At 40.7% G+C, this 120,646-nt stretch overlaps 7 protein-coding genes across 13 annotated transcripts; 4 read left to right on the plus strand and 3 right to left on the minus strand.

Moving 5' to 3' along the window:
- The first annotated feature begins 2,934 nt into the window (after positions 1-2,934).
- Positions 2,935-6,377, plus strand: LOC129725292 (methyltransferase-like protein 25B). Of its 3 annotated transcripts, XR_008728055.1 has the most exons (5): positions 2,935-3,114; positions 3,168-4,365; positions 4,422-4,528; positions 5,269-5,319; positions 5,639-6,377. XR_008728055.1 is itself a non-coding variant. In XM_055680913.1 (4 exons), the coding sequence occupies exons 1-3, from the start codon at positions 3,016-3,018 to the stop codon at positions 4,496-4,498; spliced, it is 1,374 nt and encodes a 457-aa protein (XP_055536888.1). In that variant the 5' UTR covers positions 2,935-3,015; the 3' UTR covers positions 4,499-4,528; positions 5,269-6,377. The 3 variants fall into 3 exon arrangements, 2 of the variants coding, with proteins under 2 accessions (XP_055536888.1, XP_055536887.1); XM_055680913.1 differs by having other exon boundaries at positions 5,269-6,377; XM_055680912.1 differs by lacking the exons at positions 5,269-5,319; positions 5,639-6,377 and having other exon boundaries at positions 4,422-4,669.
- Positions 6,378-12,424: 6,047 nt separating this feature from the next.
- Positions 12,425-14,559, plus strand: LOC129724050 (peptidyl-alpha-hydroxyglycine alpha-amidating lyase 1). Of its 2 annotated transcripts, XM_055678649.1 has the most exons (5): positions 12,425-12,624; positions 12,804-12,884; positions 12,952-13,012; positions 13,069-13,309; positions 13,374-14,559. In XM_055678649.1, the coding sequence occupies exons 2-5, from the start codon at positions 12,825-12,827 to the stop codon at positions 14,413-14,415; spliced, it is 1,404 nt and encodes a 467-aa protein (XP_055534624.1). In that variant the 5' UTR covers positions 12,425-12,624; positions 12,804-12,824; the 3' UTR covers positions 14,416-14,559. The 2 variants fall into 2 exon arrangements, with proteins under 2 accessions (XP_055534624.1, XP_055534623.1); XM_055678648.1 differs by having other exon boundaries at positions 12,425-12,884.
- Positions 14,560-14,650: 91 nt separating this feature from the next.
- LOC129724052 (xyloside xylosyltransferase 1) lies at positions 14,651-17,272 on the minus strand. Its single transcript, XM_055678650.1, has 2 exons — positions 16,389-17,272; positions 14,651-16,321 (listed from the first exon to the last, which is right to left on the minus strand). Exons 1-2 carry the CDS (start codon positions 16,969-16,971, stop codon positions 15,660-15,662), a joined length of 1,245 nt encoding a protein of 414 aa, XP_055534625.1. The 5' UTR covers positions 16,972-17,272; the 3' UTR covers positions 14,651-15,659.
- Positions 17,273-28,946: 11,674 nt separating this feature from the next.
- On the plus strand, positions 28,947-58,108 carry LOC129721356 (protein dopey-1 homolog). Of its 3 annotated transcripts, XM_055673820.1 has the most exons (11): positions 28,947-29,563; positions 35,340-35,602; positions 49,239-55,629; positions 55,690-55,875; positions 55,937-56,084; positions 56,150-56,302; positions 56,361-56,556; positions 56,867-56,878; positions 56,993-57,160; positions 57,221-57,362; positions 57,421-58,108. In XM_055673820.1, exons 3-11 carry the CDS (start codon positions 49,261-49,263, stop codon positions 57,634-57,636), a joined length of 7,590 nt encoding a protein of 2,529 aa, XP_055529795.1. In that variant the 5' UTR covers positions 28,947-29,563; positions 35,340-35,602; positions 49,239-49,260; the 3' UTR covers positions 57,637-58,108. The 3 variants fall into 3 exon arrangements, with proteins under 3 accessions (XP_055529795.1, XP_055529794.1, XP_055529796.1); XM_055673819.1 differs by lacking the exon at positions 35,340-35,602 and having other exon boundaries at positions 28,948-29,563; XM_055673821.1 differs by lacking the exons at positions 35,340-35,602; positions 56,867-56,878 and having other exon boundaries at positions 28,948-29,563.
- Positions 58,109-67,817: 9,709 nt separating this feature from the next.
- LOC129722427 (otefin-like) lies at positions 67,818-69,398 on the minus strand. The gene is made up of 2 exons (XM_055675872.1): positions 69,251-69,398; positions 67,818-69,182 (listed from the first exon to the last, which is right to left on the minus strand). The coding sequence occupies exon 2, from the start codon at positions 69,179-69,181 to the stop codon at positions 67,970-67,972; it is 1,212 nt and encodes a 403-aa protein (XP_055531847.1). The 5' UTR covers position 69,182; positions 69,251-69,398; the 3' UTR covers positions 67,818-67,969.
- Positions 69,399-74,486: 5,088 nt separating this feature from the next.
- Positions 74,487-76,286, minus strand: LOC129723521 (monocarboxylate transporter 12-B). The gene is made up of 5 exons (XM_055677789.1): positions 76,010-76,286; positions 75,820-75,946; positions 75,412-75,758; positions 75,094-75,351; positions 74,487-75,033 (listed from the first exon to the last, which is right to left on the minus strand). Exons 1-5 carry the CDS (start codon positions 76,079-76,081, stop codon positions 74,548-74,550), a joined length of 1,290 nt encoding a protein of 429 aa, XP_055533764.1. The 5' UTR covers positions 76,082-76,286; the 3' UTR covers positions 74,487-74,547.
- Positions 76,287-86,163: 9,877 nt separating this feature from the next.
- On the plus strand, positions 86,164-109,979 carry LOC129723366 (ubiquitin carboxyl-terminal hydrolase 31). 2 transcript variants are annotated; one of them, XM_055677548.1, is made up of 6 exons: positions 86,164-86,883; positions 89,305-89,490; positions 89,551-89,685; positions 89,759-89,893; positions 107,093-109,519; positions 109,583-109,979. In XM_055677548.1, exons 1-6 carry the CDS (start codon positions 86,452-86,454, stop codon positions 109,631-109,633), a joined length of 3,366 nt encoding a protein of 1,121 aa, XP_055533523.1. In that variant the 5' UTR covers positions 86,164-86,451; the 3' UTR covers positions 109,634-109,979. The 2 variants fall into 2 exon arrangements, with proteins under 2 accessions (XP_055533523.1, XP_055533524.1); XM_055677549.1 differs by lacking the exon at positions 86,164-86,883 and adding an exon at positions 87,330-87,419.
- The last annotated feature ends 10,667 nt before the right edge of the window (positions 109,980-120,646 follow it).

The raw sequence follows: 120,646 nt of genomic DNA on the forward strand, positions 1-120,646 counted from the left end.
GGCCCCTTAATCCGGCTCTTGGCATACCACTCGGTATTAATTAATGCGTAACATGTGAAAACATATCCTCATGTTTGTTATGGTGATGGAAACATAAGACAGTGTTTTTATATGTAACGCATTAACTATTTCTGGGTCTTGTGTCAATGAAAATTCGTAGTCAACCACGTGGTGGCTTCTACCCACTACAACCTTAACAACAAAATGAGAATAAGTTCTCTAGCCTATTCAACAAATTGCTAATGAAATAGACCAATTTACGAACTGTCAGGCGTCACGGAGCCTGATAATGTTGAAGGCCTGAACACAATGGATACGTTGTGGCTGCGTTTGCGGCAATTTGACAGTAAGCCCATACAGTTTCTGTCAAATTAACGTTAACGCAACGCAACGCAAACATATCCATTGTGTTTGGGCCTTGATGTTGCTTTTACATGCGTTATGTCAGCGGTCCCGTGCTTTCTGTAAAAATTTCATTTATGTATCAAGTTCAGTAGTGTCCGGTAAAATTGTCTATTACTTAATACTGTTATTCAATAAACAACAAAACAGGGCTGAGTAAAATGTTCTATGGGACTTTTCCGGTATTTTAAAAAAAATTAATAAGGCTGATACAAATCTCGATTTTTTTATGTCCAAGGTTATCAAGTTAGCAAAGGGGGTGGCAAAAAATAAATAACACTGAGACGAAAAAAAGTTAAAGGGTATGTGCTTGAGTGCACAAACGTAGGCTTGCCGTGGGACTATGGTGGGTGTAAAGATTAATTCTGCCATAGCCATAGTATATAACACACACCAAACGTACAAATACCATACACAAAAATCCACGAACATTTCACAAAAAACCACAAACACCTGTCATAAACCACAGCATACAAATACCAATACCCAAATGAACTGCCCATAAATGCATAATAGTTCCATGTAATTTCTCATCACTTTTTGCTTGAACCTCAAAAACTTCTTCACATACCCGGTGCTCTCAAAAAATCGCAAGAAAAAGCTTTTTGTTGCTAAATTGATCAGAAAAATATGAATTTTGGTCAGTCCCATGTTACAAATAAACGCAAAACACGCTCAGTGCTGAAAATAACTAGCATAAAATTATGGTTACTACCAATTGAAGTACTAATAGGAAAAATAATTAACTTGTTGCCTATACAAGTATTCTCTCATAAATATATTTACCTCGGATAACTGCATTTTTGCATACACATGTTATACACACATACACGTTATACACACACGCTATACACACAAGCAAACACACACTACTCCACACACACACTACTCACACACACACTACTCACACGCACACGCTACTCAGACACACCCACGCTACTTACACACACAAACACATTGACACACACACATACAAACACACAGACACACACACAAACACACACACATACACATACACACACACAAACACAGACGCACACACAAACACAGACACACATACACACAGATACACACCTACATATACACACGCACAGACACACAGAAACACACACACGCACATACACATACACACACGCACATACACACACACACGCACATACACACACACGTTACTTACACATACACACACACGCCACTCACACATACACACACCCACACATACACACCCACACGCTAGTCAGACACACACGCTTGATTTACCTACAATACCGGCAGCACCCAAACGACTTCCAAGTCTTCCAATGGTCCCCAGTGGCGTTCACGTCCAATTTCGGGCTGTATTCCAACAACGATATCTGAATTAGATTACCACTGGTGGGGTCCAACTCAGATCGAAGGGAAGCCGAACTGTTCGCCTCGACGGTCGACCAGGGAAAGATCTTCTCTCAACACGGAATGTCCTTTTATAGCGTCACTCAGTGTGGGGAACTTGGGTGATTGGGGGAAGAACCAATCACGTGGAAGCATCCCTGCTTGCTTTCTTCGTCGCTTACGTTGGATGATGAATGCAATGCCATTTGGCTGGCATTGCTAGCCAATGACCGAATGCGTGAAGTCATTTCGTCTATGTTTTTGAAGTCTGCGTTAGGGAAATATACCAATCGTATGAAAAATGTATGTAAGGATATTCGACCTTCAAACTTTCCCGCAATTTTCACGGAGTAATAAGAAAATGGTAACTGAAAATATCATGTTATACAAATCTTGTATGTTTTAGCTTTCCAACGGTATATTAACTATTGAAATCGGAACAGTTGTTTGAGCGCTATTAGCATCTAAAATCTTCCATTCCGCCAACCAAAAACGTTACATGTTCAATTCAGTTTTCACAGAATGTACCTTAGTATAGTGAAGAAAGACGTAGTCCCACGTCAAAAAAAAGAAATATCTCTGATCAAAGTTTGTGTGCAAGTTATGACGTTTGTAACTTGCACTCAAATAAATGTTGAAAAATAACACTTTATTCGCGTTGACGGTGTTGCTGATATTTGTTTGGTTTCTGCGTGCGAAAAAGAAAGAAGGAAATATTTTTGCTTTTGTCTTCACGCACATTTTGACAATTACATACGAGAGTTCACGTAGGTGCGAACAGCCTTCGAAATTTCTTTCAACGCGAATAAACCGAATTATTATTATTATTTATTTCGCTTGCCTTTTGACGACACTCTCGCTGTCACTAGACTTGTTTGTTGCTAAATAAAGCATTTATGCTGTCCGAAAACTAATGAAATGAACAAAACGTTTTGAGCTTTTTTTCTTCTTCCTCTTCCAATATTTAAGATTTTTTAATGGTGGGGGGGATGACATTAAATGAAAAAAAAATTTGTAACGGCCTAAATCGTTACGCAATGGAGGAGTACAAGACATTCGTAACACGTTCAGCGTGACAAATCAAGCCCAACACGCAATGTGATGTTGCTTCATCCATTAATCTGGCATCACTGCTTGAATTTTTCTTCCGATTAGAAACATATCCAGACATTCATTCATACACGCTCATCGTTTCACAACATATTTTTACGCACGTTTGTTTACATCGGTTGGACTGGCACTATGAGCGACAGAAGTGCACTTATAGATTTACGTAAAAAGATTCTGCAATCACAGAAATTGATCGACATTTATGAGTGGTTAATTGGTTCCTACGTTCTTGTAAGTAAATAATTAGTTCGTTAGTCTCAGCCATAAATTACACCTCCTTCTAGGATTTCTACGTTGACAATCATTGGGACCGTCTACCCCTTTGTTGGCGATCTTGCTTTGAACGAGTGGACATTCAAGAACTACGAGCCCTGCTAACAGCTGACTCTAACACCGAACAGCACACATTATGGCCTCTTTCGATCCTAGCCCTTCGGGTACTACTGCAGAGGTTGTGCTTATCTCGAGCGTCCCACCAGCAGCCCGACATTGAATTCGGTACAGAACAGCAACACTCGGCTTTTTGCAATCACAAAAAATTGTTCGATAAGTCGGTAAAACTGAAAAAGAGACACGAAATCGAAAAGTTTTGCAATGAATGCTGGCTGACCGGTCAAAGTGCGGACGTGAAACACCTGGTAGATGTTGGATCGGGTCAAGGCAATCTTGCTCGCTCACTGAACTATGGTTATGGATTTATGGTGTGCTGCATCGAACAGAACGAGCAACTAGTCGAGGCGGCCAGACTTAAAGACGAAGAACTGTCTTGTCGTTTGAAAAAACAGTTTAAAATCGAATCCTTACATCACCCTGTTCATCTAAGCAGGAAAGAAAACCTAGAAATAATCGATCCTTGTCAGTTTGCGCAAATGATTCGTGACTCATTCAACGTAGAAAAAGGTACACCTTTTCGATTCGGTCTGATCGGACTACATCCCTGCGGTGACTTAGCAGTTGTGCTACTCAAACTGTTCCTAGCCTGTCCAGAGGCTAAATTTATCAAAATAGTATGTTGTTGCTACATGAAACTTTCAACAAAAGATGACGAAACTGAGAGTTACGGATTCCCGTTGAGTGATTTTAGCAACAAGCATAACTTGAGGCTAAGTTATGAATCGCGGGAAATCGCCTGCCACGCAATCGAACAATACGGCCACAAATTGCAGACAGGCTATGACGAACTGAAGGTACACGCTTATCGTGCGGCAGTTGAGAAAATCATTGTCAAATTATACCCTCATTTAAAACATTTCGGACTGAAGAGTACCAAGGTGAGCAACATGTGCTTCCAAGAGTACTGCGACAGAGCAACGAGCGGACTGCAAATCGAACTACCTCAAACGGAAACGCAATCCGATGACACCCGGTTCAATCTCAGCTGCTGGGAACGGGTAGTCAAATTCTACACGCTAAGACTGATGTTCGCACCGTTGATCGAGTCGCTCATACTGTACGATCGGTGGCTGTATTTGCTGGAGCAAGGTGAGTTCAAAGTGTGTATGTGTGCTTAACATCCTCAAATATTGTAAATTTTATAGGAATTTCTAGTAAAATTGAAGCGGTGTTCGACCCAATTTGTTCTCCCAGGAATCATGCCCTGACCGGGTGGAAGTAATGTGTCCTCTTATACACCAGCGTATTCTAGGTACAATAAATGAAGCAAATGTCTCGATTTGTTATAAGTAGAGACAGTGGTAGTTCGCGGCAAAAAAGTTGAAAATTGCGGGTTGCAAAATAGAAAATACTGAAAATTCGAGGTAATTCCGAGGCAACCTTTTCTTTAGAAAACGCCAAATAAAGTGCTTTTTTGGTAAAAACAATAAAAAAACTGTTTTATCTAATTTAACATACGGTAATTTTACATATTATTCAAGTTGTTCTGACTTACGCTGCATTTGCCAAACGAAAAAGTTTAAGAAACCGTCCGCGTTTCGAATACTTACCAAAATTATTAAAATGCAAAAATGCTTGTTACTTGAACTAAGTAGGTACATCTTGCAACTTCGATTTCGCACACTTTGGAATTCTATTATTCAGGTTCCAAATCGCCAAATTCTTTGCTCGAAGAGGACCCAGTAACCCAACTGCTCGAAAACAATTCAACCCAGGCTGACAAATCTCGTTGTAAGAGAGCAGTAGTACGATTCCATCTTATTGGTTGCGTAGGAAAAGGCCTCCCGTTGCCATCGAGGTGCCGTTGATTTTTAGATTTGTCCGTATTGCTGGTTTTCGCGGCATTTCGCGGATTTTTGATAATTTCGCGGCCGATGCTGGATTTCGCAGAACTCGCGGATTCCGCAAAATCGCGATTTACCACTGTCCCTAGTTATAAGCTATATGTAAGGATTTTTCAATCAACCTTGTTTTTTTTTTTTAATATTGTAGGACTATTTACGGCATTACAGATTATTCATTTCTAATATCTATGACAAAGAGGTAAGCCGTCATCTATTTATTTTGTTGTTCTGGACCACGATACAGAATATCGTAGCAAACTGTGGCTGATGGCCGAGGATGAAAATATTACAAGTTTTGATATGTTTTCCTTCATCGTCAATAGGCTTTTGATAAAATCTGGTCATTTTTACGCAACGAAGTTTCCCTGGCAGAACTAGAATTATGTGCCTAATCATTCAAAATACTTGCAGTTTTTGTGATTTTTAGAAAAACATAATTTTGATAACCGGACCATTTTTCTTGAAAAAATGACTGATTTGACGGATAACACCAGTAACAGCTTGAAAAAATTTTTTAGCATTGCCACATAAAAAAGCGGCCAAATTTGACTGAATGAATTGACCACAATCCTGAGAAGAAAGAAGCGCCAGCAGGAGGACACAGAACGTCAAGAACTGGAGCAACCTGGTTTCACATGCGCAAGTTTTTTGAGAAGGTGAACTAACCCGTGAAGGCTACACATCGAATCCAGCTATCTGTAGGGAAGGGGACGGAAACCTGATCAAAAGCGAGCACAAGGTTGTCTACAGGTGGAAGCAGCTCTTCGATAAGCACCTCAACAGCGAACCAACGGAAGAGAAGTTATGCATGAAGTGCTTCCAAACGCTAGCAGTGTCCTAGTTTCCAAGATATATTCTGGAGATCAAACTGAAAGCGAAGTCACTAGGGACAGACTGCCGGCAGAGCTCTATAAACAAGACAAAAAGGCACTATCAACAGGATAATATCCAGGATTTGGGAGGAACAGAGATTACCGGATCAAATTTTTACTCTACGGCATATTCTTCAAAAATGTAAGCAGTACAACGTGCCAATACATCACGCCTTCAAGGTAGCATATGACACAGATCGAGACCAGGTTTGGCGGATAAACTAAGGACTTTTCAAGGCTACCTTGTACCAATTTATGTGCTTCGAAGGCGCCGCACACTGTCGATGCACAACACCTTAATTATAATTATTATTATTATGTACAGCCGTAAGTAGAAGTGAACTGTACATTAACCTACAGAAGGCGAATCGCTTCGCGTCCACTATGGCCAGAGCCTTAGGGGCCATCCACATACCACGTGGACAGCTTTGGGAGGGGGGGGGTTGGCTAATGTCCACGGTCCATACATTTTTTTTTAATTTATATGGGCCGCTGTCCACGGAGCGAGAGGGGGGGTCAAAATCGTTAAAAATCTGTCCACGTGCTATGTGGATGGCCCCTTACTGACATTTGTTGTTTGTTTACCGCGAACGATGAATGAGTACCGTAACGTCGTTGTTTGCGGCACGTAAGTTAGGAGTTCGTGTTTTCTGATAAGTAACTCTTTGTCTTGCAACAGCCGCACAAGTTCCAAATAGATCAGCTGTTGGTAGCCCCGGGCCTCCCGATTCAAGGGGCCCCCTAGTCCTAGGGTGACGTTGTTTTTTTTTTTTGCTCGTCACCTTCTAGAACGTTACGTCTAAATGTTTTAAGAGAAGAGGGCCTCACAAATAAATTTACCCCGGCCCCCCAGCGCCTAAATCCGGCCCTGTTGGCCAGTATCCTCCTGTCCCACATAGGCATTCCGCGGTTCCAGAGAGCTGCGTCGGTGATGATTTGGGGGGGGCCGTATCCAAACGTGGGTGGCTCCTACTAATGTTCATCGAAAATAAACGTGAAAATCTACGCTACTGTGTTTCAAGCATTGATCTAGTATGCAGTGAATACTGTGTACAAGACGGTAACGACGCGTCTACGTAAACCCAGTTTATTGCTTTTGAAGTGAAATAGCATCTAAACTAAAAAAGTTAGATGCCCCGTGTCAGAGAACAACTAGTAGAGTAGACTTCAATGTTTAATTAGGTTAACAACAAACCCCATGTTTATCACTCATTTCATAGAGAAAATTACAGTTAAGTTCTTAAAAAACATCTGTTCTGAGTGCTTCTTATTCTTCCTAATTTGACGTTTCTGAGACACTATTGATTACGAAATTTTCTCAGCTTTCCAAGGGAACCAACAGAATTGAGCTAGTTATCATACTTCTTGTGCTAGACCTTGTTTAAGGGAAACATTTTCCGTCAAATACACACTTAGATTTTATCATCGAGTATAATAACTAAACTAACTACCGAGAATTCAACAGCTGAGATCTCGGTAAAAATCTCGGTAATACATCAAAACACCGAGATATTTTAAAAGCAAAATCAAAAACCTGTCAACTTCAACGAGATTCTCGGTAATGTTCAACTGTCAAAGCATTGCGAGAACTTCGGTAAAATTTACAGAGGTGCGTATTTTACGATATTTGTTCGTCAGATAACCCAGAATATGATTAAAACGATCAAATATACAAATTTATTTATTAATTACTAAGTCAACTGTTTCAACTAAACACAGCTTTGGTAAGAACTGGGGTGTTGTATTCCTTCCAGGAACATCTATCACTCTGCAACTTCCATCTTGCGAGCGATTTGGTAACCTAAAAAATTGATTGGAGAAAGAATTAATCGTTTTCTTCAAATATTCTTTGCAGCAAAAAACTAGATCTGAGAAAAAATAGTGTATGCTCACTCAATATTTTAGTTAATCTGAACTTTGCAGATTTTTCCATAATAATAATCAGCCGCAAAACTTTCTTCCCACACACCGAAACACGAAAAAAACCCTTAGTTATTATTTTGACAGTTCAGTTTTTCGGAATCTCGGTAAGAGCTTTTCGACGAAATCTCGGTTAAATGACATCAGGGTTCCGAGATTCGGTATTTTAGTTTACTGAACTCGGAAATTTTCGGTTGTACGGATTTTTTTCGCTAAAAAATTTGCGGTATTCCGGTAAACACTTAAGGTTTTCGATTTCTTAGTATCTTTCTTACTGAACTTTTTCGAGAGAACATTAAGCAGTTAAGTGTGTAGGGTCCTCTATCACCCCTTAAAGGATTTAAAGTGAGCTACCCAACACCCTGTATACTGAATTGGAGCTGAACAAGCGCTTTAGCATTTGTATCATATCCCTTAAACACGTTTTGTCAAAGTGACGGCCCTCTCTAATTGGTCGTTTTTATACAAGGCACTGTTAAATAATATTTAAAATTAGTGGGTACGGCTAGCCGTGCCGCAAAAACTATCATTATTTTTCGTTTGCACTGTTTGTTTCTGCTTACAAAGTGGATAAACTAGCGATAATTTCTACAATTCAGAGATACGGTACAAATGCTGAAGCGCTTGTTCAGCTACAATTCAGTATATATTAGGGTGGGGAAAAATGATCGATTTTCCAGAACCAACTTTTTTTGGTTCCTTTTGGGCCCCAAACAATCCTAAACTTACCGGAAATCGATTGGTTTAGTCTCCGCTTGGCGCATTGCTATTCAAATTTGTATGAAAATTTATATGGGAAAGTATACTTTTTTGCATTTACCTTTCTAAAGAGCTCATTAATGATCTAATAGTGCGCTACATTATGTAAACGTATAGTATTTTAGATACCTAACAACTTGGCAGAAGGCACCGAAGAGCTAGGATGTCCCTATAGCTGTTCAAAGTTGAGTATGTTGATTTAAATGCAGAAAATCTTGCCAGTAGGATTCCCATCAGAAATAACCTGTCGTAACGAGTTTATACACTCAGCTGGATCAAACAAACAAATTTAGGTCAATATTCTAGGCGTAGGTAGAATCTACAACGTGTTTCAGAGGTTACTTCTGATGGAAATCTAACTAACGCCGGTACGGTGGCAGTGTTGGCAGAAAAAATGATTTGCAACACAAATTTCGACATACTCAACTTTGAACAGCTCCAGTATTTTTTTGGGACACCCTAGCTCTTTGATGTCTTCGGCCAAGTTGTTAGGCACAGTGATACCACATATACAGATTTATCTGCATTTATACAGATTTTTTGCGTATTTTTCATACAGATATCTGCATATACAGATTACAGATTTCCTGGAAATAATACAGATTTATACAGGTTTTTTTGGTTTTCATGGGGTCGTAAATTAAACTTCTTTATATAGTTGAAAAACATAAATTAGCTCGAATGCGGTGGAGCGTGCCGGAGGTTTTATTATATTCATATGCTACGCATATACGTGTGCATGAATGAATCACGGAAAAAATGTTAAACAAGCTATATTGCATTTTTTTCGAGAAGGATATGTCCAGTAATATGCAGATTTTATTTTACAGATTTTTTCAAATTTTACCAAGGTGATAAGATTTTTTGAGCTCCAGAATACAGATGAAAATGTGGCATCACTGGTTAGGCATCAAAAAACCTTCCATTTGAAGTCATGAAACCTATGGTTTGAGCCGCTTTGAGCTCTTTAGAATTCAATGCGCCAAGCCGAGACTAAACCAATCGATTCCCGATAAATTTAGGAATGTTTGGGGCTCCAAATAGAACAAAAAAAAACTTGGTTCTGGCTTTCTGCTATCAAGTTTCGTTTTTTCCATATAACGATTCCCCACCCTAGTATATAAACAGCCAATGTATAACTGTTTATGAAATAGACTGGAAACAGATGTACGGGTTATATCGATACGTTTGCATGTATGTCTAACTAGACGAATCAGCAACGCGTTCTACCAGCACCCTCATGAGCATGAGTTCGAGATTCGAGACTGGCAGTAAAGTAATTGGATACTAAAAAGGTAATTTTCACTAACAATAATATAAAAATAAACGATGAAAAATACACACAAAAGTGTAAAAAATCTGAAGTTTTAGATGTGTTCGAATCGCCTAAACAAAAAAAAAATCGAATATATATTTTGAATTATATTTATCGTAGTTGTAATAAAGCTGAAAAAGCATTTTTTTAGAAAGACAGAATGTACAATTTTAGCCATGTAATCGTCATATAGGCGCTTATTCAGACTTTAGGCCAGCTACTGTTGGCTGTAAAAGAGTTTTTCTACAAGCTGTACAAGAAAAACGAATAATCGCTTCTACAGAATCGATCAGCATGTATAAAAGTTGTTCAAATGGCCGAGTTTTTTCTTATTAGGCCTTTTTCGGCTATTTAGGAAGCCGAATGTAACAAGTAGCTGATTTAGTTCTCCAAAACCGACTGATATAAAGCTGATTAAATCTTAGAAATACATTAATCGGCCTATGTTCAGTCGTCAGCTGAATAAGATAAGTTATAAATGTGTTTATTCAGCCAAAAAATGTTTCTCGGGAAAATCTCAGTTAAAGTTTAGACAAATATTTTGAAAAGTGCTCAGTCCCCCCAATCCCCGCCGATGCTTACAGCTGTTAAGAAACAGCAAAATATGCTTATCCGGCTTAAGTTTAATTTCGCAGGTCTAGCTACTGAACCGCCGTCTGTCCTGGTTGAAACCAACAACCAGGTTTTCCATAACAGAGAGGATCAAGCCAATTGGCTTACAAATTTTTAAGTTGATATTTTTTCAGAAATGGTTCAACAAATGAAGCTGAAGAGAGTGGGCACCCTGTAAATTATTACTTTGGTCGCATGATTACTACTGCATTTCCAAATTGTTTGAATGTTTAGTTTCCGGATTTGCACTATAAAAGGCCCCCAGCTGGTCTCGAGGTACGTTGCTGGTCTAACAAGCCAGTCGTCGTCGGTTCGAATCCCAGTTCGGAAGAGAGACTTTTTAGTGGCAATTGTCCTGTACAATATAACGGTGGGCTGCGAAATCTGTGTCAAATAAAAAAAGAAGGTCAAATTCCGAAACGGAATGAACCTGGGATTTGCATCACAATAGGAACGTACTTCTAGCACACTAGCATCTACTTTTTTGGTCGCTTCTAAAAATTAGCTTGGGATGAGAGAGTCTTTCTTTTTAGGATATTTTCTTGAATTGTGTCGGGCGTCCTCATTTATGATGTTATTTCTTGTAGCAAAACAGATACTCCTTCCAACATCGTCTGATAATTTGAACGAGAAATCGAAAAAGAGACTTTTAGGTGAAAAAGAGACCATTTTAGAAGAAGAAAGAGACTTTAGAGACTAGCTTTAAAATAGAAACCAAGTCTCTAAAAAGAAACCTGCTACCAGCCCTCGGTAAGCTTTTGTCTTAATTTTTAAATATACGAAAAAGTACAACCCAAGAGGGGTGCACTCCCAGCTAATATGTCGTAAAGGTTCTAAATCAGCTTTCAACCTTCCAACCTCAGTTCTCAACCTTTTTTTGTCCGCGTACCCCATGGCGTTATTTTTCATATCGATTGTACCCCTGGCTTGGAATGTTCTCGCAGAGTGGGAGAGAGTAGTGGTAGATCATGTTGTGGAGTTTAGTTAAGGTTTCAAATTGAACTATGATTTGTTTGATTGCTACAGTCATGTTTAAAGAGCAAAATTGAACAGCAAATAAAGAATTGTTGAAAACTTGTTTTGTCCGCCATTACTGATTTTTCTTTCGCGTACCCCCTGAAGGCTTTCGAGTACCCCAAGGGGTACGCGTACCCCAGGTTGAGAACCGCTGTTCTAAATAAACACTGTTTTAATTTGATTAAGGAAAGAATATCTTGTATTTTGATTTTTTAACACATTTCTAAAATGTATTCGAACGTATTGAGCACCCTGTAACGGTCTCAATTTACGGCCCCACGATTTAAATTTATACCAGAAACGTTCGCGTATTCGGCAGGTTTTGATTTTCCTATTGATTGCTGTAAGAACGAAGGAACTGCATTTGAAATTGGGCAGGCCCGGATTTGAGGGGGGGCAAATGCCCCGGGCCTCCCGATTGAAGGGGCCCCCTAGTCCTAGGGCGACCTTTTTTTTTTTTGCCCGTCACCTTCCCGAACGTTATCTCTCAATGTTTTAAGAAAAGAGGGCCTCTCACAAATTTGCCCCGGGCCCCCCAGCGTCTAAATCCGGCCTTGAAATTGGGAAAATGTTAATAAATGTTCTGAATTTAGATTTCGATTGAAGTCTTTCTCAAAGACGTAGTTCACATCCGAAAAAAAACATTGAATCTCTAAATCGAATACTATTTTGAATATTGCAGATAAAAGCTTGGATTCGCTTCTGTTGGTTTCCCAATTTACCAGGAACCCTACTGCCTGTTTAGTAGGCTGAGCCTACACGCATACATTCATGCTATCTAGTTAGCTAAGCCCGCTTAGCGATCATTCATTTTCAGTTCATTCATTGCAGCCAACCTCACACAACGTCATGCTGCAGGTAGAGAATCAGTGTGTCTCGATTAGCCCTGTTGTGCGGTTTCATTCCATTTCTTTCATAGAGAAAATCGCTCTACCAAAAAGATAAACTAACGGTGCTTCCTTGTTTTGCTCATCGGCTTCGACTGTTGTGTTGACACATCTGCAAAACGGTAGGGATTTTTTATTATCGAAAATAGGTATTACCCAAAAGATAGCGAACTACAAGAACCAACGAATCGCACCTGATTGTACAAATTTCGTCACTTCTTTCATCAATAATTGACGTCGTTCTAAACGGAACGTGGCTAAATATGCTAATGATAAAATGTTTACTCCACGGTGGCTTAAGAGCACTAAGACCGACTCAAAAATGAAGCTGCTACTGGTGCTACTAACGGGTGTAATTGTCGGTACAAGAACTGAGCAACAGGTGAGTCGAATTCGGTTCAGTTGCGAGAGAAACCCACTACACTTACTATACCACCCTTTAACTTCAGATTTCACTCGAGATGGTTTCGCCTAGCGCAAACGTAACGCATCACCGGAACAGTGACTACGGTAATTGTTTCTTTCGGGTCTTCAACCACAGCAGTTTAATTTTTTTTCTTTTACAGATTACGAGTACGTATCGAATTGGCCTTCATTGGACCGACAGCTAGGCTCCGTGTCAGCAGTTGCTATTGATTCCCACGGGAATGTTGTTATCTTTCATCGTGGATCGCATGTTTGGGATGAAGGAACCTTCGATTCGCGTAACGTCTATCTTCCCATTGATCGAGGACCCATAGCCGAGCCAACGCTGCTGGTCTTAAGCAATCAAACCGGAGCACTTGTCAGTGAATGGGGAGCTAATTAGTGAGAACTTATTCTTTCAAGAGTGCTTTTGTATAATACTCCAGTTTCGAAACAATTCTTACAGCTTCTACATGCCGCATGGCTTGACTATTGACCGGAACAATAGTTATTGGCTTACCGACGTCGGTCTACATCAAGTTTTCAAGTTCGATCTGACCGTTTCCAGTACCGTGCCGGTGCTAGAGCTTGGGCGTCGCTTCAAACCGGGTAACGATCTGCACAGCTTTTGCAAACCAACATCAGTTGCAGTACTGGAAAGTGGGGATTTTTTCGTAGCCGATGGCTACTGTAACGGTCGATTGATGAAATTCTCCCCGGAAGGGAGACTGATCCTAAGCTGGGGAAAAAATTCCTTCGCCCTGACCAGGGCTTACAGACTACCCGCAGGACCTGTGCCGGAGAGCTTCTTTGCCATTCCTCACGCACTAACATACGCTGAGGATAAAGATTTGTTGTGCGTCGCGGACCGCGAGCAGGGCAGAGTGCAATGCTTCTCGGCTCGAAACGGAACATTCCATTCAATGTACAGTCATCCCCAGATAGGGAACCGATTGTTCAGTGTTAAATACGTTCCACTGAGTGGGGGTCTGTTCTACATCGTTAACGGGCCTCAGTTTACCGGTGTAAAACCTCCGATAAACGGATTCGTGCTGTCCATGAGCACCGGCAACATCGTGGGTAAATTTTTCCCTCCCAACCAGCAGATGGCATTCAGCAATCCACACGAGCTCAGCGTCAGCTCAGACGGTGGCCAAATATACGTAGCTGAGCTATCTCCAACCACGGTACACAAGTTTGTGCTCAAACACCAACCTCTTGAGGATCATCAGGAATATCATCAGCCAGTAGTAGCGAAACCATCACTCTCACCTGTGCATATGATTCCAACTGGGTTGGATGAACCATCGGCGGAAGTATCGGACTCTCTGTACGCCAGTAGCCTGACGGTGGTCGTCGTTGTAAGCAGCTTGCTAGCAACCAGCTGTCTGGTGTTGTGCCTCTCACGAACGATCTGTTTCAAAGCTAGCAGACGGCATCGATTTTCCAGTACCGTCGAAAACATTTCTCTCCGCAGTCTTCGCCATTCCGAGGACAATCAGGCATGATTGACGACTGCAACGACTGCAAACGGCAACTAACAGTCTTATTACAATTCACACAACGATGAGGACGACTCAGCGGTAACTTGCACTGTGATTTAAAGTTTACTTAAGATAAATATATTTGCCTCGATGCTTGCTGAAATGGAACCGAAACTTCAAACTTTTTTTTGTATGAAGGACATTGTCATCACATTGATCTGTTTGATCAAATCGATGCAATAAAGAATAAAAATTCTTATTCGATTTTCTCGGAATTCAGTACGATTTCCTGCTCCACTTGGTCACGACGTGGATGGTGTACACGAAAGTTTTATTGCAGTCATGATTTTACTGTCGCAACCAGCTAAGGCCGCGCTCCCTACATTATACGTTAAATGCCATCGTTTGGCCAAATACTATAACTGTACTACGAACATTCGTATTTGCTACGATTTTTGTTTTTTGTTCTCGGTGAATTTTGTCTTATTGTTTCTCAGTTTCTACCCAACACAAACGTTTCCTACACTGCACTATATCTGCTTGCATGGCGCTAAGCCAGGGGTAGTTTTTGTCGTTCGTTTGTCTAGCCTAGGATTCCGAGAATAAATGCCGCATTAACGTTTCAATCTAAACTTAAATTTTGACTTGAGCTCCGAAACAAGTTAAGCCTACATACAGAGGAATCAACTATCATAATATAGTACGAATGAAATAAAATCAACCAAAGTAAGTAACAATCGCTCAAGGCGAAGAGATTATGCTTTCCGTTAAGCGTATTATCTGGATTCGGAAGATAAAATATAAAATTTGTCAACAGATGCGAAGCGTAAAATTAAAATTGCAATCGTTTCTCAAATTTCCCCTCCCTACTCTATTGCAACAACTTTAGCTATTTGCGTTTTACATTTAGTAGTACGAGTTTCGCTTGTGAGGCAACTTAAACGATATTTTCTAGAGAATAGATATGTTAGTAATATAATAAACTATCACTTAAAAAAAAATCATTTTCTTAAAATGAGATCACAAAACAATGATTCGTGGAATGTGTCATTATCATATTGTGGATAGTGGGATGGGAGATGATTTCTAAACCCAAATTATATGCCACTAGCACTGGAAGCTTTTTGAATAGGTTTTTGTTTTTTTACGCTATTAACGGCAACAACAGAGTGAAAATCAAGCCCTGTTTGCTTCCTAGAGTTAACACATAATTTTGATGGCTAGACTCAAGGTCAGGACCATCACAATTATTACTGGCAACGGACCATTCACTCCGGAATGCGCGTGTTGCAGTTCCCATGGTACACCTTGATCGTTCCCTCACAATGAAAATAACTATCGAATACATTACCGTAACCGTTCTCCCTCCACCAGGTGCACAACTGTCGGTTCCAGATGCAGTCCAGCCGATAGATCAGCCCCGGAAACTCGAACCCCATCAGCGTGTAAAAGTCCTGATCGCCCAGATGTCCCTTGAAGGAGTATTTCTCCACCATGTTCTTCACCGATTCGGCTTTGATAATCTCCTCGTACAGCCGTGACTGGCGAATGCGATCCAGACGCAGCATCACCACGCCGGAATTCAACCCCGGATAGCCGTGCTTCGTTTTTTTCGTCGTTCTGCTGAAGAAACCACCAAGCGAACTGCCAATCGCGAGCTGCGTTTTGTTCAGATAGTACGGGGTGCCGAATAAAGTGTGCGGATTCTGAGCCCGGTACTTGAACAGGATATGCAAGTACACTGGGGTTAGCTCCGGTGCAAGGCCGAACAGATGTTCCGAACCAAAGTGGTCAAACTGGTCAAACAGCTCCTTTACCGACGATCGGAACACCACGTCACAGTCGATGATAATTGCACGTTTCATGTTAACGTCAACGATTCGATGTAATCCTAGCGATATGAGAAACAATGCGTCACTGTAGTAACTTCCTAAAAGGGAGAGAAAAAGAATGCTAAATGAACAAACGATTAATCGACCTTAAGCTACTTCACTAACCCGTCTTATAATTGAACAATGGCAGCATATTTTTCACAATATCGCTAATCTTCTCGGCGCAATCTTTCACATCATATAACGTATAGAAGACCACCTTCCGATAGTGATTAATCTGTTCCCGGATCAACTCTTCCGCCGATGTTTCGCTCTGCTCGTCCGTTATCACATGCAGATGCATCGGAATGGTTGTATATTTGAGCAGGCTCTTCAGAAAAAGCTCGAACTTGCTCTTCAGAATCACATTCTGGCTCTCCTTCGTGTAGATAATAAAGATGTTGTACTCGGTGGCATTGTTCTCCTTCGGGATGTACTTAACCCGTTTCAGTTCGTTGATACGAGCGGCACTTAGAAACTGTGCCGAGACAGACTTACCAAAGGCACCATTCTCGGCCGTCTGGCGGCTGCTATCGAGTGCCTCCGAATGAACTGGTTCGACTCTTGCTTCGCCGCCTCCGCCTCCGGCAGGATCAGCCTTCTGCTGGAATATCATCAATATATTCCGCCGGTTGAAGATATTGCTGTTGGCGTAAATGATCAGCAGAAACCCACTGGCAACGATCAACACCAGTAGAATCTTGTTCATGCCGATCGGTCGCTCTGGTCTGCGCTTCACTTTTACGGTTCCTATTTTTGCAGCTGCGGCTGGCACCCGTGCAGGCAAGAAAACTCCCTTGTGCGTCAACTTCCCACGGAACTGTAAACTCACATTCCAGTGCTGATGTTCGGCGGATCGAAAATCACATTTTTTGCAATGGTAAAGGTGATTTCTGCTTCATATGTAAATAAGCAAATTATGGAACGATGGAATTTTAGGCCAGCAAACGAAAAACCTTCGGCTGCTCTTTTTTGCTTTTGTTTTGATTTGACAGCTGAGTCGTTTACTTGCATTCCTCTGCCAACATTTTCGAGCAGTTGAACTGGTTGTTTCTGATATACCGACCGGTTACACCGTTTTCATTTGGTTTTACACGCAGGGTATAATGTTGGATATTCTAGAATATTATTCAATTAAATTTACTTTAAATTTATAAAAATAAATAGACAATGAACCTAATAAGTTTCAAAAACATAAAAGAATCCGGCACTAAACTGCCGCTATTCGCAGAATAGTCCTATGTAAAAGTTGCGAGTCCTATGTAAATTTTGCGAAAATAGGTCCATTTTGGCATGTTTTTCAAGAACAGAGATGAGTGACTTTTCACCTACGCACACTAGTAAACTTGTAAACCCGTGTAAAGTTGCTTTTGTTTCCTCCAAACTGCAAATCGTCGCATCTCGTTGCTTCGAATTTTATTACTTTTTACCATTTTTGGTCGATTATGTTCAGCAGCTTCTTCCGATTTCTGATCACAAATGAAAACATTTATTCGGAAACAAATTTAAAACAAATAATGAGTGTTCAACTGAATATTTGTCCAGCTGCTAAAACATAGAATTGCAAACAAAACAGCCATTTGTAAATATTTTCCTTAACTAATGACACTAACACATTCGTACGTAAAAAGGTCTATAACCATTTAAAAAGTAAGGTGTGATTCCCACAATCTAGATTTAGACGGCTACTCTTGTAGAACATGGCAAAATGGACCCATTTCCGCAAAAAAAAAAAAAACAAGAAAACATAGGACTGTTATGCGAATAGCGGCAGTAAAAAGGAAGGGTTAAGAAAGTCAGAAACCAGTCGTTGTTGGATAACTCCTGTTTCTGGAAACATTTGGATTAACTTTCTGGAAAAAGCCAACGTCTGTGAACTGGAAAAATTAGTGAATGAGGGGATTGATATAATAAAAATTGAAATTTTCTATTTTATCCAGTTAGTTTTCTTTTGTGAAATATCTTTTTAATGATCTAGAAATAAGATCCATTTAGTGAGCCTAAACGGTTGAGCGTTTTTGCAGTAGCTTGCAATACGATGATTGAAGTAACAATCGACGATCATTCCAGAAGGATTGTCTTTGCAATCGAACAATAATTATTGTCTGAACAAGTATGCGAATTGGTAATTAATCCTGCATTAAAAAACTGCGCACGCTCCTTCCAAGTGTTCCGTCAAATGGATATGAAAATGACTGATTGTTATTTAAAAGATTTTTTTAATCAAGTTCAATCATACTTCACTTTGTTTCAAGTTGTCGCCCACATTAACTTACATTTTTGAATCGCACTATATCAACGTATTTTTCGAACATCCCTTTCAAGTGAATTGCACTTGAATCTGCCCCACTGTTTCATCAGTGATTTTCATGTGTGAAACATTTTTGTTAATTGTAGATTCCCAAATTGCTGCTAAAATACGATTTCATAACACTTATGCGGCAGGAAGAAAGTGAATTTGTTTTTGATATCAAGGTACATGCTTTTGCGTACAAATATTTAGATACACTAACGTGTTGATTTATAGGTTGTTGAGGAGCTGCTGTCACACACACGGAACATAATTTTACCCAAAGGTGTAACAGAAAACGTCTGCGTAAACGCCGGTAATTGTTATATCTATATAAAAACAAGACAAATTAAACAGAGATATGTATTAATAGCTGAGCGTGTAAATATATGTCGCTTGTCAGTTGGTAGGAGTTGTTTTGTTTTGAATTTGTTGTGACAAGCAACATACTTGCCGCTGCATGTTGTAAATTAAATTTTAATCCGTAGTTTTTGCCTGAATTTTTATTTAATTTTTCATGTTAGATATATTAGAAGTTAGATTATAAATTATCGATCCATATTGTATCGCGTGTGCAATAAAAGTAGGGCCCGTTTCTCCTCCCGCTGCAAAAAATGCGACAACATAAACGGTAAAACAGTCGAACACGCGGTTGCAGGATGCTGATGTTTTGGGTATGGTTGTTTTGGTGAACATTAAGCGGTGGGAAGCTATTATACAGGAAGAAAGTGTCAAACCACGAGACGATTCGGACGCGGTTTTCACCGAGAAAAAGTGGAATACGAAGTGATAAGAGCGAGTGTCGGATTGCCGGATTATGGGAAAATTTGGTATTTCCCTGGCTAAGTGCTAAGAATCCCTTATACGCTCACCACTCTCGCTACAAAACGTAAGCCGATCGAGCCGAGTCTCCCCTTTGTAGCTAATCGCCAAGGAGTGTGAAGCATGTGTAACCGAAGGCGCGTTCACCTGGGTAGACCATCGCGGTGGCTACCCAGTCTACGGGGAGTAGGTCTGTCTGGTGATATTTCGCCACCATCGCTGAGAGGGTTCCGCCAAAGTAGCCCTGCTCACCCACTTAGCAAAAAGCCAAGGACCGCCATTGCTACGTGTCAGCGAGGAAAACGGAAGGTCAGTTTTTTGTTTTATTTTTGTTGTCATTTTTTCCGCCCAATCTAACCCTTTTTGAAGAAGTTCCCTAGTGCTACGCTGCCCACCCGGCAATTCGGCCCAGTGAAGCTGGGGGTAAGCCGGAATCTTACAGTGGTGGGCCCATGGTCTACAGTACTAAACCAGTGGAAAATTAGTTTTCCAAAGCGAAAGATTATGCGAGAAAAGTAAATTGCAGAGAAAGTCTACGTAATTGTAACCATCGGAAGTTTCTGCGCTGCGTGTATGGTTATCAACTAGTAAACTGCTGATTTTCATTATTTTTGGTAAGATGGGTTGCACCTCATTAGACATACTGGCTGCATAGATTGATTTCTTCAAGAGTTTCTGTCTTTTTCCCACTGAACACATACCTTCTTGTGAAACATTAAATTGGGTTGTTTAGCCATTCATGAATTTCTGATTTTTATATATTAGTGTAATGTTCTGAGCAAAACGTGATTTTTCAAAATTTTATATTGTTTTTAAAAATTTTATTATGGAAATCACGTTTTGCTTAGAAAATGCAGCTTTTTCAGATGATATAAAAAACTGATAAAGCTAAACAACCCAAATGTCAAAACGAAATTATTCTATACTCATTCCATAGATAATAAGTTATGGCATAGGAAAAAATGTAAATTCGTATATGATGACAATGAAACGTATTCTAATACATTTTTTATAAAACATAAATCTAGATATAAATGTTACCTTTGTAAAATTGTTGCTTATGTAATGCAATGCTGGATTTCCATGAGCCAATTACCTCTAGATTTGTTTTTTTGAGTACAGCGTTTAAAAAAAATAACTGAGATTCTGACTTTGCCCAAATAAAAGAAAGGTTACATGTGGTACGCCCACAGACAAACAGATGTACCACGAGATTTATTTCCGTGGAACAAAATAACGGTCATTTTAAATAAGTTTCAGTTATGCGGAATATTCCCGCCGCAGCGGTGGTGGCGCTGATGTGCCTTTTCCTTTGAACTCAGTTGACAGTATTCGAGCATCGTGCTGCCAAAATCAGCAGAAAAGCTGAAAGTTTATCTTTTGCGGAATATGTCCATAGGTGTCGCACAAGTTAGTCGGAACCACAATTTCCTTAAAATTTTGTATGCAGTGGTACGTCTGTTTGTCTGTGGTACGCCCATGTCATTAAGAGCGATTTTTTTTCTCTCTTAAAAAATTGAAGGACAATGATATAAAATTTCAAAAAATCACGTTTTGCTCAGAAAAATACACTCTTTCAGCTGATATATAAAAATCAGGAATCCATGAGTAGCTAAACAACGCAATTGAAGTAGTCTCCCTCGATTGGGAACTTCAATTAATTATTGTCAAGGATTGCTTAATCAGTTTTCTAATCTGAAAACAAGTGCTGACAGAGAGAAATATAGTGAGCATATTGATATCTCTTTGTTTGTGTTTCACCTTACAAATTTCGAATATGCTGGTAACACTGGTAACACAGAACATCCTTTCTCTTTTCCCCACACGAGTTCAATAGGTTGTTTGCTCAATTGGAATGACACTGACCGATAATTTTCATTCCAACTTGACAGTCTCTATATATATATATATATATATATATATATATATATATATATATATATATATATATATATATATATATATATATATATATATATATATATATATATATATATATATATATATATATATATATATATATATATATATATATATATATATATATATATATATATATATATATATATATATATATATATATATATATATATATATATATATATATATATATATATATATATATATATATATATATATATATATATATATATATATATATATATATATATATATATATATATATATATATATATATATATATATATATATATATATATATATTTACAGCAGAGATGCCAGATGTTTTCAAAAATGTCTGCAACTGCTCGAAAAACTGGAAAAATTTACTCGAAATCTGAAAAAAATCTATCCGTGATCCGAAAAAAAATTCACTCGCGCAGGCAAAATTCTGTAAAAATCTGCAAACATTTTAAGAAAATCTGCGCAAATATACGGAGACTCAGATAAAAATCTGCAGAAACCGTGGAAAAACTGCAAATATCTGCAAATCAATAAATATCTGCACACGGACGCCAAAAATCTGCGTTTTACAGACAAATCTGTGCATTTGGTATCCCTGATTTACAGGCACTCTAGCGTCTCAGTATACAGGGGGCTGCATTAGCTGCTTGAAATAGGTGGCCTAACTTATGTGCTCGTCTATTTTTTAAGATAAACAGGATAAAGTATTTTAAATCTATTTATAATTAATAATTTTGAATTTATTTTTATATTTACAATTCAAGTGTATGCACAAATTTAATATCAATTGCAGTAATGTTGTCAGTAGGTCGGTTGCCTTATTTTAAACAGAGCCTATGTTTATAAATAGTGTCGCGCAAAGTTGAAACCAAAGGAACCAATTTAACGTCAAACAAGGGTATCTATCGAGCAATGTGAATAAACAAAGTGATAATGTTAGGAGTGGATGAAAAGTGTTGTAATTGAGCGTGGTAAAGAATATGAGTTTTTCCGAAGTTTCAACAACATATATGTAATTCACCATAAACCTGTAAACTGGTTCAGTGATATTCAACAAAGCATCACCGGCGTAATCTTTTAAAACTGTATACCTTGTTAAGAACTTAAAAAAATGATACTCGCTTATACATACATGGTGAAAAACAATACTTATAGTTCTTGGCAACAAACGGTACAAAAACTGTGTTGTCGGAACGATAGATTTTCTCTTCGCGCAACTCTATAAATATAAACATAGATTCTGAACTCAGATTTTAAATTTCTATTTAAAGAGTGGCAATAAATATTTTTTTTTTTTAACTCTAATATTTATTTAGGCCCAACCGCAAAGTATAACGGGGCCGAATATCTTTTGGAGTAGGGAAAAGCCAGCTTGAGTAGAGCCTGTATCCCGACTGCTCCTCCTCAAACAGGCATAAAAACCCTCCCATCTTTTCTCTTTTATAAATACAATTTAAAAATACATATCATTGAAACCTACGGCTAACAATAACAATTATAAATGAAGTTCTTCTCTGTATGAGTAAATATCAATTCTTAATACTATTCGTTAAGGTGTGATGGTTCCTTATATCTTTAGAAATCAAAACTTATATCTATGTTTGGTGGATCATGTCTCTCAGAAAGAAGCGATGATTCATGTGTCTCTAAAAAGATCAATAAAAGAAAAAAAAAAAGGAACAGAATTAGTGTGAAACTTTTTTATGGAGGTTGTGTTGGAAAAATAAGAAGAAGAAGCAAGGAGATAATCAAATTCGATACTTGATATCTCTTAAAAAGTCATAAATAGGTATTACAAGCGCTGGGTTGCGGCTAGCAAGTGCATCCCGTACTTGCATTGTAAATGTCACTTTCTGTTTTCGGAGAGAATCAATAAGCTTGGTCCTTGCTCTGTGGTACTTAGGGCATACGAAGACTATATGATCTATATCTTCGTACCCTCCACATTCGCACAGATTACTATCGACTAAGTTTATTCGATAAAGGTGTGCGTTTGCAACATAGTGATTGGACATTAGGCGCGAAATAACTCGAATGAAATCTCGAGTTAAATCTAACCCTTTGAACCAAGCTTTTGTAGACACTTTGGGCGAAATCGAGTGCATCCATCGCCCAAGATCGTCTTTATCCCATTTTTCCTGCCAGTTTGCCAGGGCCAGTTGTCGAGGCAAGTGAAAATACTCGGTATAGATGATCGGTCTATCAAATATATCTCCTTCTATGGCACCCCTTTTCGCTAATAAATCCGCTTCTTCATTGCCTGGGATTGAGCAATGAGAGGGGACCCACACAAAGCGGATAATGAAAGACCGATCAACCAGCACTTCTAATATCCGTCTAATTTCCGGAAGGAAATAGGACGGGTGCTTGACCGGTTTAATCGATCGGAGAGCTTCGATAGAACTGAGGCTGTCCGAGAAGATGAAATAATTGCCTGGTGTCTTGAGCTCGATAATTCGCAGCGAATTGTGTATGGCAGCTAATTCAGCTACATATATGGAGCAAGGCTGTGCCAGTTTGCGGGATATGTGATGATCTGTGTTAAAAACGCCATATCCGGATTGTCCATCCATCACAGATCCGTCCGTGAAAAAGGAGTTCTGTTCTGGGAGGTGGCCGAATTTTGCCGAAAATATTAATGGCACGACTGTTGGTTTAAGGTGTTCGGGAATTCCATGGATTTCTAGTTTCATCGTCAAATCAAATACAACAGAAGAATTGTTGAGCGATGTTGAAATCTCACGGGATGGAGCAACAACCGAAGGGTTTATCTCCATGGTCATGAACCGCTGGTATACTGACATACAGGGTTTCTGAACAACTTCCAAACACCTCTCATAGTTCTCGATTATCATTGGGTTTGCTATCTCCGATCTGATGAGGAAACGAAGAGCCAACTCGAATAGCCTCTCTTTGAGTGGTAGTACTCCCGCAATGACCTCTAGAGACATGGTATGTGTCGATTGCATGCAGCCTAGAGCGATACGCAAACAACGGTATTGTATCCTCTCTAGCTTCAGCATGTGTGAGGCTGCGACTCCTCTGAAGCATATGCTGCCGTATTCTATTACGGGCATAATAGTGGTTTGGTAGAGTCGTATTAAATCCTCTGGATGCGCTCCCCATGATGTTCCTGTTACCATCCGAAGAAAATTAATTCTCGGTTGGCATCTTTGCTTCAGGTAATTGATATGTTTTTCCCATGTGCACTTAGAGTCATACCATACTCCTAGATACTTGAAGCTAGATGACTGAGTGATGGGTATTCCGGACAGAACTAGCTCGAAGCGAGGTGGTGGTCGCTTTTTTGAAAAGACTACCATCTCCGTTTTTTCAAGCGAGAATTCGATTCCAAGACAACTGGCCCAACCGGTCAGATTATCTAGCGTATTTTGCAGGCTGTTTTTCATGTCTACAGCTAGAGTCGCCGTGACTGATACAACGCAGTCGTCAGCTAACTGGCGCATTGTACAGCCGTCCGTCAAGCATGTGTCGATGTCACTGATGTAGAAGTTGTACAACAGCGGACTCAGACAAGAGCCTTGGGGGAGACCCATGTAGCTTGTTCGTGTTATTGTTGAAGAACCGTGGTTGAAAAGTAAATGCTTTTCAGACAGCAGGTTGATCAAAAAGTTTGTTAATATAGGGGAGAATCCTCTCTGATGCAGTTTCTCGGAAAGAATTTCGATTGAAACTGAGTCAAATGCGCCTGTGATATCCAGGAAAACCGAGGTCATTTGTTGTTTGCTGCCAAGAGCCATTTCCGCTTCTGTGGCTAGCAATGCCAGGCAATCGTTAGGGCCCTTGCCCCTACGAAAGCCGAACTGGGTCTCTGATAGTTGGTTAGTTGTTTCTGCCCAGTTGTCAAGTCTACGCAGGATCATTTTTTCAAGCAATTTGCGTATGCATGAGAGCATCGCAATCGGCCTGTACGAGCGGTGATCTGCGGCAGGTTTGTCTGGCTTTTTGATTGCGATAATCTTAACCTGTCTCCAAGCTTCCGGAATCATATTGTTTCTGATTAGCTTATTAAACAGTTTAGGAATCGTAGCTTGACCGAGTCCGGCAGGTTTTTCATCAAATTAAATTTGATCCTGTCCGGTCCTGGAGCCTTATTCTTGCAAGACGCGAGGGCAATTGAAAACTCCAACATGGTAAATTCTGGTTCTTCAATAGCCGTTGTATCGCTGAATTTTTGCTGTGATGGGACAGCGTCTGGGCATACCTTTTTCGCGAAATCATAGATCCAACGTTCAGAGTATTCATTAGCCTCATTACTGTCGGACCTATTGCACATTTTTCGAGCCGTATTCCAGAGATAGCTCATAGAAGCATCTCTGGGTAACGTGCTTATGAAATTTTGCCAGTATGATCTTTTTTTCAGTTTGTGCAGTTTAGCCTGTTCCAGTTCCAGCTCTCTAAACTGATCAAAAAGTTGAATGGAATGATCTTTCCTGAATGCTAGGTATGCTCTTTTCAGAGTTTTTTTCATCTCGGTGCATTCTTTGTCCCACCATTGTTTGTTAGGGCGAATTTTCAACTTGTTCTCAGGGGCGGGCCTCGTCTGAGATTGCAACGCGCTATCTAAAACTAATGTCGCAAGGAAGTTGTATTCGTCTGATGGAGAAAGCTTGTCGGTTGTTTCGAGCTCCTGGGATATCATGTTCGAGAATTTTTCCCAATCAATATTCCGGGTGAGATCATACTCTACTCCGACTGTGGTAACAGACTGGAGCCTGCTCATAATCGAAATACTTATTGGCAAATGATCACTACCATGGGATCTTGAATAATCTCCCATTTACAATCCAAAGCTATTGAGGAGGAACACATAGATAAATAATAATAAATAAAGAATAAAATCTCCCAGGATAAGGCGTGGAGTCGGCAGCAGTTCCGTTATTTGTGTTAGCTGCAACCGGTTTATAATAGCTCTAGGTGGAATGTAGACTGATGCGACCGTAAGGCTCTCACCAGCAACTGTTATATGGCAAGCAACAATTTCTATGCCATCAATTGCTGGGAGAGGAATTCGGAAGAATGGGTAGCATTTTTTTATACCAAGGAGCACTCCGCCATAAGAGTTTCCTCGGTCTAAACGGATGATATGGAAGTCTTGAACGGCTAGTGTCGTATCAGTTGATAACCATGTTTCAGATAGCGCGAAAATATCGCATTTGCTATCGTGAAGTAGGAGTTTAAATTTATCTAATTTGGGGATCAAACTTCTACAGTTCCATTGTATGATCCTTGTTGTCGATTCGTCACTTCGGCTGTCTGATTTAGACATCGAAGGATACGAACGCGAGGAGGGGCCATTTGGTGCTTAGTTGCTTACCCAACATGCAAATTGTTGGAAGCCAAGCCGAAATCATACTTTTAAGAGCATCGGATAAACCAAAAGTGGTGAATATCCATTCAACGATCATTTCGAATGAAATACGCCCATCAGTAGACGGTATTTCAGACTCCGTTGACAGTTTAGGGGTGGTAGCAGATTGTTTCCCTGGAAGTTTAGGAAACTCCTGATCGTAGTTAACTCTGAAACCAGGAGGAGTCGCTTTAGCATTTTGCTTTGGAGCGGAACCTTGTGGAGTATCAGTTAGCGTCTTCTTCTGCTCCTTTCTGGGGAGTTTAGGAGAAGATGCACTTGGCCGTTTTCGCACAGCTCCGGTTGACGGGAGTGGTTGATATTCCTCCTCGTCATCATTCGCATCATCGTTCTCCAAACAGGAGTAACGATTTTCTTCCTGCTGTAGGGCAGTCTTTAGCATCTGTGCAAAAGACTGCTTACTACGTTGTTTTGTCGATTTTTTCAGTGCGTCAAACCGTAGCTCATATTTTTCGCACGTCTCGACTTTGTGTGGGCTACCGCCACATAGGGAGCATTTTGCTTCCTGTTCACTACAAGCATGGTTACTCTCCATGATTTCCCCACACTTGCAGCATTTGGTTTTATTGCTGCAGAAGGTTTTCGTGTGCCCTAGCTGCAGACAATTTGTACACGACATGACTTTTGGGATAAAAAGTCGTACCGGTAGTCTGAGCTTGTACAGCTCGAAGAAATCTGGGAGCACTTTCCCTTCGAAGGTGACTCGAAACGAATCGTTCGGAGAGTAGCTGCCCATGTTGTCCTTAGAGTACATTCTCCGGCACTCTAAGAATTTAATTTCTGGGAGGTTCGGGTTTTTGAAACGACCCGCTCCTTCCATAACTTCTTTCTCTGTGAGATCGGGTTCCGTTATGACGCCCTCGATCTCAGTTGCTCGAGCCGGAATATACACCCGGTACTCGATCGTAAAGTTTTGATCTTCAACAACTGCATTTGCATGTTGAAGATCAGAAAATGTGGCCTTCAGTTTATCGGCTTTAACTTTACAAACCTCTACCAAGCTGGTATATCTTTTTCGCAGAAGTTTACAAATCTGAACGACCTTTAGGGGTTTGTTTCTGGGCCGGAAGAAAACTACCCAACGAAGTCCAGGTTGGTCTTCCTTATATTTCTTCACCCGAACTGTTACATCATTAGTGGGTGGCACAGGCGAGACAGTTTTGCGCGCTCTTTTTCGTTTTTTTATAACGTCAAAGAAGCCATCTACATCGTTTTTCGGGATGTCAGAGAAATCCATTTCGGACTCTCCACCCCCTGAACCGGATGAGAGGTCCGGAGGGATAGACAATCCACCCGCCGCCATGGAGCGGCTGTGAACTATCTGTCGTTAAGAGTTATTAGATATATGCAGTTGAATACTTATATTCCTAAATGTAAAGAAAGCGACTATATATAAGTAAAAAAAATGACTAAGCGAATCCAAAACCGAAATATGTATATATATGTATATATATATATATATATATATATATATATATATATATATATATATATATATATATATATATATATATATATATATATATATATATATATATATATATATATATATATATATATATATATATATATATATATATATATATATATATATATATATATATATATATATATATATAGGAAAGGAACAGAGAAAAGAATGGTTGACACTTATCTTTTATATGTAGATGTGAACCAGCACCGGTTACGCTGTCGCTCCAACAGCAAAGCAGCGAAACCGCTTGCTTTTTCCCCTGTGGGGATCCACCACCAATCGAGTTGACCTTCACTGCTGCGAGACGGAATATCCACACTCGGACCGGCACGACACGTACCAGCACACGCGCAGCACCACTACAGCACTCCTCAGCTGCTAGGGGGAAAATTAACACAAACGCTGATCGTAGCGCACTCGTTAGCACCCACAGCGTATCACCACCACAACACTGCACTGCGACGCGAACGCTAAAATAAAGCGGGAATTTAATACGGTAAACTGCAGAGCAAACAGAAATCTCGACTTATCTGTTCGGCTGCCGAATAAGCAATGTGGCAATAAATATTAAATAATAATGTATTAAATTTTTTGCCTTTTGTCGGCATAACACGGTGACGGTGTAGCGTCGAATCCCTTCGCGAAAAAGTGCTTGACTTCGAATTGTTTTTGCTCTGCCTCCATCTTTGAGTTTGACAGTTGCGTGATGACATTTGATCACGATTGTGGATAGTTTTTGTGGTGCGTGGATTGTGCAAACAGGCAGGGACAGGTGCGCGTAGAGGAAAAATAATTTTCCATCCGTCAGTCAGTCAGTATGTGCGATCGTCGTATTCGTATTCGGTCGAATTGGTGCACACATCATCATCTTCAATCGTTTGTTCGGTTCGGGCTGCTACAACACGACAGTAGTGGACTGATATTTGTATGTTTATTCCTATTTTTTCCGTAGAAAAAGTGCGTGCCTCGGATCAAAATTGTTGCCAAAGTACGAACGAAATCCTGTGCGAAGTGAGTGATATCTGGAGTGCTGCGAAATGCTACCGGAAAAAGGGAAAATTGGACGATGAATTCGTGAAAATTTCAGAACAGTTTTTTTTTTCCTTCTGCATTCACACACATCACAAGCAGAAGGCCAACGCATTCGAACACAAAGAAGGTGCACACGTGAAGAAGAACAAGAAGCAGATTGAGTATTTTGATCGAAAAAACACGGTACTGGCTTGGACAGTGGATTGCCTTATTTTATTATTTGTTGTGGTAACAACAGCTGCAGCATAAATAGGCACTGCACTGAATAGTACCTAGTCGGGTCTGAGGAAAACATCGCAAGTGCAGCGGACGGAAGTAGAAGGTGGTCAGCGTAGTACACAGTCTATCGGATTCTCTGCTTGGGACACGTAAGTATTGTTATTTGATACACAAAAACGCTTCGATGGGGATTTTTTTATCGTCTGCCCGTGCCTGCCATTAATACAAGGCACAAGCTGTTGCGACCTGACGGCTGATTGTGAAAAAATTACCCTTCTGATGAGTAATAGCTGCCTAATGCGTAGCAAATCTGTAGCGAAGAAGACCCGAAGGAAAAATAGTAGAATTTTTATTTACTTTCCATCTGATACGTAGCAGCAAATCGCATTCGCAATACTGTTACACAATGTGCATTTTTTGCGTCGGGGAAGCCACAGCCAGATCGTTATCGGATACGGTTTCGATCCAGCCAGCCAGCCAGCAGCAGCAGCAGCAGATAATGAGAGCCAGCGGTGCTGCAGTTGTGTGGTAGAGAGGAATAACTGTATAACTAACAATTCCATAGAGGAATAGTGTTCCAAGCCTGGCCTAGCTCTTGGAAAACGCCAAAGAAGTAATTGTTGCGAGCGAAAAATAGAAGGAAAAAAACAGTGACCGACACCGCTGGATTGAGGTCAAATGATTTAATTTTATGCAGTATCGTGAGGCTCGCGCGCGGGGCCTATTGTGTACGCGATCGCTGTAGGATGGCTTTCACCTACAACACTCGGCGGTGTTGGAGTATATTCGCACCCTGAAACATGCACTATATAGTAGTGAATGGCGTTTTGTGTCTGTCGAACGCCGCTGTACAACGATAACATTTCGCAATGAGTGACTTTGTTGACTTGTTAGCAACATTGTTCATGCAATTTTTTTCACTCATTGATAGTCTGGAGTACATTTTCAAAAGGCCATACAGATAAGAAAAACTGAGTCTGTACTTTATTATTATTTTAAACGGGGACCGTTCCTAAAAAAATACACTTCAGGTTTACTCAAACTCAATTTTTATTTGTATGCAGCAAACCGCAAAATTTTGGAGTGCCCCTTAATTTTCGCCTCTTCAGTAATATGTTGAACATGTAAGCATTGATTTTCATTATTGAATAATAATGGCAATATCGTTAACCTAATCACGACGTTTTAGTTTGGTTTGGACAGTGCCTTGCTGGCATTGAAGTGCATAGTAGTCTAAACAAATGCCAAATTATCAATGAAGAAAACCGGGTCTGGCTAGGTACTCACGCGAAAGACGTAAAGATAAGAATTGAACTTATATACCACGTTTTACACGAAAAAACATCAATTTTGTTGGTGTTGCTTTTTCCTGTTTTGGCCATTGGTTGATTCACGTTTACTCTATTTTTGGTCAATTATTATTTAATGCATTCTCTGTACTCTAAAGAACTATTTTATAAGAAAAAAATATTTATTGAAAGCAAATCATAATTCGAGCATAAAATGACTCGCTTGTAAGATCTTCAACGCACCTTGAAGACCAACCTGGGAGGCACTCAACTGTCTTGAACTCAAAACTATGTACGAAGTTTTGTTTACGAAAATCATTAACCCGACATGTACACCTCCACCGAATATGATAAGATAACCGTAGATTGATTTGCTGTTGCGAGAATTTTTCTTTGTTTCATTCCAATTACCTTTGTTGTCCTCGTTATATTCTACTATTGCGCCCTCTATTTCGTTCCCACTCTCGAGCGCCGTAGGCTTGGACACGGAAAAGGCATTTCAAAATATCCCCCGGTTTTGCTAGAAAAAAAAACCTTTATCTCTAATTCCTTTTAAATCCAATTTAAAACCATATGTTTTTATGAGGGTTAGAACACTTTTCAATACAAAGTTTCAAATTCCGGTTCGGCATCAGAACACAACCGGGAGGATAAGAATGAACTGGTGAATAAATGAATCACATCTACAAAATTAAAACCCTTACTCATTGTTCCATATGAAGGTTTTCTGGAGGAAACTGAAAATTTGATATTTCGTAATCTCGCACGGTTTATCGAATATGCAACTCAAGATAAAGTATTCGAGTTGACGCCAATTGAACAAATAAAGGAGCCTCGATTATGAGATGGACTGTTCTCAACTCTGAGTATCAACACGTTTGCGAAATTTCATCCTACAAGTGTTTTAACGCACAAAAAATGGTGTTTGTTTAAACCGACCCAAATATTCCGTCATTTGAAAACTATAATCGTCACCTTTTAGAATCAGGGAATGCTTTATAGGTAGTCAACTCAGCCGCACGTAAAATATTTTTTTCTCAATAGATTGAAGTCATAGTTCTTGTAGGCCTTCTATCGTTGCAATAAATTCTTACCATGATGCATTGTTTTGTAACTGAAGTTCTTATAAGGCAATTCGAGATAGGTTTAAGTACAAATGATAAATTGCAGAGATTGTTTCTCTTAATAAACCGATCCTCCAAACACTCCGTTTGATGGGTACCTGTGATAAAAAAAGGTCCAGCACACGCTGTCAAGTGAGCTGATTCATGCATTAGAATTTGAAAACCTAGAGTAATCTCTTCTCGAGATTTCCTCCGCCGTCAGTAAGTTACGCGTTATGATGTCGAAGTCATCCGCAAAACCCAGTAGCTGAACCGACCTTTTGAAAATTATGCCCCTAGTGTCGATGCTCGCTTTCCGAATCACACCCTCAAGGGCGATGTTGAACAGCAAACAGGAAAGTCGATCACCTTGTCTTAATTCTCTGCGTGAGTCAAAAGGACTAGAGAGATTTCCCGAGACACGCACGTAGCACATCACCTACGCCATGGTGATCATTCGCGTCAGTTTATCTGGGAATCCGGTTTCGTGTATTATCTGCCATAGCTGTTCTCGATCGTCTCGATCATAGGCTGCGATGTGTGGGCACGTTATATTCGAGACATTTCTCTATGTTCTGTCGAATTAAAAAAAATATGTCCACATTTGGCACACTTGTTACTGGCCCTGAACCTCTTAGTTGAAGGTAATGATGAAACAGGATTTGCGAGAGTATTTTGTAGACGGCATCCAGAAGCGAGTAGTTACGGTAATCCAATTTGTCGCCCTAAGTTCTTCAAAACTTTAGAAGTAAAAGAATGGTATTTTGAAAAATAGGAATAAATACTAGTGATTAGTGATTAACACTAAATTTCTTTTTTTTATTAACACTTAACTAAACTTAACGGTAATTTAATTTACACTTAATCTACCGTAGAAAGATAACAATAGCAATGTTAACGAACAGATACCCTTATTTATTTTTTTTAATTTGGACATACGGAGGTATTTTGGTATGGATTAGGTACTTCCGTATGGACAAAATTAAAAAAAAATAAAGATATCTATCTCTGAGCTGACATTTTCTTTTCAGAATTCAAGCATTGGAAAAACGTCAAAGAATGTTGCTTATTTTGTTAAAAAAAACTTGGCATTTGCATACACTAGTGACATAACAATTATTTTCGGAAAAAATCACAGGAGGGTTGTGTGCAAAGCCACGACCGCAAGGTTGAAGTAGAATACTTTTACACAGCTCTACTTACGGCTGTACATTAACCTACGGCCGGACGAATCGGTTCGCGCCACTTTTCGCGTTTAGCCTGGCAGAGGCCTAATGCGCACGGCCAACACAATAGAAAGGTGTTTTCACATTGAAAATTAGACACGGCTTTACTGGAGTAAGTGTTGGCAAATGCATCTACCGCTAATACCGCCGCTATCGTACGAAAGTCAGCCTGGCAGAGGCCTAAGACGTGGTGACCAACAACAGGGCAAGGGATTTATTTAATTTGAAGGCAGCCACAGGCGCAACCCGCTAATATCCTCTGTTACTGCTGAGTGCTGATATCTGCTGTCAACGTTGTGGACGGTCCATCCAGCACACCTTCCGACTAATGAATATAGCTAGTTTTCCCAGAAACACTCTTTTCTAATCGAAGGGTGCTACGAAATAGGCCACGCCTTTCTGTTCAGTTTTACAATTTTGTAATGTTCTCCAGACGAATTATTCCACAATTCGCATTTGATTTTTGTATCCAGCGAATAAACACCGATGGTGCTTTCACACACGCAACGATTTATCCCTAACTGTATTGCGGTTTGTAACATCAAGCGATCACGTTTGCTCGCTGTTGCGTGTTGCATCATGTTGCAACTTGGCAGCTGGGAGACGACAAAATTCTGTTCATGCTGATTGATAGAATCGACTTTATATTAGCTCTGCATAGTCGAACTAACTGCTTTTGTGAATGCGTTCTAACAGGGCAGTTTGTTATTCAAAATCGGTTATGCTGATCACAGCCTTTGCGCTTCCCCAACAGTGGGGGGTTAACCCAATAAAGAAAAAAATTAGACAACTACAACAGAATTTGATTGCATCTCGCACAGAATGTCTGCTTGTGTTGATGCCAGAAAATTATTAACCTTCAATTATTTGTTTATTTGCCTTGAAAAAGGCATTTTGCGGTTCAAAATCGATTGCTGATCGCAACCTTTGAGCTGCCCTAACAGTGGGGGATTTAAGATACACGGACAACATGCACTGTGGAAGCTTTTTCACATTCAGTATATTAGACGGGTGCGAAAGATTTAAATTGCTAGGATCCCACACAGAATGCTTGCTTGCGTTGTCAAAAATTATTAACTTTTAATGACTTGTTTATTTGCCTTGAAAAAGGCATTTTGATTTTCAAAATTGGATTTCCTGATGGCAATCTTCATGCTGCCCCAACACGGGGGGAATAATGGCAGTCTGGCGACACACGCTGAGAAGAACCGCGCTGCTCCTGAGACGTGGTGACCAACCACAGGGCTAGTGCTGCTGCTAAAGAAGGACGACTGCTGTTGTCGCTGTCTAGAACTATTATGAGCGGCTTCGCCTGAAACAGGCTCTTATATAGGCCAAATAGCATGTTTTCAATTGCAAGGTATATGATTCTGTCGTCCTTGCTTGGGAAACAATCATATAACGACCAATCAGAGGTCGAATTTTTCGTTTTGACAAGGTTTGACTATTTTCAATAGTACAATAGTGTGAATAAAAAAATTACAATTATCTTCTTTTGGGAAGAATCTTAGATGATTTTCCAATCTATTGCTACAAGAACGAAGGAAATCCTTCGAATACTAACCGATTTATTAGCATTTGAAATTGGACATATTTTTCACTTTTTTCGGTTTCAGATTTTCATTTCACATCCCTATATAGCCGAACTTCCTGAGAGAAGTATTCTACTTCAAAAATCAATTTTTTCTAAATGTTATGTTTTCCAAATAATGCACGGTGCCGTAAATATAAATGCTATTCGTACTTTTCAATGAAAAATCAAAAATCGTTTCGATTTTGTACATCTTTTGAGAAAAAACATGAAAAAACTCCGAAAAACAAAAAAACTAATTTTTTCACCGACTCCCAAGTCTTTAAGAGACTGCAAGAACCTAGTGAAACCACCTGGGGAAGCTAGTACTAATCTCCGTCTTCCAAGTGAAGACTGTTGTTTTTGCAGCTTTTCGAGAAATTTTATTTTGAAAAAGTGCATTTTTTTTATCTAAAATGTCCTAAACCCTATGAAAAAGTCGAAAATTTTCCCAAGGTATGTTCGGCCGAATGATGTATTTTTTAAATATGAAAAAATGTCTAGAACATATTAGGCCTCTAAAATCACTTCGGAAAAAGTTATTTGGTATTTTTCGATTTTTAGAAACTTTAAGGATGTCTGTGTATAAAACTACCTGTATGTGGTCGATTTTCAAGAGATAGAACCAAAGTGTCTTCAGCAAAGTTTTTCTACATAAGATTGTCTACAACTTTGCTGAAGACTTCGTTTTGATTTGATAAGTAAATATAAAAATAAAATTTTTATCTCACTTTTAGGTGAATTAATCGAAATTTCATCTACATCAAAAGATGCCCCTTAACATCTACAAAAACTTTGTCGAATATACTGTAGCATTCAAATGGCATTTTTATACTCAAAAGGCTGACGATCACGTTTTTCGCGTTTTAAACCACTGTGCAGCGCTCTGGCTGATACCTAACACAGATGTTTCTATGGGCCAAAGATGTCGTTTTATGCTAACGTATGAATTAGAAAAAAAAAGACATTTCGGATGGTGGTAAAAAAATAACTAAGACAGGTAATTGAGTTTGATAAATTTTTTATGGAAGATAATTATGTTAGTTTACTTGCAAAAAAATCTACGATCTTGCGTGCAGCCGGCAGTTAACCGGAACATTCGCTATGGCGCACGAAAAAGTTCCTTTTTCGTCCTATTTATCAATTCCTCCTGAAATTCGTGACAAAATTGTTGGAGTAGATCTTACGCTTCAGGCTTGCCAGAAATCGCAACTTGGGGACGTTGGGTGGGTTTGCCAACTTGAGTACCACATCGACATTTAGCCGTTCTATCTTCTCAAACGATCGCCTCGAATAGTGAGCCGACTCTAGATCCGGCCAAAACACCGTATCTTCGGCGTTCTGATATTTCTTGGCGAACGACGCAACTTCCGGCGGGTACTTCGTACCGTTCACGGCCAGTCCGGAGCAAAAGAAGAGCAGCTTTGACATCTCCTTCTCGCTGATTGTCAGCTACAGTAGCACCGTCTTGGAGAATTTAATGTGTGAAGAAATTTCACCTTGGTGCTTACTCCTTTCGCGGGGTAAGTTAAATACAAAGTGCCCTACCAGTCGTTGCCATCCAGGGTGAGACGGGTCTCGTCGTCCAACACCACCGCCACGTCGAGAATTGCTGGAAAAATCGAGTTGACCATTTTATTCAGGCGCAGCCGCTGTATCATTGCCTGCAGCTCCGAGACTAGTGAACTGGACTGCTGCTTCCTAACATGTATGTCCATGTTCGCCAGGCACTTTTTCACTATTTGGTCGATTGCACCGACCTCCTACCTCCTATCTATGGCTCATGGGTTCTCAATCTCCCAGATGGTCTCGAGGTAGGATGCTGGCCTAACAAGCCAGTCGTCATAGGTTCGAGTCTCGGCTCGGGAAAGACTGTTAGTGTCGGTAGGATCGTAGCTAGGTTATTTAAAAGCATCATGAAATATGCAGTTGGAACTAGATTGCAGAAAACTAGTGTTTAATTACGAAAATGATACACGTAAATAACAAAATGTTGCTCAATTCTTTTAAATTTCTTTAGAGTAACCGAAAAAGTTTCATGCACCGTTAAAAAGTTTTAAAACAACAAATATTGAGTAGTCTCATTTCAAAACATATTGCAGGTGCTGCTTGGGTGTGATCGAAGTTTCGTAGGAGGTACAATTTCATCGTCCTTAAAGACAATTGATCTCAGTGAACGTAAAAATTTTGAATCGGCCTCATATCTTCGCAGGCCCTCTGGCCACTTTTGGGACTCAATGAACATCCTTACTGCAAGAAGCTCCTCGTCAACTTTCCGAAGCCTTTTCTATGTCATTCCAATTAACATTCATTAGGCTACCATCCAATGTATAAAGAAGGTGCGTCTCGACATCATCGTCAAAAGGTTCATCTTCACTAGTTTGAGCAATCAGTCGTGATAGAGCATCTGCCACGTTCAAATGGCCCGGTATACGTTTTACTGCAAAATCAAACGTTTGAAGTCTTAAGGCCCACGACTCAGCACGTGTAATCGCACGTTTGGTAGATCTGTGTCCTCCACCAAATATAAACTCATTGGCTTCTGAGTCAGTTCGAATAAGAAACGACTTTCCTGTCAAATAAAATGCAAATCGCTCTACTCCCCATACGACGGCCAGTGCTTCTCTCTGAGTCTGTGGATATTTTTGCTCTGTCTGCGTCAAGGCCTTCGAGGCACAAGAAATGATCCGTGGCTTTCCTTGTGGGTCAAATTGGACCAAAACCGCACCTAGACCGGGATATTGACTTCAAAGCCTCATGCTTCAGAAACAAAAACTCTTTTTCTTCCGCTTCAGACCAATAATACCAGTTGGACCAGTTGCCAATTTCCTCAAATGTTATTTTTATAAGCCCGCATGTAGATAAAACGTTCCGAAAAATTCATGAAGCCAAAAAAACTTTTGACTTCATAGTCTCTGGTTGTCGAAAATTCTGGACTGCTCTCAACTTCTCATCTTCCACACGCAGACTCTCGTCTGACATTGAGAATCCTAAGAATTTGACGTTCTGCTAACCGATCACGCTTTTGTCTGTATTGATACGCACATTGTGCGTATCGTTGAAGTACCATCCTGAGCATCCTCCTAACACCTTCGTCTGCAATGTCTCCTGAAAAATACCAGGAGCATTGCATAACCCAAAGAGCAATCGCCTAAAACGATAGCAAGGATTTCCTCCAGTGTGGGCATTCTAAAAGGTGTCCTTATAATACACCTATTTGGTTCTCTGAGGTCCACCACCACTTTAGGCACAACCAAGGATGGAAAAACTCGTATCGCATAACAATCATTCGGGTATCATTTCTGAACGTGCAATTAATAAGCTTTCAATCCTAGCAAACCATCGCTATTAAAAGTTACACATTCTCAAGCTTGCAAGAGACAACTTAGAGCAAAGAAATATATGGTAGCTTTCTTCGATGATTTTGTTTCAGTATTGCCTGCTTTAGGCGGAGCGAGCAACATATAGCGAGTGTTTCACGAAAGAATCGTAAACGATTGCACTCAAGCGATCGCAATGATTCTTTCAAATGTTAATTGCTTGTAGGCGTAATTCGGCTACTCCACGTCGTGCTTTCACCGTGATATACCACGATGATTCTTGGTGATTTCAAGTATCAGATGCTAATGCACCATGCTACAATTTCCGTAAGCATTAATGATACCTATTTGCTTCGGCAAGCAAACAATTGAACGCAATCTAACGTTAATGTGGATTCATAATTTTGTATCACTGGCGATAATATCTCAAAGCTTCTCGCGATAATGTTGAATGCAATTGAACTTGGATACAATAAATACTATCGTGTTTGAATCATTCAGTCTCATTCTATGGTATTCGGAGCTCTTAGAAGCGAAAAACAATCAGCAGCGTTTCTATGGGAAACTTGTACGCGAGTGGAAATAGTTGAACGATAACTGATAAATCAAAGAACACATTTGCATGAAATATTGCTATTGAGTGAACTTTTCCGACGAGCAGAAAGATTCGTGGGGATGCGAACTGCAACGAATGAAAAACGCGGCGTTTATCGAAAATCTTAATTTATTATCTTTGAGCAATCAAACACGCGTCCGTAGCTTAGGGTTACAACTCGAAGACTGCTGCTCTCTCTTTCTTCTCTGTAGATGGAAATGTTAGTGATGGTTGAATTTATAGACTGGGGAAAATCTATTGCCACATGTGCCCCCCCCAGTTACACCAAGAAACGAACACGGTGTCCACTTGGTGTGACTAATGTACGTCGATCGTCCTGAGGATGTTCTAGAAGGCTTTCAGCGTATATATGAGCCGGCTTAATCCGATTAATTGAAACCGTCACCTTTTTTTCCGAGATCAAAATATCGAAACATTTCTCGTTCCTCGCTATCACCTTGTAGGGTCCTTCGAAGGGTTGCTGGAGTGGTTTTTTGACAGCGTCTACGCGAATGAATACATGGCTGCAGTCCTTCAGTTTTGGATGCACGAACGCTTTTTCATTTGTGTGGCGAGATGCTGCGGGCGCTTTAAGATCCGCGAATGTTTTGTGTAGTTCAGCAGCTAGTTCAGTGCGATCGATGTTACTTGCCGGTAAATCATAGAAGACGCCGGGAACTCTAAGCGCTTGACCGTATACCAGCTCTGCAGATGAACACTTCAGATCCTCACGATAAGCGGTTTGAAGACCGAGCAGAACCAATGGGAGCCGATTATGCCATTCTTTAGCGTCGGTACACATGATGGCGGCTTTCAACGTGCGGTGGAATCTCTCCACCATTCCATTCGCTTGCGGGTGGTAAGCTGTCGTATGAATATGGTGGACTCCCAATAATCGAGCCAATTCCTTGAACAGCTCGGACTCGAACTGTCATCCTTGATCGGTGGTAATCGTTTCAGGGGTACCGAACTGCGAAATCCAACTAGCATAAAGCATAAAAGCGACTGTTGGTGCAGTCATATCGCTCAAAGGGATGGCTTCTGGCCAGCGCGAAAATCGATCAATTATCGTTAGCAAGTATCGGTAATTTTGAGAGGGCGGTAAAGGACCAACCAGGTCTATGTGGATGTGACGGAAACGTGCGTTAGGAGTCACAAATGTTGAAAGGGGAGCAACGGTATGACGTGAAATCTTTGAACGTTAGCATTGCAGGCATGCTTTTACATACTGATTGACATCTTTGTTCATTGATGGCCAAACGAATCGATCTGCTAACAATTTCCGTGTTGCTTTAGCTCCAGGATGCGCAAGGCCGTGTAGCTGGGACAAAATATGGACTCGGTGACGCTCAGGAATGTACGGGCGAACTCGATTTGGTCCTGAAACATCACAAAAAATCGGCTTAGTTAAATAAGGTAATTTTCTCCGTTCCAGCTTTAAGCCGGTAGCTGGGGATTTTTTCAATTTAAGCAGTTGCTCGTCATTTTCTTGATCCTGGGCTATAGCGTTATAGTCGATACTTGCAACAACGGTTTCTAATCTCGATAAGGTATCTGCTGCAATATTATTCTTGCCATTGATGTGGCGAATATCCGTGGTGAACTCTGCCACATAACGCAGATAGCGCTCTTCGTGTGGCAAACGACTACTAGGGTCACTATTTATTGCACAAGTGAGAGGAAAATGGTCAGTGTAGATCGTAAATTGACGTCCTTCGATTAGATATCTAAAATATTTAACAGCAAGTTTCATTGCCGTTAACTCACGACCAAACGTTGAATACTTCTGCTGGCTTGACGAAAATTTGGTTGAAAAGAATCCTAGGGGACGCCAAGCGTTTCGATCAAACTGCTGCAGAACTGCCCCTGCTGCAAAATTTGAAGCATCTACCATTAAAGCCATTGGCTTCGAGGCATCAGGGTAATGCAACAGAGCAGCGTTTGCAAGAGCTTGCTTGCATTTCATAGAGTCCCGCTCTGACTGTTCATCCCAGCTAATCTTTCTAATATCGTTATTTCTGTTATCGGGGATCAGGTTTCGAAGGTTTCCCTGAACTTCGACAGCGTGTGGTATGAAACGTTTGTATACATTTACTAGTGCAAGAAAACGACTCGGATCTTTCACGGTAACAGGAGTGCTGTATTCTAGAACTACTGCAACTCGTGACGGAAGCGGTCGGATTCCTGATTTGTTAATCGTGTAACCCATAAATTCTACTTCTGGCTTTTCGAAGTGACATTTATCTGCATTTATCACCAGCCCGTTTTTCTTCAGTCGTTCCAAGACTATGCGGACGTGACATATATGCTCTGTTTCATTTGCTGAAGCTATACAGATATCGTCTATAAACACAATGACGAAGTCCAGATCCCCGAACAATTTATTCATGAAGCGTTGAAAAGTTTGGCTTGCATTGCAGAGGCCAAATGGCATTCGCGTAAATTCGTAGAGACCAAACGGAGTGATAACTGCCGTTTTTGCGATATCGGATTCCTCCACTGGTATATTATGATACGCTCTCGCTAAGTCGAGAGTAGTGAATGTTGCCTTACCTTCAAAACGATTAAGCAGATCGTCGACGTGAGGTACTGGGTATCTGTCTGGAACGGTCGCTTTGTTCAGTCGTCGATAGTCTCCAACGAATCTCCACTCGCCATTCTTTTTTGGGACACAATGAAGTGGGCTGGCCCAGCTACTACTCGATGGTCGGCATATCCCAAGTTCACACATTGTCCGAAACTCCTCTCTGGCTGCTCTCAGCTTTTCAGGATGCATTCGCTTGACTTTCAAGGCTATTGGCGGGCCTTTTGTGACGATATGGTGCGTGACATCATGTTTTACTTCACGCTGGACAGTAGATGGTACTAGGATTTCGCGATAGTCAGCCAAAATATTCCTCATTGGATGATGCGCGTCGATAGTTTTAATTCCGTAAACTTTTGCCGGCACAAGATCTCCAGTCGCGCGAATCTTGGTTGCACCATCCACCATCTGCCGATTTTTCAAATCCACCAGAAGACCAAAATGCGATAAAAAGTCGGCACCGATGATCGCCTTCGTTACGTCCGCAACTAAAAATTTCCAAGTTAAACGACGACTTTGCATTATATCTTCACCCACTTGCGCCGATTCAAGCGGGTGTTCCCTTAGTTTTTTTGACGATGAAAAACACACGGTTCGCGGCAATGTTGCGCACGAGCGCCATAATTACGATGATACCAACACATCGTTTCTGTTTCCGTAGCATTCCTGTTTGGAACGGAACGACTCCGGCTTCTTCGCGGGCCTGTTTTGAGGCGGCGAATTTCGGCGGATAGGACTTCGATTTCATCCCTCAAAGTAACGATTTCTGCAGCTGAGGTAACCGATGATGACGCGTTCACGATTTCGACACTGCTGGACGACGAATCCACCATTTTATCCGCCATCTCTGCCAATTTCGAAAGACTGCCATCACTTATGCTTAGCACAGTTCGTACGCTCACGGGCAAACGCTTCAAAAAAAAACATTTTCATTAATTTTTCGTCTACGTTAAGTCCAACGGCTATTTCTTGCATTCGAGCGAGCAAATGCGTTGGTCGCAAATCTCCCAAATCGCACGATCCAAGCAACTGTTCCGATCGAGCTTGGGAGGAAAGAGCAAAACGTGCAATAAGGCGTTCTTTTATAGCGTTATACTTGTCTCTAGCTGGTGGATTTGCGACCAGATCAGATACATGGCATATCACACTTTGATCGATCTTGGCGATGATATGCCAGAATTTCGTTTCGTCTTTAGTAATTTGCGCCAAGTAGAACTGAGCCTCTGCTTGGGCAAACCACATGTGAGTATCACTTTTCCAGAATTCGGGCAGTTTTACAGCGACTGCGGCTGCCGCTTGCGGCAATTGTGGTTCGTCTTGTTCAGGATTAGACATTTTGAGGTTATAATCATGAAATGACGCTTCCCGTTTTTGTTGGTTGAACCGACGATTTTATCGATTTAGCGATTTATAACTCGCGTCGGGGTCACCAATTGTGGGAATGCGAGCTGCAACGAATAAAAAACGCGGCGTTTATCGACAATCTTAATTTATTATCTTTGAGCAATCAAACACGCGTCCGTAGCTTAGGGTTACAACTCGAAGACTGCTGCTCTCTCTTTCTTCTCTGTAGATGGAAATGTTAGTGATGGTTGAATTTATAGACTGGGGAAAATCTATCGTCACAGATTTATCCATAATATCTGTAACTTGTTCTATAATCCCGGAAGCCAAGAGCTCCCCGAGTCTCCGCTGCGCTTCCGCCCCAAAACGGCAAAGGAATATTGGTGTAAATATTGCGAGAAGGTGATTTACTTGCATCGTACCTCAGCACCACCGGAAGAACATTAAACTTGGGAAACTCGTCGGTTATCGCCACAGTGAATATCTTTCCGGAAAAATCACCGGCAGAGTCGTTATAAGATGCTTTCTGAATCGGAACGCTCAATCCAAATTGTAGTACACTGTAGCGGAGAGCTGTGTTCTTGCTAAGGAGCGGTTTGGCATCGACCTTGGATCCTTAGAAATGAAAAGTTCTGCCAGAAAAGTACCTACGACTTTTATTTCGACAGGGCTGGCATAAGCATGAAGAGGTTTATCTGTACCGTTCCAAACACAAAATAAATGTTCTCTGGAAAACGCGTCGCTCATAAGCGTGTTGAAAATATTCTCATTGACGGTATTGACATCTGCACCGGAATCGATCAAAAATACCACAGGTACATTAACAATACGGCCAAGAACATTTCCTCTTTTGATATCCAGATCAATAGCATTTGCCGACGTAGGCCGGCGCTTGGATGACACTAACGATCGCTTGCTGTTTCTCTTCTTCGTCTTCCTCTTCGGTTACGATTGCAATCTCTTTAGGCCTGATATCTCCTTCGTCACTGATGCGACGTTTAGGTACGACCGGCGTTGGATCTTATTGCAGGCCCGTTCGATGTGCCCGACAGCATTACAGTTGCGGCGTTTGTTCTGGAGCAAAGCGAAGCATTTCTACGGAAGGTGGTAAGGGCTGGTACATCTCCAGCATGGTTTATACTGAACGTCGTTCTAGTGGTGAAAATCGCTGGCACCTCCAGAGTTCTGCCAATTCTTTGTTCGTCCTTGGTCCTTCGTCCTTGGTTTCCAAAGATTCTTCCATTTCCAAGTGATCCACCTCGATAACCGAAGCGCTGATGATAACTTACAGGGTGGCCACTCAAAACCCGGAATTAAATTCCCGGTCTTTCCCGGTTCGTTCAAATATTTTTCCTGGTTAATTGCATTTTTGAATTCTGTAGTTTTCCGTGCAGTTAAGGAATAAAAAAGCGTGACTTTCGATTTACATCTCAATATGCTCTAAGTCATTTCTTGACGTGTTCAGTCTTATCGAAATCAAGAGATATAGTCGCAAAAAATCGAAAAATGCGACGGGTGTCACCTTTCCGAGAGGAGATGTCTGATGATCTTATAAACAACGCATATAATACTCATTACCGAGGAATTCTAGGCCAAATTAAGTTTGAAGGAATCGTTTTTACCTCAACCAGATAAGATTCAATTTATGAAAGAGTAATATATAAAAGAGTGTTTTCAAAACACGTTACTTCAGCAGCTCACGCATCTCCTCATCAATATCAATTTCGTGTCCTCCTCCGGCAACCTGTACTGTATCGTACGCTGCGCTGTCTTTTTCCAAATTCATGACTACGCATTGTTCACGGAGAAACCTCTATCCAACGTGGCATTGCCATGCGATAGAATCAGCATCTTCTTAATAAACACAGTAAAGTTAGGAAGTTTCTTGCCTGAAGCAGCTATCAGATCTCTACAAAAAGTATCAAGGTAGGAAGTCAGTAATGTCTTCGTCGAATGCATACTCAATAGTTGTGAGTATTCTTGGCGACATCTATCAGCTACAGTTCCCGCGAGATTATCGTTGTGAACCATTTGCTCTAGGAAAAATTCGAGCCATTTGAATGCTACTTCCGGGGAGCTTACCTTGGTCAAGTTAGCTTCTAAGAGGAAGATGAATAAAAACAAAAACTGTTTATGCACTGTAAGATAGGTCAGCCATCTTTTCCGAGTCACAGGACTAGTCTTTTTTGATTAAGTATTCGATGAAACTTACTTAAGGAATTTTGGTCTTGTGAGCGCCATGAGATGGCTGACAAAAAATGGGTTTGTATGGCACAATCCCACCCCCACTGGCACAATCTCACGCGGCTTGTAATGTTCAGTGAAATTCCCGGTTTTTTCCCGGTTTTTCCCGGTTCCAAACGATTCCAGGTTTTTTCCCGGTTGGGTGGCCACCCTGGATAACTGTCTCTGGGCTGTTCACGTGAGACAGTTGCCACCATGACGTCACGCGCTGGGGGGGGGGTGTCTTCGCGTAAATTTCCTCATTTGCCCTATCCAACTCGTATCCATGGATTTTATCAACGAGCTCTATCAGCGCTTGATATTTGAGCCATGTTTCTGAATGACCTCAGCAACACTTTCCACCAGCTTGTCGCCTTCATAGTCGTACAATTTAGCTGCGGCAATTACTCGCATCACGTACTTCGTATCGGATTCGTACTGTAGCTGTATCATCGACCTTAACTTCTGTCGTTGCAACAAGTTGTACTCACGTGACCCGACAAAAGCCTTTAGACGAGCCATCGCATTTAAGTACGGGGCAGTCGAGGCATCTGGAAATGCTTGAGGAGGTGTTTCCTCGAGAACTTCCACCAGCTTATGTCCAGCTTTCGCTTTGAGCACGTTCATCATAGTCGTTTCGTCGGTTATACCGACCAGCTTCATAGACTCTTCTAGAAGGTCCTGAAGCACCATGTTTCGAAAGGCCTGCGGTCGATTTCTTCTTCGTTTTCGGTTGGAGTGAATTGTTCGATATTCATCGAGGTAACTGACAGCATGTTCATTGATGTCATCACCTGAGAGTTACTTTGGTTGCTGAGGTTTTCCTCCCGCATAGTAGAGTGCTCGGGTAAGCCACTGGTGTCCTCATCGAAATGTGCCTTAAACTCACGGAGCTGCTTCTTATCGACACGCACTTTCTTCATTTTCTTAGACAGTTCCAGGTTTCACTTTATCTCATCCTCCAAGGCATTTTGCAGTTTCTTATTGGTTATCCGCTTCGGTTTTTCCCTACAAAAGAAAACAATAGCATACATAACAACCGTTTCTATCATTTCATGTTTGCATAACAGGTGTAAAAGCATCGATTTTCTTTAAAATCACCGCTGGGAGGTGATTTCATCAATCTAGTCGGCACGACTTTTCCAGCCATCTCAGAGGCGGTTTTTTTTGCTTTATGTAATCTAGCCGTCACGGCTATTCCAGCCAACACAGAGGCTTTTTTTATTTTTTTTAGGCTACTCGAAGGTGCTTTCCGGAATCTAGTAATCACGACTTTTCCAGCCATCTCAGAGGCGCTTTTTTCTGAGTCCAGTCGTAACGACTATTCCAGCCAACACAGAGGCTTTTTTACTATTATTTTTTAAGCTTCCAACTCGGAGCTGCTTTCCGGAATCAAGTCACCAAGACTATTTCAGCCAACTCAGGGGCTTTTTCATAATTTTTACTGCTCCGCCATTTTGATTTTCGTGCCACTTTTTCTCTTTCACATTATTTGAAAGGAGAATTTGTTTCTGATTTATCATAATACTTACGGATTGAGAGCATTTGCGCCATTGTCGTGCTTTTTCGAATTTCAAGTCTTCAACACTTGCTTCTGAAATTGCTTCTAGTCGCAAACTTGCTTCCGAAATTGCTTCTAGTCGCAATCATGATGTATAAAGACATGGTGTAACGATATGTCAAAAGCAGAATCGGCCATATTGGAAAAAAATTGCCAGCGAGTAGGTTTGTTTATAAACAACTCGGGCATAAAAACTATCGCATCTCATAATATATCATTTGGATGCGTTTAAATTATAAATATGGCAATGCTACATACCTTGCTACCAATATTCAATAATTTAGGAAACAATTTCCAACTTGAAACACCTGAATTTGCGGTATTCAATTGCCTAGTTAGTGAGGATATATCAACAAACACGAAAATGTTATTCGCTGTTGCATAGTGATGCTTCGTCTCCAACCCTCCGAAGTGAAAAAACGCTTCCTCACCCCGCGCCTAGTTTTTGATCAAACCGTTACACCATGTTCTACTCATCATGGTCGCAATGACATCAATCCAAAAACTGCAGGAAAACACAAAATAACAACGTATTCGTATCATAGCAATGCACTGTAGAAGAAAGACATTCTGTTCCAGTGTTACCATTTTTTTTTTGTTAAGGCCGTTACAAATTTTATTTTCATTTTATGTCACCCCCCCTCCCTCCTTCAAAAATCTTGAATATTGGAAGGGGAAGAAAAAAAAAAGCTCAAACCGTTTTGTTCATTTTATTGATTTTCCGACATTATTTAGCAACAAACAAGTCCAGTGACAGCGAGAGTGTCGTCAAAGGGCAAGTGAAATAAATAATAATAATAATAAAGTGTTATTTTTCAACATTTATTTGAGTGCAAGTTACAAACGTCATAACTTGCACACAAACTTTGATCAAAGATATTTCTTCTTTTTCGTCTCGGTGTTATTTATTTTTTGCCACCCTCTTTGCTAACTTTGATAACCTTGGACATAAAAAGAATTCGAAATTTGTATCAGCCTAATACCCTCCACTGAGCAGCAGGAGCCAGAAAAACCTACATTTACAAAAAGGTTGGCGCAACAAAAATATATATTTGTTTACATTTCTTATTAAATGTTTCTTCAGTTTGAATTAAAACAGGATGGTATTAGTTATCAGTTTTAGTTTGTAAGGCAGCAAATTGTACTTTAACGGGCCATAACACAGGATGCGTGTTGAACCCAAGTTCGTGCTAGCTCTACTTCTCAAGAGTTCAGATGCATTTCTGGTGTTTTAACGGTTAATCCTAGCTGTGAATGCTATGTTGTGATGAAAATTTTGTTTGTGTAATGTATTGTGGACAAAAATAATTGTTTGAGAATCACGTAATCCTAAAATAGGAATTATTCTATGGTTTGAATTTGTGTAGAGTATTTCAGTTGGGTACAAGTGAGGAAAATTGAAAATTACTTTTACACACCTGTTCTGAAGTGTTTGAGTTTTTTTAAGTTATGATTTAGCAGCATGACCCCAAACAATAATTAGGTATTGGAGAATAGATTGAATGCACGCATAATAAAAGTTTAATAATGCTTTAATAGGCACAAACCGTCGTACCCTTTTCATAAGGCCACATAGTGTGGAAATTTTACATGACACTTTTCTAAGATGAATTCCCCATGAAAGACAGGAATCTAAGTGAAGCCCTAAATATTTGAGAGAAGACACTTTTTCGATGAACAAATTTCTCACACATGGATCGGGATGTTGAGGAATTTTTTTGCGCAGCGAATGGAATATCATATACTTTGTTTTCATGAGGTTCAGGGAGTGGTAATTGCCATCAAAACATTCAATTAGAGTTCATAAATCGGATTTCGTGTGAGTAACAACCGTTTGAACACTAGAACTGGGATAAAACAATGCTGTATCATCTGCAAAAAGCTTTGAATTATTCTAGCGAAATGAACTTTTTATAAATATAGTGATATAAATATAGGTAAATGAACATTTTGTTACTGTCAACGAAACTAAAAAACTAACTGTGACGTTTGGATTGTGGTTACACTGAAATGAAAAGGTCAATGCATTACAATATAATTCTAGGATAATTTAACTATCTACTATATACAGACACCGTCTCTCAGGCACTAACTTAACTCTCACGAGGCAGCGTGTGTTGTTAATTAAGGATGTGACGCAATAGTAGAAGTTGATACGATATTGGGCTCAGGTAACGTAAGTTCTCAGTAGTTTAACTGGATAAAACACTATGCCGTAATAAGTTCCGTTAATTACTGACTGCGAAACTCTGATGATGTCAGTTTGTAATATGTACGACACTTCTATTAAAGAGAAGTTTTGGATTTATCGTTTGAATTTAGCCTTTCAGTGGTTGATTTTCAACATTTGGTTTCTTTTTGTTTATTTTTCAAGTTATGTTGTTTTGTTTACGGTTGGTAAAAGTTTTGTGCTTCGACATGATTGTACAACTATTTCAAACAGCTAGCGTTTTTTGTACAATCCGATTGCACAATTTTCATTTATGAAGAATTAAAACTTGCCGATAGATTACACACGGTATAGATAAAATGTTAACAATGCAACGAAAGCGGAAATGATTCACAAACAAGTGCGAGCGGAGCGGCAAACAGACATATCTTTTTGCTTATCTTTTTTTTGTCAATTTGCTAATGATAGGAAGAAAGCGCACGCGATAGCAAGCAAGCTTTTCAATCAGACGAAACGACATCAAGGGTTTATCACAACCTGTTAACTCTTATCTGATTGTGCTTGCACTGCACTAGCTGGAATGTAGGAAGTAACGAGTTTTAGCTAACCCCTAGAAAGTATCAAAAGACCCTCTAACGGCAAATTCGATGATTCACTCTGATTTGAGCAGCGTTCGTAGTTTTGGTCCTACCCCAAGCGAATGTTGTCGTGCGATTCGTTATCATAGTGCTGATTGTTTGCTAATCAAATCGCTTTTATCTCGCGCTCGCTTCACCAGAGCTTACGACGTATTGTAAAGATACTAATTGAATTGTGTTTGCGCTTATTTCTGCTTTCAGCTTGTTTCGATCCGGATTCAGCATGGATACCGCCACAGGATCCGGTCTGATGGAGGAGTACGATCTGATGAAACAGTCCAAGTACCGGGTGTACATGTCGAACATTGACAAAGCACTGAAGAACTTCGAGTACTCGAGCGAATGGGCCGATCTGATTTCGGCGCTTGGCAAACTGAATAAAGTTATCTCATCAAACTCACAGTACCAGATTATACCAAGGCGAATCAAAATTTCCAAACGTCTAGCGCAATGTATGCATCCGGCACTGCCCTCGGGAGTGCATTTGAAGGCACTGGAATCGTACGATGTCATATTCAGCAACATCGGAGTAGATCGACTGGCATCGGAACTGTTCATCTACAGTGCCGGTTTGTTTCCGCTGCTGGGTTACTCCGCCATGAATGTTCGTCCCACGTTACTCTCGATCTACGAGAAATATTTTGTTCCTTTAGGCGAAAAGCTACGGCCGGCGTTGAGTGGCTTTCTCAGTGGAGTTTTTCCCGGCTTGGAATCGGGTCAGGATCACTTCGAACGTACGAGTTTCTTGCTGGATAAGGTTTGTGCAGCTGTCAAACCAGAATGTTTTTACACTTGCCTGTGGGAGTGCATTGTAACAAACGCCTCCGTACGGTTGCCCGCAATATCCTACGTGCTGGAGCATTTCGACAAGAAACGATCATGCGTCGACCAGAAAGAACTGATGGGCAGTAGTGTTGAACTGCTGGTTACTGGTTTGTGCAGTTGTTTGAACGATTCCGTTATTCTAGTGCAGCGAAACACGCTAGAGTTTCTGCTACTGGCATTCCCTCTGCACGCTATCATACTGTGCCAGAGGGACGTCATCAAACTAGTTAAAACCGCTTTGAACACAATCCTAAGACGAGATATGTCGCTAAACCGGCGACTGTATTCCTGGCTCCTGGGTGCAGACACAAGTCTGGGCAAACATCTTGAAGACATCGGGCATGACGGAGAAACGTCCGATCCAAACACGTATTTCGAGACTCACTCAAAAGAGGTGCTGATAAGTGCTTTCACATTGGTTCTCAAAGCCAGTATTGCCTCCAATCCCATAGACCTTAGTCCCTATCGGATACTAATCTCCCTCCTGGATAAGGCGGAAATCGGCCAGCGAATACTAGACGATGTCCTGTGTGACATAATTCGAACCATATCACTGTGCAATGGCAACCTGGAGGTACAGAAATCGGCCAATCTACTGTTTTCCACCTTCGACCCGTCCTACATATGGAATTACATGACCACCCTCTATCGGGACGGTGCCATCAAGAAGCAGCAGCAAAAGCGACCATCCAGCGCTGGCAATCTCAGCAGTATCAATACCAGAGAACAGATCCGAATAGACTCCGGCCCCCCGGGCACCATTGAGGTTTGCTATCTAACCGAGTTTCTGCTGGAGACACTGTCACTGGAGATGTACAATGAAACAACCCGGGTTTATCTGCCGAAATTTCTACTCTCACTAATACGAATGCTGACGGTTTATTCGGAAAACATGAACTCAACCGAGGTAGCGGCGTCGCTTAAGCTGTGCGTTAAAATTGTCGCCAAAGTGCAGCCCATGATAATGTCCGAGAAGGTCCTAGACCTGTCGATCAGCACCCGCAGCGACAGCGTCACTCCGGAGGGCCAGGAAGCTAAGGAAACCGTTTCGCTGGAGAAGAGCAATTCCGATTCGAAAATTCACGAAAGCTCACTGCAGGTAACGTCCCCGGATAGTTCCCTCATTAGATCCAGCTCTAGTCAGGGTCTCATCAAGAAGGGAAAACATAGTAAAAAGTCTAAGAAGTCCAAATCGTGCACAAAGCTAACCGAACTGGATCCGACGGTAACAACCAGCAAGGGAAGTCCGAAGAGAGCAGCGACGGTCAAGAATGGGAAACGAAGTGCAACGATTGTGGCTGCTAGTTCGACACCGAATTTGAAAAATGAGGACACCGGTGGGACGACGAATGGCGGGGAGTCAAGCCAGGAGGAACGGCACAGTATGAGCAGTGCCGGAGAGGACGGTCAGTTGGATATTGTGCTGAAAGTTCCCGTGCAAACTTCACCGATCGTACCGACACCGGCACAAATGCCGGATTGTCCTATTCTGGAGAAGTGTATTAAACAGTATGTGCTGTTTTATGAGTTGTACGTCTGTCGGCAGATTTTCGACGGATCGTTCGCGTCTTCGGACTCTAATTCGGGTTCGTCTTCGGAGCAAGTCAGCCTGCAGGAAAGTTTGTTTTTCAACTGTGGCGATGGCAAGAGTTTGCTGACTGAGGATGTGTTTGTTATAAACTCTTTGCTGTCGGAGCTAGAGGAAGCGTTCGCTGCGCTGCTAATTAGTAGTGTTTCGGATAGTAAGAAACTGAAGGCAATTTTGGCGAAATCGATAGACACTCGAAGGGAGTCCGGGGATTGTGAGCAGTGGAATAATGGGGGAGAGGCTGGAGTGCCGGAGCGTGATGGTTTCGAAATGGACGGTCTGCTGGAGGGGAACGAGAAGCTGAAGCGGCTGCTTTCGGTGCGCGTATCGGAGTCACTGCGAAGTGCGTTGAAATTGGCGTGCAATGTTTTGACGGAGATGTCGTCTTTTCCTAGCTATGGTAGTGATTGTGGTTTGACGGAACGATGTCATGATATTCCGGGCTGGTTGAAGGCTTTGACTATTTTGGCGTCGTTTGTAGGTGATCTGGATACGCAGCTCTCTGCAGCGCAAACTCTTATCGACATGGTTAGTTTACTACGAACGAATGGTCGGAAGCCAAAGTCAAACAATTCCGGGACTACTTTCGTAATGATGATGCCTTTGCTGAAGCTATCGCACGTGGTCTTTCTCGAAAGAAAAACGAAAGTGTTCCAGGTGTTAACGACTATGCTATGGAACCACCTGGACGCGAATCGCTCGGTGGCTAGAAATATTAGCGTATTGCTCTATCGCATCCACAGCTGTTTGGATACTAAATTTACCGAAAATGTCATCGTCAGTCGGATACTGGTTCCGCAACGTGAACAAACCGTTCCGGACGCTCGTAATCTACACGTGTATTGGTCCATTCCGGCTCTCTCCAACACCGAACTTAAGATTGATCCCGCAGGATTTCGTCGGTTTCAGCTGCTGTGGAAGCTAGGTCGTGACACGCATCATGGGAAAGAATTTGAAAAGCTACTGTTTCTGGTGCTCGATATGCTAACGCTACCAGACAATCTGTCGATTCAGATTTTTGTCTCCAAGTGGCTCCAGGAAGCGTTGGTTCGTGGTGATGTGGGACGCATTTTGAAACCTCTGTTGAAAATTCTACTGAACGAAAGCACCAAACGGATGAGCATCGTTTATACCAAACGCTACAGGCAGGATCCGGATACGGGCAGTGAGTGGGAAAAAGATTTGACAGCGGACGGGGATCCCTTCCTGGATAAGGAATGCTTTGCCGTTAGTTCGGAAGATGGTTGTATTCGATATCATATGGATAATGTATTGAGTAAGAAAAGAAGTCCCATTCGGACGATCCAGAAGAAGATCTTTGGAGTCTCGATAGGTTCTAACAAGTCCAACAGCCAGCAGGTATCGAACTATATAACTAATGATAGTGCAAAAGAGGTGGCAGCCGGTACTGGAACGGCGGTGGAAGCGGATGACTATTCGAAAATGTCGGTGATAATAAATCCACTGGAGAAAGAGTTAAATGTAAAAAATTCGCCAGGTGGAATGCGGAATCGTTCGAACTCGACTAGTTTGATAGACTGCGAGCAAAGTGGATCAGCGCTGGAATCGTCACTACCGAATGGGTTCGATAAGAAAGAATTCCACCGGTCCACTTCGGATATCGACGAAGCCAGCGATGGAGATTTCGAGCGAAAGAAGGGACGACTGAGTGGTGGAAGCTACAGTCGATCAACGACAGCGACGGATTTTTACGACACGGAAACTATTAAACGGTACACCGAAGATGGTCCGATCGTTGATTTCGTTAGCAAATCTGGCGATCGGTTTAAGAACCGAAAAACCTATTTAATTTCATCTACAGCTGGTGGAATGGGAGATGATGAAGGTTTCGGTTCTTCAATGTCGGATAGGAATCTCAATTATTCGCTGATATCGAGCTCCTCGGCAGCGACTGTGACCGGAAATGATGCTGGCATCATATTCGGGGTTGGTGCTGGTGATGAACCAGAGCTGACTGGTGCCTCCGAAACTCCGTCAAGTGGAAGCGCCTTCGGAGGTGGATCGCAACGAAGCAGTAGCACCAGTAAAGACAGTGGGAAGAGCAAAGAAAATGAAGCGTTCAACTTTGGGCGAAGGAAGAGCTGGAGAGGCTCCTCGAAGCTACATCCGTTTCATTCCCATTTTTTAATCTACGAGTCGGTTTTTAATACCAAACAGATACTGTACACACTAGAAACGCTGAAGAATATTCTCACCAACGATAGTCGATTCTTTTTATGCCTTTCGGTGACTACTTCCGTTTCCAGCAGTCAAATTCGATCCCTACTGATTCGCCATCGAAGGAATATCTTCGGTAAGGCTTTCTCCGATGGGCAAGACGAATCCGAGTATCAAAGTCTGTACCGAGGTTGCATGTACTTGGAGGTCATTGTTACGATTCTGCTATATTACACCCGCAGTTTCTATCAGAAGGATGATGAACAGAAGCCACAACCCTCCAGAGACGACATAAATGGTAACTCCAAGATTCAACTGGAGTGTATAAAATTGATGACCAGAATCTTCTCGGAGCTGCTGTCTACCGTGAAAGACGTCGGTAAAAATCTTGCCAACTACATTGCCGATCTGATGGAGAAGTGTAAAGTGCAGAAAATCCTGCTCTACTGTCTAACCTCTTCGGTCAACTATTTCACGACGCACCAATCCTACACGTACACGGATGAAATCCTCGCATTCAGCGATCCGGAAAACACCCGCCTCAACGCGGAGGCCTATCAGATTGAACTGCTACATCTGCTGCTTGCTGTAATAAAACTCGAGCACGAAATCATGATTCAACGGAATGACGAACGCTTCAATGAAGGCATCAAAAATGTTCTCTCCAGCAACTCTCCAACCCGACCAGCACCGGAAAACAAACGCATCTACAAGTACATTCCCAACCAATTGGTAAGCCAACAGCCAATGTTCCTTTCGGCGGTTCTGTCTGCCCTACAGTCGGAGAGGCTAAAGCACATCCACAAAAACTGGACCGATATGATCACCTCCTGTCTGACGTGCCTTCCGCTAAACAATCTCACCAACATAGTGATCAGCATAATCCACCAGCTGTGCGGCAATCTGGACCGCTTGACGAAGCGAGACCGAATCTACAACCAGTGCACGGACTACATTGTCGCCCAGCTGGAAGCCATCACAGTATTATCGCACTACTGTCTGCTAGACAGCTCCCAGCAAATCTCACTAGCGAACGTTTTCAGCGCATCCAACAATACAGCATCGCAGGCGACCAATTCCGGTCAAATCATCAACAGCATAGTGAACGTGTTTCGTGCTCCGTCCCTACTAAGCGGAAGCCAGGTGAAAAACAGCCACCAAGAGGTAGCGAAAACGGCAATTCTAAGCCACCTTCCACGAATTATCATCACCATCGCGACTCTCTGGGAAACGAGCATCAGCGAATTTCGCCACGTCAAGCACCAGTTGTTGGAATTTCTCAGTCCCATTTCGCTACACTATGGCACCAATTTCCTGACCGCCATTTCGGTTGCCTGGTACGAACGAAGCAGCGACTCTCCAACGTTATCTGCTTCTAGCAACAACACACCCACAGCAAGCAGCAACTCGGAAACAGCTGCCGAAGGCTCGAGCGAAGGCGACTTCTTCGATATCATGGCGAAAGCCTTACCGCAGGCGTGCGACAATCAACTGCTACTAGTGAAACTCATCTCGGGAATCCGGATCATGTCGGGTGACTCGTTCATTCAAACCATGCATCAGGTGATCAAATCGCCACCACAGATCTACCAACCTCCGGTAGGTTTCAACCTTGCCGTTAGTGCGCTCGAGCTACTCTTCTTCTACCTGAAGAGCGTTGCCCAAACTCAGTTCAGCGACTGTTGGAGCTCGCTGTATGCCCTGCTGAAAGACTGCCTGAGCCTGCAAATTCCGGCCCAATTTGTGGCGCTGTCCATTCTGAACGAGTTCGTTCAGCGCTGTCCGAACATTCCGTTCGGAGACAAAAAAGACCTGCGCGATTTGCACGACGTTACCTCGCGCCTGGTGGAAGCCATCTCCAACGTGGCAGGATCGTGCCTGGAGCAGACCACCTGGCTGCGGCGGAATCTATCCGTGAAGGAGGAGTTCAGCTCGATCGAGAGCACCAAGGACGGACTGCTGATGCCGTCCAATCAGCACTACTCCATACAGGCGCAATCGGTAAGTGGATATACCTTAAGCACTGTCAAAATTTTTGTATTTATATTATCTCTCTCTTAGATTCTGGCTGCCATTCTGGCAATGTTGCTGGACGTGGCGTTCAGTTCGCAGGAAAAGGACAAGGTGAACACGATCGTAACCGGCGTCATGTACAACATTGTGCCTTATCTGAAAACTCACACCGTGAAAAATATTCCGACATTTCACGCGTGCTCCAACTTGCTGGCAAGTTTAAGCACGTATCAGGTAGGGTGTTCGAAGAACCCGATATAAGTCTGTTAGCCACAACATTTTCCGTCCTTTTTAGTATACTCGTAAGGCGTGGCGCAAGGATGCTCTCGATCTTCTGCTGGACGCGTCCTTCTTCCAATTTGACAGCCGATGCTTGCCGTACTGGAAAACTATTCTCGATAGTTTGATGACCTGTGATAATACCACTTTTAGAGATCTTATGAGTGAGTTGTTGTTGCTCTAGCAGTTCACTGCTTCGGTAATTAATTTTCCTTTTACTTTTTCGCAGATCGCTTGCCACTAGCACAAACTGGAAGTTTAAATATTTTCACCTCCAAAGAGCAGGAATACGAGCAGAGGGCATTGCTGCTGAAGCGTCTAGCTTTCGTTATCTTTTGCAGCGAATCCGACCAGTATCATAAATTTATGCCGGAGATTCAAGGTTCGTCATAGGTTCGTAGTCCCACCCTTACAGCTGCCTAATGTTGATTTATTTGCAGAACAACTGGCAAATAGCTTACGATTACCCCAGGTTGTGCCACTGATTCAATCGGCTGTATTCCTATGTTTTCGGGTACTTTTGCTGCGAATGTCGGCCGATAATGTGACCAGTTTATGGCCAATCATAATTGCCGAAATGGTGCAAGTGTTCCTTTCCATCGAGCAGGAACTGATGACCGACACCGAGGAGTTTAGGTGAGTGTTCAGAATAACAAAAGCAAATTTTATTTTCGAACTCGAAGTTAGTTTCTGTATACTTCATTGCTTTGTAAATAGTACTAATGCATTACAGCGCCGCTAACGTCCTCTTTTGTCAGTACATAGACCATTATAATTTTTCTTGTGCTGCTACCTGCAGCTTTAACGTAACTGTATTAATTTCCTGTAGTTTTGTTTTCCGTTGTTTGCAACAATACGAAATCCCGTTCAATAATTTTGACGATCCCATGTTTTCTCTCTCTCTTCCCGTGTTGTTTCATTGCTCTGCTCCGCGAATGTCTGTCAGGTCACAATCGAGGTAAGAATTATATCGCACTCCCCAATGCGGAACCGCTGCCATCTCATCGGGAAAGTCGATAGCAGTTTTCAGATTTTAAACATATTTGTCATTTTTTCTTCCTCGAAACAACAGCCAGCACATACGAATGCTTTCGGGACTGGATACCGCGTGGGTAACGAACACCAACAACGGACTGTACTCCTACGGTCATCCCCACTGGCGAATGGTTCAACTGGAGACGGCCAAACTGCTGGAGTTGGGTTGCGTCCTACCTGCCACTGTATTGCCACACTTTCAAATGTAAGTATCGCAGAGCGATCCCATTTTGGTCTGTCCAATTTTATAACTACCACTCTGCAGGTACCGCTGGGCGTTTGTGAGTAGCCAAAACGAGATGTTCCTTACGCCAGGAAGTTACGACGATGCTCGCAGCGTGGCTTTCATTCCCCATGTAACCCGAATATCGCAACTGATGGACTTTCGCTACACCTCACACTCACCGGTAGGCACATTTTCTTTCTTTTTACGTTCAATATCTCACACTTCCTTTCCCCTCGAAGAAACCGCAAACAAACAAGGGCAGCCACATTATGCTGACCTGTCAGTCCATTAACACACTGCAGGATTTGTACAGCTTCTTCTCGACGCTGTCGATGCGGTGGCCATCGCACATTTCCTACACCGCCGACACCGAGAAGGACACCAGGAGCTGCCTGGAGGAGATCGAGAAGGTGCTGGCGTTGGATTTCCTCGAGAAGATGCCCGCTACCAAGTAGGCCTGCTGCTGTAAATACTATAGATACATTATTTCCAGAAACGGACATTTAATTCGGCTTGTGATTATTGTTAATACGTGTTGATTCTACTTTTCGATATCGCTCTAATTGTGTATAGGAATAATTTATCAACTGGAAATCATTTTTTGTGGAGTTCAGTTGAACCGCAGTATCTCACGAAATTGTAAGAAAATAAACTAATCGTGCTACGAGAAAATGCAATTCTCTTCCAAAGTGAAACTGCAGAGGTGATAAGAAACGGCACACATCATGACCTTATAGGAAGGCATTAGGATCAGTGCGGCAGATGCCAAACAGAGAAAGTTTTTTGACAAAAAAAAAAGTCTAAACAGTCTAAGAGTGCATATATTATTTATAACTTAACGAAAAACCAGAATCTAGTGAATGTGAAAATTAAGAATTTTTTTATCTGCTAATAAAGAAAAGTTACATAGTTGTTTTAAAAATTGAATTATGCCACGGTTGAGTTATTTGGGTTCCAGATGTTATTCTCCTAGCTAGCTTGGGAAGTGTTGATCGTAATTTGTGTAAATTCCCACTGCTGAGCGCTTATTTCTAACGCTTCGAAATGAGTTTCCTTCTTTGAGGCAATGTTATATCTATATAGACTGTTCCGATAGTTATAAATACACTAACGATTGACTGCCAAGATGTGAGTGTCGGAGCAGATCAAATTGCATGACAGAAGTTCCAAAATGTGATAGAAAACTCGGACCTGCTGATCCCACAATGAACAGGAAGGTAAGAGTACTTAGGAAGATAAACTGTGTACCTCATCGGCTTACATTATGCGTGCCAAGGAAAGAATTGGCCTACAGACTCATTTGTAGCAGAAGCAGCCGAAACGAGGCACTAAAAATGCTGAGTTGGTAAAACCGAGGGCTAGTAAGCTTATTATTTGTTATTACGGATGAGAAAACCTACATAGACTATAAAACTCTACCAGGACCAAATTTTTCATTAACAACAAAAAAATCGGCTTGAAGGTGGTTCGGCAAGCTATTTGCGAATATGGAAAAATGTAAAAATCGTAAAATCTTTTGGCCCAATCCAACTCCCAGTCATTACTCTAAAAGGATGCTAGAGTGGTATAAAACCAAAAATGTCACATGTGTACCAAAAGAGTTGAATCCACCAAACTGCCCAGAAGTTCGTTCATCCAAACTTTCTGGGCTTTGACAACGGCGAACCTGAAGAAACATATGAAACCAGCAGACAATGTTGAAAAATTTAAGAAACATTGTTCAAAAGTGGTGAAAATGCGGTCAGAGGATGCACTGTGTATAACCTACTGAGTGGTGTTAAGGAAATCGGTTGAATTCACGCACTTTTCGTTTTTTTCCGCCCATCATCTTCTGCACAGTGGAACTTCCAACTCGATTCGCCATTTTCTTCCAACATGTATGTAAACCAGTTGGTTTTTTATCGTTCTACCACTTCCCTTCAAATTGCTCTTGAATATCGCCCAATATTTTTCAATTGGAGGAAAATCTGGGCATAGCTGGTATAGCTTTTTCGATGATATCAATTCCATTCTCTTTGGTACCTATGATTGGTACCTATGACTTCCCGGCTGTAGTGGCAGCTGGGATAGTCAGGCCAAAACTTCACCGGACCGCATTGTGATTGGATAAACGGCAAAATCCGCTTCTGGAGGCACTGTTTCTTGTACTCCTGGCCATTCATGATTGATCCGGTAATTGATACCTTGTTTTTTGCCACAATTACAGATCCTCTGCCACACCATAAGCTTTTAAGCGAACTTGCCAACACGAATTTAAACCGCTTGACGACATCATCCTTGCGCTTGGATATATAGAATGTTTGTCCTGGGAGCTGCGCAAAATCTATGTTTTACATATGTCTCATCGTCCATTAAAATGCAGCCGTCGAATTTAGTCAAGACTTTCTCATACAGTATTTTAGCGCGGCGTTTTGCAACGAGATTTTGCTTGAGAGTCCTGTTGGGGTGCTTGCTGACGTGGAATGACCGCAGGCCTTCACGCCGAAAGATTCGTCGAACATCGCTGTACGGTAGCCAAGTCGCGCAGGGTGATCCCGGGATGCGTCCGAACTGCTCTGCAGACTTTCATTCGTGGCTGCTTGTCAATCGTTCCACTTCTGCGGTTGCTGTGATTCAGTACTCTGTTTACTGTTGATTTGGGGAATTTGAGGTATTTCGCAATATTTGCATCTGACCACGTCGGATTTTCAACGTGAGTGTGCAAAATTTTCTTACGTCTTTACGTTCCATCGTTGATCCACTGACTCGAATTTGATTCACCACTGTCATTGATTTCTCGTAACCGCTACTAGAGGCGCCACAGTAAATAGAAAACTGCGACCAAATATTAAGTGGATCTAAATAACTTTAGTGCCAAACTCTTTAGCGAGCAACATTACCGACTTTGCTTACGACCTAGGAAAAGGCTGCTTGTTCTATGCGTGGACGATCGAAAAGGACGCTTCCAAACTCGACGACGACGACGACGTGGAAGCTTAACCCCACAGCCAAAGGTCTCTTCCAAAGGTCTCTTAGGAATTCAACTTCGAGGAGACGGTTGCCATGTTAAGAACCATTTTCGGCAGTTCGGTCTCCATCTTCCACCGTCACATTACCTTTAGACGACGAAAGAGGAAAATGAAGATTTTATAACCTACTCCTGTCGAGTCAATCGAGCTTGTGTGGATTTCAAGCTGCAGGAACTAAAAGAGGAGTAGTTCAAGGCTCTGATTTTTGTGTGCGGGTTGAGATCACCTAAGAACGTGGACATTTGGATTTGAAAATCACGCTGGAGCAGATTGTAGAGGAGTGCAAGAGCAGCAAGAGAGCATCAACTTGAAGATGGACACTTCGCTAATCGGTCGTCAAGTTCCGCTCGCGGTCGGTCCAGCTGCTACACAGACCGTCCGTTCCAGTTCTCTCCACCGCAACCAACAGAAAAAGAAGTTCGGCGGCAACAAATCCGACATGCCGAAGTCAATCTCACCTTCGAACCTGACTCACAGCCAGCGTTCAGCTGACGAAAGCGGTCAGTTTCCTACAGTATGGAGGCCGTAGTCGAGGACGAACTAAAGCGGCTGAAAAATTTGTGTATCATCACTTCAATCACGAATGCTGATTGGACGGCTCCCAGAGTGGTGGTCCGCAAACCGGATCGTTCTGTGCGGACTTCTCCACCGAGTTGAACAGTGCACTCGAAGCGAACAACTATCCTTTTCCACTCCCGATGTATATATCCAACTGGATGGCGAATTGCACAATTTATAGCCTTATTGACCTCTCGGATGCCTACCTGCAAATAAAACTCGATAAGGAAATCAGAAAGTTCGTCACCATCAACACTTACAAAGGGCTGTATCGATTCAACCGGCTCTCTCCCGGTGTTAAGTGCGCTCCTGGCGCCTTTCAGCAGATCATGGACGCCATGCTCAGTGGCCTCCCATGCACAGCTCCGTAACTCGACGACATCCTTGTCGGTGGTCGCATCATCGAAGAGCACAATCAGAGCTTGAAGTGTGTCCTGCAGCGCCTTCAAAGGTATGGGTTTACGGTCAAATTCGAGAAATGTCGATTTTTCATGCAACAAGTTAAGTACCTGGGCCAACTTCTTGATACGGAAGGCATTCGTGCGGACCCAGACAAGGTGAGGACAACCGTAAACATGCCACCGCCTCGCGATGTTCCCACGCTTCGGTCGTACTTAGATGCGGTTAATTACTTTGGGAAATACATTCGGGAAACGCGCATCCTTCGTCCAACTAGTAAACGAGCTGCTCAAAAAAAGTACCAGCTTCCAGTGGACCGACACCCAACAGCGCTCCTTTGACCGCTCCAAGGAAATCCTCCAATCGCCGCACATGCTAACGTACTATAACTCTCGACTTTAAGTAATCGACTTCCGCATCGAATACATATCCACGATCCATTTCGGGAACGCGGATATCCTCTTCCGCCTGATCAACTCACACATCAAGCCAGACGAGGAATACTTTATTGTCACCTTTGCAGAATAGTCTGCTATTCTATTGAGTATCTTCTCATCACGTACAAGACGATAGCAGAAGAGACCAACCAGGACCGAACATTGCAGAAAGTCATCGAATTCGTGCAGAAGGGTTGGTCAAGTGATGCTCTCCGGAACAACAGATGCTCAGCAGTTCTTCGCACGTCGAGATTCACTGTATGTCCGGATCATCGTCCCTAAAAAACTGCAGCAAAAAAAGCTACTTAAACCAGCAAGGTCCATCCCCAAAGCAACGGGCAGACGGTACGTATCGTTGACACCTTTAAAAGGTCGATCAAGAAATCTCAGTTTGGAGGGAGTGAATGCACCTGGACGAAGCATATTCCTTATGTTCTGTCGTTGTGCACCTGGAGGGAAGTTACCTGTTGAAGTCCTACTTAGTCGGCCAATACGCACTTCGTTGGAACTTCTTCCTCTACCAAACACCTTCACCAAGGGGAACAACAGCGAGCTTGACCGTCAATTCAACGCGAAACATGGGGCTGGATCGCCGGAGAAGTCGTAGAGCGAATAGGTCGAGTTATGTATAATGTGTGGCTTCTAGAACGGCAACGGTTAATCCGTTCACAGAGCATTCAACTACGGGAACGAATCAGCGAAAATGGAAAACCTAATGAAGTTGAGGCAAGCATACCACTCAATATCCGGTTAAATACGCAGGGTTTGAAACTACGGAAGATCCTACTACTACCGGGACTGAACCATCGCCACCGGAACCGGAAGTCTTGGGCGAACCGCAGCAATAGTTCCTATTAGAACTTATCGAACCACTTCATTCGGCACCAGAAGGCCCAAGCACCTCGCCGTGAGATTTCCTGAACAAGCTTTTCGAATCGTCGAGTCAGCAACGTCGTGCTCGAATTCCACCGCCTCGGGTACCTCACTTCGACTCTACAGTGGCCCAAGGGCAACTAAAACCTCAAAAGTCAATGTGAACGAATCCCTCAAGTTCTATTTTTCTAGGCTTTCTTAATCTTTGGGACAAAAAGCAAAGCCTTGGTGCTACATTCCGATTCGGAACTCGACCGTCTGCTTATTATACACAGACTTCGCAGCAAACTGTTAGAGGTACAGTGCAATTGCGGGGCTAGCGCTACGATATCACTGACACCAACAGTCTCTCCCGAGCCGAGACTCGAACCTACGACAACTGGCTTGTTATGCCAGCATCGTAACTCGAGACCAGCTGGGAAGATGTTTTTTGGGGCAAAAATCCGAAATTGGAGTGCAATCCGTTGAGTTTTTTCACAGCATGCGTTACATAACGTATGCGTATGCGTTACATAACGTGAGACCATCCTGGTTGCACGTACATGAGTGACATCTTCAAAGAAACTGTTCACATATGGCAAAGGCACATTTCTATCGATTTCAAAAACTTCCAAATAACTAGAGATTTGTGTATTAAGTTAAATTGTCTTATAAACATATTCCGGGTTAATTATGCCTTGAAACTAGAGTTGCCCATGAGAGTGCACTATCCAATTAGTTTTTATTTTAAAGGTAAATTCATAAGCTTCAAAATGATGAAGGTTTGAATTAGCGAAAACTAGCGATAAATAGCTTTTCATCCAATTTAAGAGAACAAGAACATATTTTCACACAAGTTATTCTGTTTGCGTACCAGGTTCATACGCTTCATGCAATCGTAGTAGCCGTGGATCTCAGAATACGACGCAGCTTTTACATTATTTTGGAAATTTTTCAATAAGAAGTTTACCCGACAAACCATTTTGTTGAGTAACAGCTCTTTAGTTCAGCCGAAACCCGGCTAATAATAGTCTAAGAAACTGTAACTATTACTACTAACTACCAGAAAATTGATCTACGATCATTGAACGTGAAGTTATACCAATAGAATTGTGAATTAACCGAAAGAAAAGTTTTAAAATTGCCGGTATCCGAACTCCTTAAATATTGAACAACGATCCATTAAAAGTGGTAACGAAGTGAAAAATTTGCTTGTGGCTCACATGTACAGTACAGTGTTAGAAAAACGTGCTACAAGGGTACAAAAGAAAATTATAAAAAGGGTGTACGTCGCAGGTCGGAAAGGTCAGTAATTGGTGCTTATTACGGGAGTCACTTCACGGTGAAATCAGAGTGAAGTGAACAAAATCCTATTATGAGACTCACGTAAGTGAGAAAAACGTCGCGAAGTGACATCTGCCGTGGAATCTGGATTATTATGAGTGTCATATCAGTGAAGTCAGAACGGAAAAAGCGACGTTTCGCGTGGAATTATTTCACGACCATTTTGAACGGTGAAATGATTCCACGGAGCTGCCATAAGTCTTAAAGATGATTGATTTGTGATCTAATGGTAAATATTGGATTTATTCTTCAGTAACGAAGCGAATCAGAGTTTGATCCGTGCCTTAAAGCGGTCAATTTTTCATTTTTTTGCCCGATGAAAAATATGCAAACTAGTTCAGGAAATTTTCGATACCGAAACAAAAATTTTTTTTTATGCCGAATGTCTTAGAAATGCAGAACACGTCAAGATCTGGAGTTATCTAAAACCCAAATTAATCCACCTAGTGGTGCAGAAACCTTTGTTATACTAACTATTACTTTATATATATTAGGCCAGTCAATTACAAATCGTATACCAACGTAAGTCCAATTTCAATAACGAATGAAATGAATTTAAAAGAAAGTTTTCAGAGAGTTAACCAAAAAAGATCATTGAATTAAAGCTTGACGTGGTTTTCGCAAATAATATGAATGTTATCACAGGAGTACATGAGTCTCATTTTTTCGATCACAAACCAATTTTTAGATGCTGGCTAGAAGCAATTATTATTATTTTTTTTTTTTGAAATAATCGAACATGGGGCAACAGTGATAGATAACAATGATGCTGATTTCACACTAGAACAGCAAACATATATGTTAGTTTAATGCGGTTCTACTTATTAGCTTTATTTTCAGAAATCGTAGGACCTAGATTTATGAATCACCATCAAGTTTTTATTACGAATTGAAGCAAGCTTCCTCAAACCTGCTCTCAAAATATAGTTCAGAATTATACAGGAAAAAATAAATATAGCATTTGATGAAAGTTGTCAATTTAATTCTATGCATTATCTGAAAATGAAAATTCTCCACGATCTTTGAGAATTTTGGATTTTCAGAGTGTAGGCGAGAACATAATTCTTTTCGAAGGCCTAGGCTGTATGAAAAAATCCGAAATGAAGTCTGTTTAAATCTTGCTGCGATAACGAGAAGTGGAATGACATGGATACTCTGTTTGCACTTAGTCTTAAATTAATGAATGATACAATATGCAATATTTATATCTTACACGAGCATATTGTATCATTCATAGAGAAAAATGACTTTTCACCTGCGCAAACTAGTAAACGTGTATAGCCATGTAGGGTTGCTTCAACACTTTTTCCTTATTTTGCCGATTACGTTCACCAGCTACTTTAGATTCCTGGTCACAAATTTAAAACATAAAATAAGTGTTCAACTGAAAAATTTTCCAGCGATTTATTTGTGTTTTCCTCAACGGGTGCACTGACACATTCGTACGTAAATAGGGTGCCTATTACGGGAGTCACTTCACGGTGATATATATTTCACTCTCACGCTCACTTCACTTTTTTAGACCTATTCCCGATTCCACCTCAAGTGAGGTGACAAAAATCACCTCCGTGGAGTGAGTTTGACAGTGAAGTGAAATTGGGAATAGGACAAGTGAAATGAGATTGTTTCCCAGCTCAAAAATCTCTAAGTCCCAGAAAGTCGTTTTTTTTTCGTTTTTTCAGATAACACCAGATCTTGAAGTGTTCTGCATTTCTAAGACATTCGGCATCAAAAAAAAAATTTTTTTTTCCGTCATCGAAAATTTCCCGAACTAGTTTGCATTTTTTCAATCGGGCAAAAAAATTAAAATTTGACCGCATTAAGGCACGGACCAAATTCTGATTCGTTTCGTTACCATCGTAAATCCAATATTTACCATTAGGTCACAAATCAATCAACTTTAAGACTTATGGCATCTTCGTGGAATCATTTCACAGTTCAAAATGTCCGTGAAATAATTCCACGCGAAACGTCGCTTTTTCCGTTCTCACTTCACTGATATGACACTCATAGGTGCTTATTACGGGAGTCACTTCACGGTGATATATATTTCACTCTCACGCTCACTTCACTTTTTTAGACCTATTCCCGATTCCACCTCAAGTGAGGTGACAAAAATCACCTCCATGGAGTGAGTTTGACAGTGAAGTGAAATTGGGAATAGGACAAGTGAAATGAGATTGTTTCCCAGCTCAAAAATCTCAAAGTCCCAGAAAGTCGTTTTTTAGATAACACCAGATCTTGACGTGTTCTGCATTTCTAAGACATTCGGCATCAAAAAAAAATGTTTTTTTCGGTATCGAAAATTTCCTGAACTAGTTTGCATTTTTTTCATCGGGCGAAAAAATGAAAATTTGACCGCTTTAAGGCACGGATCAAATTCTGATTCGTTTCGTTACTGAAGAATAAATCCAATATTTACCATTAGATCACAAATCAATCAACTCTAAGACTTATGGCATCTTCGTGGAATCATTTCACCGTTCAAAATGGTCGTGAAATAATTCCATGCGAATCGTCGCTTTTTCCGTTCTCACTACACTGATATGACACTCATAATAACCCAGATTCCGCGGCAGATGTCACTTTGCGACGTTTTTCTCACTTACGTGAGTCCCGTAGTAGGATTTTGTTCACTTCACTCTGATTTCACCATGAAGTGACTCCCGTAATACGCACCTTTGTCACCTCACTTGAGGTGGAATCGGGAATAGGTCTAAAAAAGTGAAGTGAGCGTGAGAGTGAAATATATTTCACCTTGAAGTGACTCCCGTAATAAGCACCATTATAAATCTAATTCTTCTGAGATGTGAAATTTCTCAGCATAAAGCCGTTGGTTCCAAAGGGAAACCGGTTCTAATTTTGCTCGTTAGAACAAAGGTCTTTGAAAATCATATGACAGCGACAGCGAAAAATCAAGAAGAGTTTTATCACGAAAATTAAAGAATGCAATTGAGTAAAAAAGTGAATAAGTTTCTTACAGCTAGTAATGATTTTGGTTTTAGTATTTAAAATTTTCTAGCTCTGAGTGACTGCAAACCCAAGTAAAAATAAATATTTGCCTAAGCAAAGCATTTTTTGTGTTTGCGAATTTATAGAATTTCGGTAAAAAGGTAATTTTTCCCTTGTAAGAACGATCAGTGTTATGTCCTGTATTATATATATTCGTAAGTACTTACGTTGAACCACATAAAGTTGAAAAGGATTTGTGATAAAAAGTTACAACAGAAAACGCTAGGAGAAAAAAATCATACGTCGGTGAAGGTTTGATGTCTGTGTTAGGGAAAAGAGCCAATCGTAAAGAAGATGTATGGGAACACTCAAATTTGTTAGTCAGCCGTACCGCCCACAAGATGGAAGTTGGAAGAAATTACGAGTGATTGGCGAAAGATTGGAGTTGAATGCTAACTTGAAAAATAAACAAAAAAAGGTAATAACGCTGATTAACACAAGCGAGTGGCCATCTCCAATTATCGTAGTTATGAAGAAAAAACATGAGATACGTCATGTAATTGACTGTAAAAGTTTTTATAAACAGTTTTATTATACCAAATACTTATCCACTACCCACAGTCCAAGATTTATTAGCAGGTTTAGCAAGTTGTAAAGTGTTTTGGCCTTGGATTTAGGAGGCGCATACACTCAATTATTCCTCTCTGAAAGATGGAGGAAATTTATGGTTCTAAATACGATACAAGCATTATACACTTAGCTACCACAAGGAGCCACTACCTGTTTGATGTCTGCGTTAGAGAAGAAAAAACAGTCGTATGAAAAACGTATGGGGATATTCAACCTTGTATTTTTTTCCTCAATATTCATCTGCATATGTGCTGATGAATAAAAACTGTCTGGTTTTTGTTTAAATAATAATAATAAGCATCTAGGCAAAGCTGGTGAGTACACAATAGAAACAATGTGACTGAATCAATTAAAAAACTGGCAGTCCACACGGATAACAGAAAAACGGCAAAAATGCAGAACGATAACCTTCCGCGATGAATTATCTTTCTCATTTAATAACAGCTAACAACCATATTATTCTGGTTTGAAAATGGATTACATTTTTTATTCGAGAGAGTAGCAGGTATAAGAACAATAAGCAAACAATATCATATTACAATATGATCACGCGAGTAAATGCCACATAGGTATTGTTTCTCGGCATTCGCGGTCTCTCATCGATCGCCCTACAGAAAGAAAAACACAAACAAAAATATGACAATCATTGCCACCACCAGCAGGTAGAAGATTCGCTTGATTGGATATTTCTGGTCGAGAGACAAAATGACCTGTCGTAGTGATGCTCGTATTTCGCCTCCCTTGCCGCTGGCGCTCTTAGCGTCATACCGCCCGCGTATCGTGGACAGTCGAGCGTAATCGCTGGAACCATCGCTACGCGCTGCAGACACATAACTTGGTGCAATGGTGCGTCGCATGGGCTGTTCACGAGATGCATTAACCTGTGCGGTTTCGGCTTTCAACCGGGACAAACGCTTGGTGAATTCACTCAAATACGGGGAATCGGTAGGATCAAGCTTACGTTCCTCACGAACGGTTGAATTGTAATTGTATGACGTAGCCATCGAAGGGCGCCCGAACGAGGTTGATAATTCTGGTAGTGGACGATTCAGGGAGAGTCCTGGCGTTCCGGCGATTGTGGTTCTTTTACTGGTCGTTGTGGCATTACCACCAATGAAACGGGTTTCGCGAGAAGGTGTCAGCACAGGACGCACGTACGGCTCCGGTTCCGGCATTTCCTCCTCCTGTACATCATCGACCGACTCCGTTAAATCGATTTCCATTACTTCAGGAATCGGAGGTTTCAAAGCAATTTCAACTTGATGAACGTAGGATGTGGTAACTGTTTCACCCCGGCTTAGGGAAGGGCTTTTTGAACTGCGGTCACGTCTGCTCAGCTGAGTCAAGGGCAGATCTTCGTCGTCATCGGAATTCTCGACAATCATTGGTTCTTTCGGGATAGCCGCCGCGGTATCTTTGTTATTTTGCTGAATTGGCGTTATTCTTCCGGAGCGACGCTTCTGTGAAGGTTCAATTGGTGTTTCATCGACCACGGGTTTCGGTGGTGGCAACTGGGGCATAACAGGCAGAGTCTTGGCCAGCTTTGCTGCCGATACACCGATTGTTGCCCGTCGGTTTGGCTCTTTTTTCTGAGCTTTTTTCTCAGTGCCGGCTTCCGTCATTTCGCTATCCTCGTCGGAGGAATATTTCACCACATGAACGGTTTCACGACGTACCTTAGAATCTGTTTCTTCCATTTTTTTCTTCAGCCTTTTTATTAGAACAGCGCGAGTTGTCTGAGTCACTGGCATATTTGCCAAACCGTACTCCTGCAGCTTCTTCTGGAGCTGATCATTGGTGAGGTCCTCTAGTTTACTCATTCTGAAAACAATCGAGTTTGAAATTTCTTCCAGCAACTAAACAAAGTAAGGGAAAAAGTAATCTCTCACCTGTTAGAAAATCCGGGAAATCTGCCGGAATTGCAGGAAAACGTTAGAAACAATCTAAAAACAGCAGCGTAACCGACGACTCACAAACTATCGGTGCGGGCTTTAAAATGACGTTACGCGGGGCAGGTTTATTATTTTTGAAAAGTCTTGTTCTACCACGACTGCTCAAGATTTCGAGCAGTCAGGGTTGAACCAAAAGAGAACTGCTCGAATATAATAAATTGATGTGATTTTGAAAATGGTGATGTGAAAATGGTAAATTTTCAATCGGAAGACGACAATAGCTTTGAGGCTATGATTAGCAAACTGGACGAATATTTTACCCCAAAAAGACACGACACCTTTGAAAGGCATTCATTTTGGTCCTTGAAACCAAACGCAGAGGAAACGCTTGACAAATTTCTTCTTCGCGCAAAAGTTCAAGCGAGCAAATGCCACTTCGGTTCGTCTGAAAGCGAAAGCAAAGACGTGGCAGTTATCGACAAAATCGTAATGCTGGCGCCTCCTGACCTTCGCCGCAAGATTCTTGAGAAAGCGAGCATGAACTTGGATGAGCTAACAAAGCTCGTCAATTCGTACTTGCTAGTCCAACACCAGGTGCAAGAGTTGAACCGATCGGAGTACAGCACTTTCAATACAACTGCAAATATGACATCGGTCAACAAAATTTCAAGTGCAACTAGAAACCAATGGATACAAAATCGCAACAAGAATGATTGTACTAGATGTGGAGGTAAGGCACACAAAACCGACGAACGCTGCCCGGCTAAGCAAGCAATATGCAGATTATGCAATTACCAAGGCCACTACGCAAAAGAATGCAGAACGGACATAAGAAAACGTAAATCAAATTCAGCGAGCGATTATGCATTCCAACGAAAACGACCAAAAGTTCCTGCGATTGAGGAATCCATACAATCAGAGAGCGAGGATGTGGACCAAACCCCATCTCCTTTCATTTTTTCTATCAGTGACAACCACGATGAGTTTATTTGGTTTAAAGTTGGCGAAGTCGTAATTGAAATGATGATTGACTCCGGACCGAAGCATAACATAATCTGTGAAACAACCTGGGCTTACTTACAAAGCAAGCAGGCTCAGGCGACTAATATTCGAAAGACCAACAAGCATCTCACGGCTTACGCACAGACTAGATCGTTGAACATTATATGTTCGTTCAATGCAGAAATCAAAGTATGTAGTTGGTGAAAAGATAGCCAATGTGACATCAGCTACATTTTATGTAATAAAAGAAGGCAAACAGAACCTGTTAGGGCGCGATACGGCTAAGAAGCTAGGTATGTCATAAGCTCTAGTAGCATCAACAATATTGTCGCAGAAAATAACGCTCAAGTGTTCCCATCTATCAAAGGTAAAATTTTCAAATAAATAATACATATTTGAATATAAACATGTGTACAATTATACTAAAACAAATTCTCCGAAACGTAGGGGTAGAACCACATACATAAGACATACGTAACACTCAGGAAGAAATCTTCCAAAAAAGTTGGTACAAAATGAACTACTCGAAAGTACCAACCTCTGTAAAAGAACCTCTGTTTGAGTTGTTTTTGAAGGCAGTGTACCTGCGCAGCCCTGCATTTGTCTCGTTCCTACTCGAAAAATGCTGCATTGATTTTGTAAATAACTGTTTGACAGTTCCTTATGGGATTTTCTTTGGAGCTCGATAAGGCCGAGAAAAAGAAAATTCATTTTGTTCATTATTTATCGAGCAGTTTGACAGGGCGAGGTACGGAGTACTATGGGGCAACGTGTACCAGAAAAAAACGCCAGTGTTACGTATGTCTTATGTATGTGGTAGAACTACGAGTTAACATAGATGAGAGTGTCACTCCCGTTGCCCAATATGTCCGTCGTGTCCCAATAGCGCTCCGGCAGAAAGTAGAAGAGCAACTGAACAAATTACTAAAAATGGGAATCATAGAAAGAGTCACGGACCCCAGTCTTTGGGTCTCTCCAATGGTTGTCGTTATTAAATACAACGGCGAGGTGCGCTCATGTGTCGACATGCGATGCGCCAACGAAGCGATCAGGAGAGAATACCATATAATTCCTACACTCGACGACCTTTTGGCAAGACTCAATGGCGCAAAATGGTTTTCACGACTAGATGTTAAAGACGCATATCACCAAGTACTGCACAAATCCAGTCGATACATAACAACGTTCATTACACACCTAGGCATGTTCAGATACACTAGACTGATGTTTGGCATTTGCAGTGCATCAGAACACTTCCAAAGAATCATGGAACAAATATTGTGTGGATGCAAAAATTCGTTCGATTATCAAGACGACATTTTTGCGTATGGACGAAGCGAGGAAGAACGCAATCACGTACTGAATCAGGTTTTGAAAGCACTCGAAAGCCACAATATCCCTCTTAATCTTCAAAAGTGTAGGTTCAAGACGTCTGAAACAGAGTTTCTTGGTCATCACATTAGCCAAAGAGGGGTCAAGCCCACAGAAGATAAGCTAGCAGCAGTAAAACAATTCAGATCTCCTAAAAATTCGGAAGAAATACGAAGCTTCCTAGGATTAGTAGGGTACGTAGGTCGTTTTATTCCGGACCTTGCTACGAAAACATTTGAACTGAGACAGTTAATGTCCCGAGACAGAAACTTTGAATGGCTTGGAAAACACGAGATAGCCTTCAACGCACTCAAGAATGCGGTTTGTACAGCTCCAGTGCTAGGATTTTTCGATAACGGTCGTCGGACAAGAGTAGTTGCGGATGCGTCACCGGTAGGACTAGGAGCTGTTCTTTTACAGTTCGAAAACGAAACCGACGATAATCCGATCGTGATTTCCTATGCTAGCAAAAGCTTAACCCCCGCAGAGCGTCGGTACTGCCAGACCGAGAAAGAAGCGCTGGCGATAGTATGGAGCGTTGAAAAATTTCAATTTTACTTGCTTGGCCGAGAATTCGAGCTAGAGACCGACCACAAACCATTAACAGCAATTTTCAAACCTTCATCTCGCCCTCCTGGCCGAATCGAGAGATGGGTGCTTAGGCTGCAGTCATTCAAATTTCGCATCGTATACAAACCGGGAAAGGAAAACATTGCTGACCCCCTGTCCAGACTGTCAACATATAATGATAACAATGACGTAGATGACCATGATAGTAAAATGTACATTAACGCTATAGTTGAGTCAGTTGCGATAGACGTATCAGAGATACGGGAAGCAACAGAATCATATCAAGAGTTACTTCTATCCGAGCGAGCATCAAGGACTACGCCCCATTTCAAAAAGAACTGAGTGTCCTTGAGGGATATGTTATCAGAGGATGTAAATTAGTAATCCCACGCCAACTACGCCCGAGAATGCTGCAACTGGCCCACGAAGGTCACCCAGGAGAGACTTCGATGATCTTGCGTCTTAGAGACAGAGTGTGGTGGCCAGGAATCGATAAGGATGCAAAAGGCGTAGTTAAGAACTGCGAAGGATGTCGGCTTGTGAGTCGCCCTTCAGCTCCCAAGCCTATGATACGCAGAAAAATGCCAAGTGAGCCATGGATCGATGTTGCCATGGACTTTCTTGGACCCCTACCGACCGGTGAATACATTCTTGTCATAGTTGACTATTTCAGTCGCTACAAGGAAATCTGCATCATGAATAAAATTACGTCCGAGGAAACAATTAAACGAATTGAGCCCATTTTTGCCGTCAGGGGTACCCGAGGACAATAACGCTAGATAACGGCCGCCATTTCGTTAGCACTGTTTTTGAAAACAACTGTTACACACGGAACATAACGCTTAACCACACAACCCCATACTGGCCCCAAGCCAACGGAGAAGTAGAGAGGCAAAATAGTTCTTTCCTGAAGCGGTTGAAAATTAGCCACGCACTACATCGTGATTGGAAATCGGACCTTCTACAATACTTGATGATGTACAACACAACCCCACACTCAACAACTGGCAAGACCCCTACAGAACTACTCCGAAGCAAGACGATTCGTTCCAAAATCCCCTCATTTAATGACATTGAAACAACACCGCCACTGGAAACAGGTACTGGAGATAGGGATACGGTTCTTAAGTACAGAGGGAAAGAGAGAGAGGACATGAAGCGGCATGCGAAGCCTTCTGAAATCCAAATAGGTGGTAAAGTCCTAGCGAAAAATTTACTCCGCACAGAAAAACTTTTCACGACGTTCGGAAGCACTGAGTATACTGTAGCCGGGAAGACTGGAAGCCGCGTAACAATACTAGATCCTGTCTCGGGCTGTGCTTTCGACCGCAACTCTACACACCTTAAAAGAATAACACCAAGCGATGCTCCTGATGACACAATAATTAGAGCAGAGCCCTACAACGGCGATACAGAATCTGAAGACATCACGTTTCAACCTGACAACGTTGTTACATCTACACCAGCCCACAAGTCCCCAATACCGACCGGAACTTCACGCCAACCCCAAGCACTAAGACCTTCGCGCGTAATCCAAAGACCAGCCTGGCAGCAAGACTACGTATGCGAGGAAACCTAATCTTGTATCAAGAGGAGATGTGGTGATCTGACAGAAACAATTCTTCTGGCAACCCAGAACGCTGGAGAGTAAAGTAGAAAATAAAGAACACATGTGCATACTACAAATACGGACTGTTTCTTTTTGATTAAGCACCACACACGTAATTTGTATACGACGCCTAACAGGTATCCGGTAACTCAAAAAACTAGCATCGTGTTCTCTACGGCACACTCAATACATATGTACTGCCGCTGATCGCATAACAGTCCTATGTAAAAGTCCTATGTCTTCTTGTTTTTTGCGTCAATGGGTCCATTTTGGCATGCTCTACATGAGTAGCCATTAAAAACGAGGTTGTGGGAATCAAACCTTACTTTTTTAATGGCTGTTCTTGAAAAACATGCCAATATCTCGGCTAAAATGGACCCATTTTCGCAAAATTTACATAGGACTCGCAACTTTTACATAGGGCTATTATGCGAATAGCGGCAGTGTAGCTCTGGTTAAGAAATCTTCCAAAAACTATGATTCAAGCGGGGAGTAGAGAATTGCTTCCAACTTTATATATGCTGTTTCATATTAACTAGAAGAATACTGCGTAAGTGCGACAACTCATTGGCCGCATTTTTAGGGATTTTGTTAGGGATTCGGATAACAATCGTTAAGTTTCATGGGATAATTTTCTTCAGACAGTGAAAACAAACATACATTTTATTTCAACTAACGTTAAAAATTCGTCACATCTCAGGGAGGTATATTTAACTAATGCTTCTTACGCTATTATTCGCTATCATTGCTTTCGCCTAATATACATCTCACACAACCACAAAATGCAGGTTGAAATTAAGAGCAAATTTTGCGCGTGCAGCGTCAGTGCATAGCTTCCACTGAAGTCCACAAACCACCCGAGAGCTTGACCTAAACTTAAAACTAAAACACCCTTAGCTATCATATTAAACCCCAACGCATTTGGCAGCATTCGATCCAACCCGTTCTCGCTGCAATATTCGGAGATGGTTAGATTTTGGTTGACGATTGTAATCGAACGAAAAATCCCATAAACAGCTGAGGTTAGCATTAGTGCCACCAGACTGCGCATCTCCGCCATAACGGATCGGGCAATGACAAGGCAAAGTCCAGCCAACAAGAAAGTGTTTCGATGTGAGAACTTCATTTTGTCCACCAGAGCAGGCACGGTGACTCTCGTCAGAAGATCCGTTGTTGAGAGAATGGACATACAATTGGCCGCTTGAAGCATATCAAGATTCGCGGTTTTCTGAAATAAATACCGAGTTACACTTTAAAGTCTTGAGGGAAACCATACAATTCAACAAACTTGTAGGAAGTAGGGGAAAAATAAAGAAAAACTGCTCGTAGCTGTATAAGCTAAACCCAGTCCAATAATCATATTAAGAAACGAGAATCTTTTAAGAATTGCAACATCCATTAGAGCAGCTAGCTTAGACCATCCGGATTCTTTGGTTTGGTTTGGAGTTCGACTCTCTATAAGCGGTTGTCTTTCACTATTCCATTCTTCATCAGCTACAGTTTTCATGTGCCACTCTACTGGTTGCAGCAAAGATGCACCAACAACCTGCAAAACATAAAAGTCATGAGTATGTAATTAATTTTCATCATTCTCGATGGTTCCTACTCCGTTGAAAGCTAATCCACCAATGATGAGTGTAGCGCCACGAAAGCTAAAGTTATCCAATAAAAAATCGACCAACAATGGCATCAGAATTTGTCCGATCCCCGTTCCGGCCAGAGCAAATCCAACTGCTTTACCTTTATTATTTCGGAAGTACGAATTGATGGCCACGAAAGTCGCCGACTGGATTAAACCCAGCCCAAATCCGAAACCTACACTGTACGCAACTATGATTTGCCATCTTTCAGTCGCGTATGAGCACAACGTCAAAGCACATCCGGTTAGTAAAGTGCCCAGAACCGTTGCTCGCCTTGCTTTCAGCTTTTTGATGATCGGTCCGGTGAATAATCCTAACGAAAAAACGCAAAAGTTTTTCAATTCATCTAACATAAAACTGTCACAATAAAATACCGGAAAAATTCAATGATATATTGCAGATGTTCATAACTAGAGCCGCTCCAAAGGCATTCTCTCCCAAAGAACTCAGGTAATCACCAAACATTAAACCAAACACCGAGATAAGTGATTGGTTGAATATCTGGAACAAACAAACAAATGTGCGTAAGATATATATTCGACCCAAAATAATGTGTGGTCATACGTTTATGAGAGCACATCCGGCAACTATTGTCCAACCGTAACCACCATCTGGAGGTACCTTATTTACGGCCATCCTGCCAACTACACTCCAGTTGAATGCTAAGTCTGCTGAACATCGAACACTTATCACTGATCCCGAAGACGAAACCAAACTAACTCGATGGTTAAACTGGCGGTGAATGAATCACCTGCGGGAGCTGACTGCAGATCCGTTTCGCAAGCACGATGTTATCAGATAGTCAACAAGTAGCATATCGCGCTGATAACAGATACGCCTGATGCTGCGCTGCGCTCCACATGGACCATCGTGATTACTGGACGAATGGATGCACATTTTATCATGCAATATAAATTGCAGATGTGAGAAGTGCGCGCGCGCCTTCTCTGTCCTGGTCCTGTTTGGTATCGTGGGCAAATGTTGGGACGGGGAATGCAATGTGTACACTCAACGAAAACGTTATCTTCTGTCTGACCAAAGAAATTATACATTGCGTACAGAACATTGAACCTCGATGATGATGCTGGATATAGGCAGATAAAAGGTGATTTTTCTTGACTTCTCTGAAACACTTGAAACATTTTCAAAAGAAATGTTTTCGGCTGTATTAGGACGTGTTAACAGGTATAATGGATAAAAACTTATATCATATACAATATATGTTTTTTTAGGATAATTTGAGATCATTTCTCATAAACTTTATGGACAGAGAACTCATTGAGGAACATTCAACTAAGCTGTGCGCTTTATTTGGAATCAGTTTCATCTAGGGTTTGCAATGTTCCCGGGAATTGATTTCCCGGAAAACGGGAATGAAAAATTTCATTTCCCGGGGATTCCCGGGACCCGGGAATGGAAAAAAATTCGTAGCAAAAATGAAATATCGAATAAAGTTTATGAATAAAAGGTATCAAACAATCGTTTACAATTTCATTATCAATTCACATAAAAAACGAAATCAAAAACAAAACTTAATCAAGTTCATATTCAGAAATTCAGGATCGATTTTTGTCGCAAATGTTAGCAGAAGAGTAGGTTTCAGAGTTTTTATGCCGTCGAACAATCGCTTCAGATCCGCTGACAACTTTTCGTCAAGACCAAATAATGTAATTTCCTTTTGTTCGACTTTGCTTAAGATCGCTGAATCACCGCTTGTGGCTGATTTTTAAAATACTTTTAAATTACTGATTCCAGCTCTTGCTACAATTCATTAGAAACTGAAGTGTCCAATACTTTTAGTTTGTTGAAGAAGTGAAGATAAAGGCAGGTTTGAGAGCTTTTGAATTTCCACGCAATTAATTTATCAATTTGCAGGTTTCAAAAATTGTTGTCGAAAAAAAAAATAAAAAATCAAGCAAGTGGATAGTAGTGAACTAACTAGCAAAAAAAGACATATTTGCTTAATTTTTCGTTTACTGAATAAGAGCATATATTTTTGACAAATAGTTTAAGCAAATAATTTGATATTACACGGCAAGCAAATATTGATCGTCATTTCAAGCAAATATTTGCTTTGTATAATGCACACTTTAAGTTGCTTCACACTTTTACGACGTAAGTTTCGTGTTTCGATAGGATATTTAGTTTTATTGCAATATTGTATGGGAATTTTTTCCGAGGGGCTCGGAAAGCCCGGGATCCCGGGAATCAAGATTTCTATTCCCGGGATCCGCGAATCCCGGGAAAAGTTGATTCCCGGGAAATCGTTCCCGGAATTGCAAACCCTAGTTTCATCCATGTATGGAAGCACTTTTAGCTAAATTTGGAATAAATGTTTGCTTTGCCCTTTTAGGCTGAATTTAAATTTTTTTATTTCTTCCTCTTGTTAAAATTACTAAATTACCTTACCTTACCAATCAGACATGAGCCGTGGTGGCTCGTGCTGTATCAAGAAGTTGACGCCATGTTGCTCGGTTTGGGCTGCGTTACGCCTTCCCAGGCGTCTCATCACTCGCAGGTCTCCTTCGATCTGGTCGAGCCATCGTGCACGCTGCGCCCCTCTATTTCTGGAGCCGACAGGGTTGTTGAAAAGGAATGATATCACAGGGGTGTCGTTCGGCAACTTTACGACGTGACCGGCCCACCGCAGCCTATTGACTTTCGGTAAGCAGCGCGAGCAGCTCATGGTTTATGCATCGTCGTCATTCTCCGTCGTTCATCTGTACTCCACCGTAGATAGTCCGCAGCACCTTTCGTTCGAAAACTCCAAGAGCGTTAAGGTTCTCCGCGAGAAGCGTTGTTGTCTCGATTCCGTAGAGGACTACCGGTCTTATCAGGGTTTTGTACAGCGTCAACTTCGTACGTCGTCGGATTCGAAGAGAGAATGAGGGGAGATTCCTTCGAACATAGTTTAGCAATCGCTAATGTAACCGGGTCGGCAGGAGGATTTAAATAGGGTATTCAAATTCGAATCTCAGATTACTGGTAGTCGCCAGTAGAGATGCTTGTGAAGGTAGTTGCCCTCAGTTCAAGTTCAAATAAATATAAGAAGATAGTTGTCTTCTTAAGAAGCCAAATCAAATAGCCTTATTATCAGGTTATGGGCCCAGATATCAAAATCAAAGAGGAGAATCCTGATGGCAGCGGAAATAGCGGTGGACCAGTTGCAGTTGCAGGTAGCATTATGGGCAGGATCAAACCTGCTGCAGACGACCTGTTGGTGCCGAACGCGTGAACCATGATGCTAATACAACGACGAAGCGTCATGGTTGGTATTGTCGGCGGAGACCACCCCATCCACCCCATGGAAGTGGCGTCTAACTCATCATTTGACACGGATAAAGCTGCATCATACACTAGTGTCAAACCCCGTTTGACGAACCGTGTGCTGTTCCTGACCCAAACGCCACTATGGAAGAAGAAGCCACCAGAAAAGCGGAATATCACAAGCGGTGCGAAGAGGATCGAGCCGCTTCAGAGGAGTGCATGGATACCATCATACGAGCCAATCAACGTAGAGGAACATTGGCCGCCACGAGTGTGCGCCGGCAGCTATACTCATTGGAGCAAAAACAGTTCGCCAGCTTGAACGAATTGATTTCGGCTCACTACAAATTATACATCGAGCTTGGACGAGCAGATCCTTTAGCACACACATGGAGAAAGTTCAGACGCTGCTTAGAGCCCTTCCTCAGAAGTACAATCACGTCGTAGCCGCCATCTTACTACTTCCGGAAGAAGTACTACAAAAGAAGCCGCTGGATGACTTGCATCGCATGCTGTTCGGTGAAGAAGTGGTACAACACCGACCACGACCATTGGAAAACACGGCCATGCTCGTAGAAGAAGAAGGACGGAAAGAATTAGAGAAAGGGCTCTTTAGATCAGTTCGTGAGCGGATTGCCCACCTCTAGAAAGAATAAATCGAGCACTGATGGCCAAAGTCAGGGTGTTTTGTTAAAGAACACAACTCCATATGATATGTGGTTTGGAAGGAAACCAAACGTTCGAAAATTACGAATTTTCGGTTGCCAAACATATGCCCAAATTCCGAGAGGAAAATGGAAAAAGTTAGATTTAAGAAGTAAATTATTACGCTTTGTTGGATGGAAATAATGGTTACAGGTTGTGGTACTCAGATACCAGATTGGTTGAGATCTCAAGAGGCGTAGTCTTCCACGAAAGATCAGAAATGGTTGAGTCAGATGCAAGGTATCATTCAGATGTTGAATTTAATTCAGCTAATGATATGCAGAACTTGGAACAACCTGAAGAAGAAGAAAACCAAAAAACTTTCTATTCAAGGGAGGGTGATATCTCCTAGGATGTTAGGACCAGCGCGAGAGAGCACAGACAGCCGAGATGGCTGAATGACTACGAGACAGCATTTTGTGCCAAGGATTTCGGAGATGAAATTCCACAAACCGTGGATTTACTCCTGCAGCGTGAAGGATGATGGGAGATACAAATTGGGTTGTTTAGCTATTAACGGATTTCTGATTTTTATATATCAGCTAAAAGAGTGCAATTTTCTGAGAAAAAACGTGGGTTTTTGAAATTTTATATCATTGCCTTTCGATTTTTAATTGAAAAATAAAAATCGCTCTCAATCGCTACAATGACAGTTGGTTTGGTACATAAGCGAACTATCATTGTAGCGATTTCGAGAAGATTCAATTCGTGATTTAAAAATTGAAGGGCAATGATAAAAAAATTTAAAAAATCACGTTTTGCTTAGAAAATGCAGCTCTTTCAGATGATATAAAAAAAACTGATATAGCTAAAAACCCCAATTCTAGCCTTTGCGACTGATGTGAAAACAACAACTGATGGGAGTCTACCGACATTTATTGGAAAACTTCAGAGTTTAGCTCATTTGTGCAGGGGTTTCGCACAAAAAGCATATAGAGAAATGTTGTTCACGTCCATTAAACTTCAATTTGGCTACTAAAAGTTATTGACATACGTTAGCAAAGCAACTGGCCCTTAATATTAGTTGATCCATGATACTGGGATGACTGTATTATGCACTAGAGATGGTCGGGTATGGGTAATTTGTTACCCGTACCCGACCCGTACCTAGGATGGATTTTTATTTTATTTTTTTTATTTTTTTTTAAATACCTGGTTACCTCGCACATTTCATGCACTAATTGTCATATGTGGTTTCTCGAGATGATGGCCGGAGTAAGGCTAGAACTGAGTGTTCATGTGAACGTAATGAGCCCAGAGTTCCAGGCGATGTATTGGTTCACCTAGAATCCAGCGTAGCATCTGTCACTGAGTACGTCCGCTCGTCTGTTGTAGAAAAATTTGACCATTTTATAACGCAGCGAAATATCTTTTCATAACTGTGTACGGAGAATTCGGGCTCCATTTTTCCTGTTAGTAACCTCATAATAAAATTGATCAGGGGTTTCAATTATTTATTTTGTATGCATACGTATGATTCATATGAACTGTTGAAATTTTTATTTTGTTTTCGAGAGATTAATAAAAATTCAATAGAATTTTTTTGAAAGATTCATTCAACATTCAAACGTGATGAAGTGTATAGTTCGAAATTGTTACCAAACGATTTTTTTTTGATTTTTTTGATACCCGAGTAATAATTACAAAAGCGTCGCTTCATAAAACAAAAGTTGGTTAAGCAATTTCTCAAATTTCAAAAGAAAGCCGGCTTCAACCGCAAATCCAGAAAGCTCAAGTTCAATAACCGAAATGCGCTGGCAGGGTTATTACTGAAAGTTTATGAAATTTATCATTTCACGTAAAAATAAACCAAAATATTTTGTATAATCACACTAAATACAAAAAGTGCTTGCGTTGAATATTTTTTCAAGTAAGACAATACTTTCAAGTTATTACAATACCTACTACTAAAAGATGCTTTTTTTTCTACTGGTTCAAATTGACAGCTCATTCTGGTTCATTTGACACTCCCACAGCTCGTATCCGTTTCTCCCTCCGAGACCAAAACTATGCTAAAACACCGAGGCTTGGCAAGTTAATAATTAAATTCTCATAATGCACGGAAATCGAGCTACCCGTACCCGACGAGTTGAGAATTTTTCAAACCCGTACCCGACCCGAACCCGAAGCCTTGGTTTTTAAATTACCCGTACCCGACCCGAACCCGAACAATATTTTTTGGCGTTGCCCGAAACCCGACCCGAACCCGTCGGGTACGGGTCGGGTACGGGTATCGGGTAAAAATACCCGTACCCGACCATCTCTATTATGCACTTAAATTTTTCGTAAATGCTTCTGAGTGGTTTCAACTGAATTAGGAGTTATCCTGATTTTTTGAGTTAAAATTTAAAATGCATTTGATAATATGTGTGAACAATTCTGGAAATGACAGTCGGCTTCCATTTGTAGAAGCAGATATACCGTAACACGGGGTGAACAGTCTCAGTTATATTTTGCAGTGTACAAAAAAAATACTGTAATGTCTAAGACGAATATAAAACTCAGAAAAAATGTCATGTATTTTGATAAATAAATAATTCATTCTTTCATTGAAACACTTATCAATTCACTACATTTTTTATGTCCTGATAAAAGATTGGAATTTTATTTTGGAGAAAAAAGAACACTTGCATCATCTATATTGATATAAGATGCGTTAAAAAGTTAAAAAGCATTAAAATATTTCCACTGTTCATCGGTAACATACAATGTTTTCATGTATGTCATCGTCGTCTTAATGTTTGAATTGGGTAAAGCATTTCTACCGATTTAGGGTCTTCTTGTACTTCATCTCGACACGGCGTCCAGTAACACTTTGTGCTGGTAGAACTGGAATCTTGATCTGTTTCGTTCGTGTTGTTGATGTCTTTGTCAATTCATGTCAAGCATCACGCAGCAAATAAATCAGAATTTTGTCACGTTTTTGGCTTGGTTTTCTGTCTGGTCTCAACTGCCTTCGAAAAGTAATTTCCGATTTTTGAACTAAAATTAGAACTTTTTTTTTGTTTAGAATAGGTTTGAACTGTTTCGTGGAAATTTTAAAACTCCTTATCATTTCCAAATTTTGACGTCTTTCTTCACTATACTAAGGTACATTCTGTGAAAACTGGATCGAACATGTAACGTTTTTGGTTGGCGGAATGGAAGATTTTAGATGCTTATAGCGCTCAAACAACTGTTCCGATTTCAATAGTTAATATACCGTTGGAAAGCTAAAATATACAAGATTTGTACTACATGATAATTTCAGTTACCATTTTCTTATCACTACGTGCAAATTGCGGAAAAGTTCGAAGGTCGAATATCCACATACTTTTTTTAAACGATTGGTATATTTACCTAACGCAGACTTCAAAAACATAGACGAAATAATTTCACGCATTCAGTCATTGGCTAGCAATGCCAGCCAATTGGCATCGCATTAATCACCCAACGTAAGCGACGAAGAAAGAAAGCAGAGATGCTTCCTCGTGATTGGTTCTTCCCCCAATCACCCAAGTTCCCCACACTGAGTGACGCTATAAAAGGACATTCCGTGTTAGATCATTCCCTGGTCGACCGTCAAGGCGAACAGTTCGGATTCCCTTTGATCTGAGTTGGACCCCACCAGTGGTAGTGGTAATTCAATTCAGACATCGTTGTTGGAATACAGCCCGAAATTAGACGTGAACGGCACTGGGGACCATTGAAAGCCGTTGGGAGGAACCATTGGAAGACTTGGAAGCCGTTTGGGTGCTGCCGATAGTGTAAGTATAGTGTGTCGTATATCAAGCGTGTGTGTCTGAGTAGCGTGTGGGTGTGTGAATAGCGTGTGTGTTTATGTGTGGGTGGCGTGTGCGTGTATGTGGGTGTGTATGTGTAAGTAACGTGTGTGTGTATGTGTGTATAGCGTGTGTGTGTATTACGTGTATGTGTGTATGCGTGTATAACATGTGTGTGCAGAATGAATTTATCCGAGGTGAATATATTTATGACAAAATACTTTTATAGGCAACAAGTTAATTATTTTTCCTATTAGTACTTCAATTGGTATTTCTATGATTGTGACCATAATTTTATGCTACTTATTTTCAGCACTGAGCTTGTTTTGTGTTTATTTGTAACATGACACTGACCAAAATTCATATTTTTCTAATCAATTTAGCAACAAATAAGCTTTTTCTTGCGATTTTTTTAGAGCACCGGGTATGTGAAAAAGTTTTTGAGGTTCAAGCAAAAAGTGATGAGAAATTACATGGGACAGTTAGGCATTTATGGGCAGTTCATGTGGGTATTGGTATTTGTATGCTGTGATTTATGACAGGAGTATGTGTTTTTTTGTGAAATGTTCATGGATTATTGTGTATCGTATTTGTACGTTTGGTATAAACTATTTTCTTTTCTTTATTTTTGTTCACATTTTCATTTATCATATTTCTGTTTTATATTCTAATTTCATTTCCTTTTCTCTTTACTCCCACACATCCTGTTCACAATTTCTATCGTTATTTTGCATTCTACTTACCGTTTCTATCTCATATTTTCTACCCATTGTTTTATTTATATACTATGACTATGGCAAAATCAAATTTTTACACCCACCATAGTCCCACGGCAAGCCTACGTTTGTGCACTCAAGCACGTACCCTTTAACTTTTTTTTACCTTCGAAAGGTTTTTAGTTTTTTTCTTTTAAGCATAGTTTACAGTTCCAAGCGAAGTAAAAAATTTGACAAGTGAAAGAGCGTGAATTTTCGCTAGCGAAATCTGTCGTGAAAACTCGGTTGGGGAACCCACAGGTATTTCACCAGCATGCAGTTTACAATTTTGCGAAGCGAGACGAGTTCACACTTCGAGCGAAGTGAAAATTGACCGGAACTGACAAAGTATATACAGTTTTTTTACTAGTGCGTACATGCGTGAAAAAAGTAAGCCCAAGTGAAAAAGATGCGCATCCACAAAACTTCGATTTCGTTGAATCGAATTTGTTTACAGTTCCAAGCGAAATAAAATTTTTACAGGTTCATTTTTCACGTGCGTGAAAAACTGAACATTTTGTATGAGATTTTCACTTCACTTAAAACTTTAAACAGGGCTTTAGCCTAAGGGCTAGACTTTTATTTTCATGAAAAATATTTCGATAATATTACTCGATGTTGGTTGATATGTTTTGATATTTATCGTTTATCTGTCAACCAATCCGTCAAAACAATCCTCCAACGATAATGTAATAGAGGTGGGCAATCCGCTCACGAACTGATCTAAAGAGCTGGTTCTTCAAAGTGAGTGAGTGATCTATCGCTCTTTTTCAAAGAGCGGTAACTCACCCCTTACTTCAAGCAAAAAGCTGAAGCCGATTTTGTTGATTAGACACCGCAAGCGATAGCCATATGAATGTTTTACACCCCAAGCGCAAAGCGGCGTGCGACACTGCAATAGAACTCCCAGAGAATAGCTACCGCCGGCTGCCTGCTCTCCTATGCATAACCATCCACCCGCCGCGGGAATAAAAAATAAAATCTACTTGCCACAGTTCACACAGCACACGGGCTGGCTAACGCCGGGACGCAAATGAAAAGTGGAACGAAAAGAGCGAAAGAACTGGTTCACTGATCTTTTGAATCTATGCAGACAACCCGCTCCCGAGCTGATCAGAAAATCAGTTCTTTGAAAGATCGAAATCTTCTGATCGCGAGCGGATTGCCTGCGAGCTAAACAAAAGAGTCATCGGAAGAACCAGTTCTTCTGAGAGCGAAAGATTTCGCTCTTTCAAAGAACTGAATCTTTTGATCAGCCTGCGAGCGGATTGCCAGATCAGTGAATCAGTTCTTTCGTTCTTTTCGTTCCACATCCATTCGTGTGCGTACTCGGCGTTAGTCAACCCGTGTACCTGTGTATGGACTGTTGCAAGTTGTTTTTTTTTTTGCATGCTCTTGCGGCTGGCTGGTGGCTGGGTGATGAAAAATGCAAGTCATGCATATCAGGGCAGACGTTTGGTTGCAGCTTGTTTCTGGGAGTTCTATTGTATTTTTGCGCGCGACCTTGCGCTTGGCAAATCGGGTGTAAACCTTTCACCTGGCTCTCGCTTGCGGTGTCTGATAATTAGCTACACCGTTAAAAACCAAAAATTATGTAGGAACGAAAAGAGCGAGTGAGCTGTTAAAAAGAACTAGTTCATCTTAGTGAGCGGAACCGCTCTGATCCGCTCATTATAGTGAACCATTTTTCCCACCTCTATAATGTAACGTCAATGAGCTAAGAGATAAATGAAGGGGTGCCCATAAATGCAACGATAAATACTTTGTATTATATAATATTGGGAATATTTTGCAATATATCAATAGTGTCTTGCCCCTGGTCTTTAGCAGTATTTTGAAAATTTTCTGCAACGCTCAAAATCTATTTTTCAATCTTAACTCTGCTAACGTGAGTTTTAGGTCATCATTTATTTTTAATGAAACAAAATTAAATCTGGAAGTGTTTGTGTTACAAAGTCGTATGAAATCCTGAGCAGAGTGCTTCGCATAGTACGAACTCACATCGTAGCGTCCCGTTGGCTCACTATTGGTACCCGCACCCTCAGTTAGTTCACGTTTCACGTCCTACCACTGCTCGAATGCTTCAAATCACTGAAGCAACCCTGAAGCTGACGTCATACCCACGCCTGTCATGTTTAGATACGCGACTGTGTGCGTGAAACCCCCACCATTTTTAGAAGATCGGACTGGATCCGTCATCGCACGAGTTTTACGCACACTACAACGCCGATTAGTATCCCCAGCACAGCCCATCAGCGATGAGTGTTCGCGTTTAGCATTCGTTGGAGCTCCGTATTTCGCGTAGAATGGGTTACCGTAATTACTTTCGAAAGTTTAGTAATCGTGTAAAATTGCCTTGCTGAAACGAACAAAAACGACTGTGCGTTTGGTGTGATAATTTCGATGTAAATTCGCTCTTGTTTCGGACCCCGCGAGTGTTGTGTTTTTTCAGTCCCCCTCCATCGGTTCAGAAGCGATAAATCCAGGGAAAATAAAGCGTAAGGAGCAGACTGTGAAAATGGAGAACATGAAAAACAATTCCATGATAGATACGCTGAAAAGCGAAGGAACCATCAATAGTAATTCTGCCGCTTGTCAGCAGTCGTCGCTGAAAACGTCCAGTGGAGGAAGTCGACTACGAAGAGCTTTCTCCATGTCCCGTAACCCGTTTCAAGTTGTCGTCTCACGGCAGCAAAGGGCAGTGGAAAAATCCGGAACTGGCTCAACAACAGCAGCAGCATCGACGAACGCAAGTGTTGTGACCTCGGAACAAAATTCCATCAATAGCGGAGGTGGAACGGTAACAGGGGAAGACGGAAGTGGCAATGATCGCAAAATGCATGCTAACTCCGACGCCAAGAATGGTTCCGAGAGGAAAATCTTTAGGCGTTTATCGGTGAAAAAGTTTATCAATCGCATTGCACAACAAATGACATATGTCAATCTAGCTGTAAGTGGCCTCTTCAGATTTTTTCTTCTCCTTTTTATTCAGTGTTCAGTGTGTGTAACAGTACCGCAGTTTACTGTGGGGTTTGGGATGTGGAAACAAGGGTATAGTGAGACTGGTAAAAACATTCACATAGCTGGCCATGAAATTGTTTCGCATTTTGCTAGCTGCTGTTCACTCAGGCTAGCTTTGTTGTCGTCGCCGTCGTCGTTGTCGGTAGTAAAACAGTGTAGTAATAAACTTTAACTATCCAAAAGTGGCGATGATTGGCGAGGCTACAACACCACCTTAGTATCGTTTTTATCTACACACATGACAATGATGCTTTCGAGTAGCATTGTAAAAAAAATTAAAATTGTAACAAGCGCGCCACGAGTGGGGGACAGAAAGCAGCTCTGCTGCCACTTCACAGTTCAAGTTAGTTAGGGTAAAGTGGGTGAACGCTGCGCAGACGGCCATAAATCATGACCAGTCTGCGAATTGTGTTGTTCGTGTACTGTTCAATCAGAGGAATCGTGAAATTCTATTTTGACGATGTGGTCCGTGGCTTCCACATGTTGTGTACAACATTTTTATTGGCAAATGACGCGACTGTCTTTGATAAAAAATATAACATATGCTTTGTCACATAACTGAGAACAACATGTTTTTGAGTTTGTGGCCCCACAAACAATCGTCTTTTTTAAATGTTATTCAGTTTTTTTCTCCATGCTAATAAAATATCTATTTTATAAAGAAAGGTCTTAAGTAGCCTTGTTAAAATTTAAAATGAAGTTGGTAAAAGGGACTCATCTTTAATTCCTTGAACGCAGACCAAGGTCGACAAAAAATTCGGACATGAAAATTCTGTCAGAGTATGTATTCCTCAGCACCAGTAAACGAATCCGATGCTGGCGCTAAGGCTTTCCCAGTTTCACCAGAAAAGGCAATAAATCTCTCCAGAAAATGTTCAGGTTACACTATTTTTTCTTTGATAACAATTGCTTGCTATGACTCTACAGGATCTTAACATAATTTGATGAAATTTTATTTTTTCATTTGCTTGTGAACAAATGTGTTTGTTATGTGTCTGGATTTTGTCGTGTTCCACCTTTACTCTGCAAAGGAAAATGCTAATTTTTGGTGAACCAAATTAATATCTGTGTGTAGAAAACGAACAAGAACGGAACGCACAGGTCGACCAGTTTCTTTAACAAAAGCTTTTCAAGAAGAGTGGAATAGAGAGTTCATAAAAACTATTTTCTCTTGTAGTGCAATATTAAAAACAGATTTTCTAAATTTAAGATCAAGACGATCAACCGATTTTAAAAGTGTGATATAATGTCAATCGTATTATTTGAACTACAAATGATTTATCAATTATTTTTATCTCTAGAAAACATAAAAAAACAGTCCTTATTCTTTTAAAGTAAATTACGGATTATTGTTATATTTTAAATCGTTCAGATGACTAGTTTTGGAAAAAAATATTCACTCTAAAACTTTAGAATAAATAACGTGAATATTAGACATCAATTGATCATAGATGCAAACACAGTCTATCGGTTCCAGACTAATAAAACAACGAATATGAACGAAATCCCCCGATGAGGGCGTGTCACAAGCCATAGTTCACAGTGCACGTCTCAACCCTAGCCGGGGACTGAATAAATTTCGTTGAAAAAAAAAACCGGCCCGGCACACGAGGGAAGCAGTACAGTACAGAGCACACTACACTTGTGGTTTTAAAACCCCTTGCGCGCTCTCGCGCGGAAAAGCGAACCGAAGAGGAACGGCCGCACGAGTGGAGAGAGCGCGCGCGAGTCCACGAATGATTACGCCGCCGTATACCGCTTTGCTGAAATATAATTGACCTTCTTCGTTGATTGCTCCCAATCATATCATCCGAATGTGGGGTGGTGCGCCCGAGGGGTGCGTCGTCGGTCGGGTGTGCTCCAACTTTCGATAGTTGCTATGTGTTATGCGGAGTGGAGACATTGCGGGAAGCAAAACGCGATCAAACAAAAACTTTACTATGTGTAAATTATCCCCGAGAGATGCGGGAAGTTGCACATATGTGTTGAAGGCTATCATAAATCAGCGGAGATGTTTACCCGTGTAATCATTCCACGGTTCGAAGCATTCGTTTTGATAAGCCCCTTCATCGCACCCGGATGGACGATAGAAAAGTACACGAAATTTGTGTCACACTTGAAAGGCCGCACACTCTCGATAGCCAATTAATGCTCCTTAAAAATTAACCATCTTCGAATTTTACCAGCACAAGGCCAAATCGATTTTTTACAGCGTTCAATCGTTGCGCCCCCCAGGAATGTTGTCCATGATACAATCACACTGAAGCCCAATTAACATAACAATAAATGCACTTCTGCAGTTGTCAGTCAACTTATCTTGCTTCCACCTACCCCTAATTTCTATTTTCAGGGCAATCAGAAGGGGGATCGCGTCCCAGTAGCCCCGCCTGCAAACGGATTCATCTGGCCACCGGATACGGTGCCCGGTGTAATTGGGCTGCGTAATCATGGCAACACCTGCTTCATGAATGCTGTTTTGCAGTGTCTCAGCCACACCGACATATTGGCAGAATATTTCGTTTTGGATCAATACAAGGTATGGCACCATTTTTTTTTTCACTAGGTAACGGAATTGATTGATTGAATTTTTTCTCAGGTGGATTTAAAACGACGCAACAAGATCAATGCGAAAAAATTCGGAACGAAGGGAGAATTAACTGAACAGCTCGCGCTGGTGCTAAAATCGCTGTGGATGTGTAAGGATGCCCCCGAGTACAGTTCGAGTTTTAAGGTAATTAAACGGATGGGTGCTTAAAATATGGTGTTGAAACTAACACCTCTCGAATTTCGGTTTCTTTTTGTAGGCCGTAGTGGACCGGTACGGTAGTCAATTCCGGAGCTCTACCCAGCATGACGCGCAGGAGTTCCTTTTCTGGTTGTTGGATAAGGTGCACGAGGATCTCAACACGGCTAGCAAGCGGAAGTATAAGGCGATAAAGGTAATGTCCTCTCTGGTGGCTGCCGGTTATTATGATATCACGCTCGCAAACTTGAATGAAACTGTTAGCGAAGATAGAGTGTTCAGCCCGCGGGCGCTAAATATTTTGTGTGGCGTACACTTAACGATATCATGATAAGTGTTTTTAATTTGGAATTTTTTTCGCTCCTGCTCCCGGCCATGAGGTTGCGATTTCGCAATAACGCGCCGGAGTGCGGCGTTAGAACATTATTGAACTAGATTGGACTGGATTTTTTCCGAACCGAGGCAGAAACCAACAATCGAAACGTGTTGAGCGTGGACTATGGTTACGTCATTGAACATCCCATTCATTGATGTTGTGATAAATGAATTGTTTTCGCTCACGATAATATTGATACTAGATTTTAGGCGGTGTTGTGTTGGCTGGGAGAGACAAATTCAAAAATTTACTACTCAGCAGGCAATCCGCTTATTTGCTATTGATTCCGATGATGTTGGCAATTCAATATTCAGAATATGCTAGTTTAACCTGTTCATAAAATACGAAAGTGAGTGATGTCTTGGCGTACTTGGCGTCGATTCAACGAAAAATTCGGTTTCTGTATCCATAGGTTTTATTTGAAGCTTGGTGAAATCTGAAAAATTGTGTCTCAAAATTTTAATCTCTACTAAAATGTTATCTATATGGACGAGTTGTAGATAATTGATTCGAAACAAATTTGTGCATATTTCAAAAATTCATATTTTTTCGAAAAAAAATTATACGTTTTCTCTGCAAATAACTATGTTTGATGTAATTGAAATCAGAAATCTTCTTATTGTCAGTTTCGAGATTATAAAAACTCTTATTTAACTCTTTAGAGGTACACCATTCAACTGTGTGTCAGTCTAAATAAATATATTATATATAAAAAACTAATTTAATGAAATGTTTTCTCAAAAAATCTCAAAAATGAATATACAGGTCGGACACGATTATCCGGGGGCTCGATTATCCGGGGGCTCGATTAACCGGGGCTCGATTATCCGGAGAAAATGGTTCGATTATCCGAAGTATTTTTTGTTTCTGTATTTCTATAACGTAATTTTGTCTTCCGGGTCATTGGGAGGTTCGGGGTTGTTCATAATTGTAGCGGTACAAGCCCCGTTCCGCTGAGGCAGTTCGTTTTTGGCAGCTTTCTCGTCGTTCCTTCAACCAATTCTTACTCAATAACCTCCAAAATCAAGGTATTATGGTTTTTTGTTGCCAATAAGGACAACCGCTATTGGTAAACCGGTTTCGGAATTATAGTAGGAACATATTCCTGTAATATAATGGCCATGATCAATGCAGTACTTAGAACCACAAGCAGGCCTGTCCCGGTTGTGTTCCGGATACTCTCGGATTATTGAACCAAAACTCATCAAGCGAAATTAATAACGACTTGAAATCCGCAAAGTAGTCCATATCGAGCGTCTAGGTCGTTACAGGTTGCTCAAAAAATGGAAAAAAACATGAGTGTTTATTTTTATATCTTCGAGATAATTAATATAACATCATTTATTAATACGTATACCTATATGTATAACAAACGTCGACAAACAGTCTAAAGATAATTTTTAATTTTTTTCGTCAGCACATGCATTGTATACAATTTATCATAGTAGAAAACTCACTGTTCTAGATGACAGATATTAAAAGTTTAAATAAAATACTACAAGGTATACACCCCCAGGGTTGTATGAAATGGTGACGTGGGACTAAACACTGTAATTAGGGGATTTTTTGTTACAAAATATACAGAGTCTGCCTACCCTAGAAATCAATTTTTGAAATATATTCAACAACACTCGAAAGAATATCGTTTATATCTGACGATATCATGCCTGTAGTATTTTTTTGTGCAAACAACATGTATTTGACAAGGCACAAGCATATCGTGCTTGTTGAAGAAGCACCAAGAATTTCTCGTAATGCGTCAAAGTCAGAATTAACTCTTTATCCTCAAAAACCAAATCCAATAATACTTACGTTATCACAATGAAAGGTTTTGTTTATTTAACTCTAATTAAATCAAATCTATAATATGGATCTTACTTTCAAAATAATATGGAAGCCCTTACAAAGGTTCATTAATTGGCAAACATAAAATGATATTTTTAACAAAATTATTAACAAGTTCCAGCAGAAAATCGTAGCAATCCACAATTACATTTTCATTTTTTGCCTGCAATTTTTTTTTTTTTCATTTGCCTACAACTACATTCGCTGTATTACGATGACAGCTAATATACGTTTATTATGGTAAAGCTTAGAATAATAATAAATAACAATTTTGAAATGTAACAAGAGATTCTGAATGAATCTTAGTAAATAAACAAAAAATTCACAAGCATTCGCAGGCTCTTACTCTTCTATAAATGTATATATTAAGGAATTTACTCATTCGATATTATCCGGTCACTATTATTCAGTGAATATCGAAGATAAAATAAATAAATATCCGTTGCAAAAATTCACAATTCTTGTTGAGTAATTTATGGTAATCATATTTATGAGATAAACTTTCAATCTCCATCAACAGCAGCATTGCAGTTTTTCCTCGATTGCACACGTATAGAAATGTACGAACAAAAGTGTACCACTGCAATACGAATAGTACCGCTGCTGTACGAATAGAAGTGTACCGCTGAAATGTACGAATAGAAGAGTACCGCTGCAATCACAGACGACGAGAGACCTGCGGCTCTTTACTTCACTGGTACTGTTGCTTTTACCGGCATATTTTCTTTCAAGAGATCAGTTTTAGTTAGGTTCTGCAGGCAGGTTTAGAAATTGTTCAAGAATGGGGATTGTTTCAAACTTTTTGGGAAACTTTTACTTTCGAGACATCATATTAGTCTAAGCTCATGAAAGCAAAAAAAAAAATAAATAAAAAATTAAATAAAATTAAAATTTTATTTAATTTTATCTTCGATATTCACTAAATAATCGTGACCGGATAATATCGAAAGAGTAAATTTCTAAATACATTCATTTATAGAAGAGTAAGAGCCTGCGAATGCTTGTGATTTTTTTGTTTATTTACTAAGATTTATTCAGAATCTCTTTTTACATTTCAAAATTGTTAGATGATATATTATTATTCTAAGCTTTACCATAATAAACGTATAATAGCTGTCTTCATAATACAGCGAATGTAGTTGTAGGCAAATGAAAAAAATTGTCAAGCAAAAAACAAAAATGTAATTACGGATTGTTACGATTTTTTGCTGGAACTTGTTAATAATTTTGTTTAAAATATCCTCTTATGTTTGCCAATTAATGAACCTTTGTAAGGGCTTCCATATTATTTTGAAAGTAAGATCCATATTATAGATCTAATTTAATCAGAGTTAAAGAAGACAAAACCATTCATTATGATAACGTAAGTATTATTGGATTTGGTTTTTGAGGATAAAGAGTTAATTCTGACTTTGACGCATTACGAGAAATTCTTGGTGCTACTTCAACAAGCACGATATGCTTGTGCCTTGTCAAGTACATGTTGTTTGCACACAAAAAAATACTACAGGCATAATATAGCCAAATATAAACGTTATTCTTCCGAGTGTTGTTAAATATATTTCAAGAATTGATTTCCAGGGGAGGCTGAGAATAAAAATACGTACAGTCGCTGAGCAAACACATTGATTCTGTCTGAAGACTCTGCATATTTTGTAATAAAAAATCCCCTAATTACAGTGTTTAGTCCCACGTCACCATTCATACAACCCTAGGGCTGTATACCTTGTAGTATTTTATCAATTTTACCGCTTAGCAATGAAATTAGAGTGAGAACTAGCATATTACAAAATTGTTATACATTTTATCTATCCAACAACATATTGCTTATTGTTATCCATCATGTGGGTATGCTGTTATTAACGTTTGAAATCTGACGCAACATTTGCCAGTTTCATTTCAAATTTTACAGAATGCATCCCAGTATTGTAAACAAAGACGTAGTCCCACGTCAAAAATGGCTCGATTATCCGGAAGGTTCGATTATCCGGAGCGAAATGTTTTTCAAAACTCCGGATAATCGAGTCCGACCTGTACTTAGAAATGTGTTTACTAAGAGCAAAAACCGTTATTTGCAGTCAAAACGTTAAATTTACATGAATATAAAAAATGTACAAAAATTGGTCTTCCAAAGAAATTTAAAACATAATTTTACTCCATCTTGCGATTAAATGACATAAATTGTATATGGTTATTACTCATTCAGCCAATTTGGATTTCAAAATAGCGTCTGGGGCCGATATTCAGCCTCTGGGCATTATCCACGCACCTATAATATCCATCTTGGCACCTATGTTTCGGTCTCTGTTTTTCAGAGACCGAGAGCTGTCATCTTCAATTGCAAGTAATGTCTCTGGGCCTCTGGGTATCATCCAGATTCCAAAAACATTCATATTGTCGCTATTTGGCCATTTCAATTTTCCAAAAGTCGTCATCATGGATTTCTAAAAAGGCCTCTGGGTTCGGTTTTCGCCTTTTTTGAGCATAATCCTGGTTCCTGAAAAACCCATATCAGATGGTATTTTAACCCTTATTCGTTTATTCGTTTCGATTTATGGCGGGTATCGAAAATTCATATTGGATTTCAAAATGATGTCATGAGTTCATTTTTGGCCTCTGGAAAGCATCCTGATTTCGATATCATCACTAATAGGTGGTATTTGACCTACGCACATAAGGGTATTTTGATTAAAAAGTTGTAAAAAATTATTTTCCTGCACAATAATGCTGAAATTTTCATATTTAGCAGTTTCTATGTCTTTAATATGAAAATTATAATTGAAAGATAAATAATATCTACGTACAACAATATCGCACGCTTAGCCTTGGGGCTAATAGCGGTCTCGATCAACTAGATTAGTTGAGAGAATTCGTTATCGATATTGTTTTTGGCACATTTTGCATGTGTAGGATAAGTACAACGATACACCGTGCCCCAGTGCTGAGTCGAGAAAATTTCCAGCTCGAAAAGATCCTCGACTCGATCGGGAATCGAACCCGATATCACAACCGTGTGGGAGAGCTAGCCGACCGACATCGCTAACCACAGAACCACGGGGACCACTAATATCTACGTAGCAGTGATAAATAACTTTTCTTACTACACTTTTTATCCACTTTCACTATTTAATTCTATCACTTTTCACTTATCACTTGCATATACGTATTTCAACACTTCGTCAGTGCTTATTTGGACTGTGGACACATAATTGCGATTAAATATTTTACGATTTCTTAATTGACGACTGGGTGCATACAAATTTAGTTGCAATAATAATTTAGAAGATTGCACGCGTTGAGAAATAATGTCATTGATAAAGTAAAGCATTGAAAGTTCGCGGTGTTCTTTAAGTGCTTGTATGTCTATAAGCTACATTGCTTCATAAGGGAAATGCTGTCCAATTTAGCTTACGAAGCACGTAAAAAAGGAATTGTTTTTGGATAGATTCTTTATGTGTTACAATATAGGGATTCCATACAATGCTACAGTATTCCAGAATTGGTCGGACGTATGTTATATATAATAGTTTTATTGTATATGGGTCTTGAAAATTATGGCCGAAGCGTTTTATAAAGCCCAGCATACTATTTGCTTTGTTGATTATTGTGTTATAATGTTCTATGAATGTAAGTTTGGAGTCTAAGACTACGCCCAGGTCCCTTACGATCGTAGTACTAGCCTCGCAATTGACCTGTACACCAAACAGTTGACCGCGAAGTAATGATTAATAATAACAAACAAAAATTCGAGATTCGAATCGGAATGTAGTTCTGAAGTTTTGCTTTTATGCAGAAAGTTTCAATACAGACTGCACAAAAATGAACGATTGCACAAAAACAGATTTAGCTGGAATTATATTCTTATTTATATTTGATTTTTATACAGTTAAACGAAGTTATATATAAGAACGTTTATTTATCAGACTCATCCTAAAAATCGTACCTAAATGTTACCACGACCTCCTTAGAGGAATTGACTTGTTCTGGAACCAAGAGTCTCAAAGTATCATTCATTGTAAAGAAGCGGATTTTGTGTCGACTAGATGCTGTCCACGTGCGCATGATATCTGCTTTAATAACACTAATTCGCTATTTAAGCATCTTTCGCGATTTTAAGAACGATTCATTATTTGGAAAAACTTCGCCTCCAAAAAACTAAATTTTTCATTCCATGGTGTGGCAGAGAATTCTTGAAACCATTTTCAAAGAAGTTTCCTCTGGAAGTTTTTTTCGGTGTCTGAAAACACGTCGCGATTTAAAAAAAAACAACTCATAAATTAAAAAAAAACATTGCACAGGATTGCATAAAGTCATGATAGAGTAGGGAACATATTTTAACCAGCTTTAGGAACCGCCTGTGTATTCAGACGAAATACTCGAAATGTGTTGGGTGAAACTCAAACAGTAGTATATCAATCTGTTCGCTACCGTTTTCTCTATCAGAACTTGTTTTCAGATTGTAAAACTAAGTTAGCAAACTTTGACAATCGCCAATCAAAGTTACGAATCGAGGGACACTATTCCGATCACCCCGAACCTATTTTAAGCAGTTTCCATCTGTTTTGCAGGCGTTTTTTTTTCAGCACCCGAAGTGGCTCCTGAATGGCTGCAATATAGGTCGATTTGTTTCAATTGCAATTGTTCACAGATTTCTGTGTAATAAACGGTATTACTTATATTCGTAAGGCAGCTAGACAATTATAGTTTTCGTTTCCATCATTGAAATTGTCGATATTGATCAAAATGCAGGAGTTTGAGGCCTGTTTTCTTCGACTGATTAAAATAGGCGCTACTGCTTAAGCCGTTCCTTACCCTATATCCTAAACGCGCAAACATGCGCAAGTTTTTTTTTTTCTGGATGTGTTTGAGGACACTCGTATCTACTTAAAAATGAGTTTGTTTGTGCACAGAAACGTCCAGAACATCAAAAAAACAATTTCGAAGCTCAATTCGAAAGGTAAAATATCCATAATTGGCAATGCAAAATATACAGTCAACAAGACACCAAACCCTCCATCTAAAATGTTCAAAACCTAATGTATACCTCTCATTTGAAGATCCATATTCGAAACAGGCCGAATAAAATCACCAGTATTATAAATTCCACCGAAAAAATCACAAAACTTCGTATTCAACTCTGCTTTGCTTTTACCTTCTAGTTTGACAGCTGTTGTGAGCCAAAAATAAAACAAATCAAAGCAAAATAATTGCCATGGGATACCCCCTTTATCTATGAATCTAGTGGTATTAATTATGGGGGTTCAATAATAATTTTGAGTTTTGCTATTTATTCCAACACTCAAATACCCCTATGTGCTACGGTGCGGGGTGGCCACTCTACTGGGAAAAGCGGGGAAAAACGGGAATTTATAATCACCGGGATCACAGGGAAAATTATTCTTTCTCGTGTCTCCCGTTCCACTGGTTAAACAATTTCCGAGGAAATATCAACGTGAAGAATTTCTGTCACTTTTACTGTATGATAACCAGATTAGTTTGACTCTACCGGCTATGGAAAAAGTTCTAAAAGTGAAACAGAAGTCTCTAACTAATATCAAGGCGTCAGAAGATAATTTTTTGGTTCCAGCGAAAGTCGACATCGGCTTCGCAGCAAAAGCTGTGTTGAATGAAAAAAGGTCGATCGGTTATAGCGAATTTCTTTATTCCACCAACTCAACTTTTGCCCGCACACAGTGGAATAAAGAAATTCGCTATTAGTCATTTATATGTCGGTGGATAGATAAAATGTGTAACAATTTTTTGATATAATAGTGATAATAGTGGAAAAAGGTGAAAAATTCCAAGGTCAAGCTTTCCAATATATTTCCCTCGTTATTGGCTTGCTTCCCGAGCACAGATAACAATAACATGGACGAAATAAATTCCACTGCCTACCAGTGTTGCGAAATTTCGACACAGAAAAATGAAAATGATACAACAGCAGTTTCACTCTCACTATCTTCAAACTGATATTGAGTGTCACTCATGTCAATTATCAGTCAATAATCAAGTCAGTGATATGAATTATATATCTTAATTAATGTCGAAATTATTTGATCTGAGCCAATCCATTGCTTGAATTCAATGAAGCAGATAGGCACCTCCATCCTACACCGCATAAACATCGCTAGAGCAACATAGCGAAATCACAGAAATGCTGCCAGTCAGCATTACCACTGTCAACTGATTGGAGCTGAAAGCAATTATCACATTCAGCTCGTTCGTGATGATACTGATATTCGTAACTCTCAGTGTCAACAGAGAATCTATCACTGACAGTGAAAATTTGCAACCCTGCTGCCTACATATTTTGCTCAACAAAGTGTTTTGGTTTGTTCCACTTTCTCTAAGATGTGTGGCCACGCCTTAATAGCGAAAATCTACGCTGAACTCGATACTTTTCTCGCCCTATTCTCGCAGCTTCCCTCCTGAGAGGTCCGAAGGCCTCTTATACTGCTCTACGGTTGATACCAATGATGTCGATATTGTTCGCAAAACCTAGAAGCATGTGAGACTTTGTAATGATGGTGCCGCTTCTTTGCACGCCAGTCTGCAAGTTGAATTTTTGAAATTTATCGAGGATCTGTCGCAGATCCACATTTGGTTTGTAGTGGAGCGTCTCTCTCGAAAACCACATTGGTATTCGCCAACAAAGGTCTCCTGGAACGGCCTTAGTCTATGGATCAGAATACGGGAGAGAATTTTGTAAACGGTGATGAGAAAGGTTATGCTCCGGTGATTACTACAGTCCAGGCGGTGGCCTTTCTTGTAGATCGGACTTATGAGACACTCCAACCAGTCCGAGGGTAATTTTTCATCGGATCACATTCGCAACATGATCCGGTGTAAAGCACAATACAGCTGTTCGCCCCCGACTTTGAAGAGTTCGGCTGGAATGCCGCCCCTACCAACTGCCTTGCAGTTCCTCATGTCTTTTACTTTCTTCACCACATCCATGGATGGTGGGTCCACAGCTTTGCCGTCATCCTCAATCACCATCCTGCTCCTCTCGGCTACACTGCTTTCTTCACACTAAACACACTAAAGTGTTCCTTACAACGCCTGGTTACTTCTGATTTATCGGTGATCAGGTTCCCCTTCCACATGTCAGGGGCAGACACGTTTCGGTTCCTGATTCCGTTAATCCTTTTGTAGAAGCTTCTCGCATCGTGCTTGGACAAGCAAAAACGCAGCTCCCAATGCTTACGTTACTTCCGGCGATGGAGTCTCCTCTCAGCGGCTTTAACTGCTCGATATCTCCTAACGCTCTGACGCGCCACAGCCGTAGTGAACAAGTGACCTCTGGCGCGGTTCTTCTCATCTGTCGCTCGCTGGCACTAGGCGTCAAACCACTCGTTGGGCGTTGTGTCGCAGCTGTACCCTACACTTTTCGCGCGGTGGTGCTAATCGCTCAACTTTCTGCGAGTACTCTGCAGCTATTCGTCCAGTTGATAACCGTTGGCTGTCTTCCTCGTTGTCCTTGATTTCAATACGTTGGACAACCGGGCGTGGATCTTGGATACCACGAGATAGCAATTTGAGTCAACGTTTGGTCCTTTGAACGACCTTACGTCTGTAACGTCTGAAAAGTGCCTACCATCGTTCAGAACATGGTTGATATGAGAGCAGGCAACCCCATTTGGATGCGTCTAGGTGTGCGTACGAAAAAGTGGAAAAATATGCTTACGTAATTATTGAACGGCCCCTAAGTCCCTCCGATATCGAGTGGCCTGATTTGACTAAGATTCGAACCTATGACCACCCGTTTTTCAAAGCGGACTCTGTAACCTTGCGGCTACGAAGCTCCCCTACATTCACCTACCGCAACTCTATAGTCGGGATACCTGCGCCGGCACGCGGCTCGAGTAAAGTCCTTACATTCCTAGTACTGAGTTTCCAATAATCGTTGTCATTTTGCTGATTATTCCGTTCCGTATTATTATCTGGATTGCTTGTAGTAGTTCAGATTCGGTATGCTACTTTACAAGAGTTGCGATACGCAGTCTCGCGACGGGGCTGCCGTCTTAGATAAAGTTGGCGATACACCGCATTTCTTGCTTCAGACGTCCGATCCGGGTCAGACGCTGTTGTACGCCGACCCTAACATGAGGAGACAGCGTGTCCAGCCGTTTACCAACCAACAAGCGTAATCTTTTTTTTTTTTTAATTTTATCAAACTGGATGTGTTTCTCAACAAAAAAATATTTCTGTTCAATATTCAAGTTAGCAAAAGCGAAGCTACACTGTTTAATTTATTGATGGAAGTTTTAGCAGGAACCAGTTTAAGTTTGATCCTTTTTAGTTTTGTGATTTAGGTGTGAGAAGCGTAAACTACATCAGTTTAAAGAGTGTGAGAAGCGTAAACTACATCAGTTTAAAACTTTTGAAAAACTTTTGAAACATCAGGGAAAATCAGAGAATATCAGGAAATCTGTTTTTGGAAATTGAGTCGCCACCCTGATATTGTTCCGGTTTCAAATAGGACTAAAAACGTTCAGGGAAAACTTTTAAAGTTGATTTTCTCAGTTCGATGCAAATGTTAGATTGGTCGATTTGAACAATTACGTGAGATGGATGGCCGTGGTAATTTCCCCTGATATTTATTCCTACTTTTGTATTACCAAAGATAAACAGAAGTGCCACTCGATGACGATTTCCTCATCCAGGAAAATAACGATTGTTTTGAAATTTTGTTTAGTAGGCAGTAATACCGCTGATGTCGGTATAAACAAGCGTGCACACTCGTTAGCAAAGACCAGTGCTTGAGAAGGGATCGAAATTTGATTGTGACTGCGATGAATGCACATGCTTTTTTCGTTTGAATTGAACGGCAGAAACGGTCGGGCGAACGAAAACAAGTTTTTCTCTTTCTCTCGTGTGACGATTTTTTGAAGTAGAATACTTCTCTCAGTAAGTTCGGCTACCTAGGGATGTAAAATGAAAATCTAAAACCGAAAAAAGTTAAAAATATGTCCAAATTCAAATGGTTATAAATCGGTTAGTATTCGATGGATTTCCTTCGTTCTTGCAGCAATAAATTGGAAAATCTTCTAAGATTATTGTACTATTAAAAATAGTCAAGCTTTGTCAAAACGACAAATTCGACCTCTGGTTGGTCGTTATATAATTGCTTCCCAAGCACCGTCGACAGAATCATATACCTTGCAATTTAAAATATGCTATTTGGCCTATATAAGAGCCTGTTTCAGTCGAAGCCGCTCATAATAGTTCTAGGCAGCGACAACAGCAGTCGCCCTCCCTTAGCAGCAGCACTAGCAGTGCAGTGGATACCAGCGATGGCGAAAAGCGGCCCCAACTGTGGCATGGCTATGGATGGCGCATTAGTTGCAGCGGATCTCAGCATCGCAGATGCAGTGAGGCACTTTAGTGAAATTGCAGTCTCTGTGCGATAGTGGGCACTAGTAAATGCACTCAATGAAAAGTTGACTCATTTTGACAACACGTGAGCCGTCTAGTATTGAGTGTTGAATCAGCTTTTCACTGTTTATTTTATCACAAGGAATACTTGATTCGCACTGTCAGTGATAACGCAAAGATGTGATCTTATCCGATACTGAAATGAACAACAAATTGTCCTTTTCAGGATGAAATTGAAACTTGATTGAAGAGTTAATATTTTCTAATGAGTTAATTCACATTTTTAAATTTGTAAAAGTTACAAATTTTACTTTATCTCCGTGTCTCAGAACGTACTGAATTATCTTTTCGTTCAGTCATGAACACGACAGCCGAAACTTTCATTATCTGCATAAAAATCAATTTTTCGCAAAATCAAAATTTAAAAACAAGCCCCAATCATGACAAGCAACTCACTATATTATTTAAAATGGTCAATCCTTGTTGAAGCGCAAAATTCGATTGATCTGATTTGTCGTTAACATGATTGCTTCCCAAGCACAGTCGACAAAAACATAGACCTTGCAATTTGAAATGTGCTCTTTGTCGGTATTAGAGTAAGGATGGGAAATATCGACCGATATGGCGATCGATAGTTATCGATGATTTCTTGCTCCTTTTGATAACTATAAGTTTTTCATCCCTATATAAGAGCCTGTTTCAGTCGAAGCCGCTCATTTTAGTTCTAGACAGCGACAACAGCAGTCTTCCTCCCTTAGCAGCAGCACTAGCAGTGCAGTGGATACCAGCGATGGCGGAAAGCGGCGATTGATCTGATAAGTCAACGTTTATTTCCTAGAAAAAATGACTGACACGCAAGCAGCCGGGTTATCTTTCTTGTAAAAGTATTCTACTCCAACCTTGCGGTCGTGGCTTTGCACACAACCCTCCTGTTTTTTTCTAACGATAGCGACCGCAGTTTCGGAGAAGCCGATTTTAAAACTCTCTCGCTCGATCATTTACAATGTATGTTGAACGGAGCAAACTAGATTATGATCGGCAGCATGTGGTGTGTTTTATTTTCGTTTCTCTCGTTCTCGACTGGTTCTTGACTGGCTGTCTGAACGGTCAAAAAACGGTCGATGAATGCTTTTTCGCTGTATCGGATGGAATTGAGGCACTGCTTACAGATGCACGTTATTTTTTGGTGGAGAAGTTTGTTGTTGTTGTTGTTGATGATGTTTAGCGATAATTGCTCGAGGACAAATGAGGTGGAGATATAGTTTGAATATTTCTTCATGCGAAATGCTGAAGTCCGTCCTAGTTATACGTCGCAAAGCGCCGACAGGCACAAGTAGTGTTTTTACTTCTGCCAACGCGGCTAGCATTATACCATATGTTGCGTTGCGCGCGGCTGTAATTTATATTTTTCCGAAGCTTATTCAGATTCTTGCTTCGCTTATATCATTGGCCCAACAGATAAGCCGATATATACTCTATTCTTTTTATATCCATCGTTATCAGTAGGCTAATTTTTCAGTCAATTTTTTTTCTGCTTCGTTATGCATAAATAGTGGAAAATGTCAATCCTTATGCCCTGATAAATCACGTTCTACAATTGAGTTGATAGTTTTGTGATGTATTGGTTGATAACCGTCTTACAAACTGTGTTTTTTTAGATGCAAAAAATTAAATAAAGGTAGATGCAAATCAGCAGAAACATTAGAGGTCACCTAAATTGAATTGTTGAAACTAGCTCAATTTTAGTTGTGAGTTGTTAGTTGTTTCTGGTACCCAGGAGCGGATTAAGGCGAAGGCGAAGCAGGCGGACTTCAAAATTGATGTTTGATGCATGAAGAGGATCATCAACAATGTATGGAGAACACTATTAATGTATAACGAAAAAGAATTTCCCGCATACAAATTGACTTGAAAAATTAGCCTCTTGATAACTATCGAATTCAAAAGTATCTATCTTTTAGGCCGATGATATAAAGGTCGGATTCGATTATATAGAGAATCGATTTTATATTGACTCGATTATATGTATATGCTTCTATTATATATAATTTCAAACTCGATTATACTGCCGTTCCAAGCATAGTTGTCCCAGCGTGCATAAGAACGGCAGTATATATAGTAGCAAAAAAAATTTTTTTTAATTTCAAATGTGATCTAGAGCGAACATTTCGTAAGAGAACATCCAGAAAATACGTTACGCTTGATAGAAAGGGAAAAAAATAAAAAATAATTAAAAACAATGAAAAATTTTGGTTTTTTGGTTTTTGGAATTTAAAAATTAAAAGAAATTGAAAAACCCTAAATAAAATTACCTTAATAAAAAAAAGAAATTAAAAAAATTTAGGAACAAACGAATAATTTGAAAATTTTCAAAAATTTGAGAAATTAAAAACGAACGAGTTGACAAATCAATATATACTGATCTAACTTTTTCTTTCCATTTGACACCAGGAATAACTACAAGAATAACTACAAGATATATGTATAATTTTCATAAGAACTGTGTTTGCTGACTTTTAGGGGGATGAGTCAAAAATAAAATTCTTCCTATTTATTCGAAAATAATAAAACATTCATGTAAAATGAATAAAATACATTTTTTCTCTGATAAGATTATATATAAAATTCGATTATATATAGTGGAAAAAAATCAGAGACTATATATAATCGAGTGTGACCTGTACTTAGCGTTGCGAAAATCTAAATTAGCTTCGGACAAAGTACACCACCGCACAGTGGGGAATCGCTGGCCATCGACCCAAAATTGAAAATGTGAATTTCATTTCAATTATATTCTTCCTATAGTTGTATACTATTGAAGTGACAGGATCCAAATTTTTAGAGCATTACGACAAAATTTGAATTTTCTATGATTTTTCAAAGTGTACTGAGTCAGCGTTTTTTAGCGTTTTTCTTGAAAAAAATGCAATGTTGCGAAATTTGCTGGAGCCTCAAGAGTAACTTGAATCTTGATGACGTCTAAGTAAAAGTTGTCTATAAAATAGTGGAGAATAAATCCTCATCATTGAGTAATGTATAGTCCTCATCATTGGATAATGTATATATGTATAAATTGACGGAATCAAAAAATTACGTATTTTTTGCATAAAACAGCGTTTAAAGTTTAAACGGCAGGGTTTGGCACTATTGGCATTAGTTTTAAAAGATAGCTTGGAAAAAATGCCTTAAAATGCATTTAGTCCGATCTTGCGCAGAGTTGCGCAGAGTACCTTTCTTTCGAAGAGAAACAACGAGTGTTCGGCACATGTCGGATTTCAAAAATGTAAATTTGAATTGTACACTGCAAACCGTCTACATAATAACAAATGGCTCATATTAGTCTGATAATAACAACGTTTTCAAACAAGTTTCAGTATAATTAATCACACTATTTGCATATTTACAAGTTTAACTGATCTATATTTCGATAATTTACGAAGTATCAAAAACTAGTCATTGTTTATGTTTTGGATCACCAGCACTGACTACCAAAATCATGTTTTAAGTTTATATCATACAAGTCACATGTGAAAACAATCTTGTAAACATAAACCATAACATAATACATCGCCTGCTAATTTCTACAGAGCAAATAGTGAATAATTATTATGACGTTAGAAACTGCATTTCGAAAACCCTTCTTGAAGCTATTAAAACTGTATTGAAAATGAACACAAAAATAAAGATGAAGGTAAAAGTGAATGGAAAATTATGCAAATGAAAAAAATACGAATGCGATAAAAAGAATCAATAGTCACTTTGAAAAAAAAACAAGTCATAAGTAATTTTCAACACGAAGCATATTTTTCATTTTTTTTTTCTTTTTCTTAATAACTGATTAATATTTTATGTTTTTTATGGCATATGAAAGTCTTTCAAGCATCATGCATTTTATTTTCCAAAAGACTGAAGCCGACGTAAAATTTTCCTCATATAATATATATAAAAAACATGAAATTTTCCCTGGCGTCAAAACATTTTCATGCAAAAATAATATCAAATTCGTACTCAGCGTCCCAAAATTATATACAAACCATGTATTTTCCATGATTTGAAGATAATTTTTCGCTTGGCCAGCATTTGTATGGAGCCGCCCCACTGTGCACCGCCGCGACGCGAGCTGCGCAACATAAAGTGCTAGCCGCGTTGGCAGATGTACATGTAACTACACTACTCATGTCCAAACGCGATGCTTTGATTTCCATGGATGCTTTGAGAGATGTATGAAGAATTAATCAAACAGCTTCAACACCATACTTTTCCATAATCGCTAAACATTGATAACAACAACAACAAAAACAAGCGCCTCCAGCCACCAAAACGCTGTAACAGAAACGCATCAGAAGCATACAGCGACTGCCGGTCAAATGATTTTTTTTTTCCGGTCGTTCATTGCCACTAAAAATCAATGGATATTGAACAAAAGGAAAATGCGAAAAAAATCGTCATAAAGTAGTGCGAACAGGATTGCGAGGATTCTACACTAGAGAGGAAAAGAGATGATCTTAATGCCCGTTCGTTTTATTTTGCAATCGGAAAACGAAATTGAACGCGACAGCTCGGAGAGACGAACGGTGTACGAAGTCTCGCACAAAACGGATAAGATGAAATTGAATGACTGTTATTTTTGTGTTCGGTAGAAAAAAGGATTGATCAGAGCACTGGCAAAGACAACAACCGTTAATAATGCCCCTGGCTAGTGTCGCTATAAGCAAAGATAAACTCGTTTTACGACAATAAGGTAGTGAACCCACGTGGAGGCGCATAAGTGTAATACTTCCAAAATAGGTGAAGATTTTTTCAGGATTTTTCATCGGAGTGACACGTCTGTTTGACTGTGGTGTTACTCTTTTGTCAATGTTTCAATAATTTTATATTTCTTCTCACTTAAATTTACTACATTACATGCTACATTTATCTAATCGCTTTGCATGAATATTTTTACTGATTCATGATGAAACTCTTTTATGCATCACTAATTTTTGGTATTTTTCGTACACATTCAGTGTACGTAAAAGTGAAATAGTGTTGAAAAGTCACTATTTGTGATTGGCCACAAAAATAATTACCAAAATACTTAGTTACAGCAAAAATCTACGTATTTCAAAACTATATATGTTTTTACACTCGAAATCGCAAAATTTTAGGCATTGATGAATTATTTGTTCTATTTTATTTACAGTCAAATTTATGTTTGTTAATTTTTAAAATACCGATACGTTTAATTGCAGAATAATGGTGTTGCTTCTCACGTGAATATAGGAATTTGGGTACATTGAAGATGTGAAAAAGCGAGTTTATATACCAAAGAATTTTTATAACAACAGCCGTGGCGGATGTAATGAACTTGTAGGCGCGACATTTGGTCTAAAGAACCCGACACTCGAATTCAGTGAATCGTTTACCAAAACGAACCCCGCTGTATACCCTGCCCTTCCTCCAACATCCCAGTGATTTCTCGCGGAAGTGCAGAGGTGTTCTCGGCTTCCAATAAAGCGAGTATCACGTCAACATATTCCCATACAAACTCCATCTTTGACCTGCATTCGGATGCGGCCGGCGCTGGTATTGCCTTACATAAAGATTAAGATCTCCAGTTTTTACACATTGAGGATGCATGTTGGTCCTGAGCATCATCTGTTGGTTCTCTGTGTAATTACAGGTTATCTGGCAATAACGGAGTAGCAACCGCGGGCGGTCAATCATGCTCATGCTCATGCTCAAAGAATTTTTATAACAACAGCATTTGATAACTTTATGGGACTAATGTTCACTCTTTTCTCCCCCTTTTCACAGAACAACTACGGCCGCTCGGACGAGGTGATCGCCGCCGAAACGCTCGCGAACCACATCCGGTGTAACAATTCGTTCGTGCAGGCTGTTTTCCAGGCCCAGTTTCGATCGTCACTGACCTGCCCGCGGTGCCAAAAGCAGAGCAATACCTTCGATCCGTTTCACTGCATCTCGGTACAGCTACCGCAGCTGACCGTACAGCCGGTGTTCGTGCGGGTGATTTACGCCTCCCAGCAGCCGAAACAGGTCCAGCTCGGGCTTGGTGTGCCGCATGGATCACCGGTCGTGGTCCTGCGGGAGCAGCTGCACGCCGACACCGGAATCGCTGTGGACAGAATGATTTTGGCCGAAATGTGTGAAACCGGTTTTACTCGAGTGTACTGTGATTCTCATTTGGCCTCGTCTATGGGGGATGATGGATCGGTGTACTGCGTTGAGAGCCCACCAACATCCGAAGGAATAACTCAGATTGTGCTGTGCATAAGTAACGCGAGAAGAGACGTTGTTAGTGGGGAGGTCCGACGATTTGGAACTCCATTTTGTATAGCGGTTAATCGCGATGTGTCCTACATTGAACTGCAAAAGGTGCTGCTGAAAGAAATGTCCGCAATATTGAAGCCAGAAGTGTACGCTTATAGTACACCACTGCAGGAAATGTTCAGAATGCGGTTGCAGGATCCCTCTTGTGATGCGGATGCATTTTTGGAGGCTACCGTCGAACATCCGCTTTTCACGGAAATGATCGATTTGGCCCTTTCGGTGCTACCGACAGATGTCGGCCCAGCGCATGTAAAACTCCTGATCGAGTGGGTTAATCCGGAACGTTTCTTCAGTGATATGACCGATCCGTTTGTTGAACACGAAAGTGTCAGTCAAATGAAGGAGAAAATTCCGGCAAGTTCCTCGCTGACGTTGGAACAGTGCCTAGAACACTATACCAAGGCGGAAACGCTCAGTGCTGAGGATGCCTGGAGATGTCCCCATTGTCAGAAGTACCTACCGGTGGTCAAAACGCTTGGGTTGTGGTCACTACCGGATATTCTTGTGATTCACTTCAAGCGTTTCCGACAGCAGCAACTGCGAGGGCCACAAGCTGCTAAGCTGACTACCCTAGTCAAGTTTCCGTTGAATGGCTTTGACATGACTCCTCATTTGGCACGTGATCCGAGCACAGAAAATTCTGCCGCAAGCATCGAAGACAACTGGAGCCCCTGGCGAAAGACAACCAAACGCCAATCAACACATTCCTCCCACCAACCAAATTTTCCCCTTCAAACGATGGATAATAGGTATGATCTGTACGCTGTGTGTTACCACCAAGGTGACACACTGGAAACCGGTCACTACACAGCAGCCTGTAAAAATCCCTACGATCACCAGTGGTACAAGTTTGATGATCAACGGGTCAATCAGGTTCCGAACGAATGCGTTCAAGAGGAGATCGTCAACAACGAAGCTTACATTCTATTCTACCAAAGACGTAAAATTGATGGATCAGAGTGTTCCGGTACCAGTTCTAGTTCTGGGGCCGATCACTGGGTGTCGCGAATTTCAGCTGCTCCACCGTTGGTAGGTGTGCCAGCAACGGATCCGAAAGCAAAAGAAGAGATATCAAAACCATCCGCCGTTCCTGTTCCCATTCCTTCTGCCAATTCAGGGGTAGCCGCCGTTCCAAAGATTGCGAAAATTGAAGAAACAACCATATTACATTCCGAGAGTGAAAGTGAGATTAGTGACACAGTCGAATCGTCTCCTAAGGACGTGGTCCCGAGTGACATTGTCAAATTGGAGACCAATAATGCAGAAGCTAAAATCCAAACTGTCGTTCAGGCTGAAGTTGAAGTTCAAAACTTCTCCCCTTCACCAGAGAAATCTGAACCGACTGAAAAGTTACCAAGTCCCGCTGAAGAAGCAACGCAACCGATGGTTGCAGCAGCAAAACTCGACGAAAATCCATCGAATATCGACACATCTAGCACGACGTGCGTGGAGGAACCCCCCTCCCCCGAGTTACGAGAAATCTCCGATTTAACCAATAATATAGAACCAGCCTGCTTCAGTGATACAACCAAATCACCCGATTCCAACAGCCGGTTATCATTACCAACTCCGCACTCACATTTCCAGGACATATTATGGCGAGAAAATGCGACTGTTTCCGATTTCATCAACAGTCATCACCATCATCACCACCACCATCATCATCACCATCACCACCACCATCAGCACCATCTCCATCACCGGCCCTCGTCCTACACCTACAAATCTTACGAACCGGATGCGGTTACGATGATTCGCGGAGCAAACACATGCAGCAAGGATACACTGCTGTTCATAGATCAACAATCGCATGCTGCCGGTCTCGATCGGATTGTGCTGGACGATGACGACGATGCGGATGATTTGATGAGTAGCAACCGGGCGCTCTGGGTAAGTGTTCCCTATATATTATGTTGCGTCCAGACATCTAAAGGCAATTTTTTCCTATTTTAGATATCACCCGTCACACCGCATAAGCTAATAACGGTCTCACCGAAAAACTAATGCTCTACAAAAGCATGATTTATGAGCAAAGCCTGCCACCAGCCAAAACCAGCCCAACCCAGCCCTCTGAATCCATCGAAAAAAAAGCATGAAAACTAGAATGAAAAGGGTAACAGTAACAGTAGAGTTTTCGAAAAATATTATGTATATTAGTGTGTAGCACACTCCCAGAACGTGCGCGCCTTTGTGTCAAGAGGTCCGAACAGAACTGTGCATCAGCGCGCATCTTGGGTTTGCGCTAACGCACAGTTCCGTTCAAGCGCTATTTGTTTTCTATTTTTTGTCCTTTATGTCGAACACGGTTTGTTGATTGTTTATTTTTTTATAATTATTCGTTTTTATGTTACTATTTTGTTTATTTGTATAAGAACCACCAACGTCTAAACAATATTATTACTATGATCATAATTCCTTTATTATTAATATTATTATCGTTATATTATTTATTACTGCAAAGGTGAAAAGATCGAGCGAAACAAAAATAGAATTTCGGGTCACGAAAGGCGTACACGAAGACACCAAACCTTTGATTACGTATTTATTATTGCTTTTGGTTTAGAATCGATTTCTTCTCTGGTATGTTAGTAGTTCACCGTTGGCGGGATCGGAAACGGGTTGTAAGTTTTTGACCAGAGGTTTCTGCTGTTCATTTTTCGACACTTTCCCGGTCACATATATTTCGAGTAAATTTTTACCGAGTTTAAAAACTTTATTCCTCTTTTCCCACTCTGAGCGGAAAAAGAGTCAGCAACATTTAGACAACATTTCTGAGAGCAATTATATTGAAAGGTTAAATTATGATATAGGTTAAGCTGTAAAAAAAACTGCGATCTTGCGTATAGAAGTTGCTGAACATTTCAAGCACTGATTGATTACCTAGTATGAGTTAAGACAAGACAGATAAAAAAACGTGGAAAAAAGCAAAAAAAAAAACAAATCCTAGAGTAGAGTTTAGTGCGTGATAAAGTCAAATACGAGATTTAAGCGTAGATATTGGAGAATTATTCGAAAGAAAGCAGAGAAAAAAGAAAACAGTGAAACATTAAGCATGCAGCAACAAGTACAATTTAATGTTAGTTATTTGATTGTATAAAAAGAAATAAAATTATAAATTCCTATAGCATATTTGCGAGTGTTGTTGGTGGACCTAACATTGCCAATCATGGTTGTGAAACGAGCTTGAAATAGTTTCGTTATCGCCGTGACCATTTTTTTCTGATTTTTAGAAGCTTCTGGGATTTTATTTGCATTGCTCAATACTTGGCGATAAAGAGCGATCTCCAATCTAATTCCGACTTCCAGCGTAGTGAAAACTAACCAAAACCGACCAAACCAAGAGAATAAATTTGATCATCCACATTAATTCCGCATAAAAAGCGGAAAATTCCCGCAATAAGCGGAAAACTTGCAGACATCTGTTTATGGACTCTAAGACGGCGTACGACTCAGTGAAACACAACGAGTTGTGAGAGATTTTGCTTGAGTATTGTTTCTCAACAAAACTGATTAAGCTGAGTCGTTGGACCCTTGACAGTTTCACATCGAGTGTCAGGATAGCCCGTGAAATTTTGGACGCATTTGTGACTTTGGATGGTCTGAAACAAGAGAACGAGCTCTCTAACTTGATATTTAACGTAGCAGGTGCAGTCCGCGGTATGAGGCTAACAGAGTCTTCGACATATTTATGACTAGTCCGTACCGGTTGGCCTCTGCTTTAAGTTTGCTGTGCGTTTCTGTCAATGTCCTTGTGTCATACGTTGCTTGGAAGTCGATGAATGGTGGTGCGTGGTTACGTACTCCATCGCGAGTACAATATTTCTGGAGTACTTGCCGCAGTGCACTGATATGGTTGTGGTGGCGCGGACCCCAATGAATCCCGCCTGGTATTCCCGCACGACATCGATATCGGTGTTAATCGTAGAGCTGTAGAGAAGGCATTCACGGTTCTTTAAAGAAAAGCTGCGGGAATCGGACTTACCATAAACATTGCCAAGACGTAATATATGGTGGCTGGCATAGAGCGTGGAGCCTTCGACAAGTAGTTTTAAGTGGTGATTACCACCGAGGCTTTCATAAAGCTCTTACTAGAGAAGGGTAACAAAGCCTTGAAGATGGCCAGATTCTTCGCAGAAAATGCCCTTCAGCAGCTCGATGTTGGGTGCTTTGAGAGCGGGCAGAAATGCGTAGGGCCCGACCAGTCTAAGCTTTGCGGAAGATGCGGTGGTGCAGGCCATGTAGTGAGAGGTTGCAAGGAGACTCCAAGTGCCCGGCAAGCAAGCCGGTTACTAAACCTCAGGCGCGATGATGATTTTATTAAGCCTGAACCACTGCAATTTGGCACAACGGCTGCCATACCAAGCAGCATGCGAGTCGTCATGTCCGACATTGCCATCGTATCTGGCCAGCACCGCGTCCCACCCGGAAACGGTAACTGGGTTTCGCACAAGTCCGGCAAGGCGGTCATATGGACGACAGGCAGGTTCTCGGCGCAGAAAACTGTGTCCACTTCGAACAAGGGGACCGTAGTTGCCAAAATGGACGGAGTATTCTACTGCAGTTGCTATGCTCTGCCACGTTGCCCTATCGGAAGATTCACACAGATGGTTGACCAAGGGTAGATGGAATTGACGAGCCGAACGCCGTCGGTCGTGGCAGGTGACTTTAATGCTTGGGCTGTCAAGTGGGGGAATCGCTGTACGAACCCGAGGAGCCGGATACGGTGGGAAGTCGATTATTGATGTCACGTTCTACAGCCCGGGACTGATTACGATGGTCATAACGCGACGGTACCATAACGTAGACCACAACGCGAGGCGGCTAGCGACAGGTAGAGCCAACACTCCAACCACCCGCGACTGGAAGACATCGCACTTTTATGCTGATGTATTTGAGGAAGCAATTAGAAGAGAACATGAATGTGGGGAGACCCACCCGAGTGCTGATGAACAAATTGCTATTCTATCGCGGGCGATCCAAGTCCCTGGCCTCCGGTTGTCGAATCACCACAAGCTGTGAGTGACGGCAGCCGTGCAGAGGTTAAGGAGGCGGTAAGGGTTACAAACGAGGAACTCTTTGAAGGTTAACAACGCCCGCGACTAGACGGAAACCCGAATCTGGCCATAAATGTAGCCCCGGGTTGTTCAGGGCGGTCATGCAGAAATGTTTAGATGAATACCTTTCCCGGATGAGTGTAAGCGACAGAGACTGATCCTGCTACTGAAGGCCAGGAAACCACCAGGTGACCCATCGGCATATAGACCAATCTGTCTGCTAGATATGGTGCTTGAGAGGATTATCATCAATAGACTGGTAAGAATCACGGAAGTTGAAAATGGTCTATCAAGCAACTAGCTTGGTTTCCGCACGGGTAGGTCTGCGGTGGATGCTTTTCTCTCTGTCACTAAGACAGCTCCAACGTAAAAAGAGTGGCATCCGCCATTGCGCAGTTATCACGCTCGACGTGAAAACCGCGTTTAATAGCTCCAGTTGTAACTCTATAGTTCTCGCGCAACAGAGTCTTAACGTATCGGTTTCGCTCTATAAGATCTTGGAAAACTACTTCCAGAATCGTATACTCGTTTACAACACAGACGAGTGTCAAAAAAGCGTCCCAGTCATCGCAGGAGTACCGCAAGGCTCTATCCTGGGCCCGGTGCTGTGGAATGCTATGTATGACGGTGTGTTGAAGCCAAAGTTCCCTCCCGGAGTGATGATTGTTGGCTTTGGGGGCAACATAATACCCTGTTCACACTACACCGCATATCATCTGATATCAGGCGATTCGTACTATCGAGGCCATATCACCATCCATATCATCTGCTCAGGCCCGGATTTGAGGGGGGGCAAAGGGGGCAACTGCCCCGGGCCTCCCGATTCAATGGGCCCCCCCCCCCAGTCCTGGGGCGACCTTTTTTTTTGCTCGTCACCTTCCAGAACGTTACCTCTAAATGTTTTAAGAAAAAGAGGGCCTCACAAACAAATTTGCCCCGGGCCCCCCACCGTCTAAATCCGGCCCTGCACCTGCTATCCCATGCAATCGAGCTGTCATCGGATACCACCTCGGCTACATGCTATCGCGGATATATTGTTCGAAAACCAATAAAAACCAGATTTGTAGCAGTTGGCAACACGGCTCAAAGACATTTGACGCAAACCTACAAATTTCGAAATTCGCGTTGCATGCGAAAAACAAGGAAGGGAATATTTTTGCTCTTGTCATCCCGCAGAGTTCACGGTGGTGCGAGCCAACTAGCTGACATCTCTACTCTAATTGCGTTGCTCTTGTTGTCTTGTTTTTACTTTGACCTGTTTTTGTTTTCTTCTATTTTCAATTGCCAAAGCAAATGTCAAATCATATCAGCTTGCTGTTGTGTGAACACCCGAGGTGATATCCGATATCATCTGGTGATATCAGGTGATATGCGGCGTAGTCTGAACAAGGCATAACTCTAGAAGTCTATGGCGAGACCATAAAAGAGTTCAGTTGAAAGCTGTATTTTCAATTAAAATCGTAGAAGACTACATTGGGATTGGTCCAACTCTACCGAAGGTAGATGGACGTACAGGTGCTTATAACGGGAGTCACTTCACGGTGAAATATATTTCACTCTCACGCTCATTTAACTTTTTGAGTCCGATTCCCGATTCCACCTCAAGTGAGGTGACAAAAATCACATCCGTGGAGTGAGATTTCCAGTGAAGTGAAATTGAGAATAGGGCAAGTGAAATAAGATTGTTTTTCAGCTCAAAAATCTCTAAGTCCCAGAAAATCGTTTTTTCCGTTTTTTTTTTCAGATAACACCAGATCTTGACGTGTTCTGCATTTCTAAGACATTCGGCATCAAAAAAATGTTTTTTTTTGATATCGAAAATTTCCTGAACTAGTTTGCATTTTTTTCATCGGGTAAAAAATGAAAATTTGACCGCCTTAAGGCACGCATTGTGGTCCCCGTGGTTCTGTGGTTAGCGATGTCGGTCGGCTAGCTCTCCCACACGGTTGTGATATCGGGTTCGATTCCCGATCAGGTCAAGGATCTTTTCGAGCTGGAAATTTTCTCAACTCAGCACTGGGGCACGGTGTATCGTTGTACTTATCCTACAACATGCAAAATGTGCCGAAAACGATATCGATAACGTATTCTCTTAACTAATCTAGTTGATCGAGACCGCATTAGCCACCCAGGCTAGCGTGCGATATTGTTGTTAAGGCACGCATCAAATTCTGATTCGTTTCGTTGCTGAAGAATAAATCCAATATTTACCATTAGATCACAAATCAATCAACTTTAAGACTTATGGCATATATTTCACCGTTCAAAATGGTCGTGAAATAATTCCACGCGAAACGTCGCTTTTTCCGTTCTCACTTCACTGATATGACACTCATAATAACCCAGATTCCGCGGCAGATGGCATTTTGCGACGTTTTTCTCACTTACGTGAGTCCCGTAATAGAACTTCATTCACTTCATTTTGATTTCACCGTGAAGTGACTCCCGTAATAAGCACCACAGTCTCATACCGGCGTTACCGGATGGGTGACGAGGCGACATGGGCAAGTCAACTTCCATCTGACACAGATCCTGTCAGGGCATGGTTGCTTCAGGCAGTATCTGCATAGATTTGGCCATGCAGACTCGCTGTGGTGCCCAGAGTGCTCAGATGCGGGGGAATCTACAGAGCACGTGTTTTTCATATGCCCTCGAAGAGTGATATGATGGCGGAAAGCGGGCCGGACACCACCTCGAATGTGCGCGGACGAGGCCATCTGGAGAGTCGTCGGTGCGACTGCTTTCCGACCCTACAAGGCACCAATCGACGGGTGACCATCGAAGTGCCGGAGTAAGCTAACTTTTTGTCTCCTAGTAGTTAGTCAAATCTAAAAAGAAAATGCAGGGCTGCAAGTTGGTCACTTTTTAAGCTGGTCACACAAAAGTCACTTTTTTCATCAAAAAGTCACTAAAGTTACTTTTTTCCGAAAAATAGTCACTAAAGTCACTTTTTTACTAAATATCTTAGATATGCATGATACGTCGAGATCTGTTCTCTCAAAAAAAAATTTTTGGGAATAACCGAAAATTTTCGAAACGGGAGAGTGAATTGAATTTAACATAAAAGATTTGAATGCAATTTCTAATACGGCCAAATACCGATCGCCAATAGTGTTGTTTTGCAAACACTTCAAGTTTGATATGTCGCAAGCAAGGTTTCGCTACCATTTTTATTCTAGCCTGTGTCTCTGGAAGAGTAATTACCCCACGGTTCTCCTTGATAAATCCGGAACAACGGAAAATTTCGAAATGTCTTCTACTGTCCTAAAAACTATGATAAATTTGTGATCTTTTAGAAAAAGTTCGATCAAAATTGGTTCAATTCTTGCGGAATGGCAGGTAAAAGAATTTTCATTTTTTCGGCTCCGGAGGGGTCGGGTGTTAAAGTGCTCGATATCGGAACGAAAAGTTATGTCTGGATGATTGAAAATCGGAACGAGCCTGGTCCTCGTGGTTCTGTGGTTACCGATGTCGGTCGGCTAGCTCTCTCACACGGTTGTGATGTCGGGTTCGATCCCGATCAGGTCGAGGATCTTTTCGAGCTGGAAATTTCTCAACTCAGCACTGGGGCACGGTGTATCGTTGTACTTATCCTAGAACATGCAAAATGTGCCAAAAACAATATCGATAACAAATTTTCTCAACTAATAATCTAGTTGATCGAGACCGCATTAGCCCTCCAGGTTAGTGTGCGATATTGTTTATTGTTCTGTTGCGGTCCGTTTAGGGTGCAGTTCGTTCGGTTTCGTTCCGGTTCGCCTCCAAGTCCGGTACGGTCTGTAGTTTGGGAACGAATGTTGCCAATGATTTCAATAAAACGTTATTTTAGTGAAAGAATCAATCATAAATTCATATAAGCATATTACAAACTGTTTGATTAAAAAAGAACAATTCAAAACTAGTTTCACTATTTATTTTAGTATTTATAACTATTTTTAATATGATGTATTTTTCGATTAAACAAATTGAGGACTAAATAGTGACACACATTTCATGCTGCATTTCAGAGGCGTGGTTAAGGAAAGCGGTCGCAAACTTTATTTATTTTCAAACTGCTGAATCAATCACCACTGAATCTTGTACATTAGAGCTCTAAAGTAGCTTGTGCTGAATGATTTCAATTTTCATCCATCTCATTAGAGTGCGCAAGGATCATTGACTTTGTTCTTTTTAAACATCCAGTTGGGATCACCGTGCCGATTAGTATACAAGGATACCCATTCAAGGGGAATATTTCTGTGATATTGAAATTGCTTTTGAGCAATTACTAGCAACATAGGAAAATTTTAATATTTTTTCAATTGTAATTTTTGACCGGCTGGAACTTTGCACAGATGTTCCTATAGGCTAGACATATTATTCTGCGGTATAATTTTTTTTGAGTCACGACTAACTTTTGAAAAGAACTTTTGTAAAATTGGTAAATGGTAATAGATGATTAAAAATATTTTAAAAGCCACAACGGTTTTGGCTAAGGCGGCATCCATAAATTACGTAACGCACATAGGAGGAGGGGGGTATCCTTGAGCGTTACGATTTGTTGCACAGGGGGGGGGGGGGGGTGAGTTCAGTGTTACGTAACAAAAAATCTCTGGAGAGACTCTCCAAAAACGAGCATTTTTATCATGCAAATCCTTCTATAGCGTTACGTAATTTTTATGGGGGGGTAGGTGTTGGCGTTACGTTTCGTTACGTATGGGGGGTGGGGGTCCAAAAATTGGCTTTTTTGCGTTACTTAATTTATGGATTCCACCTAAGCTGTAGATAAGATTTTTTTTTTCAAAAAAAAAAAACAAAAAAAAGACTGCAAATACGCCTCAGTTGAAGTCGTGTCGCATTCCAAACGCAATGTTCAAGCTGTACGGAAAATGTTGACTGTTTACATTTGCTAAAAACTTATTTTTGTAATTTTCAACCTAAAGGACCACCTCGGAGAAAAATGAGGGAATCGTTTCAAAGAAATATCACACATCAACCCTTAAATGCGCAATGTTGTTTTAAAACAACAGTACTAAAAACGTTTTAAAATATACATATTTTAGTATTTTTAAAAAAAATATAATTCATTAGAACAGCTCTCTAGACTCTAACGAAGAAAACTTAACAGCTGGAAGTACTGTATTTGAATGTTTTGTTTTTATTTTTGCTGTCAAAATCTCGGAAACGAAAAAAACATGGCGAGATTCCCGACTAGTGCTGACTGTCTTTGAAAATAAATTTTGAAATAAGGTTACTGGTTAGTGAAAACGTCTGAATCATCAGTAATTATACTAACAAAAGGTCAATTTTAAAGTTACTGTTAACAAAAGTAATTGTTTCGACTTTATTCTGCGATAAAGTCACAGTGTTGTTTAAAAACAACATGCAATATTTGTATTGTTATTCATCGCCGAATCAAACATCGTGCTCTTCCCCATCTTGAGACGAAAGTTATTGAAACTTTGGGAATTGAAGTTCAAACTGAACTTGGGATTTTATTTATTGCCGCAGCATATTTACCATTTCAATGCACACGCGAGCTCAAAAATTATTTTAAAGGTGATTTACAAAAACTCACCAGAAATCGTTCGAAATTTTTCATAATCGGCGATTTTAACGCTAAACATCGTTCATGGAATAATTCTCAAAGTAATTCCAATGGAAAAATTTTATTCAATGATTGTTCTTCAGGATACTATTTTGTCTGCGAATAGTCCTACATGCTTTTCTTCTGTAAGAAACCCTTCAACAATTGATTTGGTGCTAACAGATCAAAGTCATGTGTGTAGTGATTTGATCACACATGCTGACTTTGATTCTGACCATCTTCCAATAACTTTTTCTTTATCACATGAATCAGTTTTAAACCCTATGAGCTCTGTTTTTAATTATAACAAGGCTAATTGGGAAAGATACAAAACTCATATTGAGAGAAATTTCAATAATGAGCTTGATTTGCAAAACGAAGTGAATATTGATTCCGCTTTGGAAGCATTAAAATGTGCAATTGTTGATGCCAGGAATTATTCTGTTCCAAAGGCTCAAGTGAAATTTGATTCATCAATAATTGACGAAAATCTTCAACTTCTAATTCGTTTGAAAAATGTCCGCAGACGTCAATATCAACGTTCTCGTGACCCTGTTTTTAAAACTATTTATAAAGATTTACAGAAAGAGATTAAACATAGATTTACTCTCCTGAGAAATCAAAATTTTGAGACTAAAGTTGAAAAATTGAAACCATATTCAAAACCATTTTGGAAGCTGTCGAAGATTCTTAAGAAACCTTCAAAGCCTATTCCAGTTTTAAAAGATGGTGAACGTTTTCTTGTATCCAATGAACAAAAGGCTCAAAGACTTGCTCAGCAGTTTGAGAGTGTTCATAACTCAAATTTGAATTTTGTGAGTCCAATTGAAAATGAAGTCACACGTCAATTTGATTTAATTTCTTCCCAGAATTTTTTACCTGCAGAAATAATTGAAACTAACTTGAATGAGATTAAATCAATTATTAAAAATTTCAAAAATATGAAAGCACCTGGTGACGATGGAATCTTTAATATACTAATCAAACATCTCCCTGAGAGCACAATGGAATTTTTAGTGAAAATTTTCAATTGCTGCTTCAAAATTGCATATTTTCCCAAATTATGGAAAAATGCAAAAATTACTCCCATTTTAAAACCGGATAAGAACCCAGCTGAAGTTTCAAGTTATCGACCAATCAGTTTGCTTTCTTCAATAAGTAAACTGTTTGAGAGAATTATTCTTAACAGAATGATGTCACACATCAACGAAAATTCAATTTTTGCAAATGAACAGTTTGGATTTCGCCATGGGCATTCCACTACTCATCAATTGCTCAGAGTTACTAATATGATACGAGCTAACAAATCTGAAGGTTATTCCACTGGAGCTGCTCTTTTAGACATAGAAAAAGCATTCGACAGTGTTTGGCATAAAGGTTTGATTGCGAAATTGCAAACTTTTAATTTTCCGATTTTCCTTATCAAAATTTTAAAAAATTATCTTACTGATCGAACTCTGCAGGTTGTCTATCAGAATTCAAAATCTGATAGATTTCCTGTCAGAGCAGGTGTGCCTCAAGGTTCAGTCTTGGGTCCAGTCCTGTACAACATATTCACTTCAGATCTTCCTGATTTGCCTCCAGGATGCACAAAGTCATTGTTCTGCGATGACACAAGCATTTCCGTAAAAGGAAAAAGTCTTCGTGTCATATGCAGTCGATTGCAGAAAAGTTTAGATATTTTTTCTTCCTACTTGCAAAAGTGGAAAATCTCTCCCAATGCTTCTAAAACTCAAATGATAATTTTTCCACATAAGCCTAGGGCTTCTTTCCTCAAGCCAAACAATAATCACGTTGTCAAGATGAATGGGGTTATTTTAAGTTGGTCCGACAAGGTTAAGTACTTGGGACTAATTTATGATAAAAAACTTATTTTCAAAGAGCACATTGAGAGTATACAAGCCAAGTGCATCAAATATACGAGATGTTTATATCCTCTCATTAACAGGAATTCTAAACTTTGTTTAAAGAACAAACTTTTGATTTACAAACAAATTTTTAGACCAGCAATGCTTTATGCTGTACCGATCTGGTCAAGTTGCTGTTCAACAAGGAAGAAAACGCTCCAAAGGATTCAGAATAAAATTCTGAAAATGATTTTGAAGCGTCCTCCTTGGTTTGGTACACTCGAATTACATAGACTTACTGGTGTTGAACCATTAGAAGCTATGTCAAATAAAATTATTAACAATTTTCGACAAAAATCGTTGCAATCCTCAATTGCTACGATAAGCTCTCTTTATAGCCAATAAGTTAGCAATTAAGTTAGTTGTAAGTTTACTTCCCCTTTTCTGACAAGTAGGTTTAAATCCCTACGAATGATAAGTCCTTATTGCGAAAGCAAACAAATCCTAACAATTAAAATTTCAAATTTCTAACAGTGTTGAGAAATCACCA

Source organism: Wyeomyia smithii, chromosome 2 (assembly GCF_029784165.1).
Source record: "Wyeomyia smithii strain HCP4-BCI-WySm-NY-G18 chromosome 2, ASM2978416v1, whole genome shotgun sequence".
Taxonomy (NCBI): domain Eukaryota; kingdom Metazoa; phylum Arthropoda; class Insecta; order Diptera; family Culicidae; genus Wyeomyia; species Wyeomyia smithii.

What these genes read in the sequence shown, in the direction of transcription:
- LOC129725292 (XM_055680913.1), top strand. Translation starts at nt 3,016, where the DNA reads ATGAGCGACAGAAGTGCACTTATAGATTTACGTAAAAAGATTCTGCAA. An exon ending in TAATTGGTTCCTACGTTCTT is followed by an intron (nt 3,115 to 3,167) that starts GTAAGTAAATAA and finishes ACCTCCTTCTAG; the next exon opens with GATTTCTACGTTGACAATCA. An exon ending in GCTGTATTTGCTGGAGCAAG is followed by an intron (nt 4,366 to 4,421) that starts GTGAGTTCAAAG and finishes TAAATTTTATAG; the next exon opens with GAATTTCTAGTAAAATTGAA.
- LOC129724050 (XM_055678648.1), top strand. Translation starts at nt 12,780, where the DNA reads ATGTTTACTCCACGGTGGCTTAAGAGCACTAAGACCGACTCAAAAATG. An exon ending in TCACCGGAACAGTGACTACG is followed by an intron (nt 13,013 to 13,068) that starts GTAATTGTTTCT and finishes TTTCTTTTACAG; the next exon opens with ATTACGAGTACGTATCGAAT. An exon ending in AGTGAATGGGGAGCTAATTA is followed by an intron (nt 13,310 to 13,373) that starts GTGAGAACTTAT and finishes CAATTCTTACAG; the next exon opens with CTTCTACATGCCGCATGGCT.
- LOC129724052 (XM_055678650.1), bottom strand. Translation starts at nt 16,971, where the DNA reads ATGAACAAGATTCTACTGGTGTTGATCGTTGCCAGTGGGTTTCTGCTG. An exon ending in ATTGTTCAATTATAAGACGG is followed by an intron (nt 16,322 to 16,388) that starts GTTAGTGAAGTA and finishes TCTCCCTTTTAG; the next exon opens with GAAGTTACTACAGTGACGCA.
- LOC129721356 (XM_055673820.1), top strand. Translation starts at nt 49,261, where the DNA reads ATGGATACCGCCACAGGATCCGGTCTGATGGAGGAGTACGATCTGATG. An exon ending in CAAGTTTAAGCACGTATCAG is followed by an intron (nt 55,876 to 55,936) that starts GTAGGGTGTTCG and finishes CGTCCTTTTTAG; the next exon opens with TATACTCGTAAGGCGTGGCG. An exon ending in ATTTATGCCGGAGATTCAAG is followed by an intron (nt 56,303 to 56,360) that starts GTTCGTCATAGG and finishes ATTTATTTGCAG; the next exon opens with AACAACTGGCAAATAGCTTA.
- LOC129722427 (XM_055675872.1), bottom strand. Translation starts at nt 69,181, where the DNA reads ATGAGTAAACTAGAGGACCTCACCAATGATCAGCTCCAGAAGAAGCTG.
- LOC129723521 (XM_055677789.1), bottom strand. Translation starts at nt 76,081, where the DNA reads ATGGCCGTAAATAAGGTACCTCCAGATGGTGGTTACGGTTGGACAATA. An exon ending in CCGGATGTGCTCTCATAAAC is followed by an intron (nt 75,947 to 76,009) that starts GTATGACCACAC and finishes TGTTTGTTCCAG; the next exon opens with ATATTCAACCAATCACTTAT. An exon ending in TATATCATTGAATTTTTCCG is followed by an intron (nt 75,759 to 75,819) that starts GTATTTTATTGT and finishes TTTTTTCGTTAG; the next exon opens with GATTATTCACCGGACCGATC.
- LOC129723366 (XM_055677548.1), top strand. Translation starts at nt 86,452, where the DNA reads ATGGAGAACATGAAAAACAATTCCATGATAGATACGCTGAAAAGCGAA. An exon ending in TCGTTTTGGATCAATACAAG is followed by an intron (nt 89,491 to 89,550) that starts GTATGGCACCAT and finishes ATTTTTTCTCAG; the next exon opens with GTGGATTTAAAACGACGCAA. An exon ending in GTAGCAACCGGGCGCTCTGG is followed by an intron (nt 109,520 to 109,582) that starts GTAAGTGTTCCC and finishes TTCCTATTTTAG; the next exon opens with ATATCACCCGTCACACCGCA.